The following is a 125,802-nucleotide window of genomic DNA, read 5'->3' as shown; positions in this document are numbered from 1 at the left end:
ATCAACTCTCACAGCTTCATCTCCTTTGCTTAAGTCTATGTTTCTGGCTGCCTGGATTGGATTTCATTCAACAGACATTGTACCATGGCATGTATACATGAGGGGCAAATGTTGATTAGATGGTAGGATGGCCCTACCCATAGGCAGCTAGTTGCCTCTGGTGCAAAAGAAAATTAATTTGGCTGGCCTTTGGGATGCTTTGCACCTAGAGTTGTTCACCTGTTTGTAAATCATAGCATCTGCTTTCCACTGCCTTTGGGGGTGTCAATGGCCTTGTGATCATGTGACTTGCCCTGCCCTCTTGCTGCTGGTCAGCTGACACACCTTGCCGGCAAACCCACAACGGCAACCCACAACCCCAGTGTCCAGTAAATGTCAGCATTTTTAATGGAGGAGAAAGAGTTTACAGGACATAGTGCACTAGGCATGGTTCAGAAAAAAGATCTGGGTTCTAATCCACCACACAGCTGTGGAAGGAAAAGCCAGAGATTGAGTGAAAGTTTGGGGGCTGAAATGTGACCTAGAAGAAGAAGAAAAATGCTTGATTCCTGCTTGAATTTGAGGTTGCAGTTATGGGAGAAGCAAGTCCTTTTTGGGGTGTTAATGCCTCCATTGTAGGCTCAGGTTTTATATGTGGGTAAATAAACCATGTATCATAAGGACACCACAGTCTCCACTGTCTACCATTTCCAAAAAGAAGCACGGGCCCCTGGAATTTCACATCGCTCATAGACTGGGGTGGCGTTCAACCACACCAAGCTGACTAGCAGTGCCAAAAAGTAGAGGGAGCTGGGCAGGGCAATGGGCTGACTTGACTTAATTTACAAAATAAGTTTCCTAGGATGGCAAAGCTGAGATTTCTTTTAAGAACAACCCCCCACCAACCCCACAAAAGCATGCAAAATGTTTCCCTTTTGACATAACTATGACCCAAGCAATTTGACTGCCACGATTCTTCATGGGTCGCTTGAACACTTTTGCAAAACGTTTCAAAGGGGTTTTCCTTTCCGACTTTTTGAAATGCTGACATTTACTTTCTCAACAGAGTGGATCAAGGCAGAAACAAAAGCAAGCTCTTGGAACACAAAATCCATTCAAATTCAGCTGGCTTCAGTTTTTTTTAAAAAAAATAAAATAAAATAATAGATGCATATCCTGTTTAGCTTCCATAATGTCTGCTTTTTTAAAAAAGCACATAAGATGCAGCTGGATCCACATTCCAGTTCCGCAGAAGAAACTTTTAAAGCTGGGGTGTTCTTGTTCAGGGGAAGACTTCAACTCACAGTTCATCTGCCTTTGGACTACTCAGGAACATAAAGAAGCAACAGGTACTTTGTCTGCTAAGGCAAAGATCCTTAGCATTTACGAGACCAAGATTTTAAACAGATTTTCACCCTACGCATTTGATGCATAGCTTTTGCGGTGACATTAGTGCATAGCCCACGGCCCCAGTTTCATAAAACACAAATAGGTACGGAAGGCAACTGAGATGGGTGTTAAAGGTAAAGGTACCCCTGACTGTTAGGTCCAGTCATGGACGACTCCAGAGTTGTGCACTCATTTCGCTCTATAGGCCGAGGGAGCCGGTGTTTGTCCGCAGCTTCCAAGTCATGTGGCCAGCATGACTATGCCACTTCTGGCGAACCTGAGCAGCGCACGGAAACGCCATTTACCTTCCCACCAGAGGGGTACCTGTTTATCTACTTGCACTTTTGACGTGCTTTTGAACTGCTAGGTGGGCAGGAGCTGGGACTGAACAACGGGAAGAAGAGTTTGGATTTGATATCCCGCTTTATCACTACCCGAAAGAGTCTCAAAGCGGCTAACATTCTCCTTTCCCTTCCTCCCCGACAACAAACACTCTGTGAGGTGAGTGGGGCTGAGAGACTTCAGAGAAGTGTGACTAGCCCAAGGTCACCCAGCAGCTGCATGTGGAGGAGCGGAGACGCAAACCCGGTTCACCAGATTATGAGTCCACCGCTCTTAACCACTACACCACACTGGCTCTCAAGACACCTTCACCCCGGTATGGCTCCCTTTCATCACATACGCAGCCCAACAAGACAACAACAAGAATCCACCAACAGCATGCGAATCAATATAGAATCATAGAGTTGGAAGAGGCCACAAGGGCCATCTAGTCCAACCCCCTGCCAAGCAGGAATATGGCTAAGCTGAATCAAAAACACCCCACTCACACATGAAAACAAAGTTCACCACAGATAATCACAAACAAACAACCATGCCCAACCTCTCACACCACCAAAGGAACACAAGCAAATAGCAAAGAGAATCTGCACAAGCGACGCCGACACAAAACCACACACGTACATTAAGTAAGATAGAAACATCGCCACCTGGCCCCACCCCAACTCACCATTCCCCCCTCCACCTCTTCCCCCCTTTTCTTCCCAATGTAACACTAATGTCTCAACAAATGAAACTGATCTGTAGAAAATGTAACTTGAAAAAAGAGACATTGCACATACTTTTGTAAACCAAGAAATCTTTAATAAAAAATAGGGCACCAAAATGGAGGGGGTGCTGGCCAGCCTGCCCCCAGCCCCCCGACGCCACCAGGTTTTGCTCTGCCGGCGGTAGAGTGACGGGGAGGAGGGAGCAGCCCAAAATCAGGCTTCTCTGCTCCCTCCGCCAGCAGCAGAGTGACGGGGAGGGGGGAGCAGCCCGAAATCAGGCTTCTCCGCAGGGCCGGTGCTAGGGATTGGCGGGGGGGCAGAAGGTGATCTCGCCTAGGGCACAAAAAACCCTAGCTCCGCCCCTGCCCCCAACCATGTTTCTGTGGCTTGCCAAGTGTAAGATGGCCATGAGATCATGCAGTGCAAATACAGTGGCTGGAATACCGGATTGGCTCCATACCAACCTTGGGGCTGCCTCATCCACCCCCACCCCCACCCACTCTCACCCTCTCAATAAGCCATGGCTCATTTTTGTATGCATTATTTGTTTGGAAAACTGGGTCACAAAATTTGGAGAAGTGCATTTTATTTTTATTTTTTTTACATAGAATAACTGTCTTCTGACCTGCATATTCTTCCAGGAACTTTGAATTAGGTTGGTGTCCCTTAAAATGCAAACCAGAGCAGGGACAGGGAGGGAAATGGGGCAAAGGGGAAATGGAATAATGGATGAGGGCCTTTCTGGTCAACAAGAACAGTGGCTATTTTGTTGTGGGTCCCTTCTTCTGTTCTTACAACTTAAAAAAACAAAACAACCCACGTCCCATAATAAGCTCCCACAAGCCACTTGTAACAGCCCAGGAATCAAATGCACCACAACAACATTTCCCTGAATTCAGATGGGCAACACTGAGAGTGAATTTAACCCAAAGTGAAAAATCACTGCATTATTGATAATTTCATATCGCAGTGAATGCTCTATGGCTTTTCTGTGGATTTCTGTTGCTCTGGCAAATTCCTCAAGCTCCTCTCCACCTTCAGAGCAAAGAGATCTGTATTCCTAAGCAGGGTGGATGCAGTGAAATTGGACGCAGTTCACATTTAAAGGTGAACCCACCTGATTTTCACTTTCTGAAGCAAGGCATGAACTGAAAGATACCCGACCTTTAAAACCGGCGCTTCCCGAAATTTGCCAATGCATTCACTGAACCAAATAATGTACACAAAATTGCACATACTGGGGTTAAACATGCAAATGAATGCATGTGACAAGGTATTGGTGAAAAATGCTCTGCAACAAGGTGCATGTTAGGCAAAATTGCATAGAAACATAGGGATATTAGAAGTTTGCACTAACATGCTGGGGGATTTTCAGGAGGACATTTTGAAGAAGCAAAGTGATCTGGAGAGAGGAATTCAAGCTTAGAAAAGGGAGAGCCCAAAATTGGCATATTTGCCAATGCCTGACTCCTGATGCCCTGCAGCTTTAAGAATGACCTAAAAAGGAGTCAAGGCTGTTCAGGCGACACAAACGGAAACCTGAAAATTCTTTCCTATATGTCTCACTTGGGATGGTTCACACACACACAACCACATTCCAGAGGCTGGGTTTCCTACAGCCAGTTTTGGAATGGCGTTTGTTTGTGTTGAAGTCAGTTACGAAGTCCTTGGTCAGAGGTAAAATGGTCAGGCTCCCCTTTTTATAACTGTTTTTTTTTTTTTTAAAAAAAAAAACATTTACAATGTCCATGTACAAGTGATTACTACTGCAAAAACCTGGGAGCAGGTGGCGCTGTGGTCTAAACCACTGAACCTCTTGGGCTTGCTGATCAGAAGGATGGCAGTTCAAATCCCCACAATGGGGTGAGCTCCTGTTGCTCTGCCCCAGCTCCTGCCAACCTAGCAGTCTGAAAGCACACCAGTGCAAGTAGATAAATAGGTACCGCTGTGGTGGAAAGTTAAACGGCATTTCCGTGCACTCTGGTTTACGTCATGGTGTTCCATTGCACCAGAAGCGGTTTAGCCATGCTGGTCACATGACCTGGAAAGCTGTCTGTGGACAAACGCCGACTCCCTCCGCCTGAAAGCGAGATGAGCGCCGCAACCCCATAGTCACCTTTGACCGGACTTAACTGTCCAGGGCTCCTTTACCTTTTACCTTTACCACTGCAAAATCACCGAGAGCAATAATGTCAACTAATGTCACCTTAAGACTCCCATCTTGAGAGTGTTGAATCCTGCCAAATCTTACTGCTGCAACTCAGATAACTTGAATAAATGTATATTCTTTCCCCCATCGCCTGTATCATATCTTAGTCTGTATATTCCTTGGGGTAAACACCTATCCTCTTGTTCGTTGCATTGCAGAGAGTTTAATTACATGACCCTTGGGGTCCCTTCCAACTCTACGATTCTACGAGATGCTTCTATATCAGTTCATCAACAGCATCCTTTCCATAAGCCTATGTCTTAATTGTTTGACGAGAGGGTTCCACCTTTTCCCATTTGTAACTTACACATCCCATGGGCTATTCCTCTTGGAAGACCATTGTACCCACATTTGCTCGCATCGCCCTTCAATCCTGCAGTGATGATCCACGCAATTTGGTCCCCGGGGACACAGTTCTTCTTTGGACTTGGGCACGTCATGGATGCTTGCCCAATAAAATCGCCACAGCTGATTGGATTTCAAAGCTGGGTGGGCAAATGAAGACAATGACAGTGAAGGCGAGTGGTGTGTCATTATTATATTATTTGGGTGGAGGGGGTTTCATCAATGCACGATATACAGGTGAAACTCGAAAAATTAGAATATCGTGGAAAGGTTCATTTATTTCAGTAATTCCACTTAAAAGGTGAAACTAATATATGAGATAGACTCATGACATGCAAAGCGAGATATGTCAAGCCTTTGTTATAATTGTGATGATTATGGCGTACAGCTGATGATAACCCCAAATTAACAATTTCAACTTTGGGGTTTTCATCAGCTGTGTGCCATAATCATCACAATTATAAAAAGCAAAGGCTTGGCATATCTCGCTTTGCATGTCATGAGTCTATCTCATATATTAAACTCCAGTAGCTAATATGTAAACAATTGCTTACATAAATGGACTTTTCCACGAAATTCTAATTTTTCGAGTTTCACCTGTATATAAAACGTTCTAAGGTCAAAGAAACAGGATATAATACCTAAATAAACATCTAGACCAGGGTCCTACAACCTTGGGTCCCCAAGTGTTGTCGGACTACATGGTGCCAAGAAGGAACATTAGAGGCGTGTGTGGGGTGTTTTATTTTCAAGTAATGTGGTTGCTTTGCGCAGCTTGTTTATAAGCACACATTGACATGATGAACAGGCCACTCCTGATGGCTTTACATTGACTGACAGCTGAACCAGCATGCATTTTTCCACTAGTGTAGGTGACCCCAATTAGCTCTGGAGACTTCCTTACACATTTCAATCTTCTCCCCCATCTCCATTGACCTGTCCTTTCTCTTTCCCCCTTAATCTTCTTCATCGCTTGGGATCCCTCTTTGCTGTAATCCAGTTACGCATTCCTGAAGTTATAGATACAGGCTGTGCAATATTGTTTCCACTGTCTCCACTAATGAGAAACTGATGACACCAGCAAAGGCTCTGACCAGAGCACCAGTCCATGAAATATGGGACTGGTACAGTAACTGACTGCTGCCAAAAAAAAGAAAGCAACATTGACCAATGGGAAGGCTCCACAGCCCTGTTCCATCTTCCATGTTGACTCACCAAATATCTTTAGATTACAACTCTCATCATTCCTAAATGCTGGCCATACTGATTGGGGCTGGTCAGAGTTGGAGCTGGAAAACATCTAGACCAGGTTCCTACAACCTTGGGTCCCCAACTGTTGTCGGGCTACAACTCTTAGCCAATGCTCTGTGATGATAGGAGCTGCGATTCAACAACATCCAAGGTCGAAGAACAACCTTTCCCGTTCCACCTTGCATTCATCACACGCAGCGCTGTTGCTGTTCCCCTGCAGTTTCTCCTCTGCCAAAACCTATGCCATTTGTCTCACCATCCATGGTGGCAAAATTAAGTAACTCGAGTAAAGTATGTAACTGACTGTGCAAATTACATAGTCATTCTGTTATTTGACCACATTCATTTCAGTGCAAAAGAAACACGATATGCAAATTTGTTGGGGTTGGGAACAATCAATTATGAATCAATTAATTAATTATAATCAATTAATTATAATTGACACCACTGTGCCAATAATATTCACTGCAATCATTTTTTTAATTGAGGACAAGGCCAGAACATGGGCAATTTTCAACTCCCATTTCCATTCTCGCTGGACTTTTCTGACATCCCTGTTGTGGGAGAAAGACAGAAGGAGGTGATTTGCTCCCTTGCTAACAAGGGGGATCAAGATGATTTTGTTAAAAGAAGAAAGATGAGGTACCATTTACCCAGCGGCTTTCTTGGAATGCTTGACCATATCTGACGACAGTCAAATAATAGGCAGTCAATTGTCAATAGCTGAGTGGTCAATTAACTGGTGTGCCCAGCCTACTTTGATGTGTTGCCAGTTCCTGAGATCCGGAGCCTTGAGAGGCACATGCAGCCTGGGGTTAAATGGCCTTTTATGAACACACAAAGCAATCTGCTCTAACTCCATAATTGATGTCCCTCTGCATATAATGGGAAGATTGTCCGCGGGAAATTGCAATGAAATGATCTCACTGTCTTCTGAAAGGCAACACGCTTAAGAGGATTCAGGGGACGTGCGTTAACTCCATCAGAGACCTCGGACGAGACGTGCGCTGGAGAGAGGTTGAGTGCCCCGGGGGAATATTATCTCAGGAAGGGCTTCTTTTTAAATTAAATGCTGGTATACGAAATGGCCAGCAAAACCGCTCCCAAATCTGACGCCCCACAGGTGTTTTGTGCTGGCTGGGATTGCAGGCCAAAGCATCTGCAGTCTTCAGGGAGAATGATTTAACAGAGAGTCATGGTGGGTGCTCACTGGAAGGACAGATCCTGAAGCTGAGGCTCCAATACTTTGGCCACCTCATGAGAAGACTCCCTGGAAAAAGACCCTGAGGTTGGGAAAGATGGAGGGCACAAGGAGAAGGGGACGACACAGGACGAGATTGTTGGACAGCGTTCTCAAAGCTACCAACATGAGTCTGGCCAAACTGTGGGAGCCAGTGGAAGACAGGAGTGCCAGGCGTGCTCTGGTCCATGGGGTCACGAAGAGTCGGACACGACTAAACGACTAAACAACAACAACAACAACAACAACAACATGGTGGGCGCACCTTTGCATCTCCAAATTTCAGGTCTGCTGCATTCACTACCCATCACATGTTGTGGGGGGGGGGGGTTTGGAAAAGATGACCCTTGGGGTCCCTTCCAACTCTACAATTCTATAGTTCTAGGAATATTAACTTACTTTTCATTGCTTTCCGTGATTTTAGCTCATAATCCTCTTGGAACGCTTGGCCATATTTGAGCACAGTCCGACTCGAGCACAGTCAAGCAGCAATAGCTGCCCAGTCAGTTAACTGGGGTGCCAAGCCTACTTCGATGCCTTAAAACAGGTAGCGGAGCCACAACTAAGAAGGCCCTGCAGAGAGATTTAACAGTCAATCCCTCTTGGCAGTGAACTCTGAGAACTGTGGCTCCGGGAGGGGAACAGGGGCTGCCTAACAACTTTCAAACTACATTTCCCAGGATTCTTTGGGGCGGGGAGTCACAGCTGTTTATAGACGTCTCATTCACGCTCAGGGCGATATAATTTCCATTAATCTCTGCCGTTCCATTCATGTTCACTCTGCATCATTGCAGGCACCCGTAGGAGCCACAGCTTGGTCAAACTTGCATCGGCAGCACTTCCCCAGCCAATTACCTCAGTTCCCCGTCTCTTTGGCAGAAACACAGAGGGTTTTTCTTTTTCCACTAGGAGGAAATGTTATTGAACAGTTTATCCAGTGTGTTTGGAGCACATATGCTTTCCATCAGTAATCAGGCGTGGAAAGGGAGGTTTTCCGCAACACTACCAGTCTACATGACTTCCTCTGGAGAATCCGGGGAACTGTAGTTTGTCAAGTGTGCTCAGAGTTTTTAGGAGACCCCTACGCCTTTCAGAGCTACAGTTCCCGGAGCTGTGTGGCACAATTGAGAGAAATGTGAATATTGTGGGTTATTGGAAAGGGTTCCCACAGGATTGGAATGGCAGAATAAATTACTAGAATACGCAGAAATGGCACAATTGACTAATCGGTTGAGCGTTAATACAAACCAATCATTTATTCAAAAATGGGACATGTTTAAGATATATTTACAAAATATATAACAGCGGTGTGACATGTATGGCTGCATTTGGGTGACCCTTGTGCAAAATAATAACAAAGAAAGAAGGGAAATTGGTACAGTATGTTGTAAGAATGTACAGTGGATGCTCGGGTTGCGAACTGCCTCCCGCAGTTTGGTCAGACTCATGTTGGTAGCTTGGAGAACACTGTCCAACCATCTCATCCTCTGTCGTCCCCTTCTCCTTGTGCCCTCCATCTTTCCCAACATCAGGGTCTTTTCCAGGGAGTCTTCTTCTTCTTCATGAGGTGGCCAAAGTATTGGAGCTTCAGCTTCAGGATCTGTCCTTCCAGTGAGCACTCAGGGCTGATTTCCTTCAGAATGGATAGGTTTGGTCTTCTTGCAGTCCATGGGGCTCTTAAGAGTCTCCTCCAGCACCATAATTCAAAAGCATCAATTCTTCGGTGATCAGTCTTCTTTATGGTCCAGCTCTCACTTCCATACATCACTACTGGGGAAACCATAGCTTTAACTATACGGACCTTTGTCGGCAAGTTGATGTCTCTGCTTTTAAAGATGCTGTCTAGGTTTGTCATTGCTTTCCTCCCAAGAAGCAGGCATCTTCTAATTTCATGACTGCTGTCACCGTCTGCAGTGATCATGGAGCCCAAGAAAGTAAAATCTCTCACTGCCTTTATTACACCTGGCAGACTTGCATCTGGGAAGAAGGCTTTGGTAGCCCCAACCACCATTGCACCCTTTGTGTGATTTTAGCTTCAGGCACGATCCCCAGAACATAACCCCAATGTAAATTGTGAGCTTGCTGTATCATGTGGATAGCATCAATATAGACCTCAGCCACTAGGTGTCACTGCACTTGGTTGTATTTAGGGGGATTTAGCAGTTATCCACATCTGTCCTGTTCTTCTTTAAGTTACTAAAGTTCTTGCCTAGCTTCCTGATTTGTGTGAATCCTCTAAGCCTTCCCTGACATCAGTATGCCTCAAAATGCATATTGTGGAGCTAGGGAAAGTTCAGAAAAGGGCAACCGAAATGATCAAGGGGAAGGAGGCAAGGGAGAACTGAGCCAGGAGAGAGAGAGAGAGAGAGAATTTTTTATCTCTGTTTTACCATTTAGAATACTCATTTAAACAACCTTTAAAATGTCAATGACTTCACTTCTTCTCTTTACACAAACTAAACCATTCAGTATTCCATTAATACACCCATCAAAACTTATTTGCACTATTGAATTTATCTTAACGCTGCCAACATTTTCAAGTGTACACAATTCCCCCCTTTTTCTATAAACATTTTCCAATCTTCTCTATACGTATGTTCTTCTTGTTCCCTTATTCTATATGTGAAGTCTGTGAGCTGCACATATTCCATCAACTTAAGTTGCCATTCTTCTTTAGTTGGGACCTTGTTCTTTTTCCATTTCCATTCCTGTCTTTGTCACATCCCATTCCTGTGGAATCAAAACACACACCCAGTCATGTGGCAGACAACAAACCCATGACTGCACATGAGGATTGAATCTCCAACACAGGCTTCCCATAACTTCTCTATTAGAACTACACTCCAAGATTTACAGGGGTACACATTATCCAGACTTGATTATTGTAACTCGCTCTATGCGGGGCTGCCCCTAAAGCTGACCCAGAAACTCCAGCGGGTGCAGAATGCCGCGGCGAGGCTCCTCACGGGGTCTTTGCCACGGGACCACATTCATCCAGTGCTCTACCAGCTGCACTGGCTCCCGGTGGAGTACAGGGTCAGGTTTAAGGTGCTGGTTTTGACCTTTAAAGCCCTATGCGGCTTAGGACCCTCGTACCTAAGGGACCGCCTCTCCTGGTAGGTCCCGTGTAGGACCTTAAGGTCCTCAAATAATAATCTTTTGGAGGTCCCAGGCAACAAAGATGCTAGGTTGGCCTCAACTAGGGCCAGGGCCTTCTCAGTATTGGCCCTGACTTGGTGGAACAGTCTATCACAAGAGACCAGGGCCCTGCGTGATTTGGCATCTTTCCGCAGGGCCTGCAAGACGGAGCTGTTCCACCTGGCCTTTGGGTTGGTTTCTGTTTGATATTTATGCTTCATTCTCTTATTGGTGGGTTATTTGAAAATGAGACTGCAGTTTTAATATTGAATTTTTAAATTTGTATTTTAATCTGTTATTTTAAATTGATTGTGTTTATGTTTTTGCTGTGATGTTAATTAGTGTTAGCTGCCCTGAGCCCGGTTTTTGGCTGGGAAGGGCGGGGTATAAATAAAAATTTATTATTATTATTATTATTATCACATTTATTGTGGTCCTTCGGGCCACCACACTCCTGCTTCATGGGCTACCCTTCCAAACACAGCTTTTCAGAATTAACTGTGCAATTCTCCCCACTCACTCCATTACCTGGGGGTGCATGTTAACCCTTGCAGAGGCTTCTTAGCATGCAGGATGACTGCTTCCCATCAGATTCTCAAGTGATGCACGGATGAAAGTGTTTCCCTCCTCCCCACCCCAAAAAAAGAGAAGCCCCCAAGACGTGCGTTCATGTGTGGCTCTGGATGTACCATTTGCCTCCTGTGCTTAAGGAAGGAAATCAAACCCTCATATTAAAAGAGCGGAAGGTTGGAGAAGATCCAGAGAAAATGCAATGTGTGTATTTTGGGCCCCGTTCAATGGGCAAGGTTCTGATTAACGATCAGAAGGAACGCAGTGCGTTTAGGGAGAAATCTGTCAAGATGGATAATCCCGTTGGTTAAAATAAAATAAAATAAAATGTGGCTGTCGGTTTCAATGCGGCAGAATACTTCGTCATTTGCACAATAGCTGGCCGTTTCTGTCACCATGACGAGCCCGGAAAGATCTGATCAAGCAGATTCTGTCTTGGGGAGTCAGCAAGTGGGGCAAAAAAGAAAAGAAAGTTCCTACTTTTTTAGTCACCCGTCAAGGCCTTACAGTACCACTTGGCAAATATGAACCCTGCCCCCCCACAACTATTCTTAACCATGAATATATAGATATATAAAACTTGGTGAACTCAGAATTCCCACTCTTTCCTAAAAGCAGAATGAAATAACTGACAGCAAATAAACTGCACACTCAGAGTTCCCAGATGATCTCCCATTACCACTGGCTGGATGAATCTTGGAGAGCGGCCTCAAAAGGTTGTGAAGGATCTAGAAGGCAGGTAGGAAGAGGCGGTGCTATTCTCTAGAAAAAGAGGTGCCAGAACTCACCATGAACGCCTCCCTCGTTCTCTTAGAATGGCAATGGCGCTCACCTGAGAGATGCCGGAACTGAAGAGAAAGCCCAGGGAAGAGGTATAAATTTTGGTGGTGTTTGTATATTTAGCATTATATCAGAAAGAGGTAGGGCTGAGGGGCTTGCTTTGTTCTCTTCTATCCCCTGTTCCTCTGGCTTACTCTTTTGCTCGGCATCCCACAATTCCTCGGATAAATTCTGAAATGCATTCTGGAATGGGAGCAGGCCGAGTTTGTCTGTCTTTCTGTTTCCTGTGTATCGCTCTCCCTTGGCACACACTACATTGCAAACCCTGATGTGACAATAGGCTGGTTCACACATTAAACTGAATACCAGCTGCCTTCACCCATGTACATACGTTTGTGTGAAACTGTGTACACTTGTTGATTCGTTCAGCTCAGTGATCATGTACACAGACTGTATACCCGGCTCATTCAACAGCAACAAAGAACCAAGTCTTTAGTATTACCAGCCCAGAAGAGTTTCAGTGGTTGCCTTCTCTTCCTTCCTTCCTTCCTTCCTTCCTTCCTTCCTTCCTTAAAAAAGATTTTATTAAATCTTTTTCATAATACAATAAGATAAAAGAAACTAATCTAAATAAAACGAATATAGAGGGAGAAAGAGAAAGGAAAATACCAAAGGAACACCAAAACATAGAAGAAAAGGAGTGTAACTTCTTTGGTTACACTCAGTGGTGTAGCAAGGTGGGGACGATGGGTGCTTTCTGCCCCCTGTGCCACCCTGGAGGTGGTGACACCCTGGGCCCCCCTCCCGCCCCCCGCTGCTGCCGAAGCCGCCGCCAGCGCGCTCCGTTTGCAAAAGTGTAGTGCACTGGCGCCAGCTTCAGTGGTGGCGGGGGAGAGATAGAGCAGCTCTGGCTGCTCTCCCCCCGCCACTGCCGCCAGTGTGCTCCACTCATTAAAAAAGTGGAGCGCGCTGGCGGTGCGTGGGTAGGGGGAAGAGGAAGAGCGCTGAGCAGGTTTGCGAGCAAGCTGCGGAGCGAGGCTGCCTCGCTTCGCGGCTTGCTCGCGGGGTTTGCCGGCGGCGTGGGGTGTGTGACCAAGACAATTCCGCACCAGGTACCACCTAGGCTTGCTATGCCTCTGGTTACAATAATCGTGGCTTTTAACTAGCTAGCCAAAGCCATCACCCCGACAAAGGCACTGGTTTGGCAAGCATGCTGCCATACATTCTACCCCCACAGATATAGGAACCCAAGAATCGGAAGGGACTTGGGGCGGATCCCCCCAAACGCACAAAAATGTAGCAAATAAATAAAAATGGATAATTTGGAATCTAAAAACCCCGAGAGAAATTTGGATGGGAGCGGATTTCGGAAGCGCACAAAGCTCACACGAAAGGGAAACATTTGCTCGCATTGTCCACCAACATCAAGGCAAGAAACAAAGACTGCAGGGAAGTCAGTTTAGGACAAAGATTTAGAGGGGGGGAATCCCCCTCGGTTCAGCAAGCATCAAGAGATAAGTGCCGGCCAACGGTATATTTTAGACATGAAAGATGTTTCCTTTCTCACACATACAGCTGATGCACATCTATAAACATACTGAAATACCAAATTTCTTTGATTGCAAGTGGTCTGGCATCTCAGTTCCTCAGATAAAGCCCCGAGATGAAAGATTCCATTTCCTATTCCTGAGCCCTTCAACCACCCAGATCTCCAAAGCATAAATATTTTCATGTGGATGAAAATCCCACGCTTTTTGCCCACTTTCCCCTTCCAGGCCAACAGCTGCCTGTTACGTTGCGTGTTATTTGGAAATGGAGCGCTTTTTGGAATCGGACATATTGGTGCTCAAGATTTACAGAATGTCTGAATTTGACACCCAGATTTCATTTTGATGTTTGCCAATATTTGAGGTGCAGTGCAAGTCTGTGCAACAATCGTTGAGTCAGTCTGGTGTTGTGGTTAGAGTGCTGGACTAGGAATTTGGAGACCAGAGTCCAAATTCTCACTTGGCCCAGAAGCTCCCTGGGTCAACTTGGGACAGCCGCTGCCTCTCAGCCCAACCTACCTGACAGGGCTGTTGTGAGGGAGAACCATGGATGCCAAACTTAGAGAAAAAGGTGGGATATAAACACAAGAGATAAATAAATATAAGCTAATAGCTAGGGACGTGGGTGGCGCTGTGGGTTAAACCACAGAGCCTAGGGCTTGTTGATCAGAAGGTTGGTGGTTCGAATCTCCCATTGTTCGATCCCTGCTCCTGCCAACCTAGCAGTTTGAAAGCACATGAAAAGTGCAAGTGGATAAATAGGTACCCCTCCGGCCGGAAGGTAAACGGCATTTCCATGCGCTGCTCTGGTTTGCCAGAAGTGGCTTAGTCATGTTGGCCACATGACCCGGAAGCTGCACGCCGGCTCCCTCAGCCAGTAAAGCGGGATGAGCGCTGCAACCCCAGAGCCGGACTCCATTTCCCATTAGCCACAACCAGCATGACCACTGCTCAAGGATGATGGGAGTTGTAGTCCAGCAACTTCTGGAAGACATCTGGTCCCCACTCTGAGCCAGTACCTGCTGGTTGCTGGGGCTTTTGCAAGGGCTGCTGGATTTGGTGAGCCTCCGTCAGATTCGACAAGGCACATCATGTTTTCAATCAGACGTGCCTCAACCGTCAAGAGATGCTGAATACGCATTCTTGGTTTGCAAATTGGAAACACATTGGCGTTCCACGAGGAGTCTAGCAAAACAAAGCAAAATGTAAGCCATGCAAGATGAATCAGCCTGCTCCGGTTTATCTTAATTGATTTGCAAAGTAGCTGAAGCCTTGGAAAGAATTCTGTTCCTGTCTAGCCGTTCAGAATCTGCGGCCACGCCTAATATGCAGCGCTGAATTTGTCCCACATCCATTCATGCGCATGGCAGAAAAGTGTCCTAAGGATACAAAGGTCATCCTCTATCCATCAGCCCGGCTTTGTTTGACATCTGCTTGGCGCTTCCTTACTTTGAAATAGCCTAGATGCTTCTACGCCAGCCCTCCACCCCAACTATCCCAAAACGCAGCGGCCTTGAGGATTTCAAGGTTGCGTAAGCACGAGAATCGCCAGGTTGTTCTGCTGAATAACCCCAAGACAAAGATGCTGAGCTTAATTACAGCAGCATGTCAGCAAAGTACAAAATGTTCCCATTTCCTAAGGAATGTTGACATGCTATCTGCTGTGGTCTCATGCCTTGGGGTGTGGCTTGGAGAGGACTGAGTCATGCTTCTCCAAAACATGACCAAAGGGCATGGGAGGAAGTCTTCTTTATTCATATAATGATTGCCAACAGGTGAAGCTGAGCACGTGGCTCTTCCTCCTTTCGTCCTCTAGTCCATGGGGTTGATTATCGGGGTGCCTGGTTATCGTCCATTAGGAATGTCCATCTCTGTGCCCAAATGGTTTGGAACCAGAGTATTTAAAAGGATCACCAGCTCCCAAATGAGTCTCTCCTCCCGCACAAGGTCTTTCGAATGTCCGTGTTCTGTGCCTCACGTAAGGATGGGCAAATAATGTCCATTTCTGCTTGTTCGGTTTCCTCATTCCTTCAGTCTTCAGTTTGGTTCTTCACATTTATGCTATAGCAAAATAAAGTATTGAAAATGCAACCTGCCAATGAAATGACTGTGAAAAACGTCCTTTTAAGCAAGATAAACTACAGGATTTTTTATTTTTATTTTTTTAGGTTGACTGATGCTTTCATACATTTTGAAATTCGGAGATGGATAAATTGTGTGGTTGATTGATAATGACATCAATTACACTTATGGTATGGTAATAATTCACTCCTTTATTATTATTTATGAGGTGATTTTAGGGTTTTAAAAAATGTTTTATGTTTATTGATGTGTTTGGTTAACACACACTTAAACGACCTGGTCAGGTGCTTTTGCGGGATGCTAGAGAATGGCAAAATTCCTCACATTTGGCTTTTTTAAAAAAGAAGTCCTCGTGAAAATTCACCAGCATCTTTGTGTGTCTTTATCCTAATGTACAGACTTTCATATGCAATTCCTCCTAATAGACACCTTTTGTTGTTTTGTTGTTGTTGTTACTAATGCCAGTGTACTGGAAGAAGCAAAGATCACCAGTGTTGAAGCAATGATCCTTCAACATCAACTTCGTTGTGCGGATGCCTGATGATTGTCTTCCAAAGCAACTACTCTATTCTGGACTTAAAAATGGAAAGCATAATGCTGGTGGTCAACAAAAGAGGTTTAAAGACTGTCTCAAGGCAAATCTTTTTTAAAAAGTGTAGTATAAACACTGACAACTGGGAAACACTGGCCTGTGAGCGCTCCGGTTGGAGAACAGCCTTTACCAAAGGTGTCCTGGGCTTTGAAGACACTCGAACTCAGGGCGCAAGGAAGAAACGTGCTAAGAGGAAGACACGCTTGGCAGATCCACACAGTGATCAACTCCTGCTGTGTCCCCACTGTGGAAGGACTTGTGGATCCAGAATTGGCCTCCACAGTCAATTACGGACTCATTGTTAAAATCGTGTTTATGGAAGACAATCTTACTCGGCTACAAGTGATCGCCAAAGAAGATGATGATGATGATTATTATTAACCCACCTTTCATTTTAAATGCCCTTCACATTTTCCAAAAAAGAGAGAGATATAAATAGAAACGCAGCCATCCTTCGAATTTCACACTTCTCTGAATTTTGCAGTGTATTTCTCCAACCAAGTAATGTGTGCAAAAATGCACATGCCTGGGGAAAGTGCGCATAGAAATGCAGATGTTTGTGAAAACAACATTATAAAATGCATTACAAACCTCAGGACCTGCTAGAGGGGGGGAAATAGTACTCTGGGGAGGAACCCAACTAGCATTCCATCAGGGCAAGTATTTCAGCTTCTTCTCCCCTCACATTGTTTTGGGGTTCTCTGGACCTGACCAGACCCCCATGAAACCCCTGTGATGCAGGAATATATCACCCAATGTGGGACTCAAACCCGTGACCCGAGTGTAAGAGTCTCATGCTCTACCAGCCAAGCTATCCCTCAGGGCAAGCTCATGACCACCATGGCCAGTGGCCACTGAGAGCCTTATCTTCCCCCAAATGAGTCTCATCCTTTTTTTCCAAAGTCATCCTATGTGACTTTAAGGTCAACAACCTCCTCACAGGCTTCTTCGCACACTAGGGGCATGCAGAGACCATTCCCATTCCTCTCATTCGGCGCATTTGCTTCCAGGTTTCAGATTTCCTGGGTGTGGATTCCATCTCCACCCAGCACTTAGGACTCTTGAGTGCTCTGGCTGAAACTGATAAAAAGTCCTTTGAATAAAGTTGTCGGTTGGGGTGGGGGAGAGAGAGGTGAGGCCTTTGAAAATGCTTTATGCAGATGTGAAAATGGAAATGTTTGCACCACGAAAGGCTGGCTTATCCATTAATTGCTATTAGCAAGCAGCGTCTTTGATACGTCGATATATCGAGTTGCATCTAAAAGCTTTGAAAAAAGAGAAAAAACAATGAGCACCGCTTGTACTGTTGCAGCGAGTGTTTTCCTGAAATTCCCTTGGGGTTTATTAGGCTCACGCACTCCAGTTTTCAATTAAATCTGTTGCTGAGGATCAGTCTTCTCTTGTTTGTCAGATTACACGTACACAGTGATGTAGTGAGGAATTAGGGGAAGCGACTGGATCTCTCTAGGCTTCTAACTTTCCTGGGCGTTCTATGGTGCCTGGTGTTAGTCTGGGTCCTGCAGGGGTCAGCAAACTTTTTCAGCAGGGAGCCGGTCCACTGTTCCTCAGACCTTGTGGGGGGCCGGACTATATTTTGGAAGGGAAAAAAAATGAACAAATTCCTATGACCCACAAATAACCCATTGATGCATTTTTTAAAAAAACGGCCCATTGTACTCATGTAAAAACACCAGGCAGGCCCCACAAATAACCTAGAGATGCATTTTAAATAAAAGCACACATTCTATTCATGTAAAAACACGCTGATTCCCGGACCGTCCGTGGGCTGGATTTAGAAGGTGATTGGGCCGGATCCAGCCCCCGGGCCTTAGTTTGCCTACCCATGTCCAACGAAACACCAACTCCAGCAAACATCCAGGTAAGCAAGAAGCACTGTCAGAGTTCAGGAGGGTCCAAAGCAGAGGGGGTGAGCAGGGCATACCCATCAAGTGTCCTGATAAAACCGGGACATCCTGGGTTTTTTCATAGCAAGAGCACAGTGGCCATTTCGGGCACCACAATCTCACCCCGTTAAAGTGGTTTTCCAGGGCCACGATCTTGCAGAGCACCCCAAAACACAAGTTTTTGGGTGGCAGCCCCTCAATCTCACATGGGTCACATGACTCACGGCCCTGGTTTTTCGCCTCAATGTGACAGAGGATATGGCAGGGTTGCCAGGACAGAAGCACCCCAGACCTTGAGATTTCAGGATTCAAAGCCTGAGTCCTAGAGTCGGTCCCTAGTGATGCCACAAGGGTGAGCCCTGGAGACAGAAGTTAATTGGGTGAGGGGAGGGAAGAAGGGCAGACCCCACAGAGTGTCCATGCTATAATTGCAAGCCAGCCCCTGCTGGGCTGAAGCTTGCAAGTGGCATGCACAGTTGTCTTAATATATTATTATTATTATTATTATTATTATTATTATTATTATTATTATTATTATTTAAAGGCACTCTCACCCACCAGGAAATACAGGCCCACCACCTGCCACGTAGAGGCCAGTTAAACCAGGAGACCTCAGGCCAGACCTGGAGGTCTGGCAACCCTATTGAAGAGGGGTGTGACCCAGGAGGGTGTGCAGCCCGCAAAGGGCCCCAAAGGGCCAGACATAAAAGCCTAGAGGGCCACATTCCCCTCCCGCCAGGCCTGATGTTCTCCATGCCTGTTGTACTTCCTAACTCACCAGGTTGCTAAAGTGCAAATCTGAATCCAGATTAGATCACTAAAGTTAACCCTTGGCCCTTCCTATTCTAGCATGTCTCTCTAGTCTAATCACTGCACAACATGGTTTTGCAGCAGGGCTTAGTAAGGCCTTCTCTGTGTTCAGAGCTCCACCGCTTACCCAACCAGGACAATTTCTGGCGTTTGCAGGTCACCCTTGGAAAACTCAATTTTCTAGCTGCAGAAGGGAGCATAATTTGCCTGCCAGAGAGGAACTCGGCAATAAAATGTCCTTTGCCACGCTATAATTTTCAGGAAACTGTTGTTCTGAAAAGGCAATAAAACCTTGTTTGGAAACTCCTGAATGGCCTTAACCTTTAACTTGTTCTCAAGTCATAGTCCCCAGGCTAACAGCTGAGTGCCGAGTACACTGTGAGACACTTTTCTGAGACGAATGGAAGCCGCCGGCTGATTTTCTGTCCAAAGCAGAAAAGAAGGATGGTGTGGAGATACATTCATTCATTCACGGCAACTTATTATATCTCACCTTTCGGGGGACAGATCATTCCAAGATGGCTCACAAGAAACAAGGCGTTCTCAGAAAGGAAGAATATCAACATACAAAATAGGGGTAGGGAAGATTTTTTTTCAGCCTGAGGTCCACATTCCACTTGGGGCAATTTTTCCAGGGGCCACATGCCGGTGGTAGGTGGAGCCAGTGGCAAAGTGGGTGGGCCAATGGATGTCCATGCTGTCTGTTGTTGTTGTTGTTGTTGTTGTTGTTGTTGTTGTTGTTGTTTAGTCATTTAGTCATGTCCGACTCTTCATGACCCCATGGACCAGAGCACGCCAGGCACTCCTGATATCTGATAATGTGAAATTCCTTGGCCTACAAATTTGGGTTATCTTCTGCTCCATTTGTGTTCTGCCAGGAACTGAAGGGTATTCCCCTTCAAAGAAGCTTTTGTTTCTGTTGCTGATTAATTTAATTTATTGATTGTTTTTCTCTTTGCGTTCTTCTTCTTCTTCCTTGATGCTGCTTTTGTTAGTCGGGCAATTGTTAAAATGATGGATTGCTGTAATTTCTGGTTCGGTGTTTTTTTAAACGGCTTTGAGTGACTTCTTTCTGGGAGGGGGAATAAAACGGGTCCAAGCATTTGCACAAACCTATAAATGGCTCTGCTTCTATGTTTCAAGAGACTCAACAAGGGGGTGGGAAAGGGTTGGTTATTGTTGCTTTGCTCATGGGGCAAGACTCCAAAAGGGTAGAGCTTGAAATCTTTCTTTAAAAAACAGCAACAGAACTTGGAAGGTCTTCTCACTTGAAAAATCTGGCCTCGTTTTGAACCAACCTCTCTGGAACGGCACCCAACCTGAAACGGGGGTTTCACAACCTGCCTCCACCGCAAACCAGGCCTCCCTGCCAAGCTGCACAACTTTCTGCAAGCAAGGAAATTAGCCTACTGTAGACAGGTAGCAGGTTGAGCTACCTGAAGCTGAAGCTCAACATCAAAAAAACTAAGATCATGGCCACTGGTCCCATCACCTCCTGGAAAATAGAAGAAGAAATGGAGGCAGTGAGAGATTTTACTTTCTTGGGTTCCATGATCACTGCAGATGGTGATAGCAGTCATGAAATTAAAAGACGCCTGCTTCTTGGGAGGAAAGCTATGACAAACCTAGACAGCATCTTAAAAAGCAGAGACATCACCTTGCCGACAAAGGTCTGTATAGTTCAAGTTATGGTTTTCCCAGTAGTGATGTATGGAAGTGAGAGCTGGACCATAAAGAAGGCTTATGGTGCTGGAGGAGACTCTTGAGAGTCCCATGGACTGCAGGAAGATCAAACCTATTCATTCTGAAGGAAATCAGCCCTGAGTGCTCACTGGAAGGACAGATCCTGAAGCTGAGGCTCCAATACTTTGGCCACCTCATTAGAAGAGAAGACTCCCTGGAAAAGACCCTGAGGTTGGGAAAGATGGAGGGCACCAGGAGAAGGGGACGACAGAGGATGAGATGGTTGGACAGTGTTCTCGAAGCTACCAACATGACTCTGACCAAACTGCGGGAGGCAGCGGAAGACAGGAGTGCCTGGCGTGCTCTGGTCCATGGGGTCCCGAAGAGTCGGACACGACTCAATGACTAAACAACAACAACAATGGATCTGGGAGCAGAGCTAATGGTCAAAAACACTCAACCATGCTGAAAGCACCCCTGCCTTTGCTCCTGATGCCCTAACATGGTAGAAAGATATTGAAGAAGAGGCCGAACACCCTGAATCTTCAGGTGGATCCTTAAGAACTGGCAGGCCTCTCCGCAAAAACGAATATTATTTTCATATTCATTTATTTTCCGGCCAGGAATTCCTTGTTTTGTCTTGCCCTGGGCCTGCAAAGCGCCAGGGGAATCAATCTGCATCACAGTTGCTTCTCAGGCAGCGAGTGTCACTAAAAATAATAATCCTTGAGCCAACCGTTTCTTTACATAACAGCGAAAAGTGTGCCATAAACATGAACAATACCCTGCTCCGTGGATCTTATTGTTGGCTTCAGGCCTGGGCTCTCAGCTCCTGCCTTTGGTCAAACAATGTGAGGGTGATCAAAGTCAAATACGAAGTGCCCCGTATTGGTGCCTGACATAGCGCCTGACGCCTGTTTGCTCACCCAGAAAGGATGGGAGCGTTTTCTTTCCTCTTTTATGCCAGTGACTTGTTTCCTACTGCCTTCAAGTTCGCCCAGCAAAAAAAAAAGGTCCAGGTGACTCACTGGCACGAGGGCAGCCCTGTGTTTTCCTGAGAATAACTGGCTCCCCGGCGAATTTGCTGCTCAAAATCCCCCCCCCAAAAAAAAATCTCAAAGAGCTAATTTTAAATAAACAAAGCTTTGCAAAAGAAAAGAACAGGGAGAAGGAACAGAGAGAACTCTTTACAAGAGAGGGGAAACAGGTAGCAAAAATAGATTACTCCCCACCCACCTTCCTTTTTCCTCTCTCTTGCTGGAGATAAGCAAGCACCACACCCACACACCCAATTATTATTATTTAAATAAGAAGAAGAAGAAGAAATAGGATTGAAAGTCTTAGCTCTTCCATCAAGTGATGACTTTGCCACTGGATAGAGAGTTAGGTTTACCAAATCATAGAAGCGTAGAGCCATAGAGTTGGAAGAAGAAGAAGAAGAAGAGGAGGAGGAGGAGGAGGAGGAGGAGGAGGAGGAGGAGTTTGGATTTGATATCCCGCTTTATCACTACCCGAAGGAGTCTCAAAGCGGCTAACATTCTCCTTTCCCTTCCTCCCCCACAACAAACACTCCTTGAGGTGAGTGGGGCTGAGAGACTTCAGAGAAGTGTGACTAGCCCAAGGTCACCCAGCAGCTGCATGTGGAGGAGCGGAGACACGAACCCGGTTCACCAGATTACGAGTCTACCACTCTTAACCACTACACCACACTGGCTCTCAAGACACCTTCACCCCGGTATGGCTCCCTTTCATCACATACGCAGCCCAACAAGACAACGACAAGAATCCACCAACAGCATACGAATCAATATGGCTAACCTGAATCAAAAACACCCCACTCACACATGAAAACAAAGTTCACCACAGATAATCACAAACAAACAAACAACCACGCCCTAGGGCCTAGGCCAACCCCAACCTCTCTCACCACCAAAGGAGCACAAGCGAATAGCAAAGAGAACCTGCCGACACAAAACCACACACGTACATTAAGTAAGATAGAAACATCGCCACCTGACCCACCCCCACTCACCACTCCCCCCTCTACCTCTTCCCCCCTTTTCTTCCCAATGTAACACTATTGTCTCAACAAATGAAACTGCTAAGTAGAAAATGTAACTTGAAAAAAGAGACATTGCACATACTTAACCACTACACCACACTGGCTCTCACTGGAACCAACTAGAGTTGGAAATGACCCATCTAGTCCAGCATCCTGTTCTCACAGTGTCCAAACAGATGCCCGTTGGAAATCCACAAGCAGGATTCGAACACTCTCCCCTCCCGTGCTTTCCAGGAAATTGGCATTCAGAAGCATTACTTTCTCCAATCATGCATGCAGAAGGTTCCATGTTCCGTGTCTTCTGCATGGAGAAGATGCAGAAATGCTATCGGGTGACAGGGAGAAGGCGGAACTATGTTACAATTCCCAGAATTCTTTGGGAGACTCAATAACAGACGGACACATAGGGAGCCTTCCAGATGGTGCTGGATTTCCAACTCCCATCATTCCTGTCTATGGCTGTACTGGTTGACACTGATGGGACTTTTGGTCTAAAACTCCTAGAGGTGGTTAGAAAAGGTTGGCCTGACTCACTGCAAGACAACTGCATATTAGACCGACCAGATAGTCCTCGATGCTGGAATTTTGCATCAACAGAGTAGCAAAAGGGTGCCTGTCACACATGCATTGTTTCTTGGGTCTGTTCAGTACCTTTCTATTCTCCTGATCTTCTCAGTAGCATTTTCCTTCTCCTTATTTGTTCACCGCACCCCCAGTTTCATTTGCCCACCCTGCTGCTTAATCTGATGGGTCTGATTCGTTCCTTCTAAAACCAGCACGCATGAGATCAGCAGGTCAGGTGTCTCACGATGCTGTCAGCAAAATCACAGCCAATGGGACTACCCAACAGTGAGGGCAAATGAAGTCGAGGACAGTGAGGGTGAAGAAGAGCGGAGGCAGCGATGGCAAGAGAGAGCCTGTTCGTACAAACTGAATGTGTTTGCAGTGAGGGCCAAAACCCACCAAAACCAAGAAGCACTTTTTGACACTCATGGAGAACGGGATGGGGGGGGAATGACGTTAAGTAATTTCAGCTCAGCTTCATACATAGAATCATAGAATCCTAGAGTTGGAAGAGACCACAAGGGCCATCCAGTCCAACCCCCTGCCAAGCAGGAAACACCATCAAAGCATTCCTGACAGATGGCTGCCAAGCCTCTGCTTAAAGACCTCCAAAGAAGGAGACTCCACCACACTCCTTGGCAGCAAATTCCACTGCCGAACAGCTCTCACTGTCAGGAAGTTCTTCCTAATGTTTAGGTGGAATCTTCTTTCTTGTAGTTTGAATCCATTGCCCCGTGTCCGCTTCTCTGGAGCAGCAGAAAACAACCTTTCTCCCTCCTCTATATGACATCCTTTGATATATATTTGAACATGGCTATCATATCACCCCTTAACCTTCTCTTCTCCAGGCTAAACATACCCAGCTCCCTAAGCCGTTCCTCATAAGGCATCGTTTCCAGGCCTTGGACCATTTTGGTTGCCCTCTTCTGGACATGTTCCAGCTTGTCAGTATCCTTCTTGAACTGTGGTGCCCAGAACTGGACACAGTATTCCAGGTGAGGTCTGACCAGAGCAGAATATAGTGGTACTATTACTTCCCTTGATCTAGACGCTATACTCCTATTGCTGCAGCCCGGAATTGCATTGGCTTTTTTAGCTGCTGCATCACCCTGTTGACTCATGTTAAGTTTGTGGTCTACCAAGACTCCCCATACATTTATGTATGCCATCTTTGAATGATTTGCAGGTGCCTTACCATTTAGTTGGGGGTCTCTCTGCAATACGAATTTGCATGCTTAATAAATCTACTGAAAGTCTTACAAAACCACTTCTGTCCTGCAGTTCATATGGGAGAAGGACTCAGTGATGGACAGCGTGCCTGGACTATTTAAAAATGTTTTCCCCCAAAACCCCACCCCAAAGGATCTTAGGAAAACAATGCTTTAAAAAATGAAAAAAAGGAGAGCTGGGTGTGTCCTTTTATGGTTCTGATCATTCCAACCAAGTGAGTGATAATGGCTAACCTTTCCTAAGGAAGTTCACGGACAACAATATTTTTTACGAGGTTTGCCAAGGCATGTTGGGAGCCATCTTAACTTGAAATTCCAGCGACGGGTTGCTGAGCCAGAATTTCTTCGGGAGAACAAAATTTGGATGGACCTAAATGTTACCAGATGAAGAAGGCAAGATCTATTGGGAGGATGAAATGTCCGGAATTAGGGAAAGGAAGATCTTATCTGCACAACCATTTCTCATCCAGTGTTTTTCATATAAGGCCTTGATTGTTGTGAACATCTGATATAACAAACTGCTTAGATACTTTCTGGAGTTTCAAGAAAAGCTACTAACTCAGGTGGGCCAGTAAATACTTTGCAGGACATTGGCACACCTGTAATAGGTGTAAGTCTTTCAAGAGTTCAATAGGATAAGGTGGGCTGGTGACTATTCCTATTTAGCTGGTTTCTCTGTGTTAATTTTTGTTTGTAACCCTTTCATGCTAAATAAAACTGCTAAGAGAAGTGGTGCTACGTCTCTCGGCTCAGCTGTTGTACAGAACCACTTCTGTGCTACAATTTGTATTGGGAGGACCCATTGGTAAACTGTGTATACTTCACATGGCAGAGGTGTTGGACTCAGTGGCAAGCCACATAGGAGAAGGATCCTGACTTAACTGATAAACCACATGGAGTTCATATGGGAGAAGGGCAGAGGCATAAACTGCATGCTTTGTATTGCAGAAGATCCCAGATCCAATTTCTAGTCTCCAGTTCAAAAGAGATCAGGTTACATGTGAAGGGAGAGTCTACCATGTGGGATGTTGGAGAGCTATTGCCCACCAGAGAAGACAATGCTGAGCTACAATGACCAATGGTAGACTCAGTGTTGGGCAGGTCTCTGTGGTTCCTGTATGTAGCCTGCTAGCTAGGGATGGTGGGAGTTGTAGTCCAAGACAGCTGGAGACTCAAGTTTGGGAATCCCTGGTGTAGAGAGTTCTGAGGTAGATGGACACATAGACTTACTCAGCATAAGGCATCTTCCAGTATTTCTAGAAGAGAACAAATAGGAACCTGAACAAAGTGTAGAGAGATAAAATAAATGCCCTTGTAAAAGAAAGACTGGGAACTGAAGGCAGGTGAGGTAGGAAAAGCTCAGACAGAGTTCAAGGACAGGAGACTTGGAACTGGAAGAACTCCCTTCAAATACCATCGTCCGAGTTGAGCCGCTTAAGTGCTTTGGAATTGCAATTTACCCATCATTCCTTGTGACTTATGAACAAACTGCAGGGGTGTTGTGTGTGTGTGTGTGTGTGTGTGTGTATTGTTAAGAACCTGGCAGATTCCCCACTCTGTTCATTGTGTTGACAGCTGTGAAATGTTGAGCAGAGCTCAGAGAAATTATTCATTTTCCTGGAAAGCTGACAGGCTCCCAAACACCTCCTCTTGCTCCCAAATATTTCAGGTTGAAAAAACAATGACTGGGGTGTGTGTGTGTGTGTGTGTGTGGTGTTTTTAACTTGCTCCTTCTTGTTGTTAATCTCTCACAATGGTATCATGCTGTTATGCTAATAAGAGAAAACCCTAAATGATTTCAAATTTTTTGCCTTGTCACTAAGATACCAATAGTACACAGAGAGGGAGAGAAGGAGATGTTTTTTGGTGGACACTTACGTATTGTGTTTTAATGTTGCAACATACCTTGGGACCTTAGGGTAAATGGTAGGTAATAAATTATCATCATCATCAACAACAACAACAACAAAGCAGTTATGCATCACTAAATAGAAGGGGAAAGTTACAGGTAGGTAGCTGTGTTGGTCTGCCATAGTCAAAACAAAATAATAATAATAATAAATTCCTTCCAGTAGCACCTTAGAGACCAAGTAAGTTTGTTCTTGGTATGAGCTTTCGTGTGCATGCACACTTCTTCAAATGCATGCACACGAAAGCTCATACCAAGAACAAACTTACTGGTAGTTGGTCTCTAAGGTGCTACTGGAAGGAATTTTTATTTTTATTTTTTATTTTGTTTAGAAGGGAAAAGAGGACCCAGATTTTAAAATTTTAAAATACAATTGTTGTTGTTGTTGTTGTTGTTGTTGTTGTTCAGTCGTTCAGTCGTGTCTGACTCTTCGTGACCCCATGGACCAGAGCACGCCAGGCACGGCTATCTTTCACTGCCTCCCGCAGTTTGGTCAGACTCATGCCAGTCGCTTCGAGAACACTGTCCAACCATCTCATCCTCTGTCGTCCCCTTCTCCTTGTGCCCTCCATCTTTCCCAACATCAGGGTCTTTTCCAGGGACTCTTCTCTTCTCATGAGGTGGCCAAAGTACTGGAGCCTCAGCTTCAGGATCTGTCCTTCTAGTGAGCACTCAGGGCTGATTTCTTTAAGAATGGATAGGTTTGATCTTCTTGCAGTCCATGGGACTCTCAAGAGTCTCCTCCAGCACCATAATTCAAAAGCATCAATTCTTCAGCCATAAGCCTTCTTTATGGTCCAGCTCTCACTTCCGTACATTACTACTGGGAAAACCATAGCTTTATGTTGTTTAATTATTATTTATTCAATCTATCAATTATTTATCAATTATTTAATTATTATTTATTCAATTTATCAAAAGATCCCAGGGTGGTGTATAACATCAAGCACACATAATAAAAAGCATGATAACAGCATGATTATTAAAATAATCATAATAGCAGTCACCACCTCTCCCCCCCCCCCGCCCCCACAGCCATAGATTATTTAATGACTAAAGAGCCTGGGAAAAGAAGACATTTAATGATGGCGCCAGGCGAGACTCTCTGGGGAGAGCATATGTAATTTAGTATGTACAGATGCATGCTTAGAAATTGCTCTTATAATACAGATAGAATTTGGACACAATTCATGCAATACATTTCAAGCGCCACAATACCACTTTCATGGGTCCCTGGGAATCCTGGGAGCTGTAGTTTATTGAGGGTGCTGAAAATTGCTGGAGACCCCTTATTGTCAGCACAGAATTACAACTCGCAAAGTGAAGAGGGATTGATGGTTAAACCATTCTGGGAGCTCTTACACACACACACACACACACACACCACACCACACCACACCACACCACACAAACACTGTATTTTTTCCCCACACACACTGTATTTACATCAGCTCCTGAAGAGGACTTTAGAGTTGGCAACTCTTGAACTAATAATTATTTAAAAGATCTAGTGCATTGGCAGGGCCTGAGGGTGGAGTCGAGAGAAGGTTCAATGGGCAGAGTCTAGACTAGGTTTGGGGGCAGAACTAGGGTGTGAGATGAGCAGGGGTGCCAACTTGAATAAAATGTCGAGGGGGCCCAGGTATGCCAGACCCTGCATAACTGAACACAAGACGCGAGACATGCAGACGATTTGAATGGCAATGCCCATCAACTTTGGGGGGGGGGCAGACCCCTTAAATATTTTACGGGGGGGGGGGGGCAAATCAACCCAAGCCCCTAGGAGTTGGCTCCTATGGAGCTGAGGATTGTATGGGGGCGAACAGCCATGCCCGTTTCAGTTGCTCCAATGCAAACAAAATAAAACAACTCTCCTGCCCCCATCCAAAGAAAATGAAAATCCTGGCCAAAATGTGCTTTCTTTGAAGTTTTTTTCATTTACTGTATTTTTTTTTTTGCAGGTTAGTTAGTTGCCTTAATTACACCCTAGCATTTCCTCTGGGGTTGTGTGTTGATTCTTTTGGCTATGAAAGGATTCCCAGGACCTCCCACTCCCCCCCACCCCCCGCCTTCACTGTTGGTAAATAAAAACACAAACCCTTTCTCTTTCAGAGAGACTGGGGACTTGGCCACATCCCCCCCCAAGATGAAAGTGATTCTTGATCACAGAGTTTGGTTGAGAACTGCAGAAACCCCTCCCTCCCTCCCTCCCTCCCTCCCTCCTTCGCTCCTCTAGCAATTGGCATTGTATTCACAGCTCAATGCATCTCAAACATCCTCACTCCTCCCCACTGCTGCCCAGCCGCTTTCCCCTTTGCAGCCAGCACAATTCATGCTCTGAGTCTCTTGGCTTTCACCAACTCCTCACTTGCAGTGGGAATTAGTGTATAACAGGGCTGGAAAAGGTGTTTAGGAAGACCCCATCTGTTATGTACTGAGTTGACTTTCACCATCCCATGGGTAGGCAAACTAAGGCCGGGGGGGCGGATCCGACCCAATCACCTCCCAAATCCGGTCCGCGGACGATCCGGGAATCAGCATGTTTTTACATGAACAGAATGTGTCCTTATATTAAAAATGCATCTCTAGGTTATTTGTGGGGCATAGGAATTTGATCATTCCCCCCTCCTTCAAAATATAGTCCAGCCCCCCCTCCAAGGTCTGAGGGACAGTGGACCGGCCCCCTGTTGAAAAAGTTTGCTGACCCCTGACATTGCTTCCACCTGGTGCCTGTTACTCTACAGGTGAGCAATGTTACTCAGTGGTTGATTCTGAGCTTGCAGAACTAAACCACCGTAGGGCATTCAAACCACATTTTTAGTGTTAAATGCAGACTTACGAAAGCATAAACACAACAGCAATGTCGAAATCTGTTCCCTGATGTCACTTGCTGAGCTGGCATTTTAAAAAAAAAGTTGCTGGATTTTTAAAAAAATCAGCACCCACATATTCACAATGGTGGAAACAGAGGAGAGGTTTGAGATTCTGCGGGATAAGCCCCAGAAAAGGAGAGCTATAATCTCTACACACTGACTTGAAATAGCTCACTGATCTCTAGTGATTATTATTATATTTAAAAAATGTGTCTTTCTTTTGCCTTGAAATTTGAACGTGGAGAGTTCTTTCTTTTTTTACTGCGCTGTACGGAATTCAAACTGGACAAAAGAGGGGGTTTGACTCAGAGGAGTGGCAAGGCTGTGACCCCTGCTCCTAAGTGTGTTTCTTATGAACTGGCAAATTGGAACCGAGCCACTGAAAGACTGAATAATGTCACCAGAGGCTGTTTCCTACACCCTGGGCTGTCGATGCTCAAAAATGCCAGCAAAGGCTCCAGACCAAACTGAGCCTCCCCTGTCTTGCTGCAATGTGATTCTTCCCCAGCACTGGAACAAGAAGTTCTGTCCTGTACACTCTGAATCAGGCTCTCACAATGATATAAAAGACTCCATTTTGGGTCAGGATGGAATTAGCGTCGTCTTGCCCAGATTCCTGATCCAGGAGACATTCTGTGTTCACAAATGTCACCCTTTAAGATGGGAATGGGGAGCCTTGGGCCCAGGAGGAATGTGGCCCTCCAGACCTCTTTGTACAGCTGTGACGGATTGGCCCCAGGGTGGAGGAGGTATTACATCCCAGCTCAGAAGGAGTTAAGCCACCTTCATCTTGACGGACAGTTCATCCTTTGGGGGCGGGGCGGTCCCCGGTTTAAAAGGAGGGAACGGCCGTTTTGGCAGTTGAGAAGAGGGAGGGTGTGTGTGGAGACAGGGAAGAAGAAGGGTGTGGGGCCAGGATAGTGGTGGTTAGGCTAGGATAGGATGAAGATCAGTCGGTTATACTGAAAGAGTTTATAATTTAGATGTAACTAAGCTGATGAACTATTGAAGTGCTTGAAACATGATGTTCTGAAATAAATAAAGACTTGTTTTTGTTGAGCCAAGAGAGAAGAGGCATTTATTTGGTCCAGCGATATATGGATGCTCATGAGGAGGTGAACTCAGGGAAAAGACAAAAGTGACCTGCAGGGTGATAGTTTGTGTCTTGGAGTTTCACTCAGGAGGGGCAAAAGGGCAGAAACCTTGGTAAGGCTACACAGTTGCTAAAAGGGTTTAGCTAACTGATGCAGTGGGGGGAATCTAATGAGAGAGAGCCCCAGAACTGATAGAGCTGAGAGGTATCCTTAACCCAGGAGCCCAGAGCAATATATATATATGTATATAACAGGCCACAACAGCTGAACAAGAGAACCCTGTTACTAAATTATCCCTACTTATTGAAAAAGGGGATTATCCACACAGATCGACCTCAAGGATTGAGGTGGGGTGAATAGAAAAAGTGACCCAGAACACCTCAGAAATAATACAGTTAGTAACAGAGGGGAAGTTGGCAGGGAGGTTCATCGCAACAGCCCCCAGGTCCTCCCTAGTCACACCCCCTGTCTTCAGGCCACACCCCCTCCACGCCTTCCGTTTCATTCTCTTTGAGAGTTTTTGATCCTGCTGTAATTCAGTGTTAATGCAATTTGCACTAATACAGGTGTTATTCTGCACACTTGACCCTAGCGTATGCGTTTGTTTGTTTTTGCACCCGTTACTTGGCTGCAGAACTGCATTGCAAAATTCAGACAAGTGAGAATTTGGGGGAGAATTGTGTTTATGACTGCAAACTGCTTCAGAAAATTAGGTAGCTTTGCCAGTGTGGTGTAGTGGTTAAGAGTGGTAGACTCGTAATCTGGGGAACCGGGTTCGTGTCTCCGCTCCTCCACACGCAGCTGCTGGGTGACCTTGGGCTAGTCACACTTCTCTGAAGTCTCTCAGCCCCACTCACCTCACAGAGTGTTTGTTGTGGGGGAGGAAGGGAAAGGAGAATGTTAGCTGCTTTGAGACTCCTTCGGGTAGTGAAAAGCGGGATATCAAATCCAAACTCTTCTTCATCTTGATAGTTGACCCGAATTGCATTTCTTCCTTCATCCTTAGCCCAGTGGAGCTTACTTCTGAGTAAACATGTTCAGAACTGGGATGCTAATGAATAATCCGCTTCCAGACACCCTGTAGAAGATGCAGAAACTTACCGTTTGGCACCGCCAAAGGCTCAAGACAAGCTTCCCCAACCTGGTGCCCTTGAGAATCCAGCATCCTTGACCACAGGCGCTGTTGGGAGCTGGAATCCTAAATCTCTGGAGGGCACCAGATTGGCGAAGTTGGGCCCGCATTGTGCCTTTCCTCCTCCTTGGGAAGAAATAAGTTGCTCCCTTATTTATAACACGCCACAAATCATGCCTGGGAATGGCTACCATTTTGGGAAAACATTTATTGCCTGCAGACAACATGATTTACAAGTGCAGGCTCAACGCCCCGAAAGCCGAAGGGAAACAGATTGTTGGCATGACAAAAAGGTATTTAGTACTTTATAAACAAAACCCCCCCCGTTGCATTTCCTTTGAAAAATAAAAGAAAAGGGCAGCCTACCCGAAACCCCTCAGGAAGGAGAGAGATGTTTTCTACGACTGTTCCAGGCAAAAACGTCCTAGACGACAGTCAGCGAAGCTCACTGGAAATCTTTTCGGGAAGGGCCGGTGAAAAACATCGCCGCTTCATGATTAGAGCTTCCTAAATCAAGTTTTGCTGGCATGACATGAAGTGAACGAGGGCAGTAAAACCGAGGAAGTACATTGTGCTGGCGTCCCGGCCTGGACATGGAGAGGTTATGCGCGAACCGGAATGTCAACTGGCTGGGATTGTCTTGGTTTAATCCCTGGCCTTGAAAGGTGGGAACTGATCGTTCACAGAGGGGGGGGGTGTAATCTAAAAACTCAACCTCACATAAAGCTCTTCTAGTTCCAAAGATGGACATCACGCGATGGCAGAAGCTGCAAAGAGCCACCTTGGATTTGGGGCACCATGAGGGTGACAGCTTCACCTATCAATCTTCCAACCTTCACCATCCAATTTGCACAACTCCCAGCGAAGGGGAATTGTTAAATGACCTGGGAATTGTAGCTCCAGGAGAGGCATAGGGTGAGGTCTCCTAAGAACTCTCAGCTCCCTTAATGAACTACAGCTCCCAGAATTATTTGGCGGGGGGGGGGAATTGTTCTGAGTGCTTTAAATGTATGGAGTGAATGCGGTCTTGGTTTTTAGCAACATGCTGTTGGGCTACCCATGTGGTACTGCAGTCTTTTTGGATATGCACCCAGGGGATTTGGGGGGGGGGGTTGGTAATTATTGTGACCAACAACAGCGCGGGTGGTGCTGTAGTCTAAACCACTGAGCCTAGGGCTTGCCGATCAGAAGGTCGCTGGTTCCTGCTCCTGCCAACCTAGCAGTTCGAAAGCACGTCAAAGTGCAAGTAGATAAATAGGTACTGCTCCGGCGGGAAGGTAAACAGCATTTCTGGGCACTGCTCTGGTTTTGCCAGAAGCGGCTTAGTCATGCTGGCCACATGGCCTGGAAGCTGTCTGCGGACAAAGGCTAAAGCGAGATGAGCTCCGCAACCCCAGAGTCGTCCGCGACTGGACCTAATGGTCAGGGGTCCCTTTACCTTTACCTAATTATTGTTGAGAGTAAGGGTGAGCGCGTTTGTACAGGGGAAACGTGTGCTGGCATAGTTTGGATTGACATTAAGTTGTGTTGGTGGGTGTGGTGTTTGTTGGCAGAGTAGCTAAATTGCAGCTTGGAAGACAAATCTACCGACTCTTTTCTCGAAATGAAAGCAATGTCCAAACACTTGTTAAAATATTCAAAAGCTTTCTGCTTTCAGAACATATAGCTAAAGAAGAAAATATGCAAAGTATTTACATTCACATGCTTATCCAAGCATGGACTAAGTTTTCCTTAGCTGAAGATTACAGCTTCTTCCTTAAACATCCAAGCAAATCTGTGTGTTTCTCTCTTTCCGGGACTTGCATGACCCCTGCAAGACCATGCAGTTCCTTCTGGGAGGTTTCCACTTTCTCCTTCCAGAAGATTTCTCCTTGCTGCTTCTTTGGGAGAGCGTCAACTTCTGTACTTCTTTCTGTCACATGCATTCACACAGAAACATTACCACACCTTTCCTCTATTGTGTTGAGAGAGTTATCTAACACTGTCTCTTCTTCGGTGTTTATGGAGATGCAGCTGTTAAGAGTCAAGTCACTCGCACACCAAACAAAATAGAGAACGGAATAAGATACCTCCTGTGGGACCAGCTAACCAATCACTCAGGAGTTACTGGGGAACATTCCAGAATCAAACACACAATAATGCATTTAAGCACTCCCAATTTCAGAAAATTAAATCGCCATACTTAACAGAATTTGTGTGGGCATTGGGTAAGTGGAAATCTATTTTATAGATTTTTGATGTTTCATCTGTTTTATTGTGTTATGTATTTAAATATATTGTTTGCTTTTCTTTGTAAGCCACTTAGTGATTTAAAAAAAGAAGAATGAAAAGCAGTCTATAAATACTTGAAACAAACCAACAATATTACACATTTTGTTGAATGAACCAGCTGTTTTGAGTCTTGGGAGTTTACATGTGCAGTGATTAGTGAGAAGGCCCTGGAAGACCAGGGTTCAAGCCACTCCTCAATGCTGAAGCTCATTGGATAGTCTTGGGTCAATCTCAGCCTATCGTAACTCATGGGGTTGGTGTGAGGATAAAATGGGAAGGGAGGAGCTATGTGAACCATCTCGAGCTCCTTGGAGGAAAGAGGCAATATAAATGTACTTAATAAACAATGAAATCAAATAATATGTTCTCTATCAACTATGCACCCTGTTCAGTTAGACATCAGTAGCCCTGGTGCCTATAAACCTCCCCATCCTCCCAGCCTCAAAGCCATCAAGATCCATCCTTTGAACCATCTAAACCTTCCAGGATCTACAGTACCCTTCAAGTCACCTTTCCAAACTCTGTTAGGAAGCCCAGCCCATCAAAAGTTTGCAGGCTCCGCCTGTTATCTAACCCCCAGAAGACCAGGTACTTGTGAAACGCCTGCTTGGCAGCCCTAACTGTTATTCGCAAGGCTCAACCAAAACAAACAGCTCTAATGAGAGGATTATGTGTGTTGGACATAATTCACCGATATCTATTCTCTGCGCAATGCAGCGAGGGCACCAAAGGCCAGCACTTGTTTGTCCTGCACATTCTTTGCTTGCATTTTGCAAACAGATAAATACCGGTGGAACAGCATGGCGGCAAATACTTGGCATATTTAGTTGCTGATGATCTGCAGGCCTGGGCCAAAGGAGTTTCAGAAGATCTGGAAAGAAGCCAGTTCCAAACCCAAACCCTCTCTCTCTCTCTCTCCACAGCTCCCTCTTCCCCCTTTGTGCTTTGGAATTGCTGTGGAAAAGGAGTTTCTCCTCATTAAACACACCCCAGAAGCTCCCAAGATCCCCAACCTTGGCACGAGCCCAGGGCCCTGTTCTCAGCCCGTTTGTCAAGTGTTATCGGCTGAGCGCTGACTCCCACCCCACGGGCAAATCCTACGTATCCTTTCTCAACTGCCAAGGCCTCCTGGAGAGCCTTGATAAACCTGACGATGTTTATCAAGGGATTGTTTCCCTTAAGCAACATTTCTGCGTGAATGTGAAGACTTCTACTTTGGAGGGATTTCTGGTGGATTCCCAAGCAGCCCCTCAATACCAGAGCGTCAAACGAAGGAACATAGGAGATGGTCTTATTTCCAGTGTGCACTCAGATTGGGGCGTGTTTGTTTTCCTGGTTATAATGCTACCACTTCTGTCCCCAGTGTGGTACTGTAGTTAGAGTGTCGGACCTGGGAGACCAGGGTTCGATTCCCCGCTAGGCCATGAAGCTCACGGGTTGACCTTGACCTCAACATGGGGATGAAATGAGGACTAGCTGGACCTGTGGTCTGAAGCAGCAGGACTCTTCTTCCATTCCTACCTCAAATCATATGACCAAAGACTGAGCTCAAGAACTTTGGGCAAAACTAAAAAAGAAAATTGAATTATGGTGCTGGAGGAGACTCTTGAGAGTCCCATAGACTGCAAGAAGATCAAACCTATCCATTCTGAAGGAAATCAGCCCTGAGTGCTCACTGGAAGGGCAGATCCTGAAGCTGAGGCTCCAATACTTTGGCCACCTCATGAGAAGAGAAGACTCCCTGGAAAAGACCCTGATGTTGGGAAAGATAGAGGGCACAAGGAGAAGGGGGCGACAGAGGATGAGATGGTTGGACAGTGTTCTCGAAGTGACTAGCATGAGTTTGGCCAAACTGCGGGAGGCAGTGGAGAATAGGGGTGCCTGGCATGCTCTGGTCCATGGAGTCACAAAGAGTCGGAGACGACTAAACGACTAAACAACAACAACAAAACAAAGAAATGCTTTTCTGTTCACTTTCAGAAATATGGCAACCCTACATATCGAAAGCACAAAGTGCAAGTAGATAAATAGGTACCTCTTCGGCGGGAAGGTAAAGTGTTTCCGTGCACTGCTCTGGTTCGCTGGAAGCAGCTTAGTCACGCCGGTCACATGAACCGGAAGCTGTACGCTGGCTCCCTCGGCCAGTAAAGCGAGATGAGCGCCGCAACCCCAGAGTCGTTTGTGCCTGGACTTAGCTGTCAGGGGTCCTTTAAGCCCTTTTACATATATCCGTAATGGCTGCTAATATATTTAGGCAGTTCCTTTACAAAAGGAGCCTGCTGGGACACACTTGCAACAGTTTACACAGCAAACGGGAAGCCGGTGTTGTACTTCATCGGCAGGAGGGATTGTTCTCTCACGGAGAGTCGCCTCTTGCCAGCTGCTCAGAAGTGAACATAATAAAAGCAGAAATACTGTGGAGTAGTCATAATATTAACTCAGAAAACAATGGGTGGCTTGAGCCTTGATGAGAGACGCGCTGAGAACTGATAGCATGGAAAATCTGGACGGCAAATGTGTTCGCCTGAAAGACCACCAAATATTAGGGTGCAAAAATAAAACCCCAGAGATTTGGGAGCTCCCTGCACCTCTGGCAAGTGCCCCACCAGCTGTTCCCTGGGCCGAGGGATTGACCACTCAGGGAACTGCAGCATGTGAGGGAAATATGGCATACCCTCCAACATTTCTCTGATGAAAATAGGGACGTCCTATTCCATCATAATAATTTTACTATTTATATCCCACACATCTTACTGGGTTGCCCCAGCCACTCTGGGAGGATTTCAACATATATAAAAACATAATAAAACATTAATATATTTTAAAAAAAAAAAAAAACATTCCCTATACAGGGCTGCCTTCATAGGGAAGGCTTGGGGATTGCATAACTCCATATCTTCCAACATTTTTTCTGATGAAAATAGGGAAATCCTAAGGAAAAGCGGGACATTCCAGTATCAAAAGCCAATGCAATTCTGGGCTGCATCAATAGGAGTATAGCATCTAGATCAAGGGAAGGTAATAGTACCACTATATTCCGCTCTGGTCAGACCTCACCTGGAATACTGTGTCCAGTTCTGGGCACCACAGTTCAAGAAGGATACTGACAAGCTGGAATGTGTCCAGAGGAGGGCAACCAAAATGGTCAAAGGCCTGGAAACGATGCCTTATGAGGAACGGCTTAGGGAGCTGGGTATGTTTAGCCTGGAGAATAGAAGGTTAAGGGGTGATATGATAGCCATGTTCAAATATATGAAGGGATGTCATATGGGGGAGGATGAAAGGTTGTTTTCTGCTGCTCCAGAGAAGCGGACACAGGGCAATGGATTCAAACTACAAGAAAGGGGATTCCACCTAAACATTAGGAAGAACTTTTTGACAGTGAGAGCTGTTCGGCAGTGGAATTTGCTACCAAGGAGTGTGGTGGAGTCTCCTTCTTTGGAGGTCTTTAAGCGGAGGCTTGACAGCCATCTGTCAGGAATGCTTTGATGGTGTTTCCTGCTTGGCAGGGGGTTGGACTGGATGGCCCTTGTGGTCTCTTCCAACTCTAGGATTCTATGATTCTATGAAATCAGAAACCAGGACGGCTTCTGTAAATCTGGGACACTTGGATAGGAGCCTCCTAACAGCTCTCAGCACCCTTAACAAACTACCCTTCCCAGAATTCTCTGGGGAACGCCATTACTGTTAAGGGGGCTGAGAGCTGCACTTTGCATGGTGGTTTAACAATCCCTCTTCCCAGGGAACTCTGGGAACTGTAGTTCTGTGAGGGGAATCGGGGGTCTCCTAACAACTCTCAGAGCCCTTAGCAAGCTACAGTTCCCAGAACTGTTTGGGAGAAGCCACAAATGTTTGAAGTGCTTTAAATATGTGGTGTGTTTGTGGCCTAACTTAGGTCCATCAATTTAATGGCTCTGTTCTGGGTAGAACTTAGTTGGACACAACCCTTTGTTTTGTTACGCCAGTGGTATCTCACTGATATACACAAGCATATATGTTTATATATAAACATATTTACGGAGGTCGACCAATGCATTTTGGAGAGACGCAGAAACACACGAGAGGCAGGGAAGGTGCTGGCACTGGAAAACAAGAGGGAATTAACATTAAGCATCGAAGCAGCAATTGTTGCTTAACACACAGTGAAATTGTCAGATGTTTTGCCAGACCAAGAGCCCCGCGTTCACTTCAAAGTTTGCTGGAGGTGTAATTTCGCGGCAGCCTAGAAATGCGTCTGTACCCCCCTCTCATCTGAAAAACTTTACTAGTCTCTCCCAAAAATAGGGTTTCCAATAGTGAAGATCTGGACAAAGTTGTTGAGGGTTTTTTTTTTTTGGGGGGGGGGGTCTTTTGCTCCCCCAATTTTTTAAAAATAAAAAGTAGCACATATCTCTGGGTTCCCCCTGACATTATGCCAACTCGGCAAAAATCTGCCCGGTTCCTCCAAAAACAGGGGGGGCGGGGAGACAAAGTTGTTGTGACAGGACCAGCCAAAAGATCTTTCCCCCTTCACATCTGAAGTAGAAAGGGGTTTGCACCTTATTTTAACACCCCTTTCCCATTTATTTTATCACCCTTTTCCCACTTATCTTCCCTGTCAGCTCAAACATTTTTCTCCTCAGCCCGGGCCACATTTCATGTGTTTTGAAACCATGACAAGAGAATTTGCAAGAACAGTCCAGGGTGTGTGAAAATGCTTTCCTAACAGTAGTTTGAACATATTTTAAATTTTGCTGGTATGATTCATTTGTTAATTCTACAAATTAGCCTTAAAAAAAAACTGCTTTGCTGCTACAAATACAGTCAAGAGCCACCCTGAATTCCTTCATTTGCTCCTTCTGTGGGGAAAATAAATAATAATGCCTCGTGTTCATCTTCGGGCCTTTTTTATTTACAAAATGGCACGTCCACTAAGTACAATATATTTTGCTTTAAAAATAAAATCTGGAGCTACAAGGAGCATCGCCAAAGGCATGTACTACAACGCTATGCTGAAAACATTTTTCCCAAGTATCACATGCATTTGCTTTGCTTAATGGGAAATATAGCAAAGTGTATATCAAAAGATATGCTGGAAGGCACATTTCACTTCTGGTAAACCGAAGGCACAAGCGGGGAACAAGGTAACCTGCCTGCAGTCCTTTGACTTCTCCCCACATCCAACCGCCGCCCCCCAAACCCACTTCACCGAAATAACAGAATCCAGCCCCAAAGATGACCACGAGCATTTCAAGCCAAGCTCCAACTAGAAGGAACCGGGCAGCGTCTCATCAGGAAAAGGCGATGTGCAGATTCTTGGGCTCAGGTTTTGTTTTTTATCAGTGAAGACTGACAGGCTGCAAGAGAAACCGCCCACCTCTTGTCATTTTATTTCCGATACGTTCCTAGATAATGCATTTGATGGAATTACTGGAAACGCTTCCAGGGACGGAGACCCAGTCTAGACGTTTCGGTCACCACGGAGATCAGCATCCCCCCTGGGCAAAATTCTCTCCTTAATCCCAGCCATATTGTCTACTGGAATGCCCTGTGTTGAGTCAGGGCCGTCTTGGAGATGCATTTCCCTGCCCAATAATCCACACTGCTTACGGCTTGCCAGCTGGGCAAAGGAAACTCACAACGCTGCGGCCTAGCTTCAACCTTACTGCACTGGGACCGAGATTCACGTGCTAACTCCCAACAGCTTTAAGGTGGGATCAGTTGCCGGAAATTGCTGCAGGGATGTGAGGCCTTGAAGGAGAAATTTATACTGGGACAGCCACCATTGTGCTCTCTGGATGCTACTGGACTCCCAACTCCCATCACACCTTGATTCAGTGGCCAGGGATGATGGGAGATGCATTTGAGCAGGCATAGGCAAACTCCAACCATCCAGATGTTTGGGACTACAATTCCCATCATCCCTGACCACTGGTCCTGTTAGCTAGGGATGGTGGGAATTGTAGTCCCAAACATCTGGAATTGTAGTCCCAAACATCTGGAGGGCTGGAGTTTGCCTATGCCTGATCTGGAGGGACTCAGATGTCCCCTAGCTGCCCAAAGTGGCAACCCAACTAGGTGGACGGGTTATAAGTAATAAATTATTATTATTACCCTTACATGGAAGTGAGAGCTGGACCATAAAGAAGACTGATCGCCGAAGAATTGATGCTTTTGAATTATGGTGCTGGAGGAGACTCTTGAGAGTCCCATGGACTGCAAAAAGATCAAACTTATCCACCCTTAAAGAAATCAGCCCTGAGTGCTCACTGGAAGGACAGATCCTGAAGTTGAGGCTCCAGTACTTTGGCCACCTCATGAGAAGAGAAGACTCCCTAGAAAAGACCCTGGTGTTGGGAAAGATGGAGGGCACAAGGAGAAGGAGACGACAGAGGATGAGATGGTTGGACAGTGTTTTCGAAGCGACTAGCATGAGTTTGGCCAAACTGCAGGAGGCAGTGAAAAATAGGTGTTCCTGGCGTGCTCTGGTCCATGGGGTCACGAAGAGTCAGACACGACTGAACGACAACAACAATTACCCTTACATGAAGTGACCCAGTCCCAGAACTCAGAACCCCGGCAAAACATTAACTGGGTAGCCAAAGCGGAGTCCTCTGTTTTGTTTGACTACAATTCCCATCCTCCCCGGTCACCATGGACAGCAGCCAGGGATGATGGGAGCTGGAGTCCCATCAACATATGGGAGGATGTATCACTCTGGCTCTCCCCAACAGATGCCAATAAATCTGCGTCAGTAATGTGACCCTGCATCCTTAGGTGGGTAAAGATTGAAAGAGGTATTGTGGTTGTCATTTTTTAAATAATAAAACTGGTTGCAGCGCAGCAGGAAATATAGCTCGCAGTTAGGCCAGGACAGTGGTGGTGGGGACCATTTTCAGCCAAAGAGGCAAAAGTAGAAGGGCCAATGGATCTGACTCTTAACTTTTGTTACTATAGGCTACGTTCCAGCTGCACAAGTCAGAGTTATCTGTGCACAGCTCTCCCTCCATCCAGGCAAACAAGAGGCATGATCAAAGTTCAGGGGCAGATTCCAGCCAGGAAAAAGCACTAAAGGAAGGTGCAGAGCAGGGCCGGTGAAGGGTGTGCCCTGTTTGGGGTGGGGAAGAATCCCAAGGGCCTGATAAAGAGAGCTGGCAGGCCACATTTGCCCCCAGGACCTGGTGTTCCCCACTCCTGGGCTGGAGCAAGAATAGGAAACAAGGAGCCAGTTAGGTGGAAAGGCCACTCAGCACACTGATACTATGTGAACTTTGCCAGCGCAGAGACACAGGAAGTACCCAAATAACTATCTAGGTCAGGCATCCCCAACCTGCGGCCCTCCAGATGTTTTGGCCTACAACTCCCATGATCCCTAGCTAACAGGACCAGTGGTCAAGGATGGTGGGAATTGTAGTCCAAAACATCTGGAGGGCTGAAGGTTGTGGATGCCTGATCTGGATAACTTGCTGGAGCTTCTGACTGACAGACAGAAGCTGTGCCTGAGACATGGAGCCAATCAGGTATTGACAAAGGGACACAAGCAATGGCATAAAAAGGGATGGAGAGAGAAGTGTGGGTGACTCCCTTGACTTGGATCCTGGCAGAATTTCTATGGGGACTTTCTTGGTCGAATTGTTGGTTATCCACTGGGATCGGGGCGGACAATCTAGCAACCTCCCCTAGTGGAAGTTTGTGTCTTTGGAAGAGTAAGAAAACTGTATTTTCGCCTATTTTTTATCTGCTTCTGTGAAGTCTGGGCAGGGGCGGGGACACACTGTGGGTGCGTCCTCGATAAAGCTTTTGTTCAATTTTTGCAACTCCGTCGTCTTCGCTGCACCAATTTGGTTCGGCCGGTGGATAAATCTGCAGGACTGGGGAAGTGGAATACTCGCAGTTCAGGTCCTGGCAGCTCCTTAAAAAGACCATAAAATCTGATGTTTTGGCAAGCCAGCCATCATGATTATAATATCTAAAGGTAAAGGTAAAGGGACCCCTAACCATTAGGTCCAGTCATATCCAACTCTGGGGTTGCGGCGCTCATCTCGTGTTAATGGCCGAGGGAGCCGGCGTACAGCTTCCGAGTCATGTGGCCAGAATGACAAAGCCGCTTCTGGTGAACCAGAGCAGCGCACAGAAATGGCGTTTACCTTCCCGCTGGAGCGGTACCTATTTATTTACTTGCACTTTGACGTGCTTTCGAACTGCTAGGTTGGCAGGAGCAGGGACCGAGCAACGGGAGCTCACCCAGTCGCGGGGATTCGAACCGCCGGCCTTCTGATTGGCAAGCCCTAGGCTCTGTGGTTTAACCCACAGCGCCACCCACATCCCTACTATCTAGATTGTTTCAAAAGCACAATTAGATGCAGATCACTACGATGTATTGTGACCTAGCTTGCAGTGTGAGGCCTTGAATGCTTAAGAATTACAACTGGATAGTTCTCATTGTCCAACAGGATTCTGCAGCTTAGATAAGGGGTCCCTTAGTGAAGGGGTAGCCAAGGTGGTGCCCACAGGCACCAGTATGCCCACCAGTACCCTCCATAAAGGTCTCCATAAATATCGCCTCAAAAATTCACAACACACAACTGTTTGCTCTTTGACCTCAGCTCCCGTGTGTGCTGGCTCAGCCTCCTCTAGACTGGACATGCCCCCTTAAAACATGACATTTCACTGGGTGCCAGGATTGGACGCCCACCCTCTGTGTGGCGTCTTCTTCCCTACTGATGGGATGGCTGGCTGGGAATGGGGTAGGCTCCCGCCATTTTGTGACCCTGTTTCTTATTCAGCTCTCTAAGAAGTGGCAGCCGTTACGCCACACCACCGCAGCGGCCATTTTGTGCTATGTCACGTCCCGCCCAACGGCGGCCATTTTGTGACAGGCACCCGCGGCACTTTCTCGGCATTCCAAATGGGCCCAATGAGGCCTTCCTTGGTGGAATTAAGGGAGGACCAATGCTCGACTCGGGTCTCCTGGTAGCCAGGAGTCAAAGGACGAACAAAAGGAGAAGAAAGAAAAAGGAATAATAATAATAATAATGATAATAATAATAATAATAATAATAATAAGAAGAAGAAGAAGAAGAAGAAGAAGAAGAAGAAGAAGAAGAAGTAGTGTTGGCAGTGATACCCTTTGGTTCAGAGTGTTTGGGGAGCCACTAAGTTAGCCTAATGCTACATCACACTATTAGGAAACACAATTTCTTCTCTCATTTTTGTGTGTGTGTTTGTGCACTCCTGTTTCCTTCATTTAGAACAGAGACAGTGAAAAAGAGCCAACTGTGGGCGCAGTCGGCGTTGTTTAGAAGCAGATACAATCGCAGGACGTGGATTGGATTCAGAAACGGAACTCTGAGTAGATGTCGACAGATTTACTGCTCTCTCCCCGCAGCTTGTTTTGGCTGTCAAGGTTGGCTCTCCGTTTTCACACGCGGCACACAGCGCAGGCCCAAATGTGCGTGCGCGCCCGGCCGCTTGTTTACAACAATGGGAGGAGGAGTGCGCGGTGCCCCAGATGGGATCCCGAAATGTCCTTCGGCCTCGTCGCGTGCGATGGAAGCACGCACGGCACCTTCCGGGGTTTCCTATCGCTGTGGGAACGGGCTGGTTTCCGGTCGTTGCGGGACACCGCGATCACAGGATGGGTTCTGTGCCGTTCCAGTCGACGACGGCGCCTTTCCACCTAAAAGCAAAGCAGAATTGTTTACTTTGATGGGTCTTAAGGTAGAATTACTCTCTTAATAACGGCCTGACCACAAGATCGGCGAGGACCGGTTGAAGGAGAAATTAACAGCTGGCCGTGGAAAAACAACATGCAGGATCAGGTCAGTGGCCCATCTAGACCAATATCCTGTTCTCACACAGGACAACCGAATTCCGAGGAGATGTCCCCAAGCAGGATCTGAGCACAAGAGCCCTTCCTGGGGCTTCCAGCAACTGGCATTCAGAATCATGACTCGCCTCTGTCTCTCCTCCCTTTGAGGTTTTGAAGCAGAGATCTGTCATGGATGCTTTAGCTGAGATTCCTGCATTGCAGAGGGTTGGACTAGATGACTCTTGGGGTCCCTTCCGACTCTACAGTTCCACGAATCTATGATGCCAGAGAAAAAGCCGTCATGGTTGGCATCCATCAACAGCCCTCTCCTCCTCTGTGAACTCGGCCAGTCCTCTTTCAAAGCCACCTAAGCTGCTGTCCATCACTGCCTCCTGCGGAAGTGAGTTCCATAGTTTAACTAAGTGCTGCATCCAGAAGTACTTTATTTTTTGTCTGCCCTGAATGTCCAGCATTCAGCTTCCCTGGACGTCAGGGCTAGATTCACCATTTTAAGCAAAACAAGCAGATGCTCGGGGCATCGAGGGAAGGGAGGCACCACAGATATTTTCCCACTGCCGGATTTACCATGGACTGTATCACAGAACTGTAGGGCTGGAAGGGCCACCAAGGGTCATCTAGTCCAACCCCCTGAAAATACAAGAACCTCAGCTGAACAAAAATAATGGCGTAGCTCAGGCATGTCCAACAGGTAGATCGTGATCTACTGGTAGATCACTGGACGTCTGTGGTAGATCATTGGTAGATCAGTGGCTCCCCCCCAAGGAAGCTAAAAAACTTTGGCTGCCCCCCAAAAAACTCAACATCTTTGCCCTGCACCCCTAAAATGACCTGAACCACCAAATACAGGGCCTTCTTTCCTGAAAAAAGCTGAACAACTTTGACCTGAACCCCCACAAAAAGGTGGGTAGATCACTGCCAGTTTTTAACTCTGTGAGTAGATCGCAGTCTCTTGGAAGTTGGCCACCCCTGGCGCCGTATCTGAACAAAAATAAACATTATTTTATACAAATACACCAAAAAAAGCATTATTTCCCCTCTTACTGTAGGTTTTGTTTCATTTTGAAAAATTAAATTTTATTTTAAGGTTTATTGTTGTTTATATTTCGAATCAGATATATTATACCAAAATCTTTTAAGCGCTTAGGGCCTCTAAAGGACTTAATCTGGCCTTGCTAGGTGTCTACGAGTTTTAGTTTCACGAGAGAGCAAGAAGAAGAAAAACTTCTCTCTGTTCGCTTTTCCCATGCACAGCTACCATCGTGTCGCCTCTCACTCGCCTTACAAAACGGAACTGTTGTTCCTGAGTTGAGAGTCACGATTCCGCGACTGAATGATGGCGGCAAACCCTCTCAGGAGGAGAGCCTCGGCCCAACGACGTCACTTGAACCGCTATTACAATGGGAGCTCATCAGCTTCCTGCCGGTGGCCTTCGCAAAAGTGCCCCGAGGCTTGAATCAGCCTGGACCGATTGTTCTCTTAAGGAGTCTTTTGACAGTCGTGTTTATTTATGGCTACGACTTCAAAGGAGCTCCAGAATCGTTGGAATACACTTGGGAGTTCAACGGAGAGTCAATTCTCGCTTCTAAAAGCTTTTGTAACAGCGCAGGTTTGCCGCCTTAATTGACTCGGGAGTCAGTCCGGGAATGCCAACAGCACATCTTGTTTAACTTCTTTTATGTCCTCCAAACATATATCTTTTTTTTTCCCCTTTAATAAAACCAGAGTCCTCTCCGGGTCTCTGTTTCTTCCCAGTGTAACTCCGCACACAGGTGTTGCAGAAACTTGGGTCTCCTACTGTTTTTGGATTACAATTCCCATCATCCACGGCCACTGGTCCTGCTAGCTAGGGATGATGGGAGTTGTAGTCGAAAAACAGCTGGCAACTCAAGTTTGGGAAAACCTGTTGCAGATCATGCAGCTTTCATGTTGTGTGTTTGCTTGGTTTTTGCTTCTGTGCGCACTGCTTTTAATGTGCAAATAAACGGGATGCAGGAATCGCCTGACTCCTTTGATTTCCACTACATATTTGCAGGGGCAGGCATTTATCCTGAACCCATCTTCTGTTTTTGTTCGCACAGACTCTCATTAAGATGGAAAAGTGGTGGCACCGACTCACATCTCTAGCTATATATATATATGCCGAATTGGCAACTTTGAACCTAAGGGACTTTATGTTCCCTCTGCTGTGCTTGTGTGAGGAGCCAATCTCTTTCAGTGTGGCATCTCTGGAACTCCCTGCCCACGGACACCAGCCTTCGCTGTATTCTTTCTTAAGTCTTTTCTGCTTAGCCAAGCCTACTCAGACACGCATTGCATGTATTCTGATCTGCAATTTTAGCTTATATCAACTTCTCACTGTTGATTTTATCCATTCTGCCTTTTTATAAGCTTGCTTTCAAAGTTGGCTTTTAATGACCCTTTCAGTGTAGGCTTCATAGCCTTTGCAAACCTCATTTATAGCTGGGCGGTTTGCAGATTTCGTTAAGTACGTAAAATACACATCTAGAGCCACCTTTTGTAACCTGATGGTCTCTGAGTGCAACTGGGCATCATCTCCCATCAGGGAAGGGCCCTAGCTCAGTCCCCCAGCATCTCCAGAATCATTTGGGAGAGAACCCCATCCAAAGTCTGAGGGAGCTGCTGCCAGTCAGTGTAGACAGTACTGAGCTAGATGGACCAAGAGATCTGTCTTGGTATACGGCAGCTTCCTATGCACCCAGCCGACATGGGATGATGGGAGTTGTAGCCTGACAACCTCTGGAGGGTACCAGGTTGTGGGGATAGCATGAGACTCTTAGCCCCACATTGAGCCAAGGATGCCTGCATTGCAGCGGGGCTGGACTAAAACCTTTGCATTCCAGAGATATGCATCCAAGCCAAGGGAATTCCAGGAGAGGCAGGCCTCAGGAGTTAACAAAATAAGACGGCCGCCTTAGAGATCACAACGAGATCAAAGTTGCAGCCTACCCTTCGGCAGAGCTAACAGAAGTTATTTCCTTTGCTGGAGACAGAAAACAACGGGAGGATCAGGAGTGTGATATGAGCCTCCCTCCCTCCCTCCCTCTCTTTTTTATTCCTTGGGGCGATGGAATACATTGCGGCCACATGACATTCCAGGGGGGGGGGGGACTCACGAAAGGCACATTCCTTTCGTCTCTCGGATCAGAACTGAGCGCCTCGCACAGGTGACGGGAGTTGCAATGCAGTCTGAGGTTGGAAACGGGGTGGAGTGGGTCGTCTCTCCCAGATTTGCATCTCGTACATGTCAGAGGAGGACGACAGGAAACACACAGCAAAAGGGTTTGCTCTTAGGGATTTGCAGCACATTTAAAAACGTAGGGTATCCCAAATCCATTGAAGTCAATGAGGCTCACTAACTTCCATGCATTCAGAGTACGGCAAGCGTTGAATTGCCACCCATAAAAATGACAACATCACACAGCTTACGAATTCGCACAAAATAACAAAATGTTTTGTTAATCCTCCATGGGAGGAGCACACAAAACATTCATTGGGGCCAGGGGCAGAGCAAGGGGGGGCGGGGGGGCGGTCCGGCCTGGGTAGCGCCCTGGGGAGGGTGACACTCTGGGGGCAGGCGCCACGCCCGCAATCGACACCGTCAGCGCAGCAACTTTTAAAAGGATGCAATGCGCGAACAGCAGCACAGCTGCCGGCCGATCGCGCCCGCCATCTTGGGTGGACTGCACATGTCCACACATGCGCAGTCCAACCAGGAGGCTGTGCATGCGTCATGACGTCAGGGCGCGCGCTCTGGGGAGCGGCGCGCTGCCCCCCCGGGAGGGGTGCCTTGAAGTTTGCCGCCCCGGGCGGCAGAGCGGCTTGCTCCGCCCCTGATTGGGGCAAGGATTCCCCCATTGCCACCAGCTCCGTGCTGGAGGAAAAACAGCGCCTGTTGAATTTCTGGCTGTCATGCAACTGTTAAAACCACAGAAGCCCTGCCAAGCAAAAAAAGAAAAAGGGGGGGGGAGTCTCTTGTAGAGGAGTGGAGGAAGTTGGTGTATTGTCTGCACATGAACTGTGAAGGCTGGATATTTGGGTAACACATCAGGGAAGAAGAAGAAGAAGAAGAAGAAGAAGAAGAAGAAGAAGAAGAAGAAGAAGAGGAGGAGGAGGAGGAGTTTGGATTTGATATCCCGCTTTTCACTACCCGAAGGAGTCTCAAAGCGGCTAACATTCTCCTTTCCCTTCCTGCCCCACAACAAACACTTTGAGTGAGTGGGGCTGAGAGACTTCAGAGAAGTGTGACTAGCCCAAGGTCACCCAGCAGCTGCATGTGGAGGAGCGGGGATGCAAACCCGGTTCACCAGATTACGAGTCTACCGCTCTTAACCACTACACCACACTGTTCGGCTGTTCTGAAGATGAACCCCAATTGGCTGCTGGTGAAAATCCGCCACCCGGAAATTATAAAGGGTGTAAAGAAAAGAGAGTCTAAGGGAGGAGGGGGACAATTAGGCAGGTGTATTAGCGACAAAACAGGTTGCAATGTTTGAACAAAGGCTTTAATGGCAGCTGAAAACACTCCTCACGTTCTCTGAAAATTGCACATAGGCTGCAGATAACGCCTTTTGCCAAGCAGCGTGCAATTTAGCTGGCATTGTTGGGAGATGTAGAACCGAGAACTGCCACCTTGCAATTTCAGCCTGCGAGGCTTCACAACTACCACCTGACTATGAAGTCATACCAAGGGAACTAACTGGCTGCAAGCATGTATCTGGCACTGAAGAAGAGGAAGAGTTTGGCTTTGATATCCCGCTTTATCACTACCCAAAGGAGTCTCAAAGTGGCTAACATTCTCCTTTCCCTTCCTCCCCGACAACAAACACTCTGTGAGGTGAGTGGGGCTGGGAGACTCCAGATAAGTGTGACTAGCCCAAGGTCACCCAGCAGCTGCATGTGGAGGAGCGGAGACGCGAACCCGGTTCACCAGATTACAAGTCTACCGCTCTTAACCACTACACCACACTGGCTCTCATGCAACTTGTTTGAAAAAATATGAAAACACGACAAAATAATTCTGGTAATTGGAGGGGGGGGGGAACACCCTCCCCAGCACTGGGTTTCACCTACTTGGTCCGAATGCAGTGTTCCAACGGAGGGATGAGGTCATTATCCTTTCCTTCGATGTAAGTCTGTGAGGTATCTACAGGGGGGGAAACCAGGTATCCATTAATGTTGCATACTTAATGGCTGCACGATTACTTTGTTATATTGGGTTTGGATACCGGTACCTGTGCAGAAATAACTCTTGCTTTATAGCAGAATTTCTTTAGGCCCAGTGTTTTGGTCAAGACCACACCCAGTCTTAACCCGAGGAAAGGCTGACCCAAATCTGTCTCATCTAAGTTTTACTTAGGCTGCTGATGGGTGGGGATTTTTATCAGGATCATGGCTGGGGAGGGAAGGGTTTAAGCATCCCCTCCCCGTGTGTTGCAGTACGGAAAAGTATCGCACCCTCCGGCCAGGCAAGGGGAACTGGGACTTTTTAAAATAAAAGCCAGACAGTTTGGCCAGCCATGAAACTGAAGCGCCATCTATTTGGGCTCTGAATTCGGCCACTGAAGCCACCTTCTGGCGATATGATAAGGGGAGAAAGGGGCAGGCAGGCACAGCCCCGGGGGTCAAATGCTTTTGGAAGCCAGAAGGGAGGTGGGGAGAATTTCAGAGCTCAGCACCGAATTCCACTCCCCTGTGGCTTCGTTTTCCCATCGGCTGAACGACAGCTCTCCGTTTCATAACACCCACTGCCTCTCCCCCTTGCTGTTCCTCTATGAATAGAAGCCCACAGCTCTGGAGCAATTGGCAGCCGGGGTTGCCAGGATGGTTAGACGCGTGGGTGCATTTGGAATGAAAGCGAAGAGTTTTCCTCCGTTCAAACTGCGATGCGACAATACGCTGAAGAACGAGGAAAGGGCCGGAAAGGTTTGAGCCTTGCAGGTACCATGGCAGCAGGCCAGGGGGTGAAAAATGTAAAAAGCCAGAATTACGAAGGCATCTAAAGTGAAACATAGTACGTGAACCACAGCTGCAGGAAGTCAACAGGAAGCAGCTTTTCTCAAGCTTCGGTCTTAGGACTACAATTCCCATCATCCATGACCACTGGGCTGAAATCGCTGGGGTTGATGGGAGTTGTAGTCAACGACATGCAGGGACCCGAAGTTGAAGGAGTCTGGGATGGTAAATAAGGAGATTTGACGGATGCCACCGTGAAACTGCATCTATTTTGAATGGTTATCCAGAAATAGGATCTCACAAATTTCAAGACAGTGAGACTAAGCAATGCAGTGTGGGAAGACTTTAAGCTAGGGGTTGCCAACTGTTTTTTCCAATAGCCCCTGCTGCTGTGCTTGTAGCAGCAGGTTGATGTGCAAGAATTAATCATGGTTTGAAAAGTTGTCTTAAACCATAGTTTGCTGGCTCAAATGTAAAAGCAAACTGTGGTTTGATCAAACTTAATAAGCTGGGCATGCCAAGAGGGAAGAGAAGGGGAGGATAGAGCTCACAGAACTTGCCCTTGCCTTCCAAAACATGGTTTGGAAAATCAGGAATGAGACGTCTGAAGGCATCCTAAGCCTTTTCACGTAATGCACGATTAAAATGACACGCCCAGCCCAGTTTCAATCTTTTGTTTGTCTCCCTACCGACGGTTAGACGGATCTCGTCTTGCTGATTGGCTAAGCCGTCGTAGTAATAGAGGTCAAACCGCCTCTCGGTTTTCCAGTCCGCGAGCAGATCCTTCCGCAAGCAGAAGAGAATGCTGAAATGGCTTTCGCTGCACACAACCCAGATTGGGAACTTGGGGGTCTTCAAGTAACAGCCAACCTGAGCAAAGGGGAGGGGGAAAAAAGTGCACACGTTTAGGACAAGGTTATATTTTCACAACTGGATAATGCCCGAAGGCTCTTTCGGTCTTATTTTCGCAGTGGAAGACCATAAGCATTTTAAGTAGTGTGAGGAAAGTCCCTTCAAATGTCCTTTCTGTTTCCTAGCAAAAATCACAATCATAATAATTTATTTATATGCCACTCATCTGACTTGGTTTCCCCAGACAGTCTTGGTGGCTTTCAGCAAATTATTTCACCAGGTGAGAACATTCCTCTTCAACCAGGCCTTTGGCTGATTGATACTCTACAGCCTTTTAAATGTGTCTGTGGGAAGGAGGGGGTTATTGTTTTGCTGTTTGGTTTTACTTATTTACTGGTTTTTATCCTGTATTTTATTCTGCGAAGCGCCCCGAGATCCTGTGATGAAGGGCAGTTTATAAATCTAATTTTAAAAAAACCCACAGTAAAACATCAGTCATTAAAAACTTCCCTAAACAGGGCTGCCTTCATATGTTTTCTAAATGTCAGATAGTTGTTTTTTCCTTTGACATCAGGTGGGAGGGCAGGTGCCACCACCGAGAAGGCCCTCTTCCTGTTTCCCTGTAACCTCACTTCTCGCAGTGAGGGAACCGCCAGAAGGCCGTTGGAGCTGGACCTCAGTGTCTGGACTGAATGATGGGGGTGGAGACGCTCCTTCAGGTATACAGGGCTGAGGCCATTTAGGGCTTTAAAGGTCAGCACCAATACTTTGAATTGTGCTTAGAAATGTAGCAGCTGAATTCCATACTGCTGATGTGACATTTGAAAGGCTGGGTGTTGTGGGCAAGGCCAGTTGGCAGCACTTTGAGTGAGAAGGACCTGTGTTATGAACACCATCCAAAGAGTCCTGTTGAATCTGGCCAAAGACCCATCTAATCCATCACTGTGTTCTCACATCCTAAACTCTTGGGATTCCTAGCAGCTCCACACTATCACTGTCTGGCTCAGAGGAAAAGGTGGCTGAACATCTGATCATATGTGGTGGAATTGTAAGGTGGTAAAAAGACTCAGGTGGTGCTGTGGGTTAAACCACAGAGCCTAGGGCTTGCTGATCAGAAGGTCAGCTGTTCGAATCCCTGCCACGGGGTGAGCTCCCGTTGCTCAGTCCCAGCTCCTGCCCACCTAGCAGTTCGAAAGCACGTCAAAGTGCAAGTAGATAAATAGGGACCGCTCCGGCGGGAAGGTAAACAGCGTTTCCGGGCGCTGCTCTGGCTCGCCAGAAGCAGCTTAGTCATGCTGGCCACGTGACCCGGAAGCTGTCTGCGGACAAACGGCGGCTCCCTCGGCCTATAGAGTGAGATGAGCGCCGCAACCCCAGAGTCGTCCGCAACTGGACCTGATGGTCAGGGGCCCTTTTAAAAAAAGATTTTGGGAAATGATATATAATGAGTTGGATTTTAAAAATAATAATAACCATTGTTAAAAAGCCTGAAGCCTTCCTTTTAAGAATTCTAGGTGCCGAAATCCCAAAGGAGCAGAAAAGACTATGTATGCAATCACGGCTACACGGATGTTATTGGCCCAGAGATGGAAAGAAGATAAAGTCCCTACCAGAGAAGAATGGCAGGTGAAGTTAATGGACTATGCTGAAATAGAAGAAGAAGAAGAAGAAGAAGAAGAAGAAGAAGAAGAAGAAGAAGAAGAAGTGGTGAGGGGTAGGAGCAGATTCAGAGGGGCTCTTGCCTGTGCGTCCCTTAACGGGTCACCATGAAATGCCCACAACACCCAGCCATCAAATGCCCAATTATGCGGACATTTGATGCCAGTTCTGAATGGAACAACTGCTTTCCAAACCCTGTGTCACTATAAGGCCACCTGGTCTGCTTTCTTTTTGATTGAACAATTAGATAACCCTATTTCCACCCCCTCATTGGGGGGGATAAACCGTTCTCTGCCTCATTACTTTGATAATGACTATTTTTAAAGCCATTGTTCCATACAATGGTTTGTTTGTTTGTTCGTTTGTTTCTTGGGTAAATTTTTGAGTTGCGAACAGAGGCCCGCAGTTATAAATACGCTGTCAGAGTTAAACAAAGAGAGAGAGAGAGAGAGAGAGAGAGAGAGAGAGAGAGAGAGAGAGAGCAAAAGGTAAATTTCAAATGAGGGAAAGATAATATCGCAAGGATTTCCTTTCGGACGCATGCATATGGAAGGATTTTGAAAAGCAAACAAGCCGTTCAGCTCTTTCCCACTCCAGAAGAAACAAATTCTCAAGAATGCCGTTTGATGTGAAATGAGAAACACATTAAAACATTTCTCCAGAGCGAAACCGCAAATGCCGCTCAATTAAAAGATTTTCAAACTTTCTAGCTTCAAGGAACCTTTCCCACATCTATTTGTTCTTTAAAAACAAACAACAAAAAACCCCTCCATGACCAACACAGAACGCCTGTAACTTGCATAGCAGGGACAGACAGAAAGCAAGGTAGATTTTCTGGGTGGTTTGCAGAACATTGTCAAAAATCTCTGACTCTCCACAGTTTAACAAGAACAGAGAAGAAGAAGAAGAAGAAGAAGAAGAAGAAGAAGAAGAAGAAGAAGAAGAAGAAGACTCCATCTGCTCCACCTCCACAAAGACTTCTGGATGCATTTGCCCAGAGTCTGCCTGGCATCTCTTCTGTGCCTGCAAATTTCATTCACTTTTGTAAAAAGAGGAAAGTTATATCTAAATAATGAGTCCCATAGGAAAAACAAAGAGCAGCTCTGAAACAGATCAGGTTGCTTTGCAAAGCTACAGATATAGATGTATGTTACATCTTTCATAGCCTATATATTTTCAAAGTTAAAGCCAACTGTGGATAACCAGCTTTCAAAATGCTATAGCTGTGCAGAGATGAACGAGGTATCAAATCAGAAGCTTAGGTTTTAATATAATGGTTCTCTCAGGAGCTGTATCCTCCACTAAGCAATCATTCATATCCAATGTTACTTTTGATGGCAATATGCTTTTATATTACTGATAATATTCACAGGAAAAGCCAACTGGGCCTGAAGCCAAATTTTAACTCACTGTTCAGACTTTTCTTATTGTTTCTTTTACATCTTTCACTCTGATAAGAGTTTCCAAGAAGCTAAATCGTCACCATCCAATCAATCAAAATACATTTTCTTCTCTGCTGCTGAAACCACATTCTGATTGGATATGTCCCACAAAGTCTATCACCTGCCAACATCTTTCCCTTCAACCACTTCTTTCTGGCCATGACAATTCCATACGACTTGCTCATCCCCAAAACAGTATTACGCCTTACTGCCCGTCATTCGAACGTGTGGTAAACCAGTCTCCCGATAACAGATTCCCATCAATTCAAACTCCCAAGCTCAATCCTGGCCGAGTTCATTAATTCAACAGCCTCGGCTCCGTTTACAGTCAATCAAAGGCTCCAGGTCAGTTTCTTGACATCAAATGTCCAACTCAGCTCTATAAATAATGTTTCCAGCACCACTCCTTGGCTTGAACAAGGGTTCCCAGCAAAGTTTATTGAAAGATGTTCCCATCACAGTCCATTTATCGGATTCCCAACAAGGCTAAAATCAAGTACTTGCTCCCCATCTTCTTTGAAACAAAACACGAGGTGCATCGTGTTTATGGGACCAGTTGCTGTATTTGTCCCCCCCCCCTCTGGTGGCTCCGCTTTGGGCAGGGACCACAGCTCACTGGTAGAACACAAAGTTTTCATGCGAAAGGTCCCTGGTTCAATCCCTGACATCTCCAAGGCTGGGAAGGAGATGCCCGACGCTCTTGAGAGACGGTACCAGCCAGCGTTGACAATATTGCAGTAGATGGACCCGTTTATCTCCCTCTCCCATAATACCAGTACTCAAGAGACATCCTATGAAGATTCAGAACAGACAAAAAAAAGTACACAACACATAAAGGATGGAACTCGCTATCTCAAGATGTAATATGAGTCAACAGTGTGATGCAGCAGCTTAAAAAGCCAATGCAATTCTGGCCTGCATCAATAGGAGTATAGCATCTAGATCAAGGGAAGTAATAGTACCACTGTATTCTGCTCTGGTCAGACCTCACCTGGAATACTGTGTCCAGTTCTGGGCACCACAGTTCAAGAAGGATACTGACAAGCTGGAACGTGTCCAGAAGAGGGCAACCAAAATGGTCAAAGGCCTGGAAACGATGCCTTATGAGGAACGGGTTAGGGAGCTGGGTTATGTTTAGCCTGGAGAAGAGAAGGTTAAGGGGTGATATGATAGCCATGTTCAAATATATAAAAGGATGTCATATAGAGGAGGGTGAAAAGTTGTTTTCTGCTGCTCCAGAGAAGCGGACACGGGGCAATGGATTCAAACTACAAGAAAGAAGATTCCACCTAAACATTAGGAAGAACTTCCTGACAGTGAGAGCTGTTCGACAGTGGAATTCACTGCCAAGGAGTGTGGTGGAGTCTCCTTCTTTGGAGGTCTTGAAGCGGAGGCTTGACAGCCATCTGTCAGGAATGCTTTGATGGTGTTTCCTGCTTGGCAGGGGGTTGGACTGGATGGCCCTTGTGGTCTCTTCCAACTCGATGATTCTATGATAATAATGGGGGATGATATGGTTGGCCTTAGAAGAGAACTGGATAAATTCATAAAGACGGATTCGTGGAGTATACTGGCTACTTCCCATGACGACTAGGTTCTACTTCTGCTGCTGGAGGCACTGGGAATTGCGAATCCGCTGGGAATCGTGGATGGGGAGAGGCCGGTCACGCTCAGGTCCTGTGTCCTGTGTGTGGGCTTCCCAGGGGCATCTGGTTGGCCACTGTAAAAACAGGGTGCTGGGCTAGTTGGGCCATTACCATACCAATTAAAAAAGCGTAATCTGTCAAGGGTGCTTCCCCGCCAAAGGAATGCACACGGCAGAACGTTGACACTTTATTGTCAAAAATAAGACAGTTGCTTCTACAGCTCTGGAGACCTATGTACACCAATCTAACAGCTAGGCAGTTATTCCCAAGTCTGTGCTCTATGGAGCAGTTGCAGCAACAGAGGACCACCCCCACTCCACCAGTTTATGTACCTTCCCCCAATGGGGTTGCATGCACACAGAGACTATGCCTGCATGGAAGCTGCCTCTGCTCATCCCTCTTCAATCCGCTCTTGGTTCTGGGAGAGGGTGTGCAGGAAGAAGAAGAAGAGGAGGAGGAGTTTGGATTTGATATCCCGCTTTATCACTACCCGAAGGAGTCTCAAAGCGGCTAACATTCCCCTTTCCCTTCCTCCCCCACAACAAACACTCTGTGAGGTGAGTGGGGCTGAGAGACTTCAAAGAAGTGTGACTAGCCCAAGGTCACCCAGAAGCTGCATGTGGAGGAGCGGGGATGCGAACCCGGTTCCCCAGATTATAAGACTACCACTCTTAACCACTATACCACACTGGCTCTCAGGAGAGACTGGAGATGCACCTGGCCCTTCATCTGCCTGACCTGCCTCTTCCTCCCCTTCCTCCAATACACCTTGTGCTCTACCCTCCAGCTCTGAAGCTTCCCCCTGGCATCCAACTCTTGCCTCCAGCCTGGTACATAAATCACTGGGCCCCTCTCCTGGGCCAGACTCCAGCACCGCTTCCCTGCTGCACACCCGCCAGCATCTTGCCAGTCTCTGATATCTTCCACCATTGGCATTAAATGAAATTACTTGTAGGGCATTGCCAGCCCTGGAATTCTATTAATCCATAAACACACACACACACTTGGGCAGAGTCCTGTTAGATCAGGCCTGTTCTCACAGCGGCCAAGTAGAGGCCCACGGAAAACCTGCAAGCTGGAAATGAGTTTCCTCCAGGAGGCTGAAGGATCTGTCATTAACAAAGTGCATTCCCATATGGACAGGTCAAATTTGAAAATAAACACGAGGATCGGGCTGTTCTATGATCACTTGCAGATTTGAAAAGGAATGGAGAACACGAAAGGCAATGAAGAGAGGAGAGAGGGTGGAAAGAATCGAGAGGTTCAGAATGAATATAACTAGCTCAGATCTGGACAGGGAGGTCAATCAACTGCATGGTCAATCTAATGCTTCTCTAGGCTGTACTAACAGAAATAGAATGTCCCGATCAAGGGAAGTAAAAAAAAGGGTAAAGGACCCCTGACAGTTAAGACCAGTCGCAAACGACTCTGGTGTTGAGGTGCTCATCTCACTTTACTGGCCGAGGTAGCTGACGTTTGTCCGCAGACAGTTTTTCCGGGTCATGTGGCCAGCATGACTAAGCCGCTTCTGGCGAAACCAGAGCAGCACACGGAAACGCTGTTTACCTTCCCACCAGAGAGGTACCTATTTATCTACTTGCACTTTTGGGCGTGCTTTCGAACTGCTAGGTTGGCAGGAGCTGGGACCGAGCAACGGGAGCTCACCCTGCCGCGGGGATTTGAACCGCCCACCTTCCGATCGGTAAGCCCTAGGCTCAGTGGTTTACACCACGGCGCTACCCGCATCCCTAAGGGAAGTCATAGTACCGCTCTATTCTGCCTTGGTCAGACCACACCTGGAATACTGTGTCCAGTTCTGGGCATGGCAATTTAAGGATATTGGCAGAGGAGGGCAACCAAGATGATCAAGGGTCTAGAAACCAAGCCTTATGAGGAAGAGTTGAGGGAGTTCGGCATGATTAGCCTGGAAAAGAGGGGACTGAGAGGAGATATGAGAGCCATCTTCAAATATCTCAAGGATAGAGAAAGCTTGTTTTCTCCTGCTCTGGAGGCTAGGACCCGAACCAATGGATTCAAGTTACAAGAAAGGAGATTCCGAGTAAACATCAGGAAGAATTTTGTGACAGTAAGAGCTGTTTGACATCCATGCCAGGGTTTGAACCTGGAGCCTTCCGCATGCAAGGCGGATAGATGCTCCACCACTGAGCTACAGCCTTTCCCCTGTTGACAAAAAGCCCAACTGTGCATGGAAAGCCATAGGTTCCTGCTCTGGGAACTGCATTTATCCTTGAACACGTGGCTCTCTCCCTACGGCTTTTCCATTCCTGGTTTCGGTTACTGCGAGTTAATTCAGTGCTGCCTGAGCCCATTTGCTGGCATTTTGGGCAGGAGACTCGTGTGTGTGTGTGTGTGTGTGTGATTGCAAAGGTTTGGGTTCAGCTTGGTTTCTGGTCACGCCAGCTTGCTTAAAGGAGTATTACTAGCCTCTCTCTGTTTATACACGGGCGGTTGAGAGGAGACAGCAAGCCCACTCTCCCCCAGCCTGCTTTAAAACCGAGCCGAGGAAGAATTAAACCCACTAGAATTTCATTTGCCTTTCGCTGCTTCCCTCATGCACCCGGAGCCTTAATCCTCCCAACACACAGTGGTGGGGCACATTTTCTCTCTCTCTCTCTCTCTCTCCATATATATATATATATGTATCCCAGCCTCTTTGCAGCAGGAGTTTCACTTAAGGGGAAAAAAATGGGCATGCCCTTTTGCAGGGATTTCTGCAATTGATTAAGTCGCTCGCCAGGAGCCCAATTTCCCCCAGACGCCGTATGTTAATCAAACGCTAGAATCCCCTTTAGAGTACAGGGCGAAATGTGGGATATTTACTTATTTATGGCATGTATTACTTAAGGCTTCTCGGATGCCTCGTGAATAAGCTCTCTGGGCATCACGCATGTCAGTGAGAAATGTGACCGACCAGACTGCGCTCTGAGCAAGATAAAATAAAAAGTCAAAATAAACCTTAAGAATCCAACCCAGGCTAAAACCGACCAATGTAAAACACAGCAGAAATCACAGGAGCTGAAGACAACCCCAAAAAAGCAGGCACCGGAAGCACCAACCATACCAGGGAGGCAGACAAGAGAAATCTAAGCCACCATTGCACCAGTCTATGGAAGGTTTGGGATGCGAACCAGAGCAGCGCATGGAAACGCCGTTTAGCTTCCCGCCAGAGTGGTACCTATTTATCTACTTGCACTTTGACGTGCTTTCAAACTGCTAGGCTGGTAGGAGTTGGGACCGAACAACGGGAGCTCACCCCGTGGCAGGGATTCGAACCACCAACCTTCTGATCGGAAAGCCCAAGGCTCTGTGGTTTAGACTACAGCGCCACCTGCGTCCATCCTCCTGAACTAGATACAAGTAAATCAAAGATAGCTTTTCTGGAAAGGGGAAAAGGCCGGTTTCATCAGTGTTTGAGGCCCTGGAATTTGGTGCGTACCTGACAGATGTTGTAGTGCTCAAAGAGGGACAGGACGCCGACGTCGCTGCGGCCGGAGACGCCTTTCAAGAGGGTGATGTTGCCGTTCCCAGAGTCCAGCTCCATCACGTCGTTGAAAACGTTGGACACCGCCTGGCCAGTCAGTAGCAGGTTGACTAGTTCCTGGTTACCGTAGAAGAAAAAGGGGCTCTTGGGACAGACACTGGTTTGGTAGGAAGAGCTGGTGCTCATGTTCTAGGACTAATTTTGCTGGAGCCAACTTTCCTCCAGATCCCTTACAAAAGTGTGTCTGTGAGTGTGCTCACACACTTTTTCTCTGTCTGCAGGGGGAGGGGCTGATCTGGGAGAGGGCAGAGAGATGGGACCCTGGGAGGTGGTGCCCACGACACCCGCTGCCAAATAACCAGCCGGCAGTAAATCACACCGTTCAAAGTTGGAGTTAGCTCTTTATTAGCAAAAACAGGGTTTTCAGAGACTTGGCTGAGTGTCAGGCCTAATGAGCACAGCAGCTCATCCTCAGGAATCAGTTGCTGGGACTGAAAATCCCCACCTCCCCACAGCTGTCTAAGTCCCCTCGTCGCCAAGGCTTTCCCCAAGAAATCAGAGACTGTGCCCATGTGCAACCAACCTCTCCTCTGCCCTTTTCATGCCTCTCCTGGTTCTGCAAGGGAGCTTGTTGCAGAAAGGGGGAGAGCTTCTTCAGCAGACTGACTCATCCCTGCCTCTTGGCCTCCTCTCCTCTCCTGCTTCAGCTTTTACCTCAGATTCTGGACTTCTCTCTGCCACAGATTCTCCCTGCTCACTAAGCCCTGTTACCTCTTCAGCTTCTGACCCTTCCTCCTCCTCCTAGTCTTCTCCCTCTGACCCCTCATCGTCGTCCCACCACCAACCCCCGGGCTCTGAGCTTTTCCCCTTTGAGTTCCCTTCAGCTGGTTCTTCTCACCATTCCTCTGCGTCCAACCAAACCATGACACCCTCTCACAAAATTCGCCCCCTGACGTATACATTTTGGCCCCGTCTCAGAAGCCTTTGCCGTATTTACCTGTGTGCAGTACCCGTGTGCGCCAATCAGCCGGTTTGTGATCACGTCAAAATCTCCACGTACTCTGGGGTGGGGGGATAAAAATGAAGGCAGCAAAGTTAGATCGACAGAAGTCTCCCCCAAACCTTCAAGGGCACGTCAAACGCACATCATTAAAAAGGGTCTAGTCCAGGGGTCGGCAAAATTTACCTCGCCTGGGGCGGCTCACTCCAGCAGAGATCCCTCCGTGGGCCAGATCGCGCTCGTGAGTGAGTGCACAAAGCTGTGATTTCCTGCGTCTGCGCAGATGTGATTTTCGGTGTCTGAGCATGCGCAGACGCAATTTCTGGCACCGCAGAAGCAAGTCCCCACACCGCGCTCTGCCGGTTTAGCACAGCATGCGGGGACTCGCCAAGTGAGTGGCTCAGTTTGGGAGTGGCTCGTGGGCCGGTTAAACGACCCCCGTGGGCTGCTTGTGGCCCATGGGCCTTAGGCTGCCTACCCCTGGCTAGTCCAATATTTTGGAGACAGGGGCAGGGTCCTTGACATTCTATGAGATGGCTCCCAGATTCTGCCATGGGTGTGCAAAGTCCTATTATAAGTGTGCACCGTTCAACCCAAGTGCATTTTGCATCGCTGCTGCAGACTTTAAACCAGCCTTAGCCAATGCCTTGCCCTCCAGATGTGTGGATTTCAACTCCCTTCAGCCCCAACCAGCACAGAATCCAAAACATCTGCAGAGCACTAGGTTGGTGAAGACTGCCTTAAACCCTTTTGATAAATATATGCCATTATTAAGTCAAGACTCTGGAGGAATCTGGGCGATTTAAGAAGTGCTGAACCTGAAAATCCCACCCCCCAAAGTCAAATTCTAGAATCCATAGGCTTCCTCTGTCTCTCTAAAGAAAAGATTTTATTCAAACAATAAGGCCACAGTATCTTTTGATTGTCACGAGTATCCGTAGAAAGTATTGAGGAAGTTACTAAGAGTACTAATTTTTTTAAGAGTCTTTATCATGGGAAGTGCATTCAAAGAGTATGTTTCAATTTTTAAAATAACTTATAAAATAAAACAATATTATTATTATTTTAGCTACATTAATGGCCAAAACTGTTTTCGGGACTGAACTGACAAGGCAGAACATGAAATAATGAGCAGTCAAGGATGAAATATCATTGCACACTTTCTTGGGGCTTCAGAAAGAACCACCTTTGGCTACTGGCCATGGTTTTTCGCTGAAGGAACAATCACACTCTGGAAACCCCAAACCCTTTGCTAGAAACAACTGACCGGGGCAACCTGCGTCAATTAGGGGCTGTGGGACTTTGAGTCGGGACAATAGGAGGAAGTTTACAATTCCATCCTTGGGTGCAAATGGTCTGGGAATCTTGAGTTGTACCTAAGACATCCACCGAGGAGTGACATCTGCACTTCGCATCATTTCTGAGAGTGAGGAAGCCATCAAGGCCGTGGGATGGAGACTGGCGGCTAAACATGGGTTGTACAGAAATCCCTTGGGTAGTTCTCCATTAAAGGTAAAGGGACCCCTGACCATTAGGTCCAGTCGCGGACGGCTCTGGGGTTGCGGCGCTCATCTCGCTTTCTTGGCTGAGGGAGCCAGCGTACAGCTTCTGGGTGATGTGGCCAGCATGACAAAGCCGCTTCTGGCGAACCAGAGCAGCTCACGGAAACACCGTTTACTTTCCCGCCGGAGTGGTACCTATTTATCTACTTGCACTTTGTTGTGCTTTCGAACTGCTAGGTTGGCAGGAGCAGGGACCGAGCAACGGGAGCTCACCCCGTCGCAGGGATTCGAACCGCCGACCTTCTGGTCGGCAAGCCCTAGGCTCTGTGGTTTAACCCACAGCACCACCCGCATCCCTCAGTCTCCATTAGGTACAAGTAAGTTGGTGTGGAGACAACCAGGCAACCTATCAAGACAGGCCGAGCGTGAACAACACAGGTATTGGGTCCACTGCTTCGCCCTCCCGCTGCCCCGGAGCCGGGCAAAATAATTAATCTGAGCACACGGAGGCGGAAGAGGAAGCGGGAAAGAGCCTCACACTTTCATCTTCCTCCTTCAGTTTGACGCACTTTTCGCAAGACAAAATAATGACCCCCCCCTCAACACCTCGCAAGCAAGGGCGCAGTAAGTCGGGTGGCCAGTGCCGGATTTGCGTATAGGCTAAACTAAGCTATAGCTCAGGGTCCCACTCTCTTGGCTCCCCCCTCCAAAAAAAAAATAAAGGAGAAAAAAAACTGGATGTACATTTCCAAAATATAAGATAAAAAACAAATAAAATAAAACTTGCATACAGACTGAGGTGATACTGATATTATATTTTTTTAAAAAAAAATGCATTGTATTAACTACAAATGCATTGTACAGGTTATAACACTTTTTAATTTATAATTATTAGTAGTTTGCATCATATATTTACACCTTTTATTATTTCATGTTATAGCAAGTTTCCAGAGAATGGATTATGTGTCTTCGTAAACTGTGTTTCTAGAGGAACTTTTGTTATTGCCAAATGCCAATGTGTTTTCATTATTAAGTTTCTTTTGAATAAAAAAAATCATTTAAAGTTAGAGCTTAATGGTTATTTTACTATTAATATACTTCTTCTTAACAAAATAGAAAATTCTTTCCAGTAGCACCTTAGAGACCAACTGAGTTTGTTCTTGGTATGAGCTTTCGTGTGCATGCACACTTCTTCAGATACACTGAAACAGAAGTCACCAGATCCTTAAATATAGTGAGGGAGTGGGGAGGGGTATTACTCAGAAGGGTGGTGGGAATGGGGGATTGCCTGATAGGTGTGGAAAACCTGTTGATGACTCTTAACAGCTGCAATTAGTCTTGCAGGGAAAGGCAAGGGGTGAGATGGCTAAAGATAGCTTTGTCATGTATAATGAGATAAGAATCCAATGTCTTTGTTCAGACCAGGTCTGTCCATGGTTTTAAGTTTGGTGATTAGTTGCAATTCAGCCACTTCTCTTTCCAGTCTATTTCTGAAATTCCTTTGTAGTAAGACAGCTACTTTGAGATCTTTTATAGAATGTCCTGGGAGATTGAAGTGTTCTCCTACTGGTTTCTCTGTCTTGTGACTCCTGATATCAGCTTTATGTCCATTTATCCTTTGGCGTAGGGTTTGGCCTGTTTGTCCAATATAGAGAGCTGAAGGGCACTGTTGGCATTTGATTGCATACACAATGTTGGAAGATGAGCAATTAAATAGTCCTGAGATGGTATGTTTGATGTTGTTGGGGCCAGTAATGGTGTTGTCCGGGTTTATGTGGCAGCAAAGTTGGCATCTGGGTTTATTGCAGGCTCTGGTACCAGTGTCCATGTTGAGTCCTGTTGTTGTATTATTGTGGGTGAGGAGCTGTTTGAGATTGGGTGGCTGTCTGTAGGCCTCTGGGAGGAAGACCCTTCATCACCTACAGGCAGCCACCCAATCTCAAACAGCTCCTGTATTGCACCGTGCAATACAAACATCTAACAAAATGCATCAATCTATCATATAATATACTATAGGAATATATATATAGGATAGCATAGTATAGTGAGAATGATTGGAAGTCACTGATTTTAAGCTGTTAATTAATGTAATACACTGTATTATTAGTATTTTTTCTGGTTTTTTGTACTTATTTCTTTTATTGTGATGCTTTTGGTCCTGTATGATTTGTTATTTATGTTTGTGTGTAATATTAATAAAGATTAATTTTTTTAAAAAAAAGTAAAGAGGCTTGCGAGTTGACTTCAGGGGGAAACCCTAACTTACAGACACAAAAATAAACCACCCTTCTCTCTTCCCGCCATTTTTAATTGTAGATTTCCCTACTCCCGGCCGCTTAAAAAGCAGAGGACGCCACATGAGGTTCCAGGGGTGACCTCACACCGCTCTCTTCATGGCAACAGACTGTTAGCATTAGCAAAACACACACAATTACGGGGTTGGCGGCAGAAATAGGCTGCTGGTGGGGAAGGAGTGGGGAAGAAAAGGTCTTAAAATAATTACAAGGGACGCTTCTAGGAAACGGCAGCCTGGGCACAAGGGATCTCCGAAGGGATGTTCTCCTCGGATTTCTGCATGCGCCACCATGAATGGGTTTGGTCAATGGCATGCAAGACAGGACAGCCCAAAAACCACATGTCCAGAGGCGTAGGAAGGTCAGGTGGTACCCGGTGCGGAAAATTTCTTGTCAAACCCCCCCATTGATTCCCCCCCTTGCAAAAATGGTTTTACGTTATTTCCTATTTTCTTACAAAGGAATAATAACAAGTAATAACAATAATAAAACCTTTTATTTATATCCCGCCCTCCCCGGCCGAAGTCGGGCTCAGGGCGGCTAACATCAGATACGTAACATTGGTATAAAATCAAACAGTAATTAAATTACCTCCTAAAAACACCTCAAAATCAAATTAAAAGTCTAATGAGATGGCTTTCCACAGGGTTAAGGGTTGGGAACAGTAAGTGCTCCACTGAACTGAAATTTCAGCCTTCACGACATAGGAAAACAGCTATTTTGGTGGAGGAGGGTCAAGATATTAACCGATATGCATGAAATTTCATATATAGCTAGATTTTTGATAAATGTCCTATCCCAGAAAAAGGGAAATGGGTCACTGCATAGTTTCGATACTTTAACTAATACTAAGTATCATTAAGAGGAAATTAAGTTATTAATCAACTCTTAAATTAAGTTTTAGCTGATAAATACATGCTGTATATGTATTAACTAAATTGAGGTAAAATGTTGTTCTTGATGGGTTGCTAGATTTGATATTGTTTAAATTGCAGCAGCTGCTGCCTCGTGTTGTTTTTTTAATTGTCTTATGTCGAGTTGTTTTAAATTCTATGTTTCGTTCGCTTGTCTGATTTGTTCTTGATATGGGCCAATGGCCGTAATAAATTTTACTACTACTCATATATAGCTATATAATCCCTAGTATAGTAAGATAAGACCTTTGGAGCAGTCGTTTTTTAAAAAAAGTTTTTTGTGGAGCACCCTAGTAGGGCAGTAATTGTTCCTTGATAATTTGTCACCCCCTCCATTATGGAACATGGGGCGGCCCGCCCCCTACGCCCCCCCTTGCTACACCCCTGCCGGGACGTCAAGTGTATCTTTTACGGGCTGAAGGGTGAAGATCTCCCTGTATCTTCCATCCCTATTCCCCTGTGGCCTGCAAAGCTGGCGTGTATTCAAGTCTGCAATTTTAGCTCGGGATGCACACTTCTGAATGTCAATCTTACTCATTCTGCTTTTTCCATGGGCTTGCCGGTAACCGTAGGTTTTCCAACCGGCAGTTCTGACGCACGTTTTTGCATTCTTTGCACGCCGCACGGAGGTCTCGTGTGCAGTTAAGCAGCAAACACGTTTCAATAAATATAATTAAAAATACAGTTAAAAAAAGGATCAAGGCTACTGCATGCAAGACGCAAGAGACCGGGGTGTGAAGACCGAGACGCAAAATGTCCGGGACACCATGCGGTGCTGATAGAAGGGAGCTGTTGGCAGCCCACACAACAAAAGCTGCAATTTTCAGGGTGTGAGCACTTGTATTAATTTGAAGGCAGTGTCAGTTGAGGAGGAATTTCTCCTACACGTTATAGAAATGGCAATGGAATAAATGTATTTTGAATGCACAGCAAACCTCTGGACCGTGTAATGGAAGCCTGGTTCCCTTCAGGTGGGAATATTTTCAGGAAGGTAAGCGGGGGGGGGGAGAGGGGGGAAAGAGAGAGGGGGAAGAGAGAAAGAGAGAGAAAGAGAGAGGTGGGGAGAAAGAGAGAGAGAGAAAGAGAGAGAAGGGGAAGAGAGAGGGGGAAGAGAGAGAGAGAGAAAGAGAAAGGGGGAAGAGAGAGGGGGAAAGAGAGAGAGAAAGAGAGGGGGAGAGAGAAAGAGAGAGGGGGAAGAGAGAGAGAGAGGAAGAGAGAGAGAGAGAGAGAGAGAGAGAGAGAGGGGGGGAGAGATAGAGGTGGTGAGAAAGAGAGAGAGAGAAAGAGAGGGGGGAGAGAGAAAGAGAGGAAGAGAGAGAGAGAGAGAGAGAGAGAGAGAGAGAGAGAGAGACCTGGCTACTCAAGTTCTGAGGCAAATTAAGAGACTATGAAGCACATTTTCCATGGATCAGAATAGATTGCTCTTAATGGACCAAGCAGCCTCCCCAATTGACCTTCTGTGTCACTGAGATTCGGAGCTGTTTTCTCAAGGCCATTGTTTTTTTGTTTTTGTTTTTGGGTCTGTTTTTGTTTTTAATGATGCTATATATTCCTGATTAAACACATAAGCAGCCATTGATTCCTCCATCGCCCCACAAAGAGGGAGAAAAGCTATAGCTTAGGGCCCCACTCTCTTGGGGCCCCAAAAAAATATTAAAGGGGGGGTGGGAAAAACTGGATGTACATTTCCAAAATATAAGATAAAAAATAAAATAAAAGTAGTAGTATTCTTTAATACGGTCACCGACCAGCACAGTAAATTGCATTATATCATCAATATTTAAATTTTTTGGAGTAAACTAAAATAACTTATCTAAAATAAACTAAATAACTTATCTAAAAGGGATCAGTCATTTTGATCCTTAGATCAGGAGGTACATAAACCAACTCTTGACCAGAGCCAGACAGACTCCGATTTAACTTACAGTGTTTAGTAACGAATAAAATAAAGCCTACACACAGCAGCAGTGTTTTGTGTTGTGTAGGCTCCTATGGTGTAAGTCATGGGCCCCGCATGCTAGCCTGCTCCCTAAAATATCACTGGTTTGCTCCTTTCTATATATAGGGTGCCTGCATTCTGCATGTGCAAACGGCTTTAGATACCTATTAGGTCCATCAATTACCATATAGCATATATTCAACACAAAAAAACAGTGACAATTTGTTGTTGACAAAGGACGGCTGGACGTATAAAGGGCCCCATTACCTTCGGCAGCTTAGGGCCCAAACAAACCTAAATCCGGCCTGGCTTCCAACGCTCTTAATGTCAAAGTCGGGAGAGGCGGGCATTGCGAATCGAAAAACACACAGCAATCAAAAAGGCATTAGCTGAATCAGAGCCGCTGCCCAGAGGAAGCAAGCGGAGGAACTAAAATGCCCCAGTTCTTATCGTCTGTTTACGTCCAACAAGCTTAATGAGTTTATCGCTTATCTCTCCCAGGACTGACTTGTGGGGTGTTGCTGGTTTTTTTGACGGCTCTGCCGGGCAGGACTGGAAGGAGCAGGCTGTCCTGCCCTAAGTGTGTTTCTAATTACTACTGTCAAAACTTTCCGGGGAAGATGGATTCCCTTGTTTTCTTGCCCAAGGGAAAAATACGTACCAATGAATTTCTGGTACAGGCATTGCGAAGGGCAGCTAAACGGACGAGGCAGGCATCGTTTAGGCGTGGAAAGCAATGGAAAGGCCAGCTGTCCTGGTATGGCGAAGAAACTTCGCAGGAAACCCACACGACTAACAGGAGAACCCCACCCTAGTTTCCTTCTTACGTTTTGGTAGGAGCTGTGGGAATGCGGCTCCTGTGAGCTGGGGTAGCCCAGGGAGCCCAGCGTGGCAGGGTAGAGCTGCAGATCGACCACCTGCCCCAGCATCGCTGCAGTTTACCTGGACGGGGCTGTGTGGAACGGAGCACCTGACTGGCTCATCCGGCGCAGAGTTAAACTATGGAACTCGCTGCCACAAGAGGCAGGCGAATGGCCAACAGACGAGTTGGCTTCAAAAGAGGATTCGGCAAAGGATCGCGTTGGAAGACCCACATGGGCACCGAAAGCTGAGTCACCGGGAGGGCTGTGTGCCCTCCAACTCCCCCCGCCCCACCCCACAACATGACCGTGCGTCTCCTTTGCCGTTCTTCCAACCCTGGAGCAGTGTGGGAAACAGTCACAGGGATGGAGAGGGGTTCAGTGTGAAAGTAGAGTGTTGGGCCTGGGGATCCAGAGTTCAGATCCCTACTCAGCTATGAAACTGAGACCATATAACACCGGTCCTGAAAGACCTAAATTGGCTCCCAGTACGTTTCCGAGCACAATTCAAAGTCTCGGTGCTGACCTTGAAAGCCCAAAACGGCCTCGGCCCAGTAGACCTGAAGGAGCGTCTCCACCCCCATCGTTCTGCCCGGACACTGAGGTCCAGCTCCGAGGGCCTTCTGACGGTTCCCTCCCTGCGAGAAGCCAAGTTACAGGGAACCAGGCAGAGGGCCTTCTCAGTGGTGGCACCCACCCTCCCACCAGATGTCAAAGGAAAAAACAACTATCTGACATTTAGAAGACATCTGAAGGCAGCCCTGTTTAGGGAAGTTTTTAATGACTGATGTTTTAATGTATTTTTGATCTTTTATTGGAAGCCGCCCAGAGTGGCTGGGGAAACCCCAGCCATCATTATTATTATTATTATTATTATTATTATTATTATTATTATTATTATTATTATTAAATGAAACTCACTGGGTGCCCTTGGGCCAGTCAATCTCCTTTATTTATTAAAATTCACACACCCCTTGACTGTAAAACCCCCCGCAAAAACTCAAAAAACCTTACAAACACACACACACAAAAACACAGATAAAACACCAGAATCAAGAAAAACTTACAACCTTATTTTAAAACATACAAAAGTTAAAATACTAAAACAGATCAAAATTATCTCTTGGACTAACCTACCTCACAGGGTTGTTGTGAGAATATAAAATGGGGAGGAGGTATGTAAAAATAAATAAAACAACATTGGCCTTTAGGACTTAGGTCTGGCACACAGCACCTTAGGCAGCAAGTACTCAGGGAGTTCTGCTTGGGTCACGGAAACGTAGAGCTGGAAGGGGACCCCCAAGGGCCATCTAGTCCAACCCCCTGAAAAGCAGCTGAGAAAAGGAGGCTGGAAATTTGCTGCGCGTAACTCCATGGAGGTGCCTTCCGTTGAAGGAGAGGGAACGTATATTGCTGGTGGAGCAGAATGGGTCAGTGCATCCGGCCAACAGCCAGAAGGTTTTGTGGTTCGAGCCCCACTCAAGGACGGCTGTGGGGCAAAAGATTCCTGCATTGCAGGGGGTTGGACTGGAAGACCCGCAGGGGTCCCTGCCAAGTCTACAATTCTATGAGTCTATGAGCTACAGCGTTGAACCACAGCAACGTGGAGGGGCATGGTTTCTGACGCACACAGGGATGCTACAAATCCCGTGTTGCGGAACAGACAATTCTAGACAAACCACAAGCAACGCGCGGCTAATAATGAACTAACAATCAATAAATAATAATATAATGTTTCACGGCAACAAGGAGTACGTGCGTAGTGTTTTAAAAGTTCATTAAACCGAAATGGTAAGCGTAGTAGACAGTCACTATCAAACCGCACTGAGATGAAGGCTATTCAATTGGTATGTATTTTTATTGGTTGTTTATATGCAGGGTGGTCATTTTCATGTTTGTTTGAGCCCGGTTTGGCGGGGAAGGGCAGAGTATAAATAAAATTTTATTATTATTATTATTATTATTATTATTATTATTATTATTGTTATTATTATTATTATTATTATTATTACATGTGATGTACTTCATTCTATTGCCAGTTGATGAAGAATCACCTTTGAAACAGTTCATCTATCCCAGGGGTCAGCAAACTTTTTCAGCAGGGGGCCGGTCCACTGCCCCTCATACTTTGTGGGGGGCCGGACTATATTTTATTGGGGGGGGGGAGGAACGAATTGCTATGCCCCACAAATAACCCATAGATGCATTTTAAATAAAAGCACACATTCTAACTCATGTCAAAACATGCTGATTCCCGGACACTCCGCAGGCCAGATTTAGAAGGCGGTTGGTCCGGATCCGGCCCCCGGGCCTTAGTTTGCCTACCCATGATCTACCCGTAAAAACTGTTCTGCTGTTTTCTGCTGGAGCAACAATCACCGCTTTCTGCAGGACATTGACTACTGAAAGTGAAATATACTCGGAGTCAAGTGTGAATTTCATGCTCTTTTTTCACCTCATAGTAGTGAGGAATGCAGTTCCCCCAAAACGTCTGCTTTATATACACTATTTACACAATGGGCCCCACGTGATTGGCTAATTCCGGGATACTCCTGTATGCCAATCGGGTTGCGGATTCACTTCCACCTGGAGCTGGATTGGGTGGCTCCTGCGGACCAATCAGACTGCTGCATTCTGGATCCTATTTTTCTAGGACCAATCAGACTGCTGCATTTTGGATCCTATTCAACTCAGTACATAACACCCCTCCCCTCCAAGTTCCAGTCCTGCCTGGGAGGTTGCATCCATAGTCCTCAAGGTACGCTGGCTGCCTACGTGTGCGTTGCGGCCTGGGGTGTTCCCTGGTCAGGGGTTCGGGTTCTGGCTCGTGTTCCGAGGCTGCTGGCTGTGATGGGGCTGTTTGGTCTGGCGCAACCGGCTCGCTCTGTCGTGGCTCTGGTTCCGGCCCCACTGTTCCCTTGGGACTCCTCTGACCTGTCCTCCTCCTGGTTTTCTCCTGGGAATCGTCACCATAGCTGGCCGCAGTGGCGGCGCCAGCATTGCCCCCCCTCCGTTAGCACCTCTTGCCTTCATCGCAGCATGCTTTGATAGTGACTGTCTATGCTCACCATTTCGGTTTAATGAACTTTAAAACACTGCGCATGTACAGATGCTCCATGGGCAGGTGGAGTGCAAGGAGCCCATACGGCTCTAAAAATCAACGCAGACGTGCCCATTAAAGGAGTATCAGGAGAGCCTTTTTTCGAGAAACCAGGGCCTAAGGAATTCCATTGTGATAAGCCAGAGCATTACCTGGAAACTGTGGCCATGCTGCGCATCGCACAACTATATCCCAGAGGCTTAGGAGCCAATCCCAGCCACCCTTCAGAAAGAAATGCACATGTACTCACTGATCGATGGATCTTGATAGTATCGCGGACAAAGTCAGAAGAATGCATCCGTATGGACCAGCCTCAAACTGGGAGGGAAGGAAGGGAAGGAGGTCACGGTTCTGACCTTTCAAACTAGTCATTCACGGCAGAACCAAAAATGCATTCATTTGTCTTATTTAAAAAATATTTGTGTGTGTTAAATTGCAAGGTGGCGATGCTGACAGTGTGGAACAGAACCGCCAACTATCCTTTCGGCAGATACTTTTGTTTTATCTTTAAAAAATGTAAAGGTAATTATGTTGGTGCTTAAGAAGAGAATCCCAAACCTACGAGTTGTCTGTTCAACAAACACGGCTAGCCTTGCAGTCTAAACCACTGAGCCTCTTGGGCTTGCCGATCGGAAGGTCGGCGGTTCGAATCCCCGTGGCGGGGTGAGCTCCCTTTGCTCTGTCCCAGCTGCTGCCAACCTAGCAGTTCGAAAGCATGTCAAAGTGCAAGTAGATAAACAGGTACCGCTGCGGCAGGAAGGTAAACGGCGTTTCTGTGCGCTCTGGTTTCCGTCACGGTGTCCTGTTGCACCAGAAGCAGTTTAGTCACGCTGGCCACATGACCCGGAAAGCTGTCTGTGGACAAACGCCGGCTCTCTCTAAAAGCAAGATGAGCACCGCAACCCCATAGTCACCTTTGACTGGACTTTACAGTCCAGGGGTCATTTATCTTACCCTTTTTAGACTCACTGAAAAGAATGGACATGACTAAGTTAGGTCCATTGATTTTGCTAGGTCTACTCTTAAGTAAAACTGTGAACTACCACCCAATATTAGGCCAACCAAAATGTCACATTATTTATTATTATGATTGATTGGGGGGGGGGTGGATTTATTTTGTACTGATGTAGAGTGCTCCCTAGAAGGACAGATCCTGAAGTTGAGGCTCCAGTACTTTGGCCACCTCATGAGAAGGGAAGACTCCCTGGAAAAGACCCTGATGTTGGGAAAGATGGAGGGCACAAGGAGAAGGGGACGACAGAGGATGAGATGGTTGGACAGTGTTCTCGAAGCTACTAACATGAGTTTGGCCAAACTGCAAGAGGCAGTGAAGGATAGGCGTGCCTGGTGTGCTCTGGTCCATGGGGTCACGAAGAGTCGGACACGACTGAAGAACAACAACAAAAGAATTGGGAGTTGGTCTGTTTGTCATTTTTGGTGTCGCTGCCAAGCCTCTGATTTTAGAAACATAGGGAGCTGCATTATACCAAGGCAGAATGTTTGCTCTATCTTGCTCAGTATCTCTTACCCTGACTGGCAGAGGCTGTCCAGTATTTCTGGCAGGGAGCCCCTCCCAACTCCCTACCTGGAGACGTTGGGGATTGAACCAGTAAGCTTCTGCTTGCAAAGCAGACCAGGGGCGTAGCAAGGTAAATTGGTACCCGGGGGCCCAAAATTTTTTTGTCACCCCCCCCCCAAGGCATGGAAAGGTCAGGTGGTACCCGGTGCAAAAAAATTCTTGTCAACCCCCCCATTGATTCCCCCCCTTGCAAAAATGGTTTTACGTTATTTCATATTTTCTTACAAAGGAATAATAACAAGTAATAATTAAAAAAACCCTTTTATTTATATCCCGCCCTCCCCGGCCAAAGTCGGGCTCAGGGTGGCTAACATCAGATACATAACATTGGTATAAAATCAAACAATAATTAAATTACCTCCTAAAAATATCTCAAAATCAAATTAAAGTCTAATTAGATGGCTTTCCACAGGGTTAGGGTTGGGAACAGTAATTGTTCTCTGAACTGAAATGACATAGGAAAACAGCCAAATGAACAGCTATTTTGGTGGAGTAGGGTCAATATATTTACCAATATGCATGAAATTTCATATATAGCTATATAATCCCTAGTATAGTAAGATAAGACATTCAGAGCAGGCATTTTTAAAAAAATGGTTCCTTGATAATTTGTCACCCCCTCCATTATGGAACCCGGGGCAGCCCACCCCCCTTGCTATGCCCCTGAAGCAGACATTCCCAGCATTCTATACCTGGGAGATGAGATTCTGTAGAAGCAGAGACAGCTAAAGGGGTCAAATCCAGTCTCTTTGATAAGTTACTGTCGCCAGCCAAGTCTGCTACATGCTCCACAGAAACTTGCTAACTGAAGATTACAGAAGACGAGCTGGAAAAAAGCAGGTCTTCCTCCCTTTCCTAGCTGGAGGTAAAGCCATCAAGGTAGAATTGTAGAATCGTAGTTATTTATTGGGACAGTGTGATTTTTTCCAGCTGCTGTTAAAAGTTGCAAAACAACGAAACACAGGACAAAGCAATGGATAATTTCTGGAACAACAATGGGATATCAGCTCTGCCCAAGGCAGGATGGAAAACAGCAGCAACCGGGAAAAGATAGATATAACATTTTACAAGGACAGGAAGAAATCACGGGCAGAATACCTGCCACGCACAGGAAGAACAAGGATATAGTTTGAGTGCCTCACTTGTAGATTTATAAATCATTCAATGTGTCAACAGGAACAGGAAGTTGTTAATATTTGCAGTTGTTGTGTAAGGGAGTGTTATCTTGACTGGAGGGTGATTGAAATAAATAAGATTTTGGAACACAGAAAAAAGGAAATAATCAAACCAGCGGTTCTAGCACACGGGGGGGGGGGCTCTTAAATTATATAATTTGGCATCTGAATGATTTTTTATTAGTAACTGTATTGTGATTTGGCATTGTTATAATGAGGCTATTATTGGACTTTGATTGAAAACTAATAAAATGCAAGAAGATTGGAAGAAATTTAAAGAATATTTGGAACGACGTGAAAAGCTAGACATTTGAAATTGAAATCAGAGGACATTTTAGGCGATAGTAATAAAAAGTTAGGTGAAAGTAGGATGCAAGAAATTAGAATTGTGTTATGTTTATTTTGTTAGGAATAAGTTTATGGATGTATGATGATAGATAAGGATTAAGAATATTTGAGGAAGAGGAATTTAAAAGATGTTATAAAGTTACTATAGTATATTTGAAAAGAACGCAGAAGAGAGGACGTGAGGAAGTCCCAAAATGAGGTTATAAATAAGATAAGTATAGTTAAATAAATGTTAGTTTGTTAGGTTTAGCTTTTGTATTTTGGTTTTGTAGTGTATTGTGGTAGTGTTTTGTTTTCGTATTTTGTATTTTGTATGTTTATTCTTTTTTGTATTTTTTAAAAAATTAATAAATTCTTATAAAAAAAAAGAAAACTAATAAAAAAAGTATTATACAGTGGTACCTCTGTCTACAAACAGCCTAGTTCACGAACTATTTGGAACACGAACACTTCAAAACCGGAAGAAGGTGTTCCAGTTAGCGAACTATTTTTGGAATCTGAACGTACTCCGTTCAGGGGTGCACTTCTGTTTTGAGTGCCACACTTTTGTTGTCTTGCAGTGGAGAAGGGGGTCGTCACGACATTTCCCGCAACTGCGGGAAACAAGCTGGCTGGTGGGCGCACAACTCCCCCCCCATGCCACTGCTGGAGGCGCACGCTCTAGGGAGCATTTCCCGGAGCGGGGGGGGGCGGGAGGGATCTGTGTGGATCCCAGTTCAGCTACTGATTGATTGATTGATTGGCTGTGTGACTGCGGAAATGGATAAAAGCCCCCCCCCCCATCCAAACAATGACTATCATCAGTGCAGGTAAGGAAAAAAAATCATTTTCATTTTTATCATCTACAGTACCGTCTTATTTATGTTATAGTACGGTACATTGATTATGTACAGTACATTTCATTTTATGGATCAATGTTCTCGTTAGATAGTAAAATCCATGTTAAGTTGCTGTTTTCGGGGGTTGTTTTTAAAAGTCTGGAACGGATTAATCCATTTTGCATTACTTTCTATGGGAAAGCGCGCCTTGGTTTAAGAACACTTTGGTTTAAGAATGTACTTCCGGAACGGATTAAGTTCGTAAACCAAGGTACCGCTGTATATTAAAAATAAATAAATTGTAGAATCGTAGAGTTGGAATGGATCTGGAGGCCCATCTAGTCCAACTCCCTGCAATGCAATATCCTGGGCTTGTTAATACCACAAGCCCTTCCATCTTATGCTCAGGCTATATACGCATGCAAATAAAATTGTATATCATGAGGACACTGCAACATGATCTTGACTTTAAGGAAACCGAACGCCCAGCATTGGCACCCTTGAAATCTCTCGCCGCTCAAGAGACCGGGGTGCACATAACAGTTTTTTTTTAAAAGTCATTTTGTGCTGTAAGGCAAATGGAAATAAATGCTCTGAACAAGTCTGTGTGAGAAAATCACGCTGCGATTGAGAAGCGACTGAGAACCAGACCTGGCCGAGATTCGTACCTGATGAATATTTTGTTGCAGGAACCTCAGCAGGTCTTCGTAACTTGTGGCAACGTGCAACATCAGCTGCGAAAGGAAGAAAAAGGCGTGGGGTGAAATTCAGGCCAAAATACAACAGGAACATCCAGCCAAGGTCTAGGCGACAAATCCCAAACTGAGAGAGAGAGAGGGAGATAGGACTACTGTTACGTGTAGCAAAGAGTTTCTCCTGGTGGAGACAGGCATTTTGCTAGGTATTGGGGTCCTGAGGCTTTCTAGCAGGGATAAAAAGGTAAAGGACCCCTGACAGTTAAGTCCAGTCGTGAACGACTTTGGGTTGCGGTGCTCATCTCGCTTTACTGGCCGAGGCAGCCGACGTTTGCCTGCAGTTTTTTTGGGTCATGTGGCCAGCATGACTAAGCCGCTTCTGGCAAAACCAGAGCAGCGCACGGAAACACCGTTTACCTTCCCGCCGGAGCGGCACCTATTTATCTACTTGCACTTTGACGTGCTTTCGAACTGCTAGGTTGGCAGGAGCAGGGACCGAGCAACGGGAGCTCACCCCGCCGCGGGGATTCGAACCGCCAACTTTCCGATCGGCAAGCCCAAGGCTCAGTGGTTTACACCACAGCGCCACCCGCGTCTTGCAGGGGTAGGGAACCTCAACTGTAGTGACAGAATGTGGCCCGTCTTGCAGCTTGATAACTGGCCTCAGGACCCTCCCTGCCACCACACCCTTCTCCTAAGGACACACCCCTCCCCAGACCTATTCTGCAACCTCCCCAAGTGCTGTCGGCTGGGTTGTGTCAGTGGGATAACACAACTCACTGGACAGCAACACAGAATCATAGGACAGTAGAGGGACTCCAACGGTCCTCTAGCCCATCCGCCTGCAATGCAGGAATCTCAGCTGAAGCATCCATGGTAGATGGCCTCTGCTTCGAAACCTCTGCTTCGAAACCTCCAAGGAAGGAGAGTCCACCACCTCCAGAGGGAGACCGTTCCACTGTCAAACAGCTCTTACTGTCAGAAAAATCTTCCTGATGTTTAGTCAGAATCTCCTTTCTTGTAACTCGAATCCCTTGGTTCGAGTCCTGCCCTCCGGAGCAGGAGAAAACAAGCTTGCTCCTCCTTCCTGGTGACAGACTTTTAGATATTTGAAGATGGCTATCCTATCTTCTGTGTGTCTCCTCTTTCCCAGGCTAAACATACCCAGCTCCCTCAAGTCCTCCTTGTGAGGCTTGATGGGTGTGTTGTGTTTGTTGTGTGCCGAACCCTCTGACTTTGGCGTGTTCCCACCCATGCTTGCTTTGCTTCTGGCTCTGCCTGCCACTGGCATCTGGCCCTTGGAAGGCTCCCTGGAAGAGAATGTGGACCTTGGGCTGCAAAAAATGCCCCCCACCCATGCTTTTATGTTAAGACTAAGAGTTTAAATCGAGCTCACAAACACAGAGGCGGACAGTGCAGTTGTGCTCAGGCAGGTCTTATATGGCCGGACCCTACATTTAAAGAGCTGCGATATCACTTTAAACAGCCGTGGCTTCCCCCAGAGGATTCTGGGAGCTGTAGTTTGTTCGGGGCGCCATCAGCTGTTTGTTGTTGTTTAGTCGTGTCCGACTCTTCGTGAGCTGTTAGGAAGCCCCTATTCCCCTCAAGGAGTCACCATTCCCAGAGTGGTTTTAACGCTCCCTCTTCACAGGACACAGGTGGCGCTGTGGTCTAAACCGCTGAGCCTCTTGGGCTTGCCGATCAGAAAGTCAGCAGTTCGAATCCCGGCAACGGGGTGAGCCCCCATTGCTCGGTCCCAGCTCCTGCCAACCTAGCAGTTCGAAAGGAAAGTGCAAGTAGATAAATAGGTACCGCTCCGGCGGGAAGGTAAACGGCGTTTCCGTGCGCTGCTCTGGTTTTGGTGTTCCATTGCGCCAGAAGCGGCTCAGTCATACTGGCCACATGTCACGGAAAAACTTCACAGGGAGCTCTGGGAACTGTAGCTCTGTGAGGGAAATTGGAGGCCTCCCAACTGCGCTCCCCACCCTGAACAAACTACAGCTCCCAGAATTATTTGCGGGAAGCCACAGCGGTTTAACACGGCATGATGCTGGTATAAATGCATGGCTTGGACGTGGCCATGGTTTAAGCAGAAATGTGGCAAACCAAGCTGCTAGATTACGCCGAAATGGCAAAACTGACCGGGAAACTCAGAGACCAAGAAGACGAGAAATTGAAGAAAGAACGGGGAAAGTTTGTAATTTCATCTGTAAGAAGATTAAAACGTTAGCAGGGTTTTAATCCCGCTTGCAATGTAAGAAATATTATGGACAATGTGGATAGGTACAAAACATAAGACTATGGAATAATATGCAGTTGGAAGTGTTGACAATAGGACCCACGGAGGGGATGTGGGAGGGGGCGAGTTGTGAGACTCAGAGAAATCTCATTTTATGGATATGTATTTGGTACTGTAACTAATTCTCATTTGTAAAATCAAATAAAAATGATTCCCCCCCCCCGAAAAAAACCAGAAATGTGGCTCAAAGGGGTTAAGGAGAAGGCTTAGGGGAGCTTTGAAGAAGGGGGGGGGTGTCCCGGAATAACGCACAGGAGCCTTGGAAGCTGCCTGGTCTGGCGAGACAATTTGTCTGCCTGACCCAGGATAGTCTCTGACCAGCCACAACTCCCCAGTGTCTCGGGGGGGGGGCCTTTCCCATCACCTGGGACCCTCTGAAGATGCAAAGCCCTGGAATATGGTCTCTCTCTCTCTCTCTCTTTCTCTCTCCACCCCCCCCTGGACATTTTGAGATGGTCGGCAGCTACAAGGCTGATGAGGATCCTCTGTTGAGGAGGTGGAACACAAAGCTCCGCGGCCCCCCAGGGAGGCTTAAATTGAAACGCCTTGTATTTTTCATGACGTTCATTCCACAAGAACGATCTTTCCGGTTCATTACTGTTCTGATCTCATCCACGCTCTACTCAGTTTGGGGCTTGCTGCACGGGTTATGTGCAAACATGTATCTTGGAGTCCCGGTGTCAAGGTTCCGGTTTGTTTTTCAGCTGTTGCGTAATGCCTAGTTTTACGCCCCTTCCCTACCCTGACAGCAGCCCCGCCGGAAGAAAGGGAATTTGGGTTCCCTCTTTTTTGGGGAAAACACACACACACAAAACCACACACTCCCAGGACTCTGGAAATAACTATCGAGCGGCTAAACCCCCAGATTTGCTGCACCCTGCACTGGCTTCTCAGCTTTTGCCAGACACTGACCACATATTTCCCGGTTCTGTTCCTGTTGCCATTAAGGGCTAGAAGCATGCATTTCAAGTTTGATGGATAGCAGGGATTCTCGGGATTCCGAGAGCGCAAATCCCACACGCACACAACAAGTTTGCAAATCCCGCACGTGCAGAATAGAGTACAGTGGTATCTTGGTTCTCAAACCTAATACGTTCCGGAAGTCCGTTCCAAAACCGAAGCGTTCCAAAACCAAGGCGCGCTTTCCCATAGAAAGTAATGTGAAACGGATTAATCCGTTCCAGGCTTTTAAAAACAACCCCTAAAACCGCAATGTAACATGAATTTTACTATCTAACGAGACCATTGATCCATGAAATGAAAGCAATAAGCAATGTACTGCAGTCACACAATCAATCCACAATGTCACAAAAACAAAAACAAAAAGAGCCGCAAAAACAGAAACGCAAAATAAATAGCAAAAACAGACAGACCTCAGTGTAAGACTCAAAACGGAAGTTTGGCACTCAGATTGGAAGCGTAACACTCAAAACGGAGCACGTTTGGCTTCTGAAAATAGTTTGCAAACCGGAACACTTAACTTCCGGGTTTGCCGTTTTTGGGTTCCAAGTTGTTTGAGTACCAAGGCGTTTGAGAACCAAGGTTCCACTGTACGCTACTTCTAACTACAAAGCCGAAACATATACCAAAGAAGATTCCTGCATTGCAGGGGGTTGGACTAGATGACCCTGGGGGGTCTCTTCCGACCTTCTACAATTCTATGAAAGGTTGAGGGCGGGGGGGGGGGGGAGGACAGTTCTGGCTAAAACATTACCGTTTCCAAGATCCCATCTGCTTTGTATTTCCCCGCAGGAGTGAACTGCTGCGTTCCAGTACACCTAAAAAGAACAGAACAACAAAACATCTGTGGAAGGAAAACAGCTGATGAGGAGCCCCGTTCGCTAAGGGCAAGAGTCATTCGAGGACTGTGCCCTTTGCATTCGGGGTCAATACTTGGCGAGGGCTGGCGGAGGGACAAGAGTTTGGAATCTCTCCCCTTCGATACTTTCCCAGGGAAGAGGAAAGGGGTACTCCCATGTGCTTTTGTCCTTCTGGTTTTCTTTAAATAGGAACCTCAGAGGTTGAGAAAACATCCTCTCCTCCGAACGACACCACTGGTCCAACTCTGTGTATATGGCAATGACTCGGATCCTTGCGAGAGGAGCCACAGATCGGCAATCAAGGCACAAGGAAGATATCGCCCCGCGCCGGTCAGACTATTTGTCCGTCAAGCAGGGAGGGGAGAGGCCATTGTTTGCTATTTCTCCCTGTGCTCACCGTTCGCTTCCGTTCTGCTTCAGTTCGGCTACCACCAAAAAGAAAAACAGCATCGGTCTCTCTGTCTGCCGCGGCAACATTAAGTAACTTTCAGAGTTTACATAATCAATCATAGAAATTACGGAAATTGTGCAGGCCGCTGTGGATGCTGGCCTGATCCAGCAAGCTCTTCTTTTAAGCACTGACAATTTCTTCTCTGGGTTCTGCGTTCATCAGAATTCTCCCAGCAGAACTCGCATCCGGCCAGCGTTGCCTACTCTAGCAACAGAACTATGGGTGGCGTTTCTCCTGTCACCTGGGCCTTCTAAACTGGAAAGATTTTCGTTGTGCAAAGGTTCTGCTACTGCCAGCGAGCGACAGGAGGCTCTCCCTGAAAAAAGCAGCACAGAATCCACGCTGCAACCTTTTGTTGCAGCGCTCGCTGCCTTTTCATAAACGGATGAATGCTACGAGTTACAGAGTAGGCACGCTTGTCACAATGCTCTGTGCAACTTTTGCAAACATACCAGGGTGTGGGTGGGTGTTCCAAATTAGCAGTAGATGTGAAAGGCACCAAAAGTCAATGGGACTTGAGTGGTGCGGAGCGGCCAGGAGGAAACTGTGGCGGAATAATGCCTGCTGATGGTTCAGGTTCATCATGGGTTAACCTATCACTCCCATGTTAGGTAGGCGATCCCTGGGAGGCGGAGCTAGTTGGCATTCTAAAAGGAGGGGGAACAACCGCTGAAAGGCAGTTGGGGGTTTGGCAGTTGGGGGTGGAGGTTTAGAGAGAGAAAATGAGAGGTTAGGCTTTGGGGAATGGGAGGAAAGGTGATTACCATTGCTAAAGGGATGCAGGAAATATTATAACAAAGCTGAATTACATGAGAAGAAGATTTGTACCAGTAATAACCCGAGACATCCATGTTTTCAAGTTACCCAATAAAGTTAAATGTGTTTAAACTTTCGTTGACTCTGGCAGTGTATCCGTACCTTAAGAGGTGTGACTAAGAGGAGAGAACAAAGCTTTCCTGTGGAAGAGGAAACGGTTTGCTTATTCTCCTGTCATACAGAGGGCTGGACAGTGAAGCCAAGTGTGCCACGTAGTTGCCTAAAGTGAAGGCAAACTGCAGTAGGTGGGAACCCTGGGAGGGAGATCCCATAGGTAGCAAAAGGTTTTCAGCTGTAGAGCCCTGAGGTACCCCAGAGACAACTCCCATATGAACACTGAAGGATTCATCCTAGTTGTCAGTGAAACCTTGGGAGTGTCACTGTTGGGGAAGTATTGAAGGGGAGGGAATAGGATCCCTCACAGAAACCTTGCTGCGGTCCTGATGAAGAACATCACTCCCTGCGGCTGCTGATAACTAGGGGAGGGGAAATCCAAGCGACTTTGATGTAGCACCCTGCCTGGTTTGGCGTGCTTCGACATGCACAATACTTCCCCGTATCTTCCCTGGGTGGAAAATGGGTAAGGGAGGACGAGCTGTCTCCGAAGGAAGCTGACCCTCCATTATCAGGATCTTTATTGATGAAATGTGTGAAAATCGGTGGCGTAAGGGGAACGTTGTCAGAGGAGGGCGGAAAAGGGAGGAGGCCTGCTCAATCTTTCCGAAAACGTGTCTTCCTTTTAATTTTATTTTTTGGTTTTCAATTTTTATTGTTGTTGTTCAGTCGTTCAGTCGTGTCCGACTGTTCGTGACCCTATGGATCAGAGCACGCCAGGCACACCTATCCTCCACTGCCTCCCGCAGTTTGGCCAGACTCATGCCAAACTCAATTTTTATAGTCTTTATTGATCTAAAAACAAATAAATATACATATTTTGGGTCGAAAAGAAGAGGAATAAAGAAGAAAACAAACAAAAAGAAAAAAGAAAAATATGAAACACTTTAAACTACGAAGAAAAAGATATTTCGTCGTACGAAACAACATTCCGCAATCATATATAAATAAAAGAAAACAGCAACTTCCAATTCTTCACATTGTATTTGTAGTTTTAAAGAATATTTAAAAACATATTATCCAAACAACTATCTCCTAGCGGAACTCAACTGACACTTGTAAAAACAAACAAAATAGAAGAGATTCAGGACAAGAACACAAAGGGTTAAACGAAGAAACAGACGAATGTGCGTTAAATTGAAGGGACCGAAAATGTGTCTTCCACTTACAAGGCAATCGTGGCTTTCCTGCCGCCGCCACCGCGCCACAAAATGCTGGCGATGGCCAGAGTGAGGCACCTGGTTCTGGCAGCCGCCGACACCTGGAGGCACTCGCTGTTTCGAGACAAAACGAGATAGCAAGGCGTCACCAGCGGCAAACGTTGCGGGGGGAGAAATGAAACGGGCAGCGAACAGGTAGGACCATGCTGCAGTGAACATAAGAATCTGCCTTCTGCCGAGTCAGATCATTAGTTCCCATAGTTCAATGCTGCCTACACTGGCTGGCAGCGGCTCTGCAGGGCTTCTGATGGAGAGCATTCCCATCTCTACCTGGATTCCAATGCTAAATTCTGATCCCTTCAGTTCTCATGAAAAACACACCAGCATTTTAGTGTGAATTTCTCCTAATATAAACTCTCTTTTTTGTTACTTCCCCCCAGATTTTCTAAAGCAATTTTTGCCTCTTGTTCCTTATTTTCACGAATATGTGTATTTATTCGCACCCTTTCCCCTCCTAGTATATATGCACTTTTGTTGCACATTGTACTTGGGCTGGAAAACTGCGTTACAAAATTCGGAGAGGTGCAAATTTCAAAAGATGGCCGTGTTTCAGTTTCCATATTGTTTTGGGTAGTACGGTAGGGTCGGTTCATGTTTAACTGTGAACTGGATTCTATTTCTCCCCCATCCCTGTCTGGGAGAGTAAGTTCCACCGAACACAGCAGGACTTCCTTCTGAGTAAACACGCAAAGGATTATGCTGTAGGAGAAACTGCAGCCTATACACCTCTTCCTTCCTCTGCCCCACCAATAAGTTGAAATGTCCTCTCTTGAGCCACATTCTCATTGGAGGCTGGACTAGAGGAGAACCAAGCAGCCAATTCTCTCACATACCAGCCTTGCTGTTGCTCAAACATTGGCAGACTCCATTCTGGTTCATGCAGATTTTTCCATTTTGAAACACAATTTTTATTTGATTTCACAAGTATAAAATTATAAAAACAACACAACACATACCCACAATTAAGAGATTTCTCCAAATCTCTGGACCTCCCACCACCCCCTCCATGGGCTCTGTTATTAAATCTTTTTCTACTGCATCTTTTTCTATACAGTTGCACCTTGGTTGTCGAACGGTATCCGTTCCAGAAGTCCATTCGACTTCTGAAAACGTTAGAAAACCAAGGCACGGCTTCCAATCGGCTGCAGGAGCTGTGAAATCCACGTCAGACGTTCGGCTTCCAAAGAACGTTTGCAAACCAGAATACTCAACTTCCGGGTTTGTGGCGTTTGGGGGCCAAAATGGACGAGTACCAAGGCGTTCAACAACCGAGGTACGACTGTGCTCCCTATTTCATATTTTTTTTAAAAGAACTTCATTATCTCCATAATACCTGTTACATTACAAGTGTTATTGCAACCCTGCTAATGTTTTCATCTGTTTACAGTGCAGATTCTTCAAACAGATGAAGTAAATCTTCACATTTAAATTGCACGCAGTTTGCATGTACTTTCTACTCAAGATGCTTGCACACTTAAAAAGAATTGTTATCGTACACACTTTTTGGCACATTTGGTCGCAAAATGCAAATTTTGCACGCATCTTTGGTATGCAATATGCCGTTTCGTGCACTGAAACAAAATACTGATAGGTGCAGACACAGACAGGGGAGCCGGCCGTGTCATGATCTGCAAGCAAGCTTTGCGCTGGGCCGCACAAACTCCTGCCCCCTCCAGAGCTTGGACACCCTCTTCCTTAATGCCCTTTCCATTTTAGATCTCCGGTTCAAAGAACGACACTCCCTTTTCGAAGGAGGCCGATTGATTTCTACGAGAGGCGGCCGGGCGAGCGAAGTGGCAGCTTGCAGAGCATGATGGCAGATGTCTGGAAATAGCTGAGAGGTTCAGATCAGGAGGGAAAGGAAGTACTTAGCATAAAGGTTAAAAGCAGAGGGAAGACATTAGGAAAGGGCCGTTTCAGGCCAGATATTGAAAAACGACCCCACCTTGGACAGCGAGTTCTGTAGGATGCAGAAGAATGTACTTTGGTTAGGGCAAAGGCGACCGCAACGGGGACATTTTGTGAGGGAAAGAAAAACCAAAACAAAATGAACATTATGATGATGATGACGGGCTGATGACTCCTTCGCTGCCAGGGTTTCAACATAATAGTTGGCCCTGAGAATTTAAAACAGAGGTGGAGAAATGCGGAAATGATTCAAAGTCTTAAACAGCTTTGGCCCTGTATACCTGAAGGAGCATCTCCACCCCCATTGTTCAGCCCAGACACCGAGGTCCAGCTCTGAGGACCTTCTGGCCGTTCCCTCACTGCAAGATGTGTGGATACAGGGAACCAGGCACAGGGCCTTCTCGGTAGTGGCACCCGCCCTGTGGAACACCCTCCCGTCAGATGGCAAAGACATAAGCAATTATACGACTTTCTTTAGACATCTGAGGTAAAGGTAAAGGTAAAGGTAAAGGGACCCCTGACCATTAGGTCTAGTCGTGTCTGACTCTGGGGTTGCGGCACTCATCTCACTTTATTGGCCGAGGAAGCCAGCGTATAGCTTCCGGGTCATGTAGCCAGCATGACTAAGCCGCTTCTGGTGAACCAGAGCAGCGCACGGAAATGCCGTTTACCTTCCCGCCAGAGTGGTACCTATTTATCTACTTGCACTTTGATGTGCTTTCAAACTGCTAGGTTGGCAGGAGCAGGGACCGAGCAACGGGAACTCACCCCGTCGCGGGGATTCGAACCGCCGACCTTCTGATCAGCCAGCCCTAGGCTCTGTGGTTTAACCCACAGCGCCACCCGCATCCCTTTTTAGACATCTGAAGGCAGCCCTACATCAGGAGGTTTATATATGTTTGACGTTTCATTGTGTTTTTGTGTATGTTGAAAGGCGCCCAGAGCGGCTGGGGCAATCCAGTCAGATGGGAGGGGTACAAATAATAAAAATATTCTTCTTCTTCTTCATCCCAGGCTGGCAACAGTTTGAGCTCATGGTTTGGGACAGGAGTTGTGAGCAGCAGAGAAGTGAGCCGTAGGGCTTACACCTGCTCCCGCCTGCTAAATTTAGGGTATTCGCCATGTCAACACCTGTCCAAGTGAGCCCCTGACGCAAGGTAGGCTAGTCTTCGCCAACCTGGTAGCCTCCAGTATGCCAAGCCAACCCAACTCAACTGCCCAACTGATGCTTGGCATGCAGGGCTATTGATCTGAAACCTGGCACTGTGTCCTTAAATGCTCTCAAGAAGTACCCAAAATAGCTGCAGGTGACATAAGATCTGGCTTCCTCTTTCCTCGCCCGTAAGTGACCAACACCAAGAGGCGCCCAGATTAGCTGTGAGTGATGTAAGGTTTCGCTTCGCCTTGATCTGCTTCCCTACAAGTCACCAACACCCTTCCGAGGAGACGGAAGAAAGTTAACATCCCACACTGTCCCAAAGGCAGAGGAAGAACGCCAAAGGCCTCTCTTTCATGTCTGATGCTTTGATTCGATGTTTAGTCTTCTTAAATGAGTAGATCTTTTGAGCAGACCAACGGTGGGAACACCGAGAAGACTTATCTCTCACACAGAGGCCTGCCATTGTCTAAAATTTCAAGTGGCGTCTTCATCTGAAATGCGGATGTTTCGGGTTTAGAATGTGCGTGGAAGGGATTTTGATCTTTCCCTCCTTTTGGTTTACTTCAGGGGGGTGAGTTTTGGGAGTGGCATTGCAGCCCCGGTGAATTAAACCAATTTGATTTTGCTTCTCTTTCATCTCAGGTCAGGAGCTGCATTTGATGGAGGACCAGAAATGGTCAGGCATGGCCTCCTTCCCTCAAAACAACCAGCTGCCAAGACGGTCTTCATATACACCAGGCATAGGCAAACTCGGCCCTCAAAATATTTTGGGACTACAACTCCCATCATCCCTGACCACTGGTCCTGTTAGCTAGGGATGATTGGAGTTGTAGTCCCAAAACGTCTGGAGGGCCGAGTTTGCCTATGCCTGATATACACTGTTCCTCCACTCCCCACTCCCCTCCTCCAAGGTTGGTAATGGAAGGAGACAGGTGATACTATGATTCAGTGGGGCAGCCTTGGTCCATGGGCTAATTGCTGCTGATCCCTAACCATATGAATGGACAGCCTTCATCATCTCAAAAATTGCAAGCTCACTTTCTTAGTAAACCTTGCATTTCGGAAAGGCACCCTGATAAAAGTAGGTATTCATTATTTTAATTGGGAGGAGTTAACAGTCAGCAACAGAAGAGTTTGGATTTGATATCCCACTGTATCACTACCCGAAGGAAGAAGAAGAAGAAGAAGAAGAAGAAGAAGAAGAAGAAGAAGAAGAAGAAGAAGAAGAAGAAGAAGAGTTTGGATTTGATATCCCGCTTTATCACTACCCGAAGGAGTCTCAAAGCGGCTAACATTCTCCTTTCCCTTCCTCCCCCACAGCAAACACTCTGTGAGGTGAGTGGGGCTGAGAGACTTCAGAGAAGTGTGACTAGCCCAAGGTCACCCAGCAGCTGCATGTGGAGGAACGGAGACGCGAACCCGATTCCCCAGATTACGAGTCTACCGCTCTTAACCACTACACCACACTGGCAGTCAAACTGGGAGCTTCTGCGAGCTCGTGGCCAAGAGTTGCAAACAGGCCTCTCAAACGGGGGCATTTGCAAGGCCATTTAGCAGGGGAGTTTAAGGGGGAGGGTGAGTAATGTCTGAGGGTGTGCACAGGGCCAAGAGACATGGGGGGGGAGCTGCAGCAGTGACCTGCCAATACCTGTGCCACGTTTGTGCGTGCAGAGGGTGTTTGTGCACTTGCACACAGCGAGACACTGCTTCTGCGGAGGGTCCGTCCGGCTTCCTAGCACCCGGCCTGTCACAAACGACGTGTGTTTTGAAAGTGCAAAAATACACGGGGCTTGACCCTCAAGGATGGTGTCCATTACCCTCTCAGTCAACACGGGCGCTGCAATTTGGACTTTATCTCCCTTTAATGAGGTCAAGACCAGGAAGACCCCTTTTCCCCTTCCAACAATAGAGGGGGATTTGCGTACAACTCAGGGTGGAAAACACGCCGGCTCTCACCAGAGTCGACTTACCGCGTATCGCTGTTCCTGCTGCTGTCTCCAAAGATAAGATGTCGCAGGAGGAAGGCTTGGACTACTGCCAGGACCCCGCACGGTCCACCCTAGGCAGCAGCAGCAAAAGGAAAGGGACAGAGAAAAAAAATGAGCGCCGTTTGAAGCTGGTGAGAAGTTTGCATGGGCTACAACCCTCTTCAGCTCCACCCAGCCTCCTGCCTCTTGTTTCCCTTTGTTTACTGTGTTTTTCACCGCCGTGGCCCAAATGTCGTGGACGTTGCAACCGGCTGAAAATCCTGCACTTGTAATTAAAAGGTTGTGCCCCTGGATGTTTTCCCAAAGAAGAAAACCTCGGAACAGTATGCGCAGGCGATGCCAAGATCTGGAGCATGTGGCTGATTTTGTTCCGCCGTTGAGGGGTGAAGCAGGGGTCTGGTTTCTCCCGGTGGCCAGGTGACCTGGGAGCAAACGGCTTGAGCAAAAGAGCTCAAATATCCCGGCCAGGAGGAGATTCGAACTCTGGTCTCCCCATCTGTATCCTCTAAGTTCTACTCTTAAAGGTAAAGGTAAAGGACCCCTGACAGTTAAGTCCAGTCGCAGACGTCTCTGGGGTTGTGGCGCTCATCTCGCTTTACTGGCCGAGGGAGCCAGCGTTTGTCCGCAGACAGTTTTTCTGGGTCATGTGGCCAGCATGCGAAACCAGAGCAGCACATGGAAACACTGTTTACCTTCCCGCCGGAGCGGTACCTATTTATCTATTTGCACTTTGATGTGCTTTCGAACTGCTGGGTTGGCAGGAGCTGGGACTGAGCAAAGGGAGCTCACCCCGTCGTGGGGATTCGAACCACCAACCTTCCGATCGGCAAGCCCTAGGTTCTGTGGTTTAGACCACAGAGCCACCTGCGTCCCTACTCTTAGGAGGTCGATAATGGGTCCTCAGACCTGAGGACATGGGACACTCTGATACGAAGTGTACGATGTCCTCTTCCTTAAGGCAGCCAACTGGGCAATATTTGGAGGGTTCAGACTGGGAGACCAGGGTTCGAATCCCCACCAGGCCAGTGCGCTCACTAAGTGATCTTGGGCCCATCACTATCTCTCAGCCTAACCTACTTCACAAGGCAGTTGTGGGGCTTAAATAAGGCGAGGAGAGAACCATGTACACGCTCTCGAGCTCCTCAGAGGAAAAGGTGGGGCATAAAAGTAATAATCAAATAATAAATAGATAAATAGATAAATAAACAAACAGGCTACGGAGATGCAAAAGCTATTGATTGTGTCTGGAGATCACACATTTTTTTCTTTTAAAAAAGCCATTGCTTTTATGAGGAAATTTTTATAAATGGTTTTGTTTTGTTTTGTTTAGGATGTGTTAGGCTTGGCTGGCCAAAGAGCGAAAAGCTATTCCACTTCGTAATTGATCGCCACAATCCTAAATGGAACAGAGGCGGCAAATCTCTGCCCCACTCCAGGTACTGCTGGACCCCCCCCCAACTTCCACCAGCCCTACCCAGAATGGCCAGCAGTCAAGGATCATGGGAGATGAGGTCTAGAAATACACGGAGCACGTTTCTGCTCTGTGCATGAATATTCGGAGGGGAGTGACTGAACGGAACTTTCTGTGTCCCTGAGTCGCAGATGATCTGCTCTTGTCCCAGAAGTGGGATCGGTGAATCCTGCGCATGCACCGTTTGCCACAGCTTCCAGTTCCTTCAGCTGCTTTGCGCACCCCCCGCCCCCCAACTATATGGCCGAGGCATGAGTGTGCACTGCTGCAGAAGAGCAAAGAAGACAGTCTTTTGTGTGGTCACCAGTACGGCCACATCAAGATGTGCGGTGATTTATGCACAAACACAATTGACTGAGCCTTGGGTTCAGTCCAGATGAAAGTCTCCTCGCACACTATTGTGCCAGTGTAATTTCAACAGGACTGGCCTAGGACCGTGCCCCCCCCTTTCCCCCATAAATTGTGCCCAGTGGCTTCGAAATCCTGTCCTCAGACTTTACCTTTTTCTGTACAATGCCATACTTCAGCTGAGGGATGTCGTTAAACATAAAGCTCTGGATTTTCCATTCCTCGCTGAAGCAGCCAAGGCTGGATCCAAACAAAAGTATCTTCAGGTCCTGGATTTAAATAAGGAGGGGGGGGGGACATGAGATTAAGAATTTAAAAAGGGAAAGGACAGGCCTCCTGTTCTTTTGGAAATCTAATTCTTCACTCGGGGGGGCAAAGAAAACTCCCAACAAGTAAGAAATTTCAGGGACAGCCTAAGGGCGCATGCGTGATCCAAACAGTTAGGATTCCAGCCGGCCATGCCCTGTTTCAAGGAACTCCATTCCATTCTCTCTTCCCCTGCATTATAAACCCTCCCCGGCCAGTCAGAATTCTGTGCCCCCTGATTCCTGCAGGGATTTCCAAGCAGGAAGGAGGAGCCCGGTGGCACGGTGCCCGAGCCTGCTCGCCGCACTCGTAAATTTAATAAAAATAAAATGCATATACAGTTGTCCTGATTAACCCGAGGAGCTGTTTTTTTCCTTCCCTCGCAATGTTCCTTTGGCATAAATGGCTGTGTGTGTGTGTGTCACTGCAACAGAATGAGGCTTTTTGGCTGCAGACCCACTTGGGACTCAACCAGTCTTCCATTATCTTCGGGAAGGCTGTGCCAAGCCTAATTGTTAAAAGAAAATGGAACCCATTGCAGCTCGGGGGGTGGGGAGGGGGCAGATAATTAATTTAAAGTTGCAAAGCTTTTTTTCCAGGGTATTTGTGGGCCTTGCTATCAAAATATTGCCGAGTGGAGCACTGCTGCTGTTGCCGCTACGATTTCTTACCCACCCTTTGCCATAAAGCCCTAGGATGTGTTCCAGCAGTTGGAAAACAAAAAAAAACCCGGTATTGAAATCAGCTTAAAACACTTTGCAGTCAAAGAGAACAGGGTGAATCTTCAAGGGCAGGGTAAATGAAGAATGTCGAAGGCTAAGTTAAAGAGATGCATCTTCAACGTAAGATGGAGGTTGTGTAATGAAGGTGACAGACACACCTCTGTGGGGAACGAATTCTGCAACTTAGGGCCTGCTGCAGAGAATGTTTGGCTTCTTCCCCCACTGCTTAGACTCTGCTATCGCTCTCCTGTCCTGCTTGGGGGCTTTTGGTGAGCAAAGGGGTAGAAAGTCTTTTTTTTCTGTGGCGAACTGCATTGCCTTGGGGCGATCTATCAGGGGTGCACCGGAAGGGGGACAGGCAGAGGCAGGGCCAACAGTGGGCGGGGGCCCACTTCAGTCTCCGCCCCGTCCCCATTCCTCTCCACCCAGCAGGCTGAGGGAGAAGAACAGAGGACTGAACTGCTCTGAAATTGGTTCAAGGACGACTGGATAGCTCAGCTGGTTAGAGCCTGGTGCGGATGACGCCAAGGTTGCAGGTTCCATCCCTGTATGAGTTAGCTGCATATTCTTGCATTGCAGGGGGTTGGACTAGAAGGTTCCTCAGTGTCCTTTCTAGTTCTGCAGATCTATGATTCTATGTGTAAGCATCTCATTGGCCACTCAATGAAATGGGCTGTTTGACTAGACAATGTGGGAATGTTCAGGGTGGCAGGAGAGGATATATTGTTTATTAATATCCTTCCTAACTTGTGTAAGCAGGTTCATTTATTTGACAGAGTTACATTCCCCTCCTAACATGCACAGCAGATAGCTGGTTGCAGGCTCGTGTGAGCCTCTCACTATTATACAATTCAATCTGTCTCAGATTGAATTGTACACTCCTGGCAAGTTCCCTTGAATCCCTCTTAAAAGAATGAAGACGCCACAACCTTATTCAAAGTCAATAAAAGAAGTTTACTCACCTCAGTTCACAGTTGGATCCCTGAAGGCAGACTTAGTTACAAATATGTACATGTGGATATACTCCATATGGGGGAATAATCCCAGTGCCTCTGCTAGCTGAGAGCTAGCAGAGCAGTCCTAGCTGAAAGCTGGTCAAACGAAGAAGTCAAAAAGAGGGAAGTGTGCTGAGTGACTCGTCCTTTTGTAACTTGGACAGGTAAGGTCACACCCACCTTCTATCACCTGCAAACGGAATTATGCTCCAGCCAGGAGGAACAGGAAGTTTTCGACTGGCTGGACCAAACATTCCCCTGCATGTCTTCTCTAGCATTACAAGGAATGTTGTACTTGACTGCTTCTCATGGATCACATCCCCCAGACACAACCTTTGATCTGCCCCAGCAGGGCTCCCATGTCCCCTGGTCTGGATAGATCATGGTCTGACCTACTATAATACAACTGCGATTCCTCATACTTGGAGATCTCGAGTAGGCACAGAGGATATTCCATTTAACCATACCTCAAGCTATAGTTGAAGGATGTGAGGTGGCCAACCTTTGAAGAACCTCTCTCCAAAGAGACCTTCTAAAAGTTGACCGCACTGGGCTAGATCTGCAGGTGCTGGTCTGTTTCCGTGTACAGCAACAGTCATTCGGTCTTTCCAACAGAATGTTCCGCATCGGCCACATCAATGTGTTTCTTACCCTTGCAAGATAGTAGTCAATGGGCTTTGACGTTACTTGGACAGCATACAGAGCAGAAGAGTCGGGGATCATGTAGACGTCCTCCAAATTTTCTTCGTCCTCAACATCAACTGAGAAGGGCAAAGGAAAGGCTGTTTAATATCCAGAACACATAATCAGAAACATGCAAACTCATAACATTAGCTTTTGTGGCTTTGGCAAGTGAAGGAGCCCTCCGTTCTCTTCCAGTCTTTAAAGATGTGTTCCATCTACATATCTGTCACGGCTGACACACACAACCATCACCCTCCAGGAATACTGATTTGACACGTACATAAAATTCTACAACATATGTTGTAGATATTTTCCCACATTTATTTACGCTATTTTTGTGACATACAAATGACATGAGAAAACTCAGTACAGTGGTGCCTCCCAAGACGAAATTAATTTGTTCCACGAGTCCTTTCGTTTTGCGATAATTTCGTCTTGCGAAGCACGGTTTCCCATAGGAATGCACTGAAATTTAATTAATGCGTTCCTGGGGGGGGGAGCAGCAGCAGCGACTCCCAGCTCCGTCTCTGCCGGGCTGCCGGGCACTGTCGTCCTGACAGGGCTTGAGCTGTGCCTGAGGGGAAGCAGGAGGGGGAGTGTTGTTGCCGGGCAGGCTGCTCTCCCGCCGCCCGCTCTCCTGCCGCCCGCTCTCCCCGCTCTCCCGCTGCCGCCACCCGCTTTCCTCGCAGCAGAGTTCAGGCCCCCCCGCTTCTTACAGTGGTACCGCGCAATACGAATGCCTCGCGGAACAAAACACCTTCGTTTCGCGAGTCACGGCCATAGAAAATTACGTCTTGCGAGTCACCTAAAAAAATCACAAAACCCTCTCGTCTAGCGAGGCATTCGTCTTGCGAGGTACCACTGTATACCTATTTGTATAACATTATTCTTGTTTATAAAACCCAATAAAATAAATACATAAACATTTCTACCGGCCTCCAGAAATAGCGATGGATAAACGTGTCAAATCCCCACCCTCGCAATAAAGCGAGCTAGTTGAGAACAGAATAAGACATACCCAGTTCCAGAGTCTCTTGGCTCAAGCTGTCTCTGCTGGGAGAGGACACGGGCATCTTTCTGGACAGAAACAAATTAAGCACACCGATGACCAAACAAGAGGCAATTTATCAGAAAGGCTGCTGTATAAACAGAGGTGAACGACAACGTTTCAGCAAGGCGAGCAGTTTTTCACCCGCATTCTGTGCTAAGAAGTTTGGGGGCGAAGGGGCCATCAAATCCCCCCCCTCAACAAAATTCAGGGACTGTCAATCTCAGTTCTCAGTTTCCCAGTCTTAAATTTGGACTTCCATATTTCTGCAGCAAATTTGCAATTCCTTCTTTAATCCTTGCAGAGATTCTCCGGCGCTTCCAATTTCTCCCAACAAACCCATTCTCGTCTGCAGTTTCGACCAATGTACACATCTTAGCAAGCAGTCTCCCCTAATGGAATGCATTTTTGTAAGGTATTTCGCTATCGGATTAGTTTTCATGCCCTGAATATGTGCAATTTTGTAAGCATTGCTTGGTTGGAAAGCTGAGATTCGGAGGAATCTCTTTATATGGATATACAGCGGTACCTCGGTTTACGAACTTAATCCGTTCCGGAAGTCCGTTCTTAAACCGAAACCGTTCTTAAACCGAGGCGCGCTTTCCTTAACAAGGCCTCCTGCTGCCGGTGCCCTTCCACCGTTCGGATTCCGTTCTTAGACCGAGGTAAAGTTCTCAAACCGGGACACTATTTCCGGTTTTGCGGAATTCGTAAACCGAAACGTTCTTAAACAGGACTGTTCTTAAAACGAGGTACCGCTGTACTTTTTGATTTTTTTATAATTTTGTATTTGTAAAACCAGCAAAAATGATTTCAAAAAAAAAATCCCCACCTCTTGTCACAGAGAACTTTTAATTCTTATTTTGACTATTATTGCATGGTGCGTTGCAAGGGCTCCTCCCTCCCTCGTTTTGCACATTGCGTTGTATTCCCATCGGGCTGTTAAACCTACTTGGATCCGCTCCAGTTTGGTAACTGAAATCGAACCATATTCCTGGCATCTGTTTGTCTCCACGGAGTGAGGGAACCGTTTCCACACCCAGATGGGAGGAGAGATGGAGCTCGTTATCCCGGATATGAGATCCCACATATTCCCATCTCGACAATGTCATTGCATCAGCGACTGCCGACTTTCAACATCCTTGCCATTCATGTGTTTCCTCTCCTGGCTCTTTAGCAGGAGATGAGCAAAGCAGAGAACTCCCTTTGTGTCATTCAGGACAATCGTAGCAGAATACGTGGGGATTTTTTTATGGGGGGTGGGGTGTCTCCTGGACCTCTGACTAATGGACCCCTTCTGTAATTTAAGAACATAAAGCTATAACCCTGGAAAGCTATAAGGAATTGATTCAACAAAACGTGACTCAGTCAAGAGAACTGCAACATGTGTACACACTGGAGTAGAAAATGAATCACCGGTGTTAGCAATGAGTCAAGGCGAAAAAAGAGAAAACCCCACCCTGCCAACATCCATGTTTTAAAAGACCAGTCATGGGATTGAATCAAATGGGTTGCAAATCAATAAAATCACATTGCAGTGGGGAAGAAGAAGAAGAAGAAGAAGAAGAAGAAGAAGAAGAAGAAGAAGAATCCTAGAGTTGGAAGAGACCACAAGGGTCATCCAGCCCAACCCCCTGCCAAGCAGGAAACACCATCAAAGCATTCCTGACAGATGGCTGTCAAGCCTCCGCTTAAAGACCTCCAAAGAAGGAGACTCCACCACACTCCTTGGTAGCAAATTCCACTGCCGAACAGCTTTCACTGTCAGGAAGGTCTTCCTAATGTTTAGGTGGAATCTTCTTTCTTGTAGTTTGAATCCATTGCTCCGTGTCCGCTTCTCTGGAGCAGCAGAAAACAACCTTTCACCCTCCTCTATATGACATCCTTTGATATATTTGAACATGGCTATCATATCACCCCTTAACCTTCTGTTCTCCAGGCTAAATATACCCAGCTCCCTAAGCCGTTCCTCATAAGGCATCGTTTCCAGGCCTTTGACCATTTTGGTTGCCCTCTTCTGGACACGTTCCAGCTTGTCAGTATCCTTCTTGAACTGTGGTGCCCAGAACTGGACACAGTATTCCAGGTGAGGTCTGACCAGAGCAGAATATAGTGGTACTATTACTTCCCTTGATCTAGACGCTATACTCCTATTAATGCAGCCCAGAATTGCATTGGCTTTTTTAGCTGCTGCATCACACTGTTGACTCATGTCAAGTTTGTGGTCTACCAAGCCTCCCAGATCCTTTTCACAGAAGAAGAGTTTGGATTTGATATCCCGCTTTAACACTACCTGAAGGAGTCTCAAAGCGGCTAACATTCTCCTTTCCCTTCCTCCCCCACAACAAACACTCTGTGAGGTGAGTGGGGCTGAGAGACTTCAGAGAAGTGTGACTAACCCAAGGTCACCCAGCAGCTGCATGTGGAGGAGCGGGGAAGCGAACCCGGTTCACCAGATTACGAGTCCACTGCTCTTAATCACTACACCACACTGGTAACCTTTGGTAAGGATATCTAGCAATGCCCTGGGTTGGCCAAGCATCCTTCTTTACGGAGAACAGTCCTCTCTTCTGAAGGCACCCTCCGCTTGAAGGGCTCTCTGGTCCAACTCTGAGTTAGACAAAGAGCCCTAAGAAGAGAGAGCAGGAGACTTACACTGCCAGTCAACACGTCTGTGTTGCAAAATAGAACGCTCTGAACAACAAGCAACACATCGGCTAATAATATACTGACAAAATATTTATAACATATTGTTTCAAAATTCATAATCAAAAGACACGTAATGTGCACATATTACGTCTTCTGTTTATGAATTTTGAAATAATATGTTATAAATATTTTGTCAGTATATTATTAGCCGATGTGTTGCTTGCTGTCGTTCAGAGTCAACACATCTGAGCAGGTACACAGATCACCTGGTCACCGTCCTTCCCACTAGGGCGGGCAGGGCTGGCACAATACATTGTGCCACCAGAGACTGGCCCAGCTGCTGCTCCTTGCCCAGAGCCAGTGTGGTGTAGTGGTTAAGAGCGGTGGACTCATAATCTGGGGAACCGGGTTCGCATCTCCTCTCCTCCACATGCAGCTGCTGGGTGACCTTGGGCTAGTCACACTTCTCTGAAGTCTCTCAGCCCCACTCACCTCACAGAGTGTTTGTTGGGGGGGGGGGGAGGGAAAGGAGAATGTTAGCCGCTTTGAGACTCCTTCGGGTAGTAAAAAGCGGGATATCAAATCCAAACTCTTCTCTTCTTTCTCCTTTCCCTAATTCCTCTTCCACCTCCTGCAGGGGGTTGGACTAGATGGCACTTGGGTTCCCTTCCAACTCTACGATTCCTTCCTTCCCCCTCCTTCTGCCTCCTCCTCTCCCCTGGCTTTCCTTCTCTCTGCTGCCTCCTCTTTGCAAGCCTAACGGGGTTTCTCACTTCATCCAAACTTTGGTTTCCAACACCTGAACAAGCTAGGACATTAAACCACAGTTTTAAAAGTCCGAACGGAATGGGAAACCAAGAGAATCAGATACTTCCTGGCTTTACTGGGACTTGAGCCAAGAGGATCCGTGGGCAGGCTGGAGACTTGTGGTTTAATCCAGTTCCAAAATATAAGGTACTTGCTTACTGCTTGGGAATCCAGAGCGTCTTCAGCTGCGGTTAAACAATTTTGCTTTCCTGCCAGGTTCAGACGTGAACCATATTTGAGGCTCAATGAACACCAGGAGTTGACTATCTAGCACTGCCCTACACTTAACGTAACACGTTGTTGTTGTTGTTGTTGTTGTTGTTGTGCCGCCCAGCTGACTGGGCTGCCCCAGCCACTCTGGGCAGCTTCCAAGAGAATATAAAAGAACACAACAAAACATTGGATATTAAAAGCCTCCTGATGCAGGGTGCCTTCAGATGTCTACAGAAAGTCGTATAATTGTTTATGTCTTTGCCATCTGACGGGTGTTCCACAGGGCGGGTGCCACTACCGAGAAGGCCCTCTGCCTGGTTCCCTGTAACCTCGCTTCTCGCAGCGAGGGAACTGCCAGAAGGTCCCCGGAGCTGGACCTCCGTGTCCCGGCTGAGCGATGGGGGTGGAGACGCTCCTTCGGGTACACAGTGCGGTTTTGCTTATCCAGCTCGTGACACCATGGCACTTGCCATTTATTTACCTCTGCTCCATATCACTGACTAGCACTCGGGTTTTAGGATGACAGAAGGGAGATTCATAGGCTTGGTAGCAGATCTGACATGGAGGGGTCCCTAGGCACGCAGGTACGCATTTGGTGAGTATACACAGTATAATGCATAGCAGGGTCAGGACGACAGGTCCCCACAGGCAGAGTCCTCCTCTGAAAGCAGACCCAAGGAGGAGATGGATCCGCTCTTTGGCTTGTGCCAAGAGTGGCCGCGGTGACCAGAGACTGCATCTCCTCTCCTGAACCTTCAGGATTCATCTCTGCCACCAGCCTCTGTGAAGGCCACACCTTGGTCCCTCTCCAAGGTGCTGATCCTGCCTTGCCTTCCTGTCTACCTGAGACTACTGAAATACCCCCTCGCTTCGGCCATCACCTGTCTTCAGAGGTTAACATCCCCGTGGATAATTTGGGCCTCAGGGAAGAACTCTAAATCAGCAAGACGGTTTTTCCAGATTTCATCAGTCGCCTGTCGTGTGGACAAATGCCGTCTTCCGTCTTTGTTCTTGCCCTCACAATTAGGGCTGGTTTTCAACATTGCAATATATCGCCAGCTAAACATCGTGATATGCCGATATGTCATGATGTGTGAAATAAGGATGGAGCTATGTAGAAGGTTTCACCCGCGTCGTGATTTCTGCATAGCATGCGAACCCACCCACCCCACGATTAATGATATATGGCCAGGTCAAAAATTATGAAACCGTTATCACGATATAGACTTCGAACCGGTTTCGGACAATACATTGATATATCGCCCAGTCTTGTTCAAAATCTCTCCAATCAGCTGAGTGTCCTCATAGCAATAAAGTCAGTGTGGCAGGTTAGGGAGAGCCAGCGATGGTGCGGTGGTTAGAGTGTCAGACTAGGATCTGGGAGACCAGAGTTCGAATCCCCACTTGCCACTTGAGTGACATTGGGCCAGTCACTTCCTCTCAGCCTAGCCTACCTCGCAGGGTTGTTGTGGGGATCAATTAGGAAGGAGAGAACCTGATGCATGCCACCCTGAGCTCCTTGGAGGGTGGGGCATAAATGCAACAGACAAACAAACAAACAAATAAGTGTGCACCAGGGTACAGCAATACAACTGTGGCATCTGCACACTGCCTCCCAGTCAACACAATGCAAAAACCACAATCCAAAAAGTTGAAACAAGAGGGTTTCTGGGGCTGGGAAAGACTTGCAAGGACTTTACCACTGTTTCCCCTTCAGCAGATGATCTTGCAATCACAACTATTGTATACACAGCACGCATGGGTTGGTGGAGCAGGGAAATGCACAGTTCCCGCATGTTGTAAGGAGGAAGCAATCCATCACATTAGGAAAGGCGGGCAGGAAGAAAATAGGCCTCCCCATAAGGAAGCCATACGGTGCTCTCTCCAGATTGACAGGCCTTCCCCCTTTTGATCTCCGCGCACTGCGGGCCCTGTGTTTACACGCTGGAGAAAGTCCCTCTCTTGATACAATGAGGCCCCCTTCCTCTACAGCTTCCTATTTACAGTATAGAACAAATACACAAAGGTTTTTTTAAAATAAGCGATGGTCACCGGCCACTTCAAAACAACCAACTCTCCTTGCAGGAGAAATCAGGCTGCAGCGTTTGGCCGGCTTGCTTGATGGGTTTTCCACGGTATGGTAGCACCTTTAGAAATAAACCTAGAGCCTCAAAATAACTCTTCTAGGCTTATAAGAACAGAAATGCAGGATAAGGCCAGAGGCCCATCTGGGCCAGCATCCTGCTCTCACAGAGGCTGAACCCACAAGCAAGATTTGAGCAATACAGCACTGCCACTCAGGAGCATCGCTGCCTCCAACCGTGGAAGGCAGAGGATAGCCATCGTGGCTAGTAGCCATCAGTAGTCCTCTCCTCCATGAATTTACAGTGGCACCTCTGGTTGCGAACGGGATCCGTTCCGGAGGCCCGCTCACAACATGAAAAGCCCGCAACCTGACGCGCTGTATCTGCGCGTGTGTGCGGCGCGATTCGGCGCTTCTGGGCATGTGCAAAGCGCTATTTAACGCTTCTGCACATGCGCGCGTGCCGAAACCTGGAAGTAACCCGTTCCGGTACTTCTGGGTTCGGCGCGCTCGTATCCCGTAGCGAACGCAACGCGCAGAGAACGCATCTAGGTCTCTTTTAAAGCCATCTAGGTTGATGGCCATGACTGCCTCCTGTGGCAGGGAGTTCCACGGTTTAACTGTCAGATCTCTTTCCCCAAACGAGCCCAAGATGGTGCCTGAACATTATCCAGCTTGTGGCTGGATACACTAAGTGGTGCTAGGCAAGGCGTTCCCTTTCTCTCTCACTCTCTCTCACTAACCAGAGGCAAAGTTGGCAGGGGCAGGGCATCCCGTCTCGGAAGGAAGGTGCCAGCTGTCATTTCCTGCCTGCCAGGGCTCCCAAGGCAGCAGTGACGTCAAGCTGGGGAATGGGAGCCGCAGAAAACGAAGAGATGCCCTTTGCATGACGACAGCCTGCGAGTCAGAGAGGACGGGAAGAAGACTCAGACTCCTAAGCTGGGCCCAGAGACAAAAGGCCCTTTCCTCCCCTCAAAAGGACAACCACACAGGACTTCCTTCCAAAATTCAAAACCAACTCCACCAACTCCCGGTTTCTGAATCAGAGTCAACACCCACCTAGTGCAGCTCTGGAATAATATACGCATATATATATTTACAGCTGTAAAGTTACCAAGATGTACCAATCAATGAAAAGACAATTTTAAAAAAACAAACCCATTTTATTCTCTTGTTAATTATGCTGTTTTAAATGTGCATTTTATATTTGACTTCACTTAGCAATGTTTGCTTGTTTTTGAAATGTTTAAGATTATTATTTTTTGGTAACTCTGTGTTAAATATGTATTCTGTAGTTGACCTCCTTTGTAGTGTTTTATTTTGAAATCTTTAAGATAATATTTTAAGTCTTCTGTTAATTATGTTGCTTTGACAGCATGTTCTATATTGGACTTCCTTCAGAAATGTTTGATTCTGGGTTGCCTTACTGGTGTTTTAATATGCTCTAAACCAGGCTGCCTCAAGATGTTTTTGGCCTACAACTCCCATGATCCCTAGATAGCATGGCCAGTGGTCAGGGGCAATGGGAAATGTAGTCTCAAAACATCTGGAGGGCCGAGGTTGAGGAAGCCTGCTCTAAACCTACTTTGAGATTTTTCTTAAAAATATAAAGCGGTATAGAAATGAAATAAATAATAATAATAATAACTGTAACTGAGCAAAGCACAGAGGTTGTTTGCAAGGTTTTCTAAGTGGCTCAGGGCCGCAATACCCCAACGACCGCCTCTCTCCATATGAGATGACCTGGACCCTGAGATCATCATCTGAGGTCCTTCTTCGTGTGCCTCCTCCTCAAAAGGTCTGGAGGGCGGCAACACGAGAACGGGGCCTTCTCTGCAGTGGCTCCCTGTCCATGGAATGCACTGATTTATTAATATGTGGCATTTATAACCCACCTTTAAGCTATTTATGCCCCACCAAATTGCACATCCCTCGCAGCTCTTTCCATCCCAGAATGAATTGGACGGACCACAGGGTCGCTCAAAAACAGACTGGATTTTTCTTCTTTTTCAAAACACACACACACAGAGATACAAGGTGAATCTTGGAGCCTATTCACATTCCTATCCTGTACATTGGGGGGGGCGGAACCCAGCATATTGCCAATAAACTGACCTGCCTGGTTAGGATGACCAGAGGCAAGATGCCCTTTATCCTTCTACAACACCTGGCATCCACTCAGGTCCCATATGAGAAATGACAATCAATCAATCAATCAATTAATCAATTGAGACAACCTGCACAGAAACATCTGGAGAAACCTATCGGATTTCTAAGTAATTTGAAGCTGCTGCTATGCATCAGGTCCAAAGGGACAAGAGCAATTATTATTTTTTTCCAATCTTCATCAAATTTGCAGATGACTCCAAACTGGGAGGGGTAGCTAATGCACCGAAGACAGAACAGCCTTTAACCCACAGCGCCACCCGCATCCTGGTGTCCAGGTTAAGGGAAGTAATTGTTGTTGTTGTTGTTGTTCAGTCGTTCAGTCGTGTCCGACTCTTCGTGACCCCATGGACCAGAGCACGCCAGGCACCCCTATCCTCCACTGCCTCCCGCAGTTTGGCCAAACTCATGTTAGTAGCTTCGAGAACACTGTCCAACCATCTCGTCCTCTGTCGTCCCCTTCTCCTTGTGCCCTCCATCTTTCCCAGCATCAGGGTCTTTTCTAGGGAGTCTTCTCTTCTCATGAGGTGGCCAAAGTACTGGAGCCTCAACTTCAGGATCTGTCCTTCTAGTGAGCACTCAGGGCCGATTTCTTTGAGAATGGATAGGTTTGATCTTCTTGCAGTCCATGGGACTCTCAAGAGTCTCCTCCAGCACCATAATTCGCATCAATTCTTCGGTGATCAGCCTTCTTTATGGTCCAGTTCTCACTTCCGTACATTACTACTGGGAAAACCATAGCTTTAACTATACAGACCTTTGTTGGCAAGGTGATGTCTTTGCTTTTTAAGATGCTGTCTAGCTTTGTCATTGCTTTTCTCCCAAGAAGTAGGCGTCTTCTAATTTCGTGACTGCTGTCACCATCTGCAGTGATCATGGAACCCAAGAAAGTGACTCTATTCTGCCTTGTTCAGGCGACACGTGGAATACTGTGTCCATTTCGGGGCACCACAATTTAAGAAGGATGTTGACACTGTAATGTGTGCAGAGGAGGGGGACCGAGATGATCAAGGGTCTGGAAACCAAGCCTTATGAGGAACGGTTGAAGGAGCTGGGTATGTTTAGCCTGGAGAAGAGGAGATATGAGAGCCATCTTCAAATATCTCAACCGCTGCCATCAGGAAGATGGAGCAAGCTTGCTTTCTCCTGCTCTGGGGGGCAGGACTCGAACTAATGGCTTATAGTTGCAAGAAAAGAGATTCCAACCAAACCTCAGGAAGAGTTTTTTTCTGACAGTAACAGCTGTTCGACAGTGGGACAGTCTCCCTCAGGAGGTTGTGGACTCCCCTTCCTTGGAGGTTTTTAAGCAGAGGTTGGATGGCCTTCTGTCATGGCTGTTTTAGTTGAGAATCCTGCGTTGCAAGGGGTTGACCTAGATGACCCTTGGGGTCCCTTCCAACGCTATGATTCTATGATCCAGATCACCTCAACACATTTTTCAGTGTTGGGAGCCCTCCCACTGCCCACCACCAGTGCCCACCAAGTTTGGAGAAGACCCATGCGTCTCAATAGCCGGTGTAAGGTCCTTGGATGGTTGCTCATGAGAAACCAGGCAAAACTCCAGCCGTTTCTTTAGTAGTTTTATTGTGCATACTTCACCTTGCCGACAAAGGTCCATATAGTTAAAGCTACAGTTTTCCCAGTAGTAATGTACGGAAGTGAGAGCTGGGCCATCAAGAAGGCTGATCATTGAAGAATTGATGCTTTTGAATTATGGTGCTGGAGGAGACTCTTGAGAGTCCCATGGACTGCAAGAAGATCAAACCTATCCATTCTTAAAGAAATCAGCCCTCAGTGCTCACTAGAAGGACAGATCCTGAAGTTGAGGCTCCAGTACTTTGGCAATCTCATGAGAAGAGAAGACTCCCTGGGAAAGACCCTGATGTTGGGAAAGATGGAGGGCACAAGGAGAAGGGGACGACAGAGGATGAGATGGTTGGACAGTGTTCTCGAAGCTACTAACATGAGTTTGGCCAAACTGCGGGAGGCAGTGGAGGATAGGCGTGTCTGGCGTGCTCTGGTCCATGGGGTCACGAAGAGTCGGACACGACTGAACGACTGAACAACAACAACAAATGTACAGTGCAGAGCTAAAAAGTTCATGTCTGTATCAAACCATCTGCAGAATCCGGGAGTGGACCCTTGCGGTTCTGACCCCAACATAAGAGTTTCGGTATACGAAATCTCCGCCTCCCCTCTTTTCGTTTCACCCCTCTGCGTACTTGGGGCGACGGAAATAGCGTGTCTCCCTCCTCGCCCGCTGAGCAAGAGGAGTGCAGGGTCTCTCCAACATCCCCAGAGCCTTGGCTCTTCAGCTTCTGAGCTGCTTGCCCCTCCCCACTGGAGACCTCGCTGCTCCCTCCGCTGAACGAGGAGGTGCTACTGGTCAGGCGGCACTGAGGCTCTCCGTAGCATCCCGAGAGCCCTTCCACCACCCTGCGCTGAGCCGCGGACAGTTCCCTGACAGCCGGGGAGTGTTTAAAACAGTGGCGCTTATTGTTCACCTTCTGCCATCTATCCCTGCTTCTCTCCTCTGAATGGGAAAGAATTAGTACGGCTCAATGTCTCATCTTTGGCATGGAAGATTTCGCCGCCACCGCCCCACCACACACAACCCACCCACCCTGCACAGAGGCAAGTGCTTTTTAATAGCTCCTGAAATATCACTGCAAAACCTCATCATTTGGTAATGGGTTGTTTTCGAGCTGTGTCCGCAGAGGGATCCTGAAGTGGCCACAAAGGCTTGAGAGACTTTTATTGGAAAATTAGTCATGCTTCAGAGAAGCATCATTTGTTGTTGTTGTTGTTGTTGTTTAAAAAAAAGCAGAGACTTTAGGCCATTTTGTTTCCCGGACGATTACTCCAAGCTGTGCCTTTGCGGGAGGGGGGGGGGCTGATGGCAGGTCCCTGTACACAAATACAGAGCTATAATATCTGTGTTTGCACATCACATAGAACCATAGTGGATCATAGATCATAGAATTGTAGATTCTGGGGTCATCTAGTCCAGCCTGCTACCATGTAGGAATTTTAGCTAGGTATTTACTAAGAAACCAGAGGCCTTTCTGCTGGGCATGACCAATCATGAGATCCCCAACAAAGATAGAACATTTTTTATGTATGCCACAACAGCTGCTAGGATTTTAATTGCTAAAAACTGGGAAACTGGAGTACTACCAACAGTGGAAGATTGGCAGATGAAGTTGATTGAGTATATGGAACTCGCAGAACTGACCGCAAAACTCCGAGACCAGAGGGAGGAGAAGGTGCAAGAAGACTGGAAGAAATTTAAAGAATATTTGAAAAGACGTGAAAAGCTAGATATTTGAAATTGAAATCAGCGGATATTATAAGCGATAGCATTAAAATGTTAGTATAAAATAGAATATAAGAGATAGAATTGTGATTATAATTATTTTGTATTTTTATTAAGAATAGAGTGATAGGTATAAGATAATAGATAATGATTAAGATTAATTGTTAAAACAGAATTAAAGGGGTTACAAAGTTACTACAGTATATTTGAAATGAACGCAGAGGAGAGGACGTGAGGAAGTCCCCCAAGTAAGATTTTAAATAAGATTAGAATAGTTAAATGAGTGTTTGATTGTGTGGTTGTGTCTGTGTCCTTTTAGTTAGGTTGTTGTTTAATATGTTTGTATGTATTTTGTATTTTGTAGTATGTATTTTTTGTAATTTCTGTATTTTTGTTTGTTAAAATTTTAATAAATTCTTATTTTTTAAAAAAAGGATTTTTAGCTAGGTATTAATCAAGGGGTTTAGGGGGCCTTTTCCAGACCAAGGACCAAATCCCCTTCTGGGGGAACTTCTAAGATTCTTAAATGTGCTGCAATCCCTAGATTTCCTCCCAACCTTTTTGCAAAGCCAGCCACTGCCATCGCCATTCCTGCGCTGTTTCTCCGCGTTCAAAAGCGCACGATGCAAAACACCAAAAGGCTGTGTTTATATGTTGTGGCTTAAATATATATATATATATATATATATATATATATATATATATATATATATATATATAATTAAAAAGTGCACAGAATACTTCTGCTGTGTTTTTTACGAGCTTGTTCTGGCTCACTGGGTCCTTGTCGATTCTCTCCCAGCTGCAATCCACTCCAGCAGAAAACCGAGTCTCCCCTCCGCACTGACCACCGCGTAGCTCGGAAGATCTTCCGCGGCAGGTTCTTGTCAAAAGTATGACAAATATTATGGGGGGAAAGTTCCATTTGCTAGAGCTGGGATAGATCTCGGTGCTGGGGACCACTGCAAGTGAGGGGTGGGTGGAGGAAATACGCTATAGCCTGTGCTTTTAAATTCATGCATTTCAAAACTTCCACTCCTCGTGCATTTGCAAAACCCCAGATAGTTATTATGCTTCCTGGGAAGGGAGGATTGCTTTTATTTCTGGGGAATCTTTCCATAAATCAAACTCAAGACATTCGCAGAATGCTTGTTTACAAAGCTATTGTACTACCAACCTTACTGTACGTTTGTGAAACATGGACCACTTATAAACACCATCTCCAACTCCTCAAAAGATTCCATCAACGGTGTCTCCGAAAAAATTTACACATCGCTTGGGAAGACAGGCGAACTAATGCCAGTGTACTGGAAGAAGCGAAGATGACCAGGGTCGAAGCAATGATTCTTCAACATCAACTTCGTTGGACTGGTCATGTTGCGCGGATGCCTGATTATCATCTTCCAAAGCAACTACTCTATTCCAAACTTAAAAATGGGAAGCGTAATGCTGGTGGTCAACAAAAGAGGTTTAAAGACTGTCTCAAGGCAAATCTTTTAAAAAATGTAGTATAAACACCAACAATTGGGAAACACTGGCCTCCCTGCGAGCGCTCCAGTTGGAGAACAGCCTTTGCGTGTTGTGGGCCAAATTTGAAGACATTCGAACTCAGGACGCAAGGGAGAAATGTGCTAAGAGGAAGGCACGCTTGGCAAATCCACACCGTGATCAACTCCCGCTGGGAAACCAATGTCCCCACTGTGGAAGGATGTGTTGATCCAGAATTAGACTGGACAGCCTCTTAGGGGCTTCATTGTTAAAACTGTGTTTATGGAAGACAATCTTACTCGGCTACAAGTGATCGCCAAAGAAGAAGAAGGTTTGGAAGCTCCAGCTGGTGCAGAATGTGGCGAACAGATTGCTGGTTGAAAACATGCGACCCCCGATGTTAAAACATCTGCACTGACACGAGGGATTGGGTGCAGTGCATCATGGCAAGGGCCACAGAAAGGCAATTTGGGTTAAATTTCATAATTTGCTTTTCTTTAACCAGCCACATCTTTGCGCTTGGATCTCCAGTTTGGCATAGTTTGTTTTTAGCCAGATATTATTTATATATTATTTAGCCAGATTTTACTCGGCTATGAGTGATTGAAGAAGAAGAAGAAGAAGAAGAAGAAGAAGAAGAATCCTAGGGAGTGTCCCAAGGACTATATAGAGAAGAAATCCAGCCTTTAGGCCTGAGATTCTCCATTCTTCTTTCACCCTTCCCTTTGCAGTTACAGGTAGGTAGCCGTGTTGGTCTGCCATAGTCAAAACAAAACAAAATAAAAAAATTCCTTCCAGTAGCACCTTAGAGACCAACTAAGTTTGTTCATGGAGTTTTCGTGGCAGGGATACTGGAGTGGGTTGCCAGTTCCTACTCCAGGTGGATCACGTTTGGTCCAAACTCTCTACTATGACCTGTCCATCTTGACCTGTCCATAACTTCCCTGAGTAATTCAAGCCCCTTCGCCACGACAAGGCAGTGATCCATGAAGGCTGGACTGGATGAATCCCAAACCGGAATTAAGATTGCCGGAAAAAATATCAACAACCTCAGATATGCTGATGATACTACCTTGATGGCAGAAAGTGAGGAGGAATTAAAGAACCTTTTAATGAGGGTGAAAGAGGAAAGCGCAAGATATGGTCTGAAGCTCAACATAAAAAAACTAAGATCATGGCCACTGGTCCCATCACCTCCTGGCAAATAGAAGGGGAAGAAATGGAGGCAGTGAGAGATTTCACTTTCTTGGGTTCCATGATCACTGCAGATGGTGACAGCAGTCACGAAATTAGAAGACGCCTGCTTCTTGGGAGAAAAGCAATGACAAACCTAGACAGCATCTTAAAAAGCAAAGACATCACCTTGCCGACAAAGGTCCGTATAGTTAAAGCTATGGTCTTCCCAGTAGTAATGTACGGAAGTGAGAGCTGGACCATCAAGAAGGCTGATCGCCAAAGAATTGATGCTTTTGAATTATGGTGCTGGAGGAGACTCTTGAGAGTCCCATGGACTGCAAGAAGATCAAACCTATCCATTCTCAAAGAAATCAGCCCTGAGTGCTCACTAGAAGGACAGATCCTGAAGTTGAGGCTCCAGTACTTTGGCCACCTCATGAGAAGAGAAGACTCCCTAGAAAAGACCCTGATGTTGGGAAAGATGGAGGGCACAAGGAGAAGGGGACGACAGAGGATGAGATGGTTGGACAGTGTTCTCGAAGCTACTAACATGAGTTTGGCCAAACTGCGAGAGGCAGTGAAGGATAGGTGTGCCTGGCGTGCTCTGGTCCATGGGGTCACGAAGAGTCGGACACGACTGAACGACTGAACAACAACAAGTTTGTTCATGGTATGAGCTTTCGTGTGCATGCACACTTCTTCAGATACACCCAAACCTTCCCTTTGCAATGATACTAAAAACCAGCATCTTCTTTTCACTGGCCAGCTATTTTAATTTTAATTTTTAAACCCTCTCCCTCCCTGATGCCTCAAATCCATTGCTCTTCAGGCGGGTCCTTTTGATGCGGAGCTGTGGTTCTCAGACCTAATCCCTCTCTAGACAGCATGCATAGGCAAAAAAATAAAAAAATAAAATAAAGGTGCCTGAGGCTGGTGGCGGATCAGCGACAGGCATTTTTGAAAATGTCAAACCGCAGGATGGGTGGGTGGGGGGGTGTTTTTTTATTAAAAAGGGGGGGGGAACCTTCACCACCACCAACAACAAAAAGTGGAACGGGAAGGAAAAGAACGAGAAATGTATTTCTTGATTGGCGTTTGGGAGGGCACACCCCAGAATTCCCAACAGCTGGAACTGGCACAGAGTTGTCTTCCAAGGATGGGAGTTGTTGTTGTTCAGTCATTCAGTCGTGTCCGACTCTTCGTGACCCCATGGACCAGAGCACGCCAGGCACGCCTATCCTTCACTGCCTCCCGCAGTTGGGCCAAACTCATGCCAGTCGCTTCGAGAACACTGTCCAACCATCTCATCCTCTGTCGTCCCCTTCTCCTTGTGTCCTCCATCTTTCCCTACATCAGGGTCTTTTCCAAGGAGTCCTCTCTTCTCATGAGGTGACCAAAGTACTGGAGCCTCAACTTCAGGATCTGTCCTTCCAGTGAGCATTCAGGGCTGATTTCTTTGAGAATGGATAGGTTTGATCTTCTTGCAGTCCATGGGACTCTCAAGAGTCTCCTCCGGCACCATAATTCAAAAGCATCCATTCTTCGGCGATCAGCCTTCTTTATGGTCCAGCTCTCACTTCCATACATCACTACTGGGAAAACCATAGCTTTAACTATACGGACCTTTGTCGGCAAGGTTGATGTCTCTGCTTTTTAAGATGCTGTCTAGGTTTGTCATTGCTTTCCTAAGGATGGGAGAGGAATGGGCAAAATCTGAGCTAGTGACGATTAATGACGTCTTTCAAGCCCTGTGATAACACTTAGGACAGTCACGGCTCCTCCCGACCAGAGAAGAATGGCAAACCAAGCTGGTGGAGTTATGTATGAGTTATTTAAACCACAGAGCCTAGGGCTTGCAGATCAGAAGGTCGGAGCCCCGAAAGGTCACTCTCTCTCCTTGCCTGGAAGGCGTTGCAATCCTGTGATCGCCCATCACACCAAACCAAGTTGAACTGAGGCAGCTCCCCCTGCTCAAAGGCCAGCGATAGCACATCTTTCAGAAGTGTTGGTCAGAAGCTTTGAGTCACAGCATTTTGACTGGCAAATTTTGGGAGCCGGCAGGATGCGGGCAAGCTATCTGCGGCAGGGAGCATTGCTTTTCGAAGAGTGCCCTCTGCTGGACTTCTGGACGTATGACCGTACTGCAGGCACCCCCAGGTCAGAAACGAAAACAGCTCAAACAGTCCATCTTCCTCCACAGAGGGACTCTGGGAATCGCAGCTCTGGGTGGGGAACAGGAGCCTCCTAGCAGCTGACAAGCACCCTTAAGAAACTACAGCTCCCAGAATTTTTCGGGGGAAGCCACAGCTGTTTAAAGTGTTACCATAGTGCTTTAGATGTATGGTCTGAATCTGACGTATAGATGGTATTTAACACCAGCTCAACTTGCCAAGGGACGCAGGTGGCGCTGTGGTCTAAACCCCTGAGCCTAGGGCTTGCCGATCGGAAGGTCGGCGGTTCGAATCCCCGCGACGGGGTGAGCTCCCGTTGCTCGATCCCAGCTCCTGCCCACCTAGCAGTTCAAAAGCATGTCAAGTGCAAGTAGATAAATAGGTACCACTCCAGCGGGAAGGTAAACAGTGTTTCTGTGCACTGCTCTGGTTTCGCTTAGTCATGGTTGCCACATGACCCGGAAAAACTCTCTGCATACAAATGCCGGCTCCCTCGGTCTTTAAAGAGAGATGAGCACCGCAGCCCCAGAGTCGTCCACGACTGGACTTAATTGTCAGGGGTCCCTTTACCTTTACCTTTAAACTTGCCAAAATGTGTAAGACAAGAATTGTTGAGTGCTGGAAATTTAAAGAAAAGGAAGGTATCTTCTACCACATGTGGTGGACTTGTAAAGTGGTAAAGGCTTTCTGGGAAATGATATATAATGAGCTAAAGAAAATGTTTAAAAATACTTTTGATCAAAAACCAGAAGCCTTTTTTATAGGGTATAGTGGGTGAGGAGATACCAAGAGAAGATAAAAGACTGTTTATGTGTGCAACGACTGCGGCAAGAATCCTCTTAGGCCTAAAATGGAAACAACAAGAAGTGCCAACGAGAGAAGAGCGGCAGGTGAAGATGATGGACTTTGCGGAATTGGCGAAGCTGACGGGGGAAATCCGAAACCAGCGCGATGAAGTATTCCAAAAGGACTAGAGCAAAATTCATATGATATCTGAAAGACTGTTGTAAACAATTAACATCACTTAGCAGGGGTATCTGAAGACTGGTAATGAGAAACTTTCTACCTTTCTATATTTTAAACCATTGGGTAATGAGAATAGGAAAACATACCAAATGCAATGATATACAGTCGTACCTCGGGTTACGTACGCTGCGGGTTACGTACTTTGCGGGCTACGAACTCCGCTAACCCGGAAGCGCAACCCGACACGTGCGCGATTTGCACATGCGCAGAGCATTTTTCACGGGTTTTTTGGGTTTTTCCGGTCTGCGCATGCACAGAACAAATTGTTCGGGTTATGTCCTTTTCGGGTTAGATACTGTAACCCGGAACAGATTAAGTACGTAACCCAGGATACCACTGTAATTTTGAAAGCCATGAGGCGGGAGGGAAAGAAGTTGACGGGCTCTAAAGAGCCCGGGCCGTAAAATGAGTGTTAACAATGTAAACGTATATCATAAAATGGAAAATAAATTATATATGAAGAAGAAGAGTTTGGATTTGATATCCCTCTTTATCACTACCCGAAGGAGTCTCAAAGCGGCTCACATTCTCCTTTCCCTTCCTCCCCCACAACAAACACTCTGTGAGGTGAGTGGGGCTGAGAGACTTCAAAGAAGTGTGACTGGGCCAAGGTCACCCAGCAGCTGCATGTGGAGGAGAGGAGACGTGAACCCGGTTCACCAGATTATGAGTCTACCGCTCTTGACCACTGCACCACACTGGCTCTCAGTATATAAAGATGTATGGTCTGAATCTTACCCTTGCTAAATGTAGCAAGGGGAGGATATGGGTGCATGTGAGGCAGTGTTACAATCGGTGACGAGTTTTACCTGTAGCCAATGAGGGAATTCAGTATCAACTGGTTAAAGCTCAGAGGCAGAGCCTCTGTTCTGCATGCTAAATCCCTGGCATCTCCAGACACAGCTGGAAAATGCTGCCTGTCTGAAACTCCGCAGTGTTTCAAGACAGGAAATGCTGGATTTGGGTCAATGCTTAGTGATGAATCTGGTCAGGGGTGTGGGGTTTGCAGCCAAATCACAAATGCATGCTTTGCTAGAGAAGCACAAGGTTAGTACACAGAGAGTTCTTAAACTTCCTAGAGAGGATCCTCTGGGCGCTCCCTTCCCCTGCCTCCTCTGAGCAGGAATTCTGTAACAACGGAGATATTCCTTTATACTTCCTTCTGCCTCTGAGGAGTCTCTCTCCATCATGCTTCCAAACTGATCAGGTAGCTCCAGACACACACATCCAACGTTTGCATTTTGCAACTGAGAAGTTTTCTTACCCGTAATGTATTTGCTGCCTGCACTGAAATGTAAGTAAACTTTTTTTGTTTTTGTTTACCTTACTAAAATCATGTGGCTCATTCTCTGCAAGGGGGTGAAGCGGGGAAGTCAGCAGAGCACAAATAAAAGTGATAAAAAGGTGCCATTGCCTTATTCCTAAGCTTTAGTGAGCTGAAAAATGTACAAGTGTTTTCTCTGCTAGAAAGGCTATGTACTTGCATGTATTTCTTCCATGCATGTGGGATAGGAGGTTTAAATTTTAATCTACAGATTTAATCCTCAATCCATCTCCTACAAAGGGGAAGGGTTGTCTCTCAGTGATAGAGCACCTGCTTTGAATGCAGAACATCCAAGTCTCCATGCCCGGCATCTTGGCACAAAGCAGCTTCTAATGTCCAGTAACAATTACACAACCTATTCTGGTTTAAATTCAAAAGAAATGACCAGCCCCAACCTGGTGCCCTCCAGATGTTGTAGCTCATCAGCCCCAAACAGTCAAACAGTCAATCATCTGGGATGACGGAAGCTGCTGTCGAACAACATCTGGATGGCTACAGACTGGAGAAGGCTGAGCCAAAAAGTTCTCGCACAACCAAGAGAAGGAACCTCTCTTTTGGTTATCAGAGTATTATAGAATTGTAGAGTTTGAAGGGACCACGAAGGTCATCTTTTCCAACCCCCTGCAATGCAGGAATCTCTTTGCCCAACGTGGGGCTCGAAGCCACAACCCTGAGATTAAGCGTCTTGCCGGCTAAGCTATCCTAACCTACTGAAAAATATTTACAGTCATACCTCATGTTGCGAACGCTGCGGGTTACGTTTTTTCAGGTTGCGCTCGCACCAAACCCGGAAGTACCGGAATGGGTTACTTCCGGGTTTCGGTGCTCGCGCATGCGCAGAAGCACCAAATTGCGACCCGCACATGCGCAGAAGCGGCACTGCAGGTTGCGAACGCTGCAGGTTGCGGACGTTCCTCCTGCACGGATCGCGTTTGCAACCCGAGTATCCACTGTACACACAAGCGCGCGAATAAACGACTGGACATCGTTTTAAACAGTATTTCAAATCTTGATCCTACCTGAATTCTGTATTTTTAGGTTCGCTCTTTTGCGTGGATCTTGCTGTCCTCTCACGGTCAGCTCCCATCTGCCTCGGAAGAAAGTTCACGCGGTTGCTTCCCTTATTAATCTCCGCAGGGTACAGGGGCGCAGGTTTCCTTTCTTCAACTGGGCGTCTTTCCGACATCAGTTTGGCAAACGGACCTTCTATGCTTTTGGCTGAATTTTTTGCCGCTTCCCCGCCTGCATTTGCGTACGGGCCAGTCAGTGTCGTGGATGAATAGTCCTTGGTTACGTCAATGGAACAGCCAAGGTGCGGAGAAAAGAGATTTGCAGGTGGCCTGGAGATACCTGCCCACTCTTGTGAATCCCCCATTGGCGCGGCAAAACGGTCCCCAGTTCCGTTTTCTTCTCCAGGTTGCACTGTCCTCCGGATTCCAGATGGTTGTTTCGTGCGCCGTCTTTTCAAGGAGTCCTGAAATAAATTGTCGAGAGAGGAGAGCGGTGGTCAGAGCACGAGGCTTTTAATCTCAGGGTTATGGGTTCGAGACCCACACTGGGTGACTGTCTCGCCAGAGTGATACATGCTCTGGTTATCTCCCGCTTGGACTACTGCAATGCGCTCTATGTGGGGCTACCTTTGAAGGTGACCCAGAAACTGCAATTAATCCAGAATGCGGCAGCTAGACTGGTGACTGGGAGCGGCCGCCGGGACCACATAACACCGATCCTGAGAGATCTACATTGGCTCCCAGTACGTTTCCGAGCACAATTCAAAGTGTTGGTGCTGACCTTTAAAGTCCTAAACGGCCTCAGTCCTGTATACCTGAAGGAGCGTCTCCACCCCCATCATTCAGCCCGGACACTGAGATCCAGCGCCGAGGGCCTTCTGGCGGTTCCCTCACTGCGAGAAGCAAAACTACAGGGAACCAGGCAGAGGGCCTTCTCGGTAGTGGCGCCCGCCCTGTGGAAGGCCCTCCCATCAGATGTCAAGGGAATAAACAACTACCTGACATTCAGAAAATACCTGAATGCAGCCCTGTTTAGGGAAGTTTTTAAACTGTGATATTTTAAATGTATTTTAATGTTTGGTGGAAGCCGCCCAGAGTGGCTGGGGAGACCCAGCCAGATGGGCGGGGTACAAATAATAAATTATTATTATTATTATTATTATTATTATTATTATTATTATTATTATTCCTCGGGGTTCCCTCCGACACTACAATTCCGACGCTACAATTCTATAGGCCTTGTTGTGCCAAAGCACCCTAAAGCTGCATGTTTTTAGAATAAAATGAGAATATACACATAGCAGTGTTTTTTAATGACAAAGGGGTACCCGAACTAAGCTTGCCCTTTTATTCTATACAAGAGACATTGATAGCTCGACTCCTCAAAACATCTAAAAGTGGCCCTAGGATGTGCCACACATGATGGCAAAGAATCAAAGAACTGTAAAGCTGGAAGGGACACCGAGGGTCATCTAGTCCAACCCCCTGCAATGGAGGAATCTCAATACACGGTCCCCCATCCAGTTTGAAACCATGTCAGACCCTGCTTAGCTTTGCAAATGTGCAGTTTAATTGCTGCACCATAGGGATTCGGATGGTAGGATCTGCCTTACATTGAGCCAGATTCTGGGTCCATGTGGCCCAGAATAGTTGGTTTCTCTTCAGGGCAAAATGGGGCACTGCCCTTCTCCCAGCCAGGGTTCACACTGTTCCTGTCACCCCCAATATAATGATCCACATAATCACCAATTAGATCACTCAAGTCTGCCTCTGGTGGCCAATCAGCTGCAAGTATGCAGACAAATGCAACCAATGAGCAGTCACTATGTGTTGCTAGGCCCCACCCCCTGGTCTCCCGGTGAAAGCCATTTTGCCCCAAACAATTACTTTCCCTCACAGAGAAAACCTGGGTAGGTCACTGGAACCCAGATCTCCTCCATTAGCAGCACATACAACCCCCCAACTCAGGAGTCCTTTTGGACCCAACAGGTAGCACAGAGGCAAAGGTAAAAGTAAAGGGACCCCTGACCATTAGGTCCAGTCGCGGATGACTCTGGGGTTGCGGCGCTCATCTTGCTTTATTGGCCGAGGGAGCCAGCGTACAGCTTCCGGGTCATGTGGCCAGCATGACAAAGCCGCTTCTGGTGAACCAGAGCAGCGCACGGAAACGCCGTTTACCTTCCCGCCGGAGTGGTACCTATTTATCTACTTGCACTTTGACATGCTTTTGAACTGCTAGGTTGGCAGGAGCTGGGACCTTTTACCTGGAAATGCCAGGATTTGAACCTGGAACTTTCTGAAGGCAAAGCAAGATGCGCTACCAGTAATCGGCATCTCCTTCTTACTCAGGATTCAGCAGAGGCGTCAGCTAAACTTGAACAAATTAATGGGCTCAGCGTCCTTTTCTCGAGAGCGGTGACACAGATGACTCTGGGGGAACCGAAAGGGGGACCCGGGTGCGAAATCAGCACATTCCCCACCGGCAATTCCCAGCAACTGGTAATTCAGAGGCAATCTGTCAAAGCAGCATTCTGGAGCAGCTAGACTTGCCGCTATTCGTGTGGCTGCAAATGTGTGGGTTGTGTTTTTTTTAAGAAGGCCTTTTGGTGTCTGATTGGCAAATATGTCCATTTGGTTCCTCTCGTTTCCTCACTCTTATGTTCAGTTCTCGGCATATCTACATTCAGTTTGCATTGCTGTTTAAAAGGGGGAAATGCAGCGGTGATTTTGTGTGAATTTCTTCTACAACACACACTTCATATGCCATTTTGTCTAATGTACACATTTTTTACAGAGCTATTTCCCCTAATATAATTCATTCTTGGACATTATTCTCACCAATGTATGCAGAACATATATGCACACTATAAAATGAGATTGCCAAATTCAGAGCAGTGGGAATTTCCAAAGGAGGGCTGCTTTTTCCAGCTCCCATATTGTTTCAGGAAGTACGAATTTGGGAGATTCTCTTTTAAATGCCAGCTGAATTTAATTGCTCCCTAGTCTGGGGAGCCCAGCTAAGGAAGTCCCTGTCTTCAGGTCATGAGGAAACTACCAACGACCTGAGACAACTCTGGGGTTGTTGTTGTTTTTTGCTATGTTTAAATAATAATAATAATAATAATAATAATAATAATAATAATAATAATTTATACCCCGCCCATCTGGCTGGGTTTCCCAAGCCACTCTGGGCGGCTTCCAACAGAATATTAAAATGCAATAATATATTAAACATTAAAAGCTTCCCTAAACAGGGCTGCCTTCAGGTGTCTTCTAAAAGTTGTCCAATGTTGGGGTTTTCTTGTTCTGTTTTAATATCTTAAATTGCAAAAAAAATTCCTGGGCAGCCTCATCAGAAGGACAATATAGAAATGCAATAAATTAAATTTTTTCATTTTTTTATCTAATAATAAATATAACAGAATGTTTAGAATGAGAGTAAAGAACCTCTGGAGAGTTGACTGGTGGGGCCGCCATCGTTCCTCTGCCAAATAGACCACCGCGCCTGGCTTGGGGTTGCTCCCTCATGGCATTCAGAGACAGCTCAGGTGTCCTCAAGTCCTCGTAGTGATGGCTCGCCGGTTTCTCTCCCTCAGATGGTGAGCTGCTCTCGAATGCCGTCCCAGCCTTGCACTTTTCGCTTTTCCTGTGCAAGTCTCGCTTGGGGATTATTTCCCCATCGATCTCGTAGCTGCAATGACACAGACGCAAGGAAGTCTGTCATTTAGACCGTCTGAATGAACTTCATGGACCACGGATGGATCTACAGACCAACGTATAGGAAGAAGCAAAGATCACCAGTGTCGAAGCAATGATTCTTCAACATCCACTTGGTTGGACTGGTCATGTTGTGTGGATGCCTGGTTACCGTCTTCCAAAGCAAGTACTCTATTCCGAACTTAAAAATGGAAAGCGTCATGCTGGTTGTGAGCAAAAGAGGTTTAAAAACTGTTTCAAGGCAAATCTAAAAGAATAAAATGTAGTATAAACACCAACTATTGGGAAACACTTGCCTGCGAGCGCTCAAGTTGGAGAACAGCCTTTGCCAAAGGTGTCATGGGCTTTGAAGACACTTGAACTCAGGACGCAAGGGAGAAACGTGCTAAGACAGGGGTGGCCAATTTCCAAGAGACTGTGATCTACTCGTAGAGTTAAAAACTGACAGGTTTTTGTAGGGGAGCCAAAGTTTTGTAGCTTTTTTGGGGGGAGCCACTGATCTACCGGTGATCTACCACAGACGTCCAGTGATCTACCGATAGATCGTGATCTACCTGTTGGACATGCCTGTGCTAAGAGGAAGGCATGCTTGGCAAATCCACACCATGATCAACTCCCGCCTGGAAACCAATGTCCCCACTGTGGAAGGACATATGGATCCAGAATTGGCCTCCACAGTCACTTATGGACTCACTGTTCAGACCGTGTTTATGGAAGACAATCTTACTCGGCTACGAGTGATCACCAAAGTACAGTATGGGAACGGCTGCTTGGGGAGCTATGGAGTTAAATACTTCGGTTTAGAAACTCTGTCTCACGGTTTAAGCAGGCATGAACCTCATGTAAGTGAGCTTTCCCTCTCCTGTTCATCAGGCACGGATGCATAAATAAAACCATAATATTACAAAGGAGCCACCAGTGACCTTGCTTCCAAGGAAACCAAGCCCTCTGGCATCTCTTGCTATTCAGAGATTGGGGTGCGCACAACACTATATTAATAGGAAGGCAACAACAGTATATTGCGTTCAGCTGGGAATATATGTTGAAAACCATCGTAAATCCCGACAAGACAGAAGTACTGTTTTTGGGCGACAGGGGGCGGGCAGGTGTGGAGGACTCCCTGGTCCTGAATGGGGTAGCTGTGCCCCTGAAGGACCAGGTGTGCAGCCTGGGAGTCATTTTGGGCTCACAGCTGTCCATGGAGGTGAAGGTCAATTCTGTGTCCAGGGCAGCTGTCTCCCAGCTCCATCTGGTACGTACGCTGAGACCCTCCCTGCCCGCGGACTGTCTCGCCTGAGTGGTGCATGCTCTGGTTATTTCCTGCTTGGACTATTGCCACGCGCTCTATGTGGGGCTACTTTTGAAGGTGACCCGGAAACTGCAATTAATCTAGCATGTGGCAGCTAGACTGGTGACTAGGAGTAGCTGCCAAGACCATATAACACCGGTCCTAAAGTATCTTCGCGTTTCCAGACACAATTCAAAGTGTTGGTGCTGACCTTTAAAGCCCTACATTGGCCTCGGCCCAATATACCTGAAGGAGCGTCTCCACCCCCATCGCTCAGCCCAGACACTGAGGTCCATCCAGCTCTGAGGGTCTTCTGGCAGTTCCCTCCCTGCAAGAAGTGAAGTTACAGGGAACCAGGCAGAGGGCCTTCTCGGTGGTGGCGCCCGCCCTGTGGAACGCCCTCCCATCAGATGTCAAGGAAATAAACAATTATCCTACTTTTAGAAGACATCTGAAGGCAGCCCTGTATTGGGAAGTTCTTAATATCTGACCTTTAATTATGTTTCTATATGTGCTGTAAGCTGCCCAGATTGGCTAGGGAAACCCAGTCAGATGGGCGGGGTATAAATAGTAAAATTATTATTATGATTATTTATTATTAACTAGATACCACCTAGCCCTGTAGGAGTGCTAATTGCATCAAATTAAGTAGTCAAACGGGCGCATTTGGGTGAGGCAACCTCGCAGGTCCTAAGAGCTTTAAATACTGTCAATAACTTCTTGAAGTTCATCCAGTAGCAATAATAATAATAATAATAATAATAATAATAATAATAATAATAATTTATTATTTATACCCCAGCCATCTGGCGGGGTTTCCCCACCCACTCTGGGCATCTTCCAACAAAGATTAAAAATACATTAAAACATCAGTCATTAAAAATGTCCCTAAACAGGGCTGTCTTCTAAATGTCATATAGTTGTTTATCTCTTTGACATCTGATGGGAGGGTGTTCCACAAGGCGGGCGCCACTACCGAGAAGGCCCTTTGCCTGGTTCCCTGTAACTTCGCTTCTCGCAGTGAGGGAACCTCCAGAAGGCCCTCGGCTCTGGACCTCAGTGTCCGCGGCAGAACAATGGGGTGGAGACGCTCCTTTAGGCAACTGGAACAGACCTCTGAAGAACAAGAGTTTGGATTTGATATCCCGCTTTATCACTACCTGAAGGAGTCTCAAAGCAGCTCACATTCTCCTTTCCCTTCCTCCCCCACAACAAACACTCTGTGAGGTGAGTGGGGCTGAGAGACTTCAGAGAAGTGTGACTAGCCCAAGGTCACCCAGCAGCTGCATGTGGAGGAGCGGAAACGCGAACCCGGTTCACCAGATTATGAGTCTACCGCTCTTAACCACTACGCCACACTGGCTCTGGGTCCAGGCATTACGTAATTACAGACAAGGCCTCAGTCCTGTCAGCAATCGTGCTGCAGCATTCGTGCCTCGGTTGCGTGGGCGAAGGACAGAGAGAGGTTTGTGTATGTAGAAACCCCTGACCTTCCTGTGGCTGGAATGACCTGTGCAAAGGTCAGAGTCACATCCATTGCTTCACCTACTAGCCAACCTGGCCCCATCCAACACTAGCATGTGGTCCCTAGGATGTCCAAAAGGGAATGCAGCCTCCCAGAGATGAAAAACACTCCCCACTTCTGAGTTACACCAAGAAGATTCAGCTGTAGCGACAATACTGACCCCAGAAAATGGACTTAGAATCGAAGCACAAATCCATACCTGTAGGAGGTCTCGATTTTGCTTTTTTCAGGCCCAGTTTGCAAGTGGGTGTCTTCATCAGAGAGATAATTCTTCAGGACAGAGTCCTCTGTACACCTGGGCTGGGTGAGCTTCTTCCGTGGGGCTGGCGGGCTCCCCTTAACGCCCCTGGAGCCGCTCGTACGCTCCAGAAAATAGCTGGCCATGACTTCAAGGAGGGTTTTCAAGGGATTCTCCCTTGCCTGCAACAGAAGAGCTTGGCTGGTTAGAGAAAACCACTGTCTTTCATTAAACCATTAATTGAGATATGTGCACAGAGGGACAGAGGAAGCTGCTTCAGACTACCGGTTTAACGAGCTTAATATTGTCTATACCAGGGGTCGGCAAAGTTTTTGTGGCTTGGGCCGGTTCACGGTCCCGCAGACGCCACGGTGGACCGGAGTGTGCGCGCACGCACGCATGTGCAAACGCTATTTCCTTCCGGAGCTGAGGAAGCATGCGCAGTTTCCCATTGGCTGCAGGAAACCGGCCAGCGTCGCAGAAGGCGGTCCCCGCTCTGCTCCTCACCCGTTTAGCACAGCGCACGGGAGCCGACCGAGTGGGCGGCGGGGGTCCATGGGCCGGTTAAACGACCCCCATGGGCCGCTTGTGGCCCATGGGCCTTAGGTTGCCGACCCCTGGTCTACACAGACTGGCAGGGGCTCTCCAGCTTTCCAGAGCAGGCTCTCTCTGCAAGCGCAACTGGGAGATGCTGGGATTGAACCTGGGAATGTCTGCATCCAGGGCAGCTGCTCTGCCACTGAGCTATGGAGAAAACGCAGGGTGGGTGTGTTGTAAAAGAATAGCAGGCTGGTGAATAAGCCATTCACCAAGGAGAACTGGGAATTATTATTATTATTAGTATTATTATTTATATGCTACTCATCTGACATTCTGGGCTTTGTAGTTTACCCCTCATAGAATTACAAATCCCAGTAACCTTTAGCAAACTATTGTACAGTGGTACCTCGGGTTCCGGAGGTCCGTTCTTAACCTGAAACTGTTCTTAACCTGAGGTACCACTTTAGCTAATGGCGCCTCCTGCTGCCGCCACACAATTTCTGTTCTTATCCTGAAGCAAAGTTCTTAACCTGAAGCGTTATTTCTGGGTTGGCAGAGTCTGTAACCTGAAGCATCTGTAACCCAAGGTTCCACTGTACAGTGCCCACAATTCTTTTGAGGGAAAGAATGGGCTTTTGTGCACATTCATTTCTTAACTGCAGTCTGCACTTGAATTGGATTTGAAATTGTTTTTTGCAAATAAAATGGTTTTTCATGGTTTTTCCAAACAATATTATTTTTACCTGTGTACAGTCGTACCTTGGTTGACGAACGCCTTGTGAGTCGAACGTTTTGGCTCCCGATTGCCGCAAACCCAGAAGTGAGTTTTCCGGTTTTTGAACGTTGTTTGGAACCCAAACATCCGACGTGACTTCCGTGGCTTCTGATTGGCTGCAGGAGCTTCCTGCAACCAATCGGAAGCCGCGTCTCGGTTTCCAAATGTTTTGGAAGTCGAACGGACTTCCGGAACGGAATCTGTTCAACTTCCGAGGTACCACTGTATATGGATTGTCTTATCTTTTGTTTGTATGTGTCAGGATCTTTCCAAGGGTTGCTCATGAGTAATGACAGAGCCTTCAGTTACTTATCGACTATTTTTGTGCATTGCTATTTACAGTGTAGAGCTAGTTCAAAACATGACCGCTCAGTGACTTGAAGAATCCGGAAGTGCCGCTCTCCTGTTTCCAACCCAGCACCAAAGTCTCGGCACCCTAAAACGACGTCTGCGGTGCCTCCTGACCCCCCGATGCTGTGCTGGCACCAGAAGCGGCAGTTCTCCCTCAGCTCCTCTCTGGCTAGCATTGCTGGGTCTTTTCCCAGAGTCTCCAAGCCTCTGCACCTCCTCCTCCCTTGGAGAGACCTCAGGAGAAATGCTAGAGGAGGAGAAGTCCGTCGACAGAAGTGGCTGGGGTTCCCTGTAACGTAGAAAGCCCTCCTCTCGCGAAGAGTTGCTCTCCCAGTCCTCCTCCCGAGGAGGACTTCTTTCCCTGCCTTCCTCCTGAGCAGGACCTCCAAACAGCCCTTCCTCTCGAGAGCCAGTGTGGTGTAGTGGTTAAGAGCGGTAGACTCGTAATCTGGGGAATCGGGTTCGCATCTCCGCTCCTCCACATGCAGCTGCTGGGTGACCTTGGGCTAGTCACACTTCTCTGAAGTCTCTCAGCCTCACTCACCTCACAGAGTGTTTGTTGTGGGGGAGGAAGGGAAAGGAGAATGTTAGCCGCTTTGAGACTCCTTTGGGTAGTGAAAAGCGGGATATCAAATCCAAACTCTTCTTCTTCTTCGAGTAGCCCCCCTGTCCCCCTCCTCCTCGAGAGGAGGATCTCTCTCCCCTCGCTCCTCACAAGGAATACCTCTGCCCCAGCTCTCCTCCCGAGTAGGACCTCCCCTCTCCCTCTCCTCACGAGGAGCCAGGCAATCCCTGACAGTATGGAATTGCTTTTAACCGTTTGAGGTATTTTTATGGGGAGTAATTAGTCCGTGGAATCAAATAAATACCGGTAAGAACATCAGGTCAGTGGCTCATCTAGACATAGAATTGTAGAGTTTCCAGCAGAGTTTCTGCCTCTGACTGAAAAGGAAGAGCACAGCCATTATGGCAAATAGCCATTAATACACTTTTACATTTTTACATGCCCAGCGAGTTCCGTAGTTTATCTATGGAACGGCTGGCCTCATCTCCACCCGCTCTCAGGTTTCAGAACGATCCGTGGAATTTTGTACAGGGGATTCACCTTCTCACCTTGTTTTGTTTGCACAAAGACTGGAGGTGCAAGACATTTCGCAGCTCGTTTCTGTTGTTGATGCTGAGAGCTGTTCGCGGCAACTCTTCGTCCATCACGACGATGGTTTTCTTCAAGCACTGCGGAGGGAAGAGAGGACCGTCTTAACAGTTCAGGACAACTTGTCTATAAAGTTCCTACAGGAAAAATACTATCCAGTGAAGTTAGCATAGCACATGGGGGGATGAAATAGGATTCTGTACATAGCGTAAAGCAAAGGTTGCCAACCTTTAGGGGCCTGTGGGCAGATTCTGAGTTTCAGAAGCAGGGTGGGTTTGATTTAAATCAAATCGATTTAAATCACGATTTAAATCACTAGTCATTAAGGCTTGATTTAAATCATTTCTTTTACAGAGAGACTCATTCTTGTTGGTATAATCTTAACATTTACAACCAGAGGAAGGTTTCGTTTCTGGAATAATAAATTTTCAGAGTAGATTTTAGAGTTATATCAAAAATTACTGATTTGGTTATACTATTAGAAATACATAGATAATTATGAAATCATTGTCAGGTTTAGTAAGTTAACTGTTTATATTTGGACAAATTTTCTGCTGTGCTTTATTGGAATGAGAAAAATAATCATTTCCTTAATAACCATTTAAACAATTTATTTAACTAAAGCAATAACATTATAGCATATGTATCCATGTTTGTTAGCTGATGTGGTTAAACGTTTGCAACTTTTTAGCACACATGAGAAACTTTAAACAAATCCTTATTTCCTGATGATCATTTGGACTATGATGTAACTTAAATAGAAAACTATCTTTAGAAAGATTTTTCCTCCAATAATGTTAGCTGCTTTGCAAGGCTGCCGGCAAAACCATTTCCCCCATGGTTCAATTTCCTTAAAACTGTGACATTATGGCAGGGGACAAAACTGTATTGTAACTTTTGATTATCATTTTTTAAAACCATTTATATGATTTCATTTGAATTGAATCAGTGCCATTTCAACTTCTGTTTGTTTATTTGTTTCCCCCCGCCACAAGTTGCAATTTATTTTTTTTATTGAGCTTGCAAGCTGGCCCTGATAATATGAACTGGCGGCCAAGCATGTAAATAAATACATAAACAAATAAATATAAGCAAACGATGCAGAAGGTTGGACTAGATGAGTCGCTCCAACAGCGCAATTCTATGATTCCGTGAAACTAACAAAAAGACAAATAACCCAGCCTTAAATTAGATGTGTGAAATGGATATGTGTCACAAAAGCAGACATGCATTTTTAATATTGGAAAATGACTTTTAATAGCACTTCCTACCGGGGATGCCTCAATCCCCTTCCTCCCCTCCATTTTTTTAAAGTGTTATTTTTAAACAGAATAATCACTAGCACTGCTTCATTGCTCGGCAGAAGCACCGTGCTTTTTTCTCCTCAGTACACATCTGTTCAACACAATCCACTCTCTGTTTTAATATTTGGACAGCCTTTTCCCTATCAAATTGGGTGGAAAACTCATGTTTCTGCTTCCGCGTTCATGGGAATCCAAGTGCGTTCTGGGAGATGTAGTCCTCGCGGTGGGTGGCAGAGATCTTTTTGTTGCAGCCCGAATCAAAGTCATTCTCGTGTGTGTGTGTGTGTGTGTGTGTGTGTACGCGCGCGCGCGCGCACACACACACACACACACACACAGGCAAGCAAGCATTAATTTCCCCAGCAAAATCTGGAGAAAGCAGAAGCTTCACAAAATGCATTGCTATTTTTCCCCGCTTCCCAAAGGATCGTAAAGCGCGCATGCACTGCTCTCCAAGGCAGATCGCACAAAGCTCCATGTTTTTATATTATTCTTTACCTTTTTGCTGAGAAATTCTCTCACCAAAGATGCAGCCACCTCTTCCAGGAAGGAGGCTTCCATTGCACAACTCCCAGAGCATGCAAAAAAGGGGGGAGGTCTGCGTGTGCTGGCTCTGTTTAAGGACAGGGAGAGCGGGGAAGAGAGAAAGCCTTTTGTTTTGTGCGCCTGGCGAGCTGCTGGCTGCACAGCTTCCAGGTCTCCAGCTGCAGCAGCCCGGCTGTTGCGTTGCCGTTGGCAGGTTGCCGTGGCGATGGAATCCTGGCCGGGAGAGCGTTCGCAGCGCCCCCTGCCGCTCCAGCGGGGGCAAGGCACCCGGCGCTGCGAGGCAACTCACCTGGGCGCGCACAGGTAAGCGCGCAAGACAAGGTGTTCAGCGCGCCCAGACCTTTGGAGGGATCCAGCCAGTGCCGGATTTACGTATAAGCTGAACAAGCTATAGCAAGTTAGGACCCCACTCTCTTGGGGGGCCCCCAAAAATTAAAGGAGAAAAAAACTGGAGGTACATTTCCAATACTGTATATAAGATAAAAAACGAATACTGTAAAATAAAACATACATACAGCAACAGTGTGTTGTGTTGTGTTGTGTTGTGTTGTGTTGTGTTGTGTTGTGTTGTGTTGTGTTGTGTTGTGTTGTGTTGTGTTGTGTTGTGTAGGCTCCTATGATGTAAGTCATGGGCCCCGCTTGCTAGCCTGCTCCCTAAAATATCACTGGTTTGCTCATTTCTATATATAGGGTTCATCCAGCCCTGCGAAAGGCAGGGCTGGATGAATCCCAAACCGGAATTAAGATTGCCGGAAAAAATATCAACAACCTCAGATATGCTGATGATACTACCTTGATGGCAGAAAGTGAGGAGGAATTAAAGAACCTTTTAATGAGGGTGAAAGAGGAGAGCGCAAAATATGGTCTGAAGATCAACATCAAAAAAACTAAGATCATGGCCACTGGTCCCAACACCTCCTGGCAAATAGAAGGGGAAGAAATGGAGACAGTGAGAGATTTCACTTTCTTGGGTTCCATGATCACTGCAGATGGTGACAGCAGTCACGAAATTAGAAGACGCCTGCTTCTTGGGAGAAAAGCAATGACAAACCTAGACAGCATCTCAAAAAGCAAAGACATCACCTTGCCGACAAAGGTCCGTATAGTTAAAGCTATGGTTTTCCCAGTAGTAATGTATGGAAGAGAGAGCTGGACCATAAAGAAGGCTGATCGCCGAAGAATTGATGCTTTTGAATTATGGTGCTGGAGGAGATCAAACCTATCCATTCTGAACGAAATCAGCCCTGAGTGCTCACTGGAAGGACAGATCCTGAAGTTGAGGCTCCAGTACTTTGGCCACCTCATGAGAAGAGAAGAGAAGACTCCCTGGAAAAGACCCTGATGTTGGGAAAGATGGAGGGCACAAGGAGAAGGGGACGACAGAGGATGAGATGGTTGGACAGTGTTCTCGAAGCTACTAACATGAGTTTGGCCAAACTGCGAGAGGCAGTGAAGGATTGGCGTGCCTGGCGTGCTCTAGTCCATGGGGTCACGAAGAGTCGGACATGACTGAACGACTGAACAACAACAAAACTTCCTGCTGGTTGCTGTGGTTCTTGCAAAGGAAGCTGAATTAAGGTAGATTGAACGACTGAACAACAACAACAACAACAACAACAACAACAACAACAATATATATATATATATATATATATATATATATATATATATATATATATATATATGGTGCCTACATTCTGCTATTTATAATTATTAGCAGTTTGCATCCTATATTTACATCTGTTATTAATATTTCATGTTTTACCAAGTTTCCAGAGACTAGATTATGATTCTTTGTAAATTGTGTTTCTAAAGGAACTTTTGTTATTGCCAAATGCCAATGTGTTTGCATTATTAAATTTGTTGTTAATTAAAAAAAAAATCATTTTAAGTTAAAACTTAATAATTATTTCATTATTAATATACTTCTTCTTAATTGTATTTCACTACTAATATACTTCTTAATTGTATTCCAGTTCAACAATTACTTTGATAAAATACATATTTTGTTATGTGCAAACGGCTTGAGATACCTAGGGAATGGGAAGAAGAAGAAGAGCTTGGATTTGATATCCCGCTTTATCACTACCCGAAGGAGTCTCAAAGCGGCTCACATTCTCCTTTCCCTTCCTCCCCCTCAATTGGGGCTGAGAGACTTCAGAGAAGTGTGACTAGCCCAAGGTCACCCAGCAGCTGCATGTGGAGGAGAGGAGACGCGAACCCGGTTCCCCAGATAATGAGTCTACCGCTCTTAACCACTACACCACATTGGCTCTCCAGAAACAGTGGCCAAATATAGGCCTTCCCTGAACTTTCATGGAATACTTAACATTTGCGAGGAGGGCAAGAGAGATACTTCGAAGCTACTTGGCAAGCTATCAGACTGCAGGAAAAACAAATCCCGGTGCTTTCTTGAAAGCCCTCAGGATTCCACCTAAGCCACACACCCTCCCCTGACACACATTTCTCAATGGCCCTGCTATGGATTAAAGGGACGCAGGTGGCGCTGTGGTCTAAACCACTGAGCCTCTTGGGCTTGGCGTTCGGAAGATTGGTGGTTCGAATCCCCGCGGCGGGTGATCTGCCGTTGCTCTGTCCCAGCTCCTGCCAACCTAGCAGTTCAAAAGCACACCAATGCGGGTAGATAAATAGGTACTGCTGTGGTGGGAAGGTAAATGGCGTTTCCGTGCGCTCTGGTTTCCGTTGAGAGCCAGTGTGGTGTAGTGGTTAAGAGCGGTAGACTCGTAATCTGGTGAACCGGGTTCGCGTCTCCGCT

The 125,802-nt window shown here is 46.6% G+C and overlaps 1 protein-coding gene across 1 annotated transcript; it reads right to left on the bottom strand.

Annotated features, from left to right (window-relative positions):
* Window positions 1-43,030: 43,030 nt before the first annotated feature.
* On the bottom strand, window positions 43,031-123,066 carry MINDY4 (MINDY lysine 48 deubiquitinase 4). The gene is made up of 18 exons (XM_033165182.1): window positions 122,979-123,066; window positions 121,137-121,256; window positions 118,319-118,539; window positions 115,037-115,280; window positions 111,599-112,053; window positions 92,131-92,189; window positions 91,080-91,189; window positions 88,558-88,674; window positions 86,569-86,657; window positions 81,481-81,585; window positions 78,825-78,888; window positions 74,785-74,850; window positions 70,447-70,514; window positions 59,585-59,648; window positions 58,543-58,704; window positions 50,176-50,356; window positions 48,605-48,677; window positions 43,031-43,360 (listed from the first exon to the last, which is right to left on the bottom strand). Exons 1-18 carry the CDS (start codon window positions 123,039-123,041, stop codon window positions 43,312-43,314), a joined length of 2,310 nt encoding a protein of 769 aa, XP_033021073.1. The 5' UTR covers window positions 123,042-123,066; the 3' UTR covers window positions 43,031-43,311.
* Window positions 123,067-125,802: the final 2,736 nt, after the last annotated feature.

Source organism: Lacerta agilis, chromosome 12, assembly GCF_009819535.1.
Source record: "Lacerta agilis isolate rLacAgi1 chromosome 12, rLacAgi1.pri, whole genome shotgun sequence".
Classification (NCBI taxonomy): domain Eukaryota; kingdom Metazoa; phylum Chordata; class Lepidosauria; order Squamata; family Lacertidae; genus Lacerta; species Lacerta agilis.
The sequence above is the reverse complement of the archived record's forward strand: the minus strand, read 5'-3'. Positions and strand labels throughout refer to the sequence as shown.

Bases quoted from the DNA above. Each gene is read 5' to 3' on its own strand.
- MINDY4 (XM_033165182.1), bottom strand. From the start codon at position 123,041: ATGGAAGCCTCCTTCCTGGAAGAGGTGGCTGCATCTTTGGTGAGAGAA. The intron at 50,357-58,542 runs GTACGCACCAAA...CCCTTTGCTCAG, and splicing joins AGCACTACAACATCTGTCAG to GTTGGCTGTTACTTGAAGAC. The intron at 43,361-48,604 runs GTAGGTGAAACC...CTTTGCTTTTAG, and splicing joins GAACACTGCATTCGGACCAA to GTGGAAAGGCGCCGTCGTCG.